This window comes from Peromyscus californicus, unplaced genomic scaffold, assembly GCF_007827085.1.
Source record: "Peromyscus californicus insignis strain IS unplaced genomic scaffold, ASM782708v3 Scaffold_9__1_contigs__length_137607984, whole genome shotgun sequence".
In the NCBI taxonomy this organism is placed as follows: Eukaryota; Metazoa; Chordata; class Mammalia; order Rodentia; family Cricetidae; genus Peromyscus; species Peromyscus californicus.
In genome coordinates this window covers 61,241,281-61,385,459 of record NW_026294617.1, presented here as the reverse complement: position 1 = coordinate 61,385,459, position 144,179 = coordinate 61,241,281, and the positions used below count along the sequence as shown (strand labels likewise).

General features: G+C 38.1%; 1 long non-coding RNA gene across 1 annotated transcript; it reads left to right on the top strand.

Annotated features, from left to right (window-relative positions):
• The first annotated feature begins 25,651 nt into the window (after positions 1-25,651).
• On the top strand, positions 25,652-104,415 carry LOC128106339 (uncharacterized). The gene is made up of 4 exons (XR_008216668.1): positions 25,652-30,978; positions 98,018-98,219; positions 103,023-103,213; positions 103,804-104,415. It is a non-coding gene; the product is annotated as an uncharacterized LOC128106339 (long non-coding RNA).
• The last annotated feature ends 39,764 nt before the right edge of the window (positions 104,416-144,179 follow it).

Here is a 144,179-nt window from a genome sequence, read left to right as displayed (position 1 = left end):
CTGTAACTTTAGCTCCAGGGATTCTGACCCCTTCTGACCCCATACATATAGAATAGAATAAAATAAAATTCAAAAACTTAAAAAAAAAAACAAATGAGATACTCTAAAATTAAGGAAATGTTGAGATTTGTTTTTGCATTTCTTAATTTCGTAAAACTAGTCAAAAAGTATTATGTGTGGTGCCCTTTCCTCCTCCCTTATCTACATTTTTTTGAAGATAGATGAAAAACTAGAGTCTCGAATTTCCAACTTAAAAAAACAAAACAAAACAAAACAAAAAAACGAAATCCAAAACAACATTTATTCAGTGTTGGGTCTTTCCATTGGTTTTCTCTGCCATGGTCAAGAAGCTTACTACAAGGTAAATTCACCCTATTTTTTATTCTGTTTTGAGGTGTGTCTCAGAATTTGAAAGGCTAAGTTGAACATCAGAGTGTCCTTTTCCTTGCTGGGCTCCAGGTATTTTTAAAGTTGTTTGAAATCGTCCCTGGAAACACAAATGTGGCTTGTCATCTGACTGTTTTTTACTTTTTTTCCCTTGCAGACATAGATGGTCTGGGATGCTTGGAGAATGTCTGTCTTCCAAATCAAGGGGTGGATAAAAAAATGTGAAGACAGAATGAATTGAAGAAGCTTACAGCTGAGGCAGCATTGATGTTTAAATGACTTGTTATTTTTGGAAATCTACCAGTATAACCTCATAGAGAAGAACAAGTGTTCATATTCATAGCACCCATTGTCAGGGCCACAACTAGGGGTACAGCGGAAGCTCTCAACTTTCCTTTGTTTCTTTTAAAAATTAAGAAGGAAAATTCAAAGTGTGACTCTCAGAAGGGCGTTGCCTGTTCCTTTCCAGTGAGTTTCTCTGTTTTGGGTCCCTAAGCTTGTCCTCATTCTTCAGTGGGTAATTAACAAACAATCGGAGTACTTAGTAGACACTGTGTGTTAAACCAATCCCAGCACTAAGTGTGACAGTGGCTGTGGTCTCTCAGCTCTCACCCTAAGGTTTTTGGACTGAGAAAATCAAGACACAATTGTTGAAAGTTGGGACATTTATGTATCAGACATTGGTAGTTAAAATGCACTCCTAGTTTATCTGAGACATGCATTTTAGTACTCATTTTGAATTTCTGAATTCTCAAATTACTTGTTTTCAGAAGTAAAAAAAAAATTATATCATGAAGGTATAGTTTATACCTCCCAAGGGTACAATATGGCAACCCATGAATATTATCTCAAAGGTACAAATCATTGTGTACAAAATCATAGACTCAATCACTTAGAGCTATCTTGATTGAGGCTTGAAAAGCCACTTAAAATATTGTGGGGCATTAGAACCCTTTGTGACTCCAGCTGTACTATAATTATGTTTAAGGCATCCCTTATCATGGAGACAGCAACTCATCAGCTGAGACACACTCTAAATGCTCCAGCAACAACAGCTGTTCAGCCCATAAATTCATGTGGCACACATTAACTGTGTGGAATTCAAGTTTTCATTACCATCTCCTAATAAACCGAAAAGGGATTATACCACTAGATTGTTCTATTGAAATAAGCATAAAGACTTGTTTTCAGCTCAAAGTTATATTTAAATGTTTCCTTTCAATCTTTTAATAATTAGAAGGAAGTTTATATGGAGTCATAGTGGCTTTATTGTCAAACTAAAACGTTAGCTTTATTAACAGGCTTAGACACAGCAAAGCAGGCAGGCTGGAAAATGTGTTTAAAGGAAGATTCCTGGCCAAGATTGGTACAGTTTTTTGCCTATGGAAGCTGAGGACAGGCTGACATCCCACACCATTGTGGACTGCCACTCAGCTTCTCTTACTATCACTACAAAATTAAGAGTTAAGCTCATTTGAAGCTCAAAATTAAGAGTTAAGCTCATTTTTTTGGTCAAAAAATCATTTGGTAAGAGACATGTCCATTGTACAAAAAGAGCTAAAAATAAATACATGCTTAAAATACTAAATTATCCACTAAAAATCTTTTTCCAATAAAAATAGAGCTTTGCAATAAACTGTGCCTTTCTTTTTTCAATTAATTCATTTATTTTTGCATCTGACCACAATTTTCCCTCCTTCCTCTCCTCCCAGTCTTTCCACCCCACCTCATCTCTACCTCACCACAACCATCTACTCCTTCTCTGTTTCTATTCAGAAAAGGGCAAGCCCCCCCCCCCCATGGATATTGACAAAACATGGTATTTAACCCTGCTTTTTAATCCTGATAGGGACTTCAGAAGTAATCTAAGTATTAATCTGTATTTGATACACAAATTTAGGAATTCACAACAAATACAATGGGTGATCGCCTTTTAGTATTGTCATGTTGCTTCAAACATCAACTGACAGCATCTCAAGATTTTGTTATGGACACTATTTTGTTACTTGCCATTTTGTTTTTCCTTTTACAGTAATGGAGCCAAGATGGAACTTTCTAAACTCCAGGGAAAATCACTAGCACAGTGTATTCAAAGTGGTACATTAGATTGTTGGCTAAGTGTATTTTCAATTAAGTTGCAGGACTGTTTCTTTAATAAGGATGACTTTATAATGGATCCAAAGAAGCTCATTCAATTAGCAAAGAGTGATAAACACTGCCTGGGAAAAAGAGACCCAAGCTAGAGGAATGAGGAGCCCAAAGCATTTCTGAAGACGAGGTCTCAAAAGGGCAGGCATAACTGAAGTCTGAATTTGATTCAGAAGTTCACAGAGCAAAAGGTTTTGTTAAGATGAACCTAATATTTTCTTTAGGAAGCTGACACATAGTTGTTAAAATGTCTTTGTTACAGGCACAAAGGACACCAAGACAGTCAAAGGTGATTTCCAAGTTACAAACCTTGAAAATTGGTCATGCCACAGAAGAGCGGAGGACTCCAAAGGCACTCTGGTGTTCACTCTTAGTCCTGTCCTGGGAACCTTCACATACGCCTGACCAAGTCTTCTTCCCGGAGACAACTGATGTGAAAGCAATGTGGGTGGATCTGCCTGTGAAAGGCCTTGGGACTGCAGCAGTGTGGCAGAGCAGGGACACTGACAGAGGCAAAGAGTCAAAGAATGAAATAAACAATGAAATGGAAAAAAAAAAATGTGTGTGGCAGGGGCAGGGTCTGAGCATGACTTCAACTTTTCACTGGATCATTTGAGATACTGGAACATTCTCCAAGAACGACTTTTTTTCTTATTAAAGTTTTAAGAGCCTTATTATCCTTGCAGACAATATGGCTTACTAATGTGTATACTAATTTACAAATTTTTGTCACAAATAATTCTATGCTGTTCTGCACTTTGATACAGGCTTAGTTAACATCCAAGAAGCATAGAATGTATTTATAGCACCAAGGGTATGAGTATGCTTCAAGAAAGCAGGCATCATGATAAAATAATCTGAATATATGATCCCAGATATTGTACTTGAAGATACGTATACAGTATTTTGCTTGCTTCTATCTTGTTCTATTCTAAAAACAATTTGAATTTAGTTGGATTACTAAACAATCAATCAGTTACAGACATGTGCAAGCATTTAACTTAATGCTAAAAAAAAATATGTAAGTTACCTCCTCCCTGGTAAAGTATTCTGTCCTGCAGAGGAGTTCTTTAAGGCACAGGATGTTCTAAAGGGAGATAGAACATCCTCTCTTGTAGGCAAGTTCTTTAATCTCAGGAAGTAAACAACTCAAATGCTTTAGAAAGACAACTCACAAGTTTTAGAAAGTCCCTGAAAATTACCAGGATCACTAGGCCCCACTTCTTAAAGCTTACTTAAGCCCAGATGACAGCTGAAAGACACTATCAGACAAGCTGAGGTATCCAGAAGCCTCTCAGGCCAGCCAAGCCACTAAACTGCCTGCAAAAGACAGATATGTCTAAACTGCCTGTGGCAATATGTGCTAAACTGTCAACAGGAGGTGTGCAGTGTGCTCCAGATTTCCAGCTTTCACAAACCATCACTCATGCTGGGGTGTGCTTTTGATGGTGCAACTACATCTGAGTCATGTCTTTTCTGTAGGTAAACCCAATAATCTCATTAATTTGAACTTTGTTGCTATCCTTCCTTTACTTAATTGGTTCCCTACCTGGAGTGAGTAGATACCTGTTCATGACTCCTCCGCAACAGTGTTGCACAATACTAGTTCACAATCTAGTTTGGGAACTGGAGTATGTAAACCAGACATTATCCACTTTGGTGAAAAACTGGCAAATGAATTGATGGTATAATAAATTTAAAACAGGTGTTATTTTAGTAAAGGTGGTAAAGGTTTTATTTATTCAAAAAATCAATTTACTCAGTAAATACTTATTGGACATTATAAATAACCAAGAGATATTTGGACCCTAAAAACACTAGAATTAAATAACAATTTGAGAGTAAAATGTACTAAGAAAGTAAACAATTATAATGTAAGTTGCAAAAGAAAACTATTACAAGTCCCAGAGATTTCAGGGATGGTTTTAATGTATAGTTGAGGAGTTTATGGATCATAAAATGTGGCAAGAACAAAAGTCGATTTTATCACAAGTCCTGCATGAGGGTGCAGCGATAGAAGGGTAGCGACAAGTTGCATAAAAGTATAGGCTTTATTATTCAGGAATAATAAAGTTAACGCATCGGATGGCTGTTACTGAGAAGACGGTCTATTGGTGCCCCTAGGAGGATATGGCTCATCACAGCACACCACCATCCCGGACAACATAAGGCAGCCCCATGGAAGAATGAGAAGTGAGGGAAGGCTCATGTACATTGTGTCAGCTTAGTGGCTTCAGCACTGGCTAGTTAAGATATGTTCTGGCAGCTTTACAGCAGACCTGCCTGTGTCCCTGTAAGATCTCCTTCAGCTCTGGGCGTGGTGATGTTATTTCTCTGAACTCTTCACCCTGTGTCCTCTTCCTCACTGATGCTCTCCCTATTAACCAGGAGAGAGGTGGAAGGGGCAAGCTTTGCCTCTGCTTCCCTGGGACAAAACCTCTCACTCCTCAACTCATTGTAGAGACGGACATTTGACAAAGAACAAAATGTGGTTTAAATCATAAACAAGTTACAGTGTTATTTACAAAATGCAAAACGTGTATTTTTCTTCGTTGTTATGTGAATACCACCCAAATAATTACTGAAATTCAGGCTAGAGTCCTCAAAATCTGTTCATTCTGAAACTAAGAGTGCAAAATCTCTTCAGGAATTTTTGCTTAGAGGCAAATCAACTTCAAGTTCCATGAAACACACTAATTTGGCATGAACCAAACGGATGAAATGTATGATTTCTGCCACACTCCTTGTAAGATTCTCAGGTTGATACATGATGTCCTTACTGGCATCTTTCAACCCCTGACATTAATCACTTCACAGTCCTTGTCACCTGGCAGGTATACTTGGTATCATTCTTTTTATCTGGAAGACTGGAGACATACAGGTTTCTTTCCTGGAGCTGCACTAATTCTGCATCTGTAGAAACAGCTAGCTTGCATGGGCTACTTTACAAATGTGTGTGTGTGTGTGTGTGTGTGTGTGTGTGTGTGTGTGTGTGTCTAAAATTGCTAAGAATTATAGTCCTGTTTATCACCTCGAAAACTCAAAATTTTAGTTCTTGTTCCTTGTCCAAATATTCCAGTCATTATGAAGTGACCTTTAAGTATGTTTATGAAAGAACTTCTAAAATGTTTTCAAGTACATATTTAGATGTAGCATATGCACCGCTATCTTTAAATGCATTTTTATCCTAGAAAATGCTTGGATTTTATGATAAAAGAATGCGAATTTCAAAACCAAGGTGATCTATTATATTAATTATTACAACACATCCATCATGATTTTTTTAAGCATATCTGTTTCTCCTCAATTGAGAATATACGGAAAACGATGTTATGTTTTCTTGCAGGGACTACGCTCCCTCACTCATCTGCTCTCCAGCAGAGCATCTGCAGCTGTCAAGAGAAAATGTTCAAGATAGACAACAAGGATGGGGCATTTTAATGGAATCTAACAGCTGGAGAGCAGGCACATTTGTAAGGGGCTATTTTCCCAGCACACTTCATCTCCTTAGCTTGCAGCTGCTTTGCTTACACTCTAATTGGTGCATACAAAAGCAGACTCTCCTCTTCAAATCTCACTCATCTCCTCTCAATCTCCTTTACCCTCTTCTCTCTCAAAATCGCTCAAGGGCTGTAGGAGCCCCAACAACACCCACAGTGGTAATTACTCCCATAGCCGGGAAGCCAAGTGGCCTTCCAAATCCTGGGCTTCATTTTGACTTTCTTTTGTTTCCCTTTCTGTGAAATGATAGCTATTTCAAGATCAAACCTAGTGAAGGGAGACAAAATAAATTCACCTCAAGGAGGGGTTGTTATAATTTCAGAAGAGGGTCTGAAGCAATTTTACTTTATTTTAGAACTTTGTTAGAACAGAAGGGGATTTCTGATATGTTTAATAAGAATTGACTGAAGATTGTCCCTCTCTTCTGTGTCTCCTCTCTCTAATTCTAAAAGACAGTGATGGATGTTAAATTTCATGTCAATCGTGCTCTACGGGAGTGCATGCTCCCTCCATGAGTTCTGGGCTCCTCCTGGTTTAGACAACGAGGAACACCACTTAATGTGTACAACATCACAGATGCATGTACACAAAGCCATCTCTAGAACGTAGTTGGCCTTTTTCAGACCATCTTAAAAGCCAAGTGTTTTATACATAGTGTATGTGTGTCCTCTATTGGACTAAATAGTGAACCTTTTGGCACTATGTCAAATTTTCATAATAACGTGATCCTGCATATATTGAAAGTTAATGTCATGACATTTATGTATTTATTCAGTCCAGCCAAAGTCAAGCCTAGTGACTATAACAAAGGAGACATGAATACATATCAAGGAGTCTGGAAGAAGACCCAGTGAGTAAAAGCACTTGCCACTAAGCCTTATGATCTGAGTTGATTCCCAGGAACCCTCAAGGAGGAAGGAGAGAACTGGTGCTCTTAGTTTGGCCTGTGACTCACACACATAAAGTAAATAAATGTTAATTTTTAAAATATTCACCAGCATGAAGCCAGAGCATGACAATCTCAATGTATGGTGCATATGTATTTGTTTTAATGGAGTGCTGGTATCTAGCTCAGTGTTACGGCAATTGCCTTGCGTGTGTACATGCAGCTGTAGGTTGGAGCTCCAGTGCCACATAAGGAAGCAAATAAGCAGATACAAACCAACGGAAACATAATTTCCTAATTCTCTGACACCAGAGCTTCCTGACAAGTGCTGGTTGGATTGTAACCTTGGGAACGTGTTTCAAGGTCAGAACAGAAGGGAGACCTGTGGACATGGATTCTCTCACTGCCCTTAGCCAGGCTCTTTCTTACCCAGGAGAGCCAAATAGAGCATGTTTGCTTCCAAATTGAATCTGATTGAAAGTGAAGTTACCACCTCTTATTCCTATCAAAATTGTATTCTAATTGGATTACTAAAAGAATGTTTGTAAAAATTAAACTGGATTTCAATTTCACTCATGAGACTACAAACATTAGCAGACCCCAGTTGCCTTCGCAAGAACAAAGGATCTAAATCAAACTCCAGAAATATGGACGGAAGGCCTTGGACTGCTGCTTTCTCCATGGGTGCTGACTCACTCTTAATGATGGCTGCGATAAATATGTATGGGCAGATTCTATTTCTGGCTCCTAGTCAGCCTAGAAACCTGCAAACATCCTTGGTGAAGCTAAAGATGTTGTGAGTTTCCTGGCAAAAAAAGAGCTGCTGACACTTGCAGAGAATTGAATCCCACAGGGATCTGATGGGGGTTGTTAGGAAGCTGGTATTCCATTGTCTAGGAGACAGAAAGGCTGGCCTTCTGCATCCTCATAAAGCTGAGAGGCCTGTGTTATTCTGAATGCAATTATCCTTAGATGGCAACTTCCTGTTCTTTGCTAGTCCAGCAAACTGTGGACACTAGCACTTTCTTGAAGAATTGCAGTTTTTCTATGCTTTTTTTTTCTCAAAATGAAGCTCCTGTCTGCATCTACCCATTGATCACTAGAATGTGGCTAGCAAGTAAGAAGAATCTTTAAATTGCAATAGATTCTAATTTTTTAAAGGTTTACTTGTTTACTTAAGGTTTCTTGTAGCATGAATCTTAAAAAGTTCTTATTAATAAAATCAAACCTGAGGTCAGTTATTGGGGTGAATGCTGGTACATCAGATGCAGAACAAGCCAAAGCTATCTCACCTTGCCAATTCCTCAGCTGGTCCTGTTTCCTCAGACTGGAAGCCACTGAGTCCTCATCCAGAATGAATCTCAGCCGAACTGTGCTGTTCAAAACCTAAAAGCTTAACCAGCCAAATGCTTAACCAGTCAAATTCTGCTAGTTTCTGGTCCTCACGCCTTATATACCTTTCTGCTTTCTACCATCACTCCCTGGGATTAAAGGCATGAGTCACCATGCTTGGCTGTATCCTTGAACAGAAGGATTTCTGCCTCTGGAATGCTAGGATTAAAGGCATGTGCTACCACTGCCATCCTAAGTATCTAGTGGCTTTTCTGTTCTCTGACCCCAGATAAGTTTATTAGGGTACACAGTATTTGGGGGAACACAATACCACCACAGTTTTTTGTTTATTTAAAGTTTTTTTTTCATTTTACATACCATCCACTGTTTCCCCCTCCCTTCCTTCTCCTGCTCCCCCTACCTCCCCTCATCCCACCCTCATCCACTCCTCATAGAGGGAAAGGCTTCCCTTGGGTATTCAGCACAGGCTGGCATACCAAGTTGGGACAGGTTCAAGCCCCCTCCCCCTGTTTCAAGGCTGAGTAAGGCATCCCACCATAGGCAATGGGCTCTCAAAAAGCCAGTTAATGTACTTGGGATGAGTCCTGGTCCGTTGCCAGGGGATTCACAAACAGATCAAGCCACACATCTGTCACCCTCATTCAAGGGTCCTAGTGTGGTCCCATGCAGGCTCCCCAGCTACTTATGCACATGTGACTGGCTGCTGTCATTTAGACAGTGTGATTCTAGAACCTACAAGAGAGTACCAGAGGGTCCTTCCTCCTCTGTGTCTCCCCCTCCAAAGCTCCAGACTTTAGGGGTGTTTCTCCTGTGAGACAGTCTGCTTTTACATTCTAATTTTTACAATAAATTCAACATCTTCAGGGATACTATTAACACTACTTGAATATGTGATATATCTGGAAATGGCAGTTCAGAGAAAAGATTGTTAACACTCTTTTTCCCTCCTCTGTGGCAAAGCCTTCTTTTATGACATTTTAAAAACAATTTATTTAAGAGGAAATGGATACTACTTTTTTATCCCCTCCCAATGGAAAGACTCACCTAAATTCCAAGTCAATGGGTTTATATTTTAAATGGCTTCTTGTTGAATTACTTGTGCTTTTAAAAATTAATTAAAACTCAATGAAAGAAAAATGCTACCTACTCTATATATTTATAACAGTGATAAGGTGGCTTACTGGAAACCTAGAATATGCTGCAGCATATATTACAACATACCATATCAAGCATTTTACATATGAACTCCTTGTCAGCAAATTGATACCTCGGGAGGTTTGACAACATCATTTCATAGAAGTAGAAATTGAAAGACAGAGAACTGAAACTGCAAGTCCATGGGGCACACAGCCATCCAGTGACAGCTGCTGGAGCCATACTCAGACAACTGTCCTGAGTTCAATGCTTCTGCAACTGACACTCCTTTAAAGCAAGATTTTCAAAGAAAACTATATAAATGGCATTGCAATCATGATTCAGTGAATCTGTTCTTTTGCTTTGTGCCTTTAAAAATTATATATAACTACATACACATAATTATATAAATAATTATTTATAAATTGATATATTGACTTGATATATTTATGCATATATGTATATGCTGTTATGGTTTGAATATAAAATGTATTTTACATGCTTCCTTACTGGGGCTTGGTCATAACATATTTTTAGAAAGTTCTGAATACTTTAGAGGTGTATCAATTTGGATTGTAATATATATGTCTCTTTTAATATGTAAAATTAAAGTATATTGCTATGGATACACACTCTAGGGATGGATTCTTGTTTTGGAGCTTTCTCCCTCTTCCTATTCCTGTATCCTTTTCCCTCCATTCTCCTTCTTCTCTCTGATGACCATAAAGTGCTCTCCATCCAAATCACATGCCTCTACAACATGCTGTTCTGCCTCACGGAGGTCCCCACACTGTGTGTTGAAGTGAAGAGGAGATGATCTTCTGAAACAGTGAACTCAAGGGAATCTTTTCTTCTTTCAAGTTGTTATTTCAGGTTCAGCTATATAAAAACAATAAAGTCGTGAGATTATCAAAAACAAGATAATTGAAACAGCCATTGCTTTACATAGTTAACCTTTGCATGTGTGTTGAGAATTTCTAGACACTTCTCTCTTACAAAATCTTAAGTAAATAATACCACATTTTTACCCTTATTCACTACACGTTATGTCTCCAGATTATAGCACTGGAACTTTGTGTCCCTTCCTTGAATCATCTCAAAACTGCACTAAAGGGCTTGAGAAATGATGACTCAGTGACAGAATGCTTGCTGCTCTTCCGGAGAACCGGAATACAGCCCTAACCTATCAGGTGATTCACAACTGTCTTTAAGGGAAGCTCCAGAGGATCACACAGGCACACACACTCACAAAAAATAAATACATAAATAAATAAATAATAAAAACCTTAAAAAGACCCCAAACAATCTGACATCCAACGGACCACAGTTCTAAAGATTATGTAGGTCAAAGAAGAAATTTGAAGACATATGTAAAAATGTTTTATAACCAAAAAATGACAGAACTTACAGATAATTAGAGGCTTGTAGCAAGATTCATGCTTTGGGGAAACTTATGGCATGAAATACATATATTAAAATAGTTCTAAAATAAAGCACTAATCTTCTAACTTTGTTAATTATGAAAGAAGGGCAAATTAAATCCAAAATAAACAGAAGAAAAGAAATGATAGAAATTAGACACCTGGAAAATTGAAAAATAGACCCATTCTTTGGAAAGATAAATAAAAAACCAATAAACCTCTTGGAATGCACACGACTTAAAGGAGACAATGCAAATTCTCAATGCTAGAAGGAAAAACAGGGGCATCACTCAAGAGCTGAGTAAAAATAAAAGATAATATAGGAATGTTCTGAACAATAATGTGCTCACAATTTGATATTTTAGATGAAATGGGCCAGTCTAGGGGGAAGCAAGTAGTTGGGGAATCGGGAAAGGAGGCTCTGATAAACCCCACCATGTGGTTCATGGGCTTCAGAAACTGGTCTGTGGGAGGCTGGAGTTGTGGAGTAGACAAACCCTGAAGCAGGAGTTCTCAACCTGTGGGCTGCAACCTCCCGGAAGTCAAACAACCCTTTCACAGGGATCACCAAAGACAATCAGAAAACACAGATGTTTACATTACGATTCATAACAGTAGCAAAATTACAGTTTTGAAGTAGCAATGAAAATAATTTTATGGTTGGGGTCACCACCACATGAGGAACTGTATTAAAGGGCTGCAGCGTTAGGATGGTTGTAAACCAAACTGCTGCCTTGGAGTGCTGTGAGTCTGGGTAGAAGGTTTGGAATGCTATTAGAAAGCTGAGAGTAAGGGCCAGGACCATAAGATGGCAGATTGGCTCATGCCTAAACTTGTGTCCTTAGGAGTACAGTCCTGAGCATGTTCAGTTTAAGACCATAATTCAAGACAGGAGGGTAACAGACACATTTGGGACCACAATAGCTCACATTCACGGAACATGTTTAAGACATTACTAGGAGAGACAGAACCGCCGCTGGTCATGCTCGGCCTGCACCAGGAAGTTTTTACGCAAGGACTCTTAGGAATTTGCTGTTGATACCTCTTCTGATCAGTGGCAAACAGATCGGGAGTAACTTTCATTTCCATCAAGAAGGGCATCCAATAGTCATGGACATCTGCCACTCCTGTATTGGGTACTGAGCACTGTGGTCAAGGTTTTACACACATCTCTCTACACAACTACCCACCCCACCAGGTGTGTTTGTCCCACACAATGTTGTTCCTCACAGGTGCTGAAACTCTAGATGCTTTAGTTTCATGCTTGGGGAATGATGTTCAGCTAACTACATTGCGTCCTGCCTAGATCAGGACTTCCATGTATGAGGTAGGTGAGTGGAGTGCCTGCTCACTGAGCATCCTCAGCAGACATGTGGCCTCATTTTTACAGTCTTCGACTTACAGGCCTGATGATGTCTCTACCTTACCTCTTCCTTTTTATTTTTAGCGTTTTGAAATCACCAGACCTACATACAGAGAAGGAAAATAAAGCTAATATTCCCCCATGCTGAGTTTTTATGAGTTTCTCTGCTTAAGACGGCATGCCAGAAACTATTTGGGGATATATGGCTTAAAATAACAAGAACAGCCACAGCAGCGTTTGGGCGAGCCAAGTACAGTGCAAAGAAGGCATGCAGAACGTCCCATCTGTCACACATCCTCTGGTCCTCACTCTCTGCGTTTCTCCGGAGCCCAGACTGAGGTTCTCCACTTCGGAGTACACCCAACATACTAGCTGTTTGCTAGACCCTGGCTGCTCAGTGGTAGCTTTCATGTCATGCCGGTCGACAGCAAGGAAAGGAACTTCCTCCCATGAGCAGCATTCTGTACCAGATTACAATGAAACAATTAATTTTGTGGCCAAAGTATTCACTGTTGCAATGGGGATCTGTGAGACCAGTGTTAAATAAGACACACAAAGGAATGACTGAAGATGTTGGTCATCTCACTTAGTACCATTAATACGTTGTCAAAGGGATAATATAAAAATCTATGGAAATTCTAGCACGTTCACTTATCCTTTGGTGTAATTTGAGTATTTTAGAAAGTGCGGGCTGGTGGAATGGCACTCTGGGTAAAGGCACTTGCTGCCAAGCCTGACAAACTGAGTTCCAAGATACTTGGTGAGAAAAAAGAGAGAATTGACTCGTGTAAATTTTATCTGACCTCCACCTGCATGCTGGGGTACACACAAAAAAAACCCTAAAAAATTAAAGTAATTGAAGTGTGTATTTCATTCATTTGAAACTCATTTCACTCATATTATGAAAACAACAATGAGAGCTAAAATTCATGTTTATTGAAGACACACCACAGAAGCAGTAGCTGAAAAATTATATCATATCTGTCATAAATCAAGAATGGACACACACACACACACACACACCTTGTTTCAATTTTTTTTTGTTTGCTTGTTTGCAACAGGGTTTCTCTGTATAGTTATGGTGCCTGTCTTAGATCTCTTTCTGTAGACTAGGCTGGCCTCAGACTCACAGAGATCTGCCTGGCTCTGCTTCCCAAGTGCTGGGATTAAAGGCGTGAGCCACCACCACCTGGCTTCAATTTTTAGTTTAAAATTTCCTGCATAAAATCCTTATAATGTGAGAAAGAGATCAAAGCCACAAACTGCTAAAACGAGGGGAAAAAAATTAAGAGAAATAAGTCATTCTGCAACAACAAAGCAATATTTTCTTTGGTGACTCTCATGGCAATTTTAACAAAGTTCTATGGCTTCTACCATTGCTAAGAATATGTCAACTCTGGACATGCCTTTTTACCTATAACTTATAAAGAAATGCTTATAAATTTCCTCTGGACACTGAGGCTGGCAGAAGTGAAATTTAGGATGATGGAGTTTCCATCATGATTGAGCTGAACATAATTCTCTAGCAATGGAGAAAAATGGGTCTACAATAGGAAAGAAATTTGATAAAGGTCATTCCTCAAGGTGGCCACAGCACATGGCTGCTAGGATATTTATTGTCAAGTGCATTTCAAATGATACAGTGATGACTTTCATACAAGTATAAGATGAAAACCTGTCAAAACATTTTATTTAACTTTTGGACAAGTAAGAGAATAAGATGGTAAAATTGGCTTAAAAATCATTTTGATAAAAGTAAATGTCAGAGTATATTTAGATGATAAATTTAAAAATATGTTAAATACTTTATAATACTACAGTAGACTTAAACATAGGTTAAATGCTTTGCAATACTATGCAAGGTGCCCAACAACAGTGATGGATATTTTGTCTCCAATGGACAGAAATACACCAATTAACGCATAGTTTCATCTTGTCTAGTCTCTAACCTAAAAACAGAAAGGAATGACAAATCACAGACAATGCATACTAGATACTTAGTCAGTGTGGTCTTATTACCCAATGGCCACTATTGATGAGCACATTTCACATGTCATTTACATATTTGGATATTCTCTTACTAGTTGCTCTGTGTTGATAATGAATAATTCACAAAACCTCTCCTTGATTATTTTAAAAACATTGCCTGTGCTCTGTTCTACATAATGCTTTACTTCAGTATAGAAAAGTTAAGATTTAACTCTGTGAGTACTGAACAAACATTGGAGCTAGAAAATCCACATTTGTGAGGGAGGAAATTTCTCCGAGCAAATTAAGATAAGTGTTTCAAAGACCCCTGCTATTTGCTTTTTAAAGAGTCAAGTTAAAATACATTCTTTCCAACATTTTACTTGGCTGTACATTTTATTTTGATGAGTTTCTTTTCTATTTTCTTGAAGTTCCCATATCTGTTAAGATCCAGGGATTCTAGGGGTTTCTGGAGACAGAATGTAACAGGTACAAGATCAGTTTCCTTGGGTGAGGATTTTGCACACTGGTTATATGTGTACCTTTCCTTAATGATGGATGAGATTTTCATGTCTGATAATCAGCTGTGCTTTGAGAACTGATTATTCAAAGTTCTGCATAAAGTAATTCACAAAATGTAAAGAAAGACCTTCTAAGTTATTTGCTGGATTCCATGAGGACCATGGAGAAGGCTTCTTAACACAGACACAAACAAGAAAACAGAAACATTGGCAATAGTCCATTGAAAAATCCAAACAGCTGTCCCAAGTCACTCTACTCAGTTCCATGCTCTTTCCATGCTTTACTGAACCTTGGGCTGACATTCTGGTTTCTAGAAGTTTTCTGCAGAGGAACTTCCTTTCAAAGCTGCTGCCAAGTGAAGCTGGTGCTATTTTAATCTTCAACTTAATGAGATAGGGGTGTAGTTCAGCAGTAAAATGTGTTCTTTGAATTTGCAAATCTCTGGATTAGACTTTTAAGATTAGCCTTCCTCACGACCCCACCCCACGGAAAAAAACACACAACTAACAAACAAACAAAAGCAATCCTTATACATAGCAGCCTGTAAAGTTGTTTCCATGGCAACCACAAAAGTCAGCTATAGCTAATCTCCAAGCCTTCAGGCAGACAAGAGGAGTAGAAAGAAGCCACTGATTAAGACTGAATAATGGTGATGAATTTATTTCAGTAACCAACAATATTAGCTAGAGGAAAGGATAGTTCTCAGTGTCTTTGTTTCATTTTCTTTTGCTGTGATAAAATACCCTGACTAAAGCAGTCTCTAATTAAATGATCAATAGCAATGCCCAAAAGAATTTCTTCATTTAAAAGACACCAAAAACTCTGGGTTACCTTTTGTAGCAATGTCTCAGTATAATATACCCTTGATTTTCAAATCTTATTTCTCTATGCTACCTTAAAAATTGTATTCTATATTGTGAGCTAATATTTGGAAAGATGTGTCTTAAAATACTTGAAAATAAATGCAGGCTTTATTAACTATATAAATATGAACTAAAAAAAATATTCTTAGAGATGCATCTTCAAGTAAATTCATAGAGGAAAATAATATGTAAATTTCTTGTTCTAAAGTAACTCAGATTAAAGCATAATGTACACAGTGTAAACCAGGCTCCTTGATGGGTCTAGCTTTCACCAGAAAGTTGATAACATTTCTATTTTCATTGCATAATGAGACCAAAGAAGATAAATCTTTTAGGCTTGACTAAAAGTGGAATATAATTTTTTACTAGCCAAAAATAAATTATATTTCTCATTATAATCTGTCTGTGAAACCTTTGCACCTCATATAATCAAATAATTGTTACTGTGTCCAAACCTCAACTTTGTATGTCTTATGCATGATCTATATAGGTAGACTCAATATGTTCATACCTTTTTGCCACTGTTTGAAATTATATTAGCAACATTATGGTTATGAGAATACACCTTCATTAAAACAATTAAAATGGCCGGGCGGTGGTGGTGCACGCCTTTAATCCCAGCACTCCGGAGGCAGAGCCAGGCGGATCTCTGTGAGTTCGAGGCCAGCCTGGTCTCCAAAGAGAGTTCCAGGAAAGGCGCAAAGCTACACAGAGAAACCCTGTCTCGAAAAACCAAAAAAAAAAAAAAAAAAAAAAAAAAAAAAAAAAAAAAAAAAAACAAAAAAAAAAACAATTAAAATGTTTTTGTAATACTGGTTTTTGTTATTGTTCATTCATTGTATGAGCAACAAGGTTTCCAGGTGATTGACAAGCTGATGGAATTTTTGGAAACCCTGCTACAGGAGATCCAGACTATATCTTGCCTTTGCTCTGAGGCAGCTTCATCATCTAGAGACACATTACGTAAGCCTCCAAGGGCTGTTTCCTCATCTAGTCATCTAGAAAGTGTGGTAGTAATGCCTACTACTTAGATTCTGAGGAACACAAAATATTCATGTTTGTAGGTTATCAGGTAAATCAGGCTCTCTGTGAGTGTTAACCATTACAAGTGATATGACATAATAAGGACAAAATAAATTTCAAGTGTCCATGGACAATCTTAGCACTTTACAGAAAGTAACTAATAGCTTACAAAAACTCAAATTCTCCAGTAAATAGAATCCAATTAACTGAGTATGCAGATGTATTTCAGACATAATTGCATCTAGATTAGTGGCTCCAAATATTCCTTCCTCATGGAGCAACCTTAGAATCCCCTGTCACTCTACAGATGTTAAGTATCTTACCTCAGCCCTTCCTGAGTGAGCCCTAGGGAAGTTTCCAGCCATTTACTAGGCGAGTCTTACACATGCTAAATTTTAAACTATTGATCCAGATCAGTCTCCAGGGACAGTGAAACACAGCTCTTTCCTGAGCTGATCCAGTACAGGAGGAGATAGCCTGTCCACAAGGACACAGCAAAGTTCTGCCTGATGTGTGTCACTGACTTAGTGAGGATTGTTTTATGGCAGTACTCACACATCCCAAATGCTTCTCCTAAGTGGCTAATATTTTCTCCATGATGAATTCCAGTAATGATTTGTCTGTGAGAAAGAAAGATTTCTAATTGCCACCAGGCTTCAAACAGCTGTGCCCTGAGTTAATCTTGAAGGGCTTCCGAGCACTGTCGCCTCATAGCAAGCTCTGAGTGCCCAGCATCATTGCCTTGTCAGATTTAAAGGACTTTTGCTGCTACCGAATAATCTCTTTAGTAAATTTCCTGTCTTTGTTCTCTTTATAGCAATTTTCACCGAGAGCCTTACAGCCAAAGTCATTGCCAGGAGAACAGAAAGAAAAAAGAAGGAAGAGATGTGTTTTCTAAAATGGAAATCTATTTTTTTTTTACTTAAAATGAATTAAAAGATGCTGGTTATTAAAATATATCTTTTAATGAGCTTAAATCTGAACAGGGTGGTTTGGCTTAAAAATCATGGATTCTGGGTACCAATCCTAGGCCCTATGCTTAGTACCAAGGTGATAACCATCAGTCTGTCAGAGCTGTTGTAACAAATCATCCTTGGTCAGATGATCTCTAGCTAACAGATACTTATTTTGTATACACAGCTTAGGAATAATGTCATGATCACTGGTTCCGATTAACCAGCCAGCTGTGGGCTCCGTCCTTGTGCAGCTGCACCGACTGGGTGACTGGTGTTCATGAACTGGCATTTGCTGCTGAAAGAGATCTTCCTTTTGCTACATCAAGAAAATCCAGTTGCTGTAAAGTGCAAATGCTTTCAGGCAATGGACTCGGACTGGCTCACCCACCTTCTGTGCTTTTGCTGGATCATTTTGCTGTTTTTATGAACAGACTAAGCACACTCTTTAGTGTCCTTAGACTGGGTTGCTCTTTTCTAACTCAGTATATGACAGATATTTTGTTATCATTCAGATTCGTGATTATATGATCTCATCAACACAATGCTCCATTGATCCTTGCTCCTACTCAATATTTTCCCAGTGCTTCCAATTTCTCTTTCTTATTTACATCTATGTCACTTGTTTTGGAACATATTCTATTTTTACATCCCCTTTCCTCTAAAATTGAAGCTCTTGAGATGGCTAGGAACTTTATAACATCAAGATTTTGAGCATAGTCTGATGCAGATTATGCAGTTCAAAAATATATTACATGAATGAATGAATAAACAAAAATTACTTAGGATTTATGCAGTCTTGCTTGTGGTAAACACATTAAAAACTACCTTGTCAGACCACCAAATCTCACTCTTAAAACTTCTTATTGTCCCAATGTTCTTCAAAAACTTGAGTTAAAAAAAATCTATTGGTAACACACATAAAGAGGCTGAGGTTTAGTTAAGTGCATAGTTAGAAATTTCTCTGGTCCTGTCTTGCCCTGCAGTCCAGTCGAATCTCTCCCACCCTCAGTCCTACAGCTGCTTATAAAAATAATCACTCAGAGGCTTAATATTAATAACAAACTGGATAGCCAATGGCTCAAGCTTCTTGCTACCTAGCTCTTTCATCTTAATTTAACCCATTTCTGTAAATCTATATGTTGCCACGAGGCCATGGTGTTACCGGTCTGCTGGTATCCTGTTGCTCCTTTGGCTGTGGCTGGCGTCTCTTTCAACTCCGCCCTTTGTCTCTCTGTATCTCTACTTGGATTTCCTGCCTGGTTGTACGCTTTTCTTGCCATAGACCTAAACAGCTTTTTATCATCCAATGGGAGCCACACATAGTCACAGCATACAGAAAGACGTCCCCTAGCATAAGCGTCTTAATGAATTCCTATGTCATGTCATCCAAATTTCCAATTGAATCTACTTTTTTCTCAAATCAGAAGTGAGTATCGTTATTTATGATTCATTTTAAAGTTCAAACACTAGACTGGAAGATTATCCTTAGAGTGATTGCTGTGCTAAAGAAATGCATTTTTAAAAAAATCATATTAATTTTTTTTTAGGTATTGAAAGAAACATCTTTGACATACACTTAGAGAATCACTTTTGACATAGCTATATGTATTGGAGAGTATTTTCTCATTTCTACTTTCTCAGGGATTTTTTTCTTTGCAATTTCTCAGATATTGACTGCGGTGATTTTGTGACCTTACTTCAAGAAGTTTCCCCATTCCCGATTATAATTAAGAAGACTGTACTGCACTCATATGAATATATGGAGGGTATCAGAACCTCCACTACTTAATGGAATTTAAATTACCATTAATGCTACAGCCCTGTGAAACTCAATTCTACCCTGAAGGAAAATTGGAACTGAGTAGAGCTGTATTAAAACCATTATTACTTAACATTAGTATGCCTGCTTCAAATGTTGGGATTACCATTCTTAGTAAAAATTTCCATAAACGTTCTGTGGTAGAAAAAGATAGATGCAAAATTTTTTAAATTTACTTACCATATTTGTTTTGCAATTATCAGCTAATTTCATAGTCAGAAGTTACAGGCATTCATTACTGGATTATGCTCTCTTGACATACATAATACATGTATATGTGTGGATAAATTTATCAGTTTTGTTGAGATGCAAAAATGGGATGATTTGATACACAAATGTTTTGTGAAATGGTTGCTACAATTTAGTTTGTGTATGTGACTTCTCACTCTATGTTGTACACAATTTTTACTTATCTATTTCCATATGTAATGTCTGTACATATGTGCATATCCTTTTGAGGTCAGAAATTTACTTCATAATTTTTATGTATTTGCACACAAATAGCTTCATATATGAGCAAACAATAAAAAAGCAAAAGTAAGCGAAGTCCCATAAGTGTTCCCCCTCCCCCTTTTTCTCTCTCTCTGTGTATATTATCAATATGAATAACTCTTTCTGTGCTACAATGTGAATAATGCTTTTCAGAAGATTTGCTGTTACAAGCAACATAGGCTAAGAGACTCTATATAATCCAAGCAGCTTTCATGCAACATATCTGATTATTTAAAATCAACAACTTCTAATATTTGAAAAGTATTACACAGAAATCATACATAAAATCATGTCTCAATACCAAATTTGATTTTGAACTGTAACTTGGGTATTTTTTGTTTTGTAGCATGAGGTTTAGAAATTCTACCCTAAAGCAGGCATGGTGAGTCATATCCATAGTCCAAAAGTTCAGGTGGCTGATTCAGAATTGCTACAAGTTCAAAGCCAGTCTGGGCTGCATAGTCATTTCAAGCCTAGCTTGACCTCCATAGAAATACATTGTCTCAAATAAATTAAAAAAGGCAACAGACAGAAAAATAAATAGTAATCTGTTTCAGGATGGGCTTGTCTATATCATTAAGTAGTTTCAAGCCTGTATCATATTTTGTGAAGTATGACTAACAACATCACTTTCATGTTCTTTCTTAAAGACTAAGCTACGACCTGAGTTTTAAACCTGGCTGTAACATACTGTTATAAGAAAGGACAATTTTGTGCTAATATTGACTTGTGAAATTTTTTAAATTCAAAATTTTTAGATTTATTTTATTTTTATTTATATGTAGGCATGTCTTTGTATACATATGACATGTGTTTTCAGGTTCCAAGGGAATCCAGAGGTGTTGCATTCCCTTGAGCTGTTGTTACAGATGTTGTGAACCAGGTGACATGGATGCTGAGATCCTAACTGAAATCCCCTTTAAAGGAGCATGTGCCCATAACCACTAACCACCTCTCCAGCACCTTCAATTATTTTCTTTCATGCATGTCATGACAGACATGTGGCAACCAGAGACAACTTTGTGTGGTCAGTTCTCTTCTTTATATAAGTGGGTCTTAAAGATTGAACTTTGCCCACTAAGTCATCTCAATGGCCCTAATTTTATCATCCTAATTTTCAAGCATAATTGGCTCAATTTTTGTTGTATTTCTTTTTTACAATATATGAGTGATTAAAAGTTTTATATCAAATTGTGAAATATATTCTTCTAGTCAAGATAGAATGACGGAAAGTTCACTTATGATCACATCTGGGATGGTGAAATAGAGCAAGTTTTTCAGCAATTGGACTTCTGTTTATGTAGGAGAGTCATCCCTGAGGCGTGGACAGTAAGTGAGAGAACTGTGTCATGTGCATATTCTACCTTGTGAGGAGATGTCCATGTCTCCTCAGGGATCACCTGAAGGCCTTTGGAGCTGAGCAGACAGAAGTGGAAATATAAAAAGGCCAAAGCAGATAAGAAAAACAGAGTAGAATACGGAAAAACAAACTGTACAAAGTGCTAGAACTCTGTAAGACCTCTCCCTTGAGTCTCTAGCTGAATGCAAGCCAACACAGAATTGTATTTAAAAAAATTAACCAAAAGCTACAGACGAACCAAAAATAGTATTGGTTCTAACCAGATGAATGGAAAAACTACATAATCCATGAAGAACTGAGTAGAACACTCTGTCATTTCATGTTAGAAGTAGGAAAACTAGGGCAGCAGATGCTCTAGTTCTTTCTAACAGACTTTACAAGTATCCATGCACTACAAATTGATTGCAGAATAAAGCATGGGGATACCTATAGAAGCACCAAACACATAGTAACTGGTAAAGTTACAATTGAAAGTTTCCAGAAAAATATCAAAGTATAAAGAAAAATATAACTCACTATGAAGGGGAGATCATTAGAGGCCAAACCAGGGGGGAAAAGAGATTCCAATAGTAAGAATATGAGATCTTCAAAGCAGTTTTTGAAGTCCATAGCACAGATGAAAGTCTGATGAGGTTAGGCATAGTCACAGAGTCTGTCTTTAAAAAGACTAAGATTTCAAGAACTTGTCTAGCTTCCTTACAAAAGGTGAGGAGGCAGGGCAAATCACTGACTCATCTCCAGCACTGGAAAGACAGGTGAATCCTGGGCACCACAGATTTTCAGGCAATCCCAAAGGAACCAGCAAAACCTGACCTCCTCCGCTTAATTATTGGAAGTTCAGTGTGGACAAGTCTGAACATTAAGACTTACAAGGACCCTGTAGTGGGAAGGGGGCACACTTCTGTAAATTTCAAATCTATGAGCTCAATGGGGCTCATAAGAAAATATCGGAGCAAAGGCCATTTGAATTTTTGATGGACAGAAGGGGAAGTAAGCATTTTCAAATACACACAACCATTCCAATTTTACTACTGGCTTACGATTAGGAAAGATAACCAGATCCAACCTCCTGTTTGGTTGTCCAAGTCTGAGTGACCCAGGAAAGGGGGATTCCCAACTGCACCTCACTCTTGCCTTCTGTGACACTAATATGGAGGGCAGTGACTGAGAAATACATGAGATCATATTTCAATGGAAAAGATTCGTAAGAGCCTGACCTAGCTTCCCTTCCCCAAAACATACCAACACATTGTCAAAGCCTATTTACACCAATTAATATATCTACAGCATAAGCCTTACACCTAAAGCTAAGAGGGACATCTCAGAAGAGGGATGGAAAGGTTATAGTAGCCAGAGGACCAGGACATCTGTTGAGAGATAGTATCTTCTATATATGACAAGGAGTTTCACCCATGAAATCTAAACAATAGGGTCACCTGAACAAGACTGGGATAGTGACAACACCAGCTGAAATCCCAACATGGATAGGGAAAATCTCATAAACTGCCACCCCTAGGTGAAGAGCAATTAATGGCTGCTGAGAGGAGACATAGCATTTTCCAGTGACTAGCCCCCAGATAGATTACCCAATCCTAAGTAATCATGCCTAAACACATATACATATTAGCAACATTGAATGGACTCTGTATGGTGTCTTTACATATGCATGCATGTGTGTGTGTGTGTGTGTGTGTGTGTGTGTGTGTGTGTGTGTGTGTGTGTGTGTACACATTATTGTTGGCATGGTAAAGTAGGGGAAAACTGATATAAACCAGCTACCACCAGTAAAACTAATGTAAATTGGCATCTACTGTTAATGAAACTCTTTCAGATAATCAGCATCAGAAAGGAAATTTCCAGTTTCACAAATAGCATCTCAAAAACAGCAATTCCTATCTTAAGGTTTGTTTTTGTAAGAAGAAAATAGAAATCTTTCTTTAGAAAATCTTATATTCAATCTTTGAGCTTATGTTTTTTTTTAAAGAGATTCTTCTCTCATAGAATGCATCCTGACTACAGTTTCCCCTCCCTCTACTCCTCCCAGCTCCCCTACCCAGCTCCCCTCTCCCCCAGATCCACTCCCCCTCCATTTCCCTTCAGAAAAAGAGAAGCCCTCCAAACACACGTTGCACTTACCGATCGGCACAATGAAGAAACACAGAGAGAAAAGTGTTTCCTTTCACTTTGACTAGAGGATCACATGAGTCAATAGTTTGGCTACAGTAAATTAAATGCCCACTCTTTTCCTCATGACATTGAGAAGTTACTTTGTCTTTGTGGATATGGTTCACCATTTTATTTTATTTTTGTCTGGTGCAGATCTTCATTTGTAAAGTTCTACTCAAACTTAAGGGTTTTTTTGCCACTTAAGTGTTTTTCAAAAGCATTACCCACCTTAAATGATAAGTGGGTCTCATCTTGACTAAATGTGACCTTTTGGAAGTTCAGTTTCATGCAGGCATGTCCAACCTGAAGCTTGCAGCCTGCTTCTGGCTGAAGGCATCTGTTGGGCGTATGAAGATCCTTGCACCCACAGATCTCCAGGGAAACCAGGGATGTTAAGCACCCAGGATTGTTCTTTCAAACTTGTTTTTTTTTTTTTTTTCTAGAAAGCTGGGAATTGGAGGGGATTAATAGCCTGGTGATCTGCATTATCTTTGGGGCCAGGCCATATCAAGTTCTCACAACCAGGACCAGAGATACCTAACAGTCTAAATGACCCTTACGTTATCTATATAGCAAGAGGCTCCCTCAAGCTCACACAACAGTATCAGAGGTGGCTAATATCCTAAATGACCTCTATGCTATCTGCATGACCAAGAGCAGGCCAGATCCTTCCTTAGGACTTTAAGCTAATATAGGTAGCCTATTTCCAGAACCCATCTTCTTTGAAGAAATGACATGCACCTTGAGTTGAGTTTTGATGTAATTATGCTTCCTATGCACCAGAGGTTATATTATACCAGGAAATCTTTTTTTTTCAAATTATATTGTATTTAAATATACTGACAATAAACTGCCTGGCATCAGACTCCCAAAGTTTGATCCATGTTGATGAAGTCAGTCTGATCCGAGTTTTCATTCTGTCCTCTTTGATGTTAGTTTTTGTGCCTGCACTCACAGGGTTTCCCTCAGACAGCTGTCAAATGGCCCAACACAAAACTGTAAACTGAAACTTACTGAAAACACTAGGAGATGTTCTTGTAATGTTTTTCATAACTTGATTGCACAGTTATCAAGCATGAACTGTGTAGATGATAATGCTGTTTTTGGAATTTCAGAAGAGTTACTGTACTTGAAGAACTTATATAACTATGTGACTTTTGGTCTTGGAGTTTAGCATACTTTCAAGACTCTCAATAGCTTTTTACTTTGCTAAGTAACAGGAGATGCTTATTTTGATATTTCTTGTATTCTTGAATAACTACTTTAAGCTGTAATAATGTGCAATGCATTCTGCTGATTTTGGAGATACTGACAACTGTGTAAGAATGATGAAACTGTCTTAAGCTTTGACATGGAGCTTTAAGCAGAGAACAGATTCTTATAATTACTGCATTTCATTTCTAGTCTGAATGAGGTAAAATTCATATTTATTAACATTAATAATCTATTAGTCTCAACTTTTGTGAATTTAAATATTCTGGCATTATTTTCCACAAAATAGATATTTCTTTTACAATAAATTTTGCATAAAGTATGATATCACTGAGACATTCGACTTACCTAATTCCTCCCTCCCACAGCTGGTAATTAAAGAAATTACAAGACTTTTTTTTCCAAGATAGGGTTTCTCTGTGTAACAGTTCTGGCTGTCCTGGAACTCACTTTGAAGACAAGATTGGCCTTGAACTCACAGAGATTCACTTGCCTCTGCCTCCCAAGTGTTGAGATTAAAGATGTGCACCACCACCGCCCAGCACAAGACATTTAAAGAAATCAAAACTATCCATTTTTTTGTTTGTTTGTTTCTGAGGATTTCTGTGCAGCTTGAGAAATCAGCACCTTTGTCAATCTGTTGAGGAAATATCAACTGGTACAATTCTTCTCAATACAGCTTTCTGCAACATGTGTGTTACTGACACATACATCTACTCATTATTACCTATATACAGTGTATTTCCTATGTTGCATTGGAATATTCATCTTTATTATTAAAAATTTCAGAAAAGTAAATATAATGTTTTCCATTAGCAAAGCAACAAAGTATGCAACATTCCTGTCCTAGATGGAGTCTAATCACAGAAATGTAGGGTGATGTAATGATGTTGCATTAGTGGAAAACATTGCTTTAGTTAGTCTTCTACTAGGTACTTTTAAAAAATTGGTATATGTGTGTAGCTGGAGAGTTTTCTCTCCAGGTTCCGCCAAGTCCCGGCAGTCCGACAGCCCACTTATAAATTAAACACACAGATGCTTATATAATTTAAACTGTTTGGCCTAATGGCTCAGGCTTCTAGCTATCTAGTTCTCACATCTTAAATTAATCCATTTCTATTAATCTATACCTTGCCACGTGACTCGTGGCTTACCGGCATCTTCACATGCTGCTTGCCATGGCGGTGGCTGGCAGTGTCTCCCTCTGCCTTCCTGTTCTCTCAATTCTCCTTTCTGTTAGTCCCACCTATACTTCCTGCCTGGCCACTGGCCAATCAGTGTTTTATTTATTGACCAATCAGAGCAACACATTTGACATACAGATCATCCCACAGCATATGTGGAAAATTGGCTGATCATTCCAAATTGTTTGAGTACTTCACAATGATGAACAGTCAAGCAAGCTTGCTCTTTGGATTGACTTCTTAGGAGTGAGTGTGCCAAGCCAAGGAGCAAGTCCTGCTATCATGAATTCATGTGATTGAGCGAAAATGGAACTTAATGTGTAGTTTGTAGGACCTCTTCATCACTTTACATGAGTGAGCAGCTAATGATTTTTGCAGCAAGACAGATTTGGAGGCAATGTGACCTCTCATAACTATAAAATTCTGCCCCTGTGTTTTCGGTTTAGTGGACTCAGGTGATACATTGTTATTTATGGTGCTCTATGTCCCTTGAGGTTTTTATAGAGAAATAGATAATATACACAATGACCTCCAGTAGGTCAGTGGGGGGTATGGTACAGAACGTCTTTATCCGTATGAGATTATAACTTAATTACAACATTCCTCCCTTCCCTTTCCTCCCTTCAAATCCTCCCATATACCCCTCCATGCTCTTTCAAATTTATTGCCTCTTTTTTTAAAAAATTAATCATTGTTATACAAACACACACATATACATATATGTATTGTTACACACATATATTAAATTATATATATTATATATTTGATTTTATTACATATTGCTAAATACATAAATACAAACTGCTCGGTTTGTATGTTACTCTTATGTATATTTTTAGGTCTGACCATTTGGTATTGGACAAACAATTGTGCTATTCCCTCGGGAAGGCCACATCACCTTGCTCCCACCTTGTCTTAGTTGCCTCTTATTCTTTGTGTAGGATTGAGGCTTCCCGGGATTATCTCCATCCAGTTTGGCATGTTCATTGTCTTGTCCAGTTCACGTGTGGGCAATCATATTGGTGAGACTTTATGGGGTGTAGCTTCTGTCATTACTGGGAAACACAATCTCACTGCAAACTCTGTGATACTCTGGTTCTTACAATATTTCTGACCCCCTTCAGTAATATCTCCTGAGCCTTAAGTGCAGGAATGTTTTGTAGATGTATCTACTGGGATTGGGGTCTACAAGGCTACATTTCAATTAGTTGTGATTTTCTGTAGAGGTCTCTGTTTCAAAGGTAAGTTTCCTCGATTAGGGGCGAAGACAGACTTTCTGGGTATCTCATTTTACCTGTTCAAAAGCATGCACTACTGGGTTCAAAAGGCAGATAAAAGAGAACCTTTTCAAAAATTCTGCTGGGCCTTTGTTGGTGATTTTTCAGCTTCCTCCCTCCGTCTCTTCTGTTCAGAAGCCTCTATGTATGCTATCTACATTTCAGTAATAACGATTTTTGAGGTCCTTGCTTCATGACTTCAAAGGAATATGTATGCATTCCTAGGATTGGAATCCTGTAATCAGCTCACACAACATTAGCACTGTGCTACAAGCTCTGCCTCGTGATTTTTTTCTTTTTTTTTAACTAAAATTTTCAGTAGATTCAGGGAGTCATGACAATTTACAGGTGTATGAGCAATCTTTGAGGTGAAATCAAGATCAATAAACTTTTAAAAGTGTTGTAGATGCTTGCTAAAAGAGCTATAGATATACAGTGAAGGAGAATATAAGGAGTCTGGGCATCCTGGGAGGAACAACTCCTGAAAGGTGTCCTGCTTAAGCTGAGATTTCAATATTCATGTGATTAGATCAAAGTGACTATTGTGGGGAAACAATGCTGAACACAGCAGGACCGATGCATCGATCTTATCATAATATCAAATGGAATCTCTTCCCAGATAACGGTAACAAACAAAAATATTAGGGAAAAAATGGATCTTGGTATTTAGGTAACTTCTTTAAATTCATCCCTGTGAAATTTAATTGATGGAGAAGTTCAGACTAACTCAGAGCATGAATGTTTTGATCAGGTATGTGTTCATATTGATAACTAACTATGGGTCTATTTCATATCTAGAATCTGGGAAGGTCTTGGTTGCTTTTGTCCCCTAGTTCAGACTCTCATGAGATTTCAGTCGACAGGTCTAGGGCTTTACTCACATTATGGTTTGTTTGGGATAGTCAGTTCCCATGGATGTTGGTAAATGCCTCCTTTTCTGTAGGCTAATGGCAGGGAGCTTAGATTCCTTATCATCTGATGGCATGGCACTTCAGTTCCCTGCTCTACAGCATTCTTGAGATGTATGGGTTGGATTTAAATTTCTCCCAGCCAAGGCCATTGGCTGCAAGCTTGGATTCCAGGTTGATGACACTGTTGAGCAGTGCTGCTGGAACACTAAGTGGCAGGACCTAGAATGAGACTTTGAAGTCACTACCATATACCTCTCAGTGTGCTGTGGGATCCCAATTTTTCCTTGCTTCCTGTCTTGAGCAGAAAGTACTTGCTCCCACAAATGATGTGTGACATCCATCAGAGGCTGAAGAAAGTCATGCCACCCAATACTAAATTTGAACCTCCAGAATAAGGAGCTAAAATAAAGATCTCTTAGCTTTTTGATAGGCCTATCACAAGGTTTGCATTGTAGTAATTATAAAGCTGACTAAAACAGCAAGTGCCCTCATAATACAACTGACAATTACAAAGCAAGCCAGCTGAATGAGAGAATCAGCAAAAGCTGCACCCCATAAATACAGAGAGTCAGTCACACAAGGTTACAGAGCAGAGAATCTCAGAGTGTCATCTTCCAGGATGGGTACCCCAACAAGGCTGGAACTGGAAGCATGGAAGAGGGTATGGCTTTGTTCCAAGATCATCTCAAAGATGAGTGGTTACTTATGAGACTTGTGATGGGGAAGGAGACCTGGATAACAGAATTGCATTAGAGGCTTGACAGAAAAGACTTACAAAATGAAGGTAAATGAGGATCTACTAGAAAAAAAATATCAAAGATCTTGGGGAAAATACCTACATCTTTAAAAGTCTTCTAATTCTTAACATGGCCTGTGGGTTAGTTCACTCTACAATGTCATCTCCTATTTTCCTAAGACCTTTCTCTACTGTGTCCCTTCTCAGACTCCCTTCCATCTAATCACATCTTTATGATCCTTAAAAGAATTCTCAGAGCCTTAAATGAATTTTGCTTTTGACTTTACAGAATTTGTTCCCTCTGTTTGGAAAGTTCGTCCTCATCTTCCACCAGAGTCTCTATGTATGAAGCTAGCATCAGTCTGTTAGGCCCCTAATCTTACAATTAGGTTATGAAGCAGTTTTTCATGTAAGAATATCTCTGTTCTTTTCATTATCTTCATCATGGTAGTCATATTATTTCAATATTTGTGTTTGGAATTACTAATGTTATTAATCAATAGAGTAGTTATTTTACCTTTGAAGTGCAGTTTAAGCTACAAGCAACAAGCGAATCATCTGCCTACCTCAAGTGCCAAGTGAAATGCCTCATAAACTATAGGCACTTAGTTATTTCTTAACAAGAAATAAATATAGTCATCCATATGACAAATAATGGTAAGTTTGAAGTTGAGAAGGAAAAAAACGAGACAGCTTATTCGGGGCTGATGTTTGCTACAGAGAAAGGCACTACACTAAAGAAGAGTCATCAAACGAACACTAAATTTCCGACTTACAAATTTGATAGGTCAAGGAGACAAAGAAAGATACCATTATAAAACGGAGGAACTAACTTCACGAATTTATCAATCAAGAGCCAGCCGTGAGGATCGAAAGAAGACCGTGCCAATTTCTTTTTTTTTTTTTCAGGGATTGTATCTGTTTTTATTGATACTCCGGTCTCTGCACCTGTAATCGTATCCAGCAGTCTGTCACCAGTGGCCATGTTTCCTCTTCAAAAAGCAGCTCTGGAAACACCGCATGATGCCAACTTTGCCGATAGAGGGCGCGAGAGTCACGCTGAAGAAAAAACGGGATTTTCCTTCTTTCCCTCCTTTGGGCAGCTTTGCTTTGGAATTAGCCTTCTGGCTTCTGCTGCATTATTCCATCCGTGATGTGGGCGTGTGGTGAGAACATGTGGTGGCTTTTTGTCCAGCCACGTATCCAGAGGACACAGTGACCTCATAGGCTCAGCTCAAGCCCTGTGACCGCCTTCAGAAAGTTATAGCCGAGCATACTGACACTGAATGCTCCAGGCTTGGCGTCCTCAGCAGCACCCAGACTTCCTCTGTGGACTCGCCTATGGGCTGGACGCCCGCACCCTGCAGGCTGGCTCATTTCCTTCCTGTCTGCTGAGTGTGGACCAGCTTCAGCCCAGAAACCTCAGCAGCCCAGTCTGCCATCCAGGAGCTGCAACCACGCCTTCCCTAACAAGACTCAGGGCTAATCAAGCAAAGGATTCTCCTGGCCAAGTTTGTCCTTGCTATGGGCAAGCCCCGATGTCCTTTTAACGCCATTACTACATCTTTAGAATTATTGCTCACAGCTTACTATTTCTTTAATATAGAATTTCTCCAGTTAAATTTACTCTGTTGTGTCTGCTTCCTAATGAGATCAAGGATGAGACATTCGTTTACCATTTAAAGTACAAGTCTTTTTCATGGGGACGTTGTTATGTATCTCTGAATTGCGGAGAATGAATAAACCAGGGGCCCCTCTTGCGACGTGTAAATGAGCGTGTGATTTAATAATCAAGGGAACAGAGGGAAGACGTGTCACAAGAGTCACAATGACCCATTAGAAGGAAACTACGACAGGGACTTCACTAGAAGAAGGCATCCCAATCAGAATGTTTGGCTTTTCCATTTCTTCCTAAGCCGATTGCTTATAAGGATCTCCATTAAATGAGTTATCTAGAAATTACTCAGTAAAGGGACCTAAAAAAATACATCTTGCAGTTCTTCTGAAAAACTGTAGATCCAGGGAAGGGTTAGTAATGAGCTCAAAGCAAAAAGACCACCGGCTGGCATTCCAGGGGAAGTTGCCCTCTTCAGAGTGCTTGCCAGTTTTGCTAATATAGCTGCTCTGAAAGTGGCTGACTGTCATTGGAAACAACCATGCACAGCATTGAATACAGAGCTAAGACTGCACCCTGCCTTGTGTAGGACTTTCAATGTGTGAATTCCACAGACAGAAATAAGTCCAAGAAAACGGGTAATAGTCAAATGATACAGTCACTCAAAACTCAACATCTCACGTGAGTAATGCTTCTGATTCAAGTATGTATTCCTGTGAGTTTGTATCACTTGCTTTTTCATAATGTCTGGGTTTCAAGCCCCCACTCACAAGTGAAAAATCAGTTTTCTCTAACAGAGTCTCATAGGGTATACAAATCACTCTTAAGGTCAGGCCCCATGCACAGCAGTCGATGGCCAACTCAAAACAAACTCAATGGTAGTTTTGGAGGGTTTTTGTTTTGTTTTGTTTTTGCCTCATAATGATTTATCTAGGATTTTTTTTCTTTCCCTATAGGTCTTTGGCTTATATAATGTGGTTTCTGGATTTGTGTTTTTATGGGCTTTCTGTATTTGTCAATGTGTGAGCCTCTGCGTCTATATATGCTTCTTATGAGTTTCTTTTGGCTTTTTTGTTTGCTTTGGCCTAGTCAACTTTGTTTGTTTGTTTTATTTTATCATTATTTTTGCATGCTTGTTTCCTTTCTAATGAGACAGAGAGAGAGAGAGAGAGAGAGAGAGAGAGAGAGAGAGAGAGAGAGGATGTGGATTTGGGTCAGGAGGTAGGGAGGATCAGGGAGGGGTTGGGATAAAGGAAACCATAATCAGAATACATTATATGAAAAATCTAATTTCAGTAAAAAATTGTCTGTGTTTAATAATGGACTCTCGGAAGGACTGAGCTGACTCAGCACACAACCTCACTTTTGGGGATTCGGAGGGAAATGAAGAGAGGATAATTCAGTACATAGGTCTACCCCTTAGGCAAGCAGTTCAAATTGGAGGCTGAGATTTAGGGTTATCACCCAGAAAAGAACTCCAAAACCATACAAGAGACTAGTAGTCTGAGCTGTCAGTCTTGGCTATCATCAGTATATTAAGTAGTTATAGCTCAGAAAAGGAATATAACCAGACATATGGCCAAGGAGCCTTTAAGCCAATAGTTACTGCTTACTAAATGTATGAGTTCTAGGAGATTCAAATGATAAGACTCATTTTTATAAAAAACACACAGAGAAACCACAGATGCTGATTTTTGATCATATATAATAAACAAGCAAGCTCACATGTGGTTACAGAAAGTATTCCTATAAAAAGTATTATTATTGTTACATCAACAATTATGCATGTGTCATATTGCAGCATAGTATGCATATATATATATATATATATATATATACATATATATAATACTTTGACAACTATTAGCCTAAGGAAGAAAGATAGAGATTTAATGTGCACATTTAGTCTCCAGACTCTTCCCATGTGTCATGCCCAGCTCTAAATTCAAGGATCCTCTGGGTAGGATGTGAGAAACTAAGCTGGGAGATGCTGACTTCACTTGACTGATGTGAGCAGAAGGCGAGCCTGGGAGGTTGTTTATCCACCTGTCTCTGTGGTTACTTTGTTCACTTACTCAGGCCAAGAAGAGAATGTTTTTATCCTCTATTTGTGGGTAGCAAAGACTCTCTGGAGGAGTTATTTCCATTTTTTGTCACAGGCACCACCAGAGCCCTTTGTCAATGAACGACCGCCTCTGAGGGTGGGAAGAGTGGATGGCATGGCTTACCACACTCTCCTTGGCCTTACCGTCAGTAAAAGGATCCAGTTATTTAATGACTTATTTATCTGTCTTTTTATGATAATGTAATTTTCATTGTGTATTATTGAATACACAAGATTCTTATGTTATAGTTTGAACAACTCAAGAATTACGTAATATTCTAATAAAATACATCTCTCTCTCTTTGTGAGGAATGCTGAGTGAGCAGACTAGAAGCTGAAGGAGAAAAGTAGTGAGTTTGAGGCTACATTTAAGACTGACTCTCTCCCCTCCACTACACACACACACACACACACACACACACACACACACACACGTACAAAGGCTAATAGATGATTTAGTACAACTTCCATGTGACTGTTAGTAACTTCTAAATGATCAATCTTTCCTTATGAAAATGTAAGTATATCATATGATAGATTTTTAGATAAATATTGTGAATCATCAATGAAAAAATACCATCTACTCTGCACTTGTCAATCCATATTATAATAGCAAAAAACAGTTTAGATGGATCACTTTAAGTAAATTACCTTCAGCATGTGAAGTTGGGTAACTGAAGTCCAAGAAGCTCGGGGTTGGTGTGTGGTGAGGTCTGCTTCTTACTTCATAGGCAGCTATGTCCTTGGTAGTGGGGGGCATGCCAGCTCTCTGGAGTTTCTTTTTACATGGCATCAGAATTACTCCATAAGGCTTGTCCTTCATGTTCTAATAACCCCGCAAGGGTCTTCCTTCTAATACCAATATGGTGTGTGGGGGTAGTAAAATTTCAATATAAGAATGTCAGGCTGGCATAAATACTTAGTGTGTAACATTCACCCTCTTGTTTCCTAAAAACCCGTGTGTCTCATATGAAAAATACACTTCTTCCCCTTTGTTGTCTCCAGACTCTTAACTCAGTACAGCCTGATCTCTAAAGCCCACATTCACAAAGCATCTACATTACTTAGCTTTGGACTAGAGGGGAAATTTATCCCGTGAGGAGTTCTTCCCAGATATGAATCTATGAAGCCAGAGGAGCTACTCACTTTCAAATGTAGTTGTGGGTTAGTTATAGAGTAGAACCTTCCTATACTCAAAGGGGAAAACTGAAAGAAAAGGAAAAAGGGAAAGATCATGTCTCAGGCAAGTTTAAAACTTAGTGGTCTGGTGCCATTCAATTTTTGGACTGTAAGGTTTGAGAATGCACCTTTGGTGTGATGCCTAGCCTTCTAGGCTCAAAGAAAGGGGAGTTATGCCAGTGCCCAGCTTGGTAGGCACTGTTCTGCCCCAATTCTCTCTCTCTACTGTCCCTTTGCAAAGCTGTTCTGCTGAGTTGAGATTCCATGGCCACAGGGCTCTCATGATGATGTCCTGCCTCTGTTTCTAGATAGCCTGACCCTGTGAAACCAAGGTGGACACAGCCAGTACATTCTTGACCTGTGATGACTGCAGAAACCCTAAGAGTCCCTGGCTCACTTTCAGGGCTACTTCTCTACAAGTTCCTTTCTTTCTTTCTTTTCTTCCTTCCTTCCTTCCTTCCTTTCTTTCTTTCTTTCTCTCTCTCTCCCTTCCTTCCTTCCTTCCTTCCTTCCTTCCTTCCTTCCTTCCTTCCTTTCTTTCTTTCTTTCTTTCTTTCTTTCTTTCTTCACTCACTTATTTTTAATGATGCTAAGAATTAAACTTAAGGCCTCATGCATACTGGACCAGTGCTCTGCCACTGAGCTGTACACTGTGTTCCATAGTGCCTGACTTCTTTTGAGGTGACTGTTTCCTCATAATTTATTTATCGAATGGCTTCTTAGTCACAGCTCAGTGTTTTCACTTTTTTCCAATATGAATCGACTGAGAGTTTTCAACGTTTTTAAATTTCTCCTCTTTGTTTAACAAATCCATTTTAAGCAGCTGCTCTCCTCCAAGAGCCTCCGTATGAGCCTTCAGTGCAAGCCAAGCTTCTCCTTCTGCTGTGGGATAATGCTCTTGTACACTCGTTTAATAAAACGCTGATTGGCCAGTAGCCAGCAGGAAGTATAGGCAGGCAAGCAGATTAAGAGAATGCTGAGAAGAGGAGGGGTAGAGTCAAGGTCTCTCACTGGACTGAAACTTGACATGGAGTGTAGACTGGTTGGTCAGAGAACACTGAAATCTGCCTATGCCTGCTTCTTCAGTGCTGGGATGACAAGTTTCCATCATTACCCCTGGTCAGGCTGTGTTGTTATTTTTTTATTTTTTTAATGTGGATTCTGGGAATCAAATTAAGGAATTTAAGCACTTTTATTAACTCAGCTATCTTCCCAGCCCAGTTCTGAAGTGTTCTCTAAGACTGAAACTTTCTCTACAACTCTGTTCTTTTCTGATGTCTCACCAGAGCTACTTTCAAAGGTGACCTTATGGAAATCTAGGCTTTTCTGTAACTCACCTGGAGAACTCTGCTGCCACATTGTGCAGTTCCAAAGTCGGGTCTACTTCTCAGTGACAATTTCTCTCTTGGATCAGTGGCTAAAGCAAAATATACCAACCTCAGTTGCTTATAAACAATACAACATCTATATCTCACAGTTCTGAGGTCTGGGAAATTCAGAATTAAGATTGGCAGGTCAGGTGACTGGAGATGGCTCACTTTCTGATTACAGAAAACAAATCTTTTGCTGTGTTCCTACATGGAGGACAGGGCAAAGAAGCATCTAGAGTAGTAGTTCTAAACCTTCCTAATGCTGTGACCCTGTAACACAGTTCCTTGTTTTGTGATGACCCCCAAACCATAAAATTATTTTTGCTGCTACTTCATAACTGTAATTTTACTACTATAACAAATCATAATGGAAATAATTTTGGAGGTAGAAGTCTGCCAAAGGGGCTGTGACCCTCAGGCTGAGAACCTTTGCTCCAGACTCTATTTTATATGTGTATTAACATCAGACATAAGGGTCTGCCTTCATTTCCAAATCGCCCCCCCACGTCCCCAGGTGATCCATTTCCAAACACTATCACACTATGGAGTGGAGATCAGTACATGAGTTACAGGGGACATAGGCATTACACTTAAAGCCTTTCTACATGAAGACTAAAGACACTCTCATGTCTGGTATGTGATCACACTGCTCTCTACTTCTGTACTTTTCTGGGTATTAACCCATACAACTAAACCCCAAACATTCCTACCTACCATTTTGCTGTTTGGTATCTTTTTCTGTCTTCTCAAAGATCTCCCTGAATTTCTTGTGAGATTGTTCCAGTGCTGATCAGTGTCCACATAGGAAGTGTTTATGTCTTTTATTTTTAAAGTATAGAAATGGTATTTAGGGTTTGAAGTTTTTTCCTCCAATTTTTCATGTATAATGCTCTCCTCTGGCCTATAGGCATGTGATTGGAAACTCACAGATAATTTCATGTAGATTCGGAGACTCATGTCTCCTCTTTTTTTTTTTTTTTTTTGTTTGTTTTTTTGAGACAGGGTTTTGCACCACCACTGCCTAGCTATCCTCTTGCTTTTCTAATCCTCCTTGATGTACACATGTGAAAGGTCAAACCTGAGGTGTCTTATTGTGGTATCTCTTGATATTCTGACATCTGATGCAGCATGGCTTTCCTCATTGGTACATTCATACTTCTTACTATCTTTTCTTTTAAGAAAGTGTAGCTGAATGTTTTCCTGTGTCCCGCCTGGCCTGTGGTCAGAACATATCTCTCTCACCTGCCTATCCTGCAGCTGTTTGGACCCAAGTAAACACACAGAGGCTTATATTATTTACAAACTGTATGGCCATTAGCTCAAGTTTATTACTGACTAGGTCTTACACTTAAATTAATGCATAATTCTTATTTATGTTTAACCACATGGCTTGGCACCTTTTCTCAATTCTGCCTTCACATCTTGCTTCCTCTGTGTCTGGCTGGTGACTCCTGACTCAGCCTTCCTTTTCCCAGAATTCTCCTTGTCTGCTTATCCTGTCTATATTTCTTGCCTGGCTACTGGTCAATCAGTATTTTATTTATCAGCCAATTAGAACAAACATTCACAGCATACAGAGCAGCATCACCCATCAAGTAAGAGCTCTCTACCTTTCTCTTTCTTCTGGAATACCCACAACACACGCGCTGCTCCATCATGTCTTTTACCCATATATTGTGTTGTCTTCCTAAAGCCCTGCTGTTTCCCACATTCTCTTTCATTCTCCTGTCTTTGCTCCTCTGAGTAATTTCAAGTGTCTTTCATTGTTGTTCACTGATGCTTGCTTCTGCTTAATCAAATCTGTGTTCTTTATAATGAAGGTTGCAGTTTTGTTATCATTTCTTTCATCACCCATGGGTCATTCATTTTATGTTTGTGATTACTTTTCAGAAATTCTTTCTGTCATTGTTATTCAATGTATCATTTTCCTGAAATCATCAATAGTTTTTTTTTTTTTTTTTTTTTGGCCTGGCTCTTCATAATCTCCATTTCTCAAGAATTAATTTCTGGAGGATCATGTTGCTTCCTTGTACTATTTTTTCTTGTTTCTTTATGTCTTACAATGTTGCATGATACCAATACATTTGAAACACAGACTCTGAATCTAGCAAAGCAAGAGATCCATTGTTCTTTTCATCTATCCAAGGAAAAATTGGGTCTTAGGAATTTCCATAATAGGATTCAAGTAAAAGACAGTCCAGATTTCACAAAAAACTTTGCTTTAGCAAAGTGTCATCCTTTTCTAATGTAGCAGCCTCACTGGCTTCTCAATTCCTAAGAAAAAGGATTGGTCTGTGTATTGATGTTCTGTTAGTGCCTCTGTCCTATGAAAAAGGAAGACCTGGGGCTACCTCTTCTATCTTCTTACTGGTGTTACTTAGGGCTATGAATTTTAACTTGAACTGATTGTCACATCCCAAGCAATTTAGTGTATGAATGCACACCAATTAGTAATTTAAAGCTGATGGACTGAAAATACATGTATGTCTTATAGTTTTCAGAAATGTCAGTAGAGGCATGCAAATATACACACATAAACATACTTGTCTTTGCATCATTGTATGTCCATGTAAGTAGGGAATAGCCCATACAATATCAAAGTTAAAATAGAAATATTAGATCACTTAATTTTTCTTCCTAGTGATATTTGGTTTTCAAGGTTTTTTTGTAATAAATTTCAGTTACTTTTTTCACTTCAAACTGTTATATGAGAAGAAACTGGACTCCCATAGGCACATTTTGAAGGAAGAAACCTTTCATTACTTTATACCATTCATTCCTGCTTAGTCAAGTAATACCATGGGATGATATTTGTTACTTAGTCTTTTCTCATGCTGATGGAAGCACAATGCAGAAGAGCTAGGATGAAGCTTTTAAGATAGATTAGAGCTAATGATTTTTGCTATAAGCCATATGGAGAGTTGATGGCTCCAAATCTGAGTGTCAGGCCATCTATTTCCGACACATCTTCTTTTCCTCAAAGAAGCAGTTTGAGCACATTTTATAGAGCTTGCTGAGAACAGCTATGAGTAAGAACTGCTGGTGACATTTCATGAGGGAAATGTCACGTCTTTACCAGGGAGATAAGGGGCAGCAGCATGCTGATGTCTTGCAATGCTTTGTGCTAACAGGGTACATCATCAAGGCATCCAGAGTGCCACTCACTAATAATGTAAGAAAGAGTGACAGTTCTTATCACATGACAATGCTTGATTACACTATTCACACAGAATTACTAGAATACAAACACAAATGCAGATGAAAACCAACACTGCTAGTGTGGTGGTGATTTTTATTGTTATTTATACATTATACATGGTGGAATTGAGATCGTCAAGTTTTGTATTATTTTTAAAGGGATTTTAATTTCTCTATAAATTTAGAGAGGAAATTAAAATATTTTTTGTTTATCTTCATAAGGCCAATAATCATAAAGGTTATGAATATGCACACATACTTTTTAAATTCAGGAATATGACTCTTTAGCATCTTTTTAATGAGATGGCTTGCTCAGAGGATTACAGTGTTATTCTACAAGATATACCAGGGCAATAACATTGCAGCTGATAGAATATTTCCATTAACGCTCCTATCTTCAATGAAGTGACTTCAGGCACTGCTCACTGAAAATGACTAGAAGGAGATAATGCAGCACATTTCAAATGAAATGCATTTCTGTAAACTTACAACAAAGTCAAGGAAGCTATGCTTTAATTGTATAAATTCCACATGTACCATGACTTTATATTTTTTCCCAAAGCCTTCTAAAATGTTGGTTCTTACATTTATCCTGTTGAATCCATTTTCTTTGTATATTTCTTTTTTAAAAAAAAAATGTATTTATTATACAGTGTTCTGCCTGCATGTATGCCTGCATGCCAGAAGAGGACATCAGATCTCATTATAGATGGTTGTGAGCCACCATGTGGTTGCTGAGAATTGAACTCAGGACCTCTGGAAGAGCTGCCAGTGCTCTTAACCTCTGAGACCTCTCTCTCCAGTCCTTTCTTTGTATATTTCTGAGTATATTATTGCATCAACTGATTCTTCCATCTCCAATATGTTTTCCTCTGTGTGGATTTGGCTATGGATCTTACTCTCCATGCTTCTTTTTATTTGATTAACTATCTCATTCCCAGCATTTCTGTTGTGTTCTTTCATAGCATCTGAATTTCCCCACATATATTTCCCTCTGTGTTTTAGAATCTTTCCTCCACATTGCTGACTGTTTTGACCCCTTTGTTATCTTTCTTACCTAGGTCTTGAGTTTATTTCTTTAGTTCAGTCTACTGATGTGTTGTCAATAATTCTTGTTAAAATTGGGATTCTAAAATCTTTTTTTCTGATATTTCATGTACCTCATTGTTTTTTGTTTCTGTTATTGCTCAGTTGTGAATTTTTAAAGGTCTCCAGTGCCTTGGTTTCTCATAATGTTGTGTTTATGTTTCTTTGCTGTATTTTGTAGACTGAAACATGTCCTTCAGCTTTGATTTTGCCAAGTCTTCATGTTTTATTTTACACAAGTTTTCCTGATGCTAAGTTTTCTGCTCCTATTACTATTTAGAGAGAAAGCAACTATAGAATATGTATATACATATATGAATGCAATAATAATTAATGAAAAAAGAGGTCATGAATTTGAAAGAAAGCCAAAGAAGGGAATATGGAAGTGATTGGAGGAAGGCAAGGGGAGGGGCAAATGGTGTGATTATAGTCTCCAAAAATAAAAGAAATAACTACTCTATCGCCATTCACTGCAGTCCCAGTTGCAGGCCAGCAGGCAAGATTCTTGCAGGCAGGCCTCCCATAGTACATTGTAATCTACAAACCCCACTCCATCCCCCAAACTTACCTACTGTGAGACCTCAGCTGCTCCCTGAGAAACACACTGGGCCAACTCCAATTGGACCAAGAGTGCCAATTGGACCAAGAGTGACTCCCTGAGACACAGACTCTACTTGCACTGATTGGAAGAAGAGATGGGTAGATGCCAGTGCAACAATACATTCAACAACACAAAGAGAAATATGGCACCACCAGAACCTAGCGGTTCTACAACAACAAGACCTGAACATCCTAACATAGAAGCAACAGAATAAAACAACCTTAAAAAAGACTTTATGGAGATGATAGAAGCCTTTGAATAGGAAATAAAAATTCTCTCAAAAAACCCAAGGAATAAACAAGCAAAAATTGGAAGAAATTAATAAATAACTTGAAGAAAGCTAAAAAACCAAGAAAAAAAAACCAATAAAACAGGTGAAGGAAACAGCTCAAGACTTAAAAATTGAAATAGAGGCAATAAAGAAGACACAAACCGAGGGAATGCTGGAAATGGAAAATCTGAGTAAATGAACAGGAGCTACAGATGAAAGCATAGTCAACAGAATAGAAGAGATGGAAGAAAGAATCTCTAACATTGAAGATACAATAGAGGAAATAGATTCATCAGTCAGAGGAAGCATTAAAGGCAACAAAGTCATAATACAAAACATAAAGGAAATCTGGGACACCATGAAAAGACCAAACCTAAGAATAATATGAGAAGAAGAAGGAGAAGAATACCAGCTCAAAGGCACAGAACACATATTCAACTAAACTATATATTCAACTAAACATACTCAATTAAATCATAGAAGAAAACTTCCCCAACATAAAGAAGGAAATGCCTATGAAGATACAAGAAGCTTATAGAACACCAAATAGATTGCCCCCCCCAAGAAAAGTCTCCTCACCACATAATAATCAAACCACTAAACATACAGAATAAAGAAAGAATATTAAGAGCTGCAAAAGAAAAAGGCCAAGTAACATATAAAGCCAGACCCACCAGAATAACACCCAAATTCTCAATGGAGACTCTGAAAGCCAGAGGTCCTGGACAGACATTATGCAGACATTAAGAGACTGTGGATGGCAACCCAGACTACTATACTCAGCAAAACCTTCAATCACCATATATGGAGTAAACAAGATATTCCATGACAAAACCAGATTTAAACAATACCTATCCCCAAATTCAACCCTATAGAAAACACTAGAAGGAAAAAATCCAACCTAAGGAAGTTAGATGTACCCACAAAAACACAGGCAATAGATAATCCCATCCCAACAAATCCCAAAGAAGGGAAACACAGACACACACTACCACCAAAAAACTGGAATTAACAGTCACTGGTCATTAATATCCCTTGATATCAATGAATCAATTCAGCTATAAAAAGACACAAGTTAACAGAATGGACACAAAAACAGGATCCATCCTTCTGCTACACACAAGAAACACATCTCAACTTAAAGACAGACAATACCTCAGAGTAAAGGATTGGGAAAAGACTTTCCAGTCAAATGGACTTAAGAAGCAAGCTGACATAGCTATCCTAATATCTAATAAAATCGACTTCAAACAAAAACTAATCAAAAGAGAATGAGAAGGACATTACATATTCATTACAGTAAAAATCCAAGATGAAGTCTCAATTCTGAACATTTATGCCCCAAATACAAGGACATCCACATATGTAAAAGAAACATTACTAAAGCTTAAATCACACATCAAACCCCACACACTTATATTGGGAGACTTCAGTATCCCACTCTCACCAATGCCAGACAAAAATTTAATAGAGAATAAGAGAATTAACAGATGTTATGACTCAAATGGAATTAACAGACATCTACAGAACATTCCACCCAAACACAAAAGAATATATGAGCAAGGGGTGTCAAGATCATGATGGGGAAATCTATAGAGACAACTGAACCAAGCTCATAGGAACTCATGAACCTTAGACTGACAGCTGTGGAACCTGCACGGGCCTGGACTAGGCCCTTTGCATATAGGAGATAGTTGTGTAGCTTGGTCTATTTGAGGGGCCCCTGACAATGGGTTCAGGATCTATCCCTGTTGCATGAGCTGGCATTTTGGAGCCCATTACCTTTGGTGGGATGCCTTGCTCAGCCTAGATGTAGGGAGGAGGGGCTTGGTTTTGCCTTAACTAAATGTACCAGGCTTTGCTGACTCCCCATGGGAGCCCTTACCCTTTGGGAGGAGGGGATATGGGGATGGGTCAGGGAGGGGAGGATGGAGGGTAGCAGGAGGAGGGATGAGTGTGGGATTTGTGGTTGGTATGTAAAATGAATAAAAAATTTCTTAAATTAAAATAAAAAAGTAATAACTACAATTGTTTATTCATTCTTACACACATTTTCAAATTAGTTGTTTACTAGGAACTAAATAATTTGGTGAATAAAATGTATAACTTTTGGTTTAAAAAAAAGAAATATCCTGGGATCTCTAAAAGGGTACATAGCAATCAGTAGGAACAATACGAACAATAGTAATATTTTTTTAAGTGTGAGACCAAAAAATAGAAATATATATGGTTCATAATGCATAGCCTCAACACATGCATATCACAGAAAATAATATGAATGCATAAAAGAATAAGGTATTGTCAATTTGTCATCAAATTAAAAAGGTATAAAATTTGATTACACTTGACAGAAAGGATACTGAGAAAAAGAACTCCCTTTAGTGTTCCCAGGAAGGCAGGAAATGATGGCCAGCACTTACTACCAGTTCCATTTCTAGAAAATATTTCTGTTGTATGGACAAAGAAATTATGTATTCCAGTATTGTTAGCCACCTGAAGATAAAAATTGCAGAAACAACCTAGATTTTAATTACAATGAGATTTCATAAGTAAATATATTCATACAATGAGACTCTGGGGAGTCCTTATAAAGACTGAGTTTAAATATCTTAAATTGCTCTAGGAAAAAATTCTGTAATATTTTACCCAGTCAAAATGTGCTGATGTCACAGTCTTATACCCATTATGAATCTGTGTGCTCAAAAAAGCACAATCTTTACTATGCTCAAGTGAATATAGATTTAATGAAAAAAAGAATACCGGAAGACATCTACTATTACATTCAGTTTGAGAAACCAGGGGAAAAGAAATGGTGTACTGTGCATTTTCATGTTGTGTGCAAGCCCTGCTTTTTCTTTTTTACATTCCATAGAGACTGTCGGTGTCTGATGCTGTGTTTGGTGCTTGTTTTCTTTCTCCTGGGTATAGTAGCTCAGACCCTGAGCCTCATATTCAGGCTACAGAAGAAACAGAGTTGCTATGGGTGTGATCCAGCCTGAGCTAGTGAGTACTAGGTTAACTTTTGCTACAAAATAAGATCCTATCACTTTAAACTATAACCAAATCTCTATTTCCCAATAGCAAACCCCATGTGTATACAGTCATTTTATAATGAAAATAACTTCAAGACATCCTAGTTTGATTTCAATAATAACTATTATTGCTTTTTAAATGATCGTTTTGGGCTGGAGAGACAGATCGGCGTTTAAGAATGCTTGCTGCTCTTTCAGAAGACTCAAGTTCAGTTTCCAGCCCCCATATTGGGCAGTTCTCAATTGCCTGCGACTCCAGCTCCAGGGGATCTGACACTATCTGCTAGCCTCCGTGAGCCTGCATACACATGGCACACCCACATAGGCACAAATAAAAATAAATATTTAAATAAACTGCCACAGTACCCAAATAATGAAATTTTAGTATTGTTTTTACACTAAATTTTTCGTGTTTAATTTTTATGTTTCCCTTTGTCTTTTTTTTTAATTTACCTACATTTGTATCTTATAACAATATTAATGCTGTAGTTTTGAAAGTATTATTAATAGAGAAAAAGCATCCCACATTGCCATGCAGGTAACCTAGAAAGTTATGATCATACTGTTAGAATATTTTAATGAATATTGTATATGGATGCAATGTATTCGATAGGGTTATTAATATTCAGAAGTTATTTCATTGTGATCCATTCATACTAGAAGTACTTGGTTACAACATGGCTCGTTTAGGTTCTGAGCCCATGGGTCTGTTTATTGTCATATAACTTCTACAGTTGTTTGGAAGTCACTAAACGGTGTCCTAATACTTCATAGATTGTGATAGTTAATTGACTCTCCTGGGTAAGCACTGCACTCAGGACATAGTTTATGTAGCTCATTTTCTAGGAAGGCAGCAACATGCTTACACAGAGCTTTGAACTCCCATAGTGAAGTAGTGACGTCATGGAAGCAAGCCAGGTGTCTTTGATTAGTGTTCTTTTTCAGCTTTGCAGGCAGTCTGTGGAGGCACCATATCTCATAGCCAGCATGCAAATCAGCTTTCACTTTCTCAGATAATACAGCCATTGAAACTGCAGCAAGCTTTACCCTACCTCTAGGGACCACAGATAATTCTTGGAAAGTTCAGCATGCACGAATGTTCCTAGAGAGCCTCCACAAAACCCAGATCTAGTTCTCTCACTTGAGAATGCAAATATCTTTCTCATTAAGTGACAACATTCTAGACTAACCAGCTTGTAATTTTGTTATAAATCTATACCTTTCCAAAACTCTCATTTCTATAAGGCACATGTGAGAATCTACTAGGTAGAGCTGATTCCGTTATTAGCATCCAAAGGAGTGTCAGACGACAGGGCTTTCAAGTAATTTTCTATGATTATTAACAGATATACCAGCAACATCAAGTTCTTACTTTAAATATTAGTCTTTTCCAGTGAGATGTTTTAATTTTTAATGAATCAAATTTAATTTTAAAGTATTTCTGACCTAGAATGGTTGTTTGTATGCACAAAATATTTTCAGGTGGGAAGACATAGAGTGTTATGGAGGCACACCTGTTCCATTCATATGCTGGAAGTCACTGATGTATAATGAATATATGGTTATTTAATATGTATCAAGAAATAATGGAGATTGAAATAACATTAAGCTCACTAGCATAGTTTCAATGCATAGATTTTTTTTTAATTAGGAAGCCTAGCCACAGACACATGACAAAAATAAAAGAACCACTATGGACCCAGGAATGTAGCTCACTGGCAGAGCCCTTGTGTAGCATGGGTGAGGCCCACAAAATAAAAAAATTAAAAGTCATGATATAGATGACTGAGTCAGTCTTTAACACCCTGATTATTATGGCAGAACTGTCTCAAAAATAATAAGTGGTCATTATTGAGCTAATTTTGTATATTTACAAGAGAAGGTCTTTGGAAGCCCTGTTCTTTAGTTCCTGGAAGGAAATTTTACACACAGTGTAATTCATAATTCAGTTCTGGGTGAAGGAAGTGAAGAATGTATACAATGTGTGATGTGTGTAAGCACTTAGCAGCACAGAGAGATTAGCATTGTCTGGCTAACGGGACAAATACCTCCTTTGCTTTATTTATTTAACTGTTAGTGTTAGTAGGTGACTTCTGGCTTATCGTACTCAATAATGACAGAAAACGTGTTTATTTAGCAGGATACTCCTTTGGATTATGACTCATAACTTGAAGTATGATATGGGAACTAAGAAGGTGTGTGAAATACACTTGTACTGTTTTTAGGCTCTCTTTTGAAAATGGACCATAATTAGGAGATGGCTGGTGTGACAGGTATGTTACCTAAGAGTCACTTCGTCTTTTAAAAAATTATATCTTCATTTTTGTCAGCTTTATTGTGATGTAGTTGGAAAATCACTGCCTGTATTTATAGCATACATTAAACAATGACTATCAACATGAAGCTATGTAACGTATCTATCACCTTAAATGGTTGTCACTTGTGTGTGGTGTCTGGGAGAACACGCACAACCTAATTTCAGCACATTTCAACTATGTAACGTGGTTTTACTAACTGTACTCACCATGCTGTAGATTAATTATCCAGTAATCATCCATTTTGTCTCACTAAAACTTTGTACACTTGGATCAATACTGTCTATCTGCTGCTCACTTCCCAGGCCCTGGCTACAGTCTTTTGGTTCTCTAATTTTATGGTCTTGATGCTGGTTCGTCTTTCTGTGTCTGACTTATTTCACTTAGCATAGTGTCCTCCATATTCAATTGAACTGCCACAAATGGCAGGATTCCTTGTTTAAGCTATAACTGTCTTTTATTTGAAGAAAGTAAACATGGCACTTTAAGTGAATAGCATGCAAGGTTAGTTGCCAGTTTGAAGATTTCTTTTTACATCTTTATGTGGCACGATAATTTATTGAGAAAGGAATTCTGATATTTCTAAGAATTATCACCCTCATCTACTCATAGAAGATGTATTTCACACTCCTCTCTCTTGATAAAAATTAAAGGCAGGGATCTTTCAGACTTGCGTTATTAAATTTCTCTGCTCCTGGGATAGATAAATGTAATCTGCACAGACTAGTGTTAGAGGGGTCAGTAGGACCTTCAAAGTCAGAAGTACTGCCTCACCTTGAAGTTTCTGGAACTTACTCTCTGTGGCCTCGAGTGTAGGAAAGTTTTACTGAACAATGATATGTTTTTGCCTCAACTGTTATTGCTCCATCACGTTTAGGTAACAAAAGATACAGATGCTGTGCATAATTACTACCAACGCCTGTGTCATAGTAGCTACCATGCTACACATAACTTATAGAAAGATATTTTGTTTTGTCTCTATGAGATCTCCTAAAACTAGACAAGAGCTAGGCCCTGTAACATCTGAATCACTCCAGGTTCAAGGTATTAAAGGTGCAAAATGATTAAGACTAAAAGTATAGGCAAGGTCGTCTGGTGGGAATTCTCCAAGGTGTTCCAAGGATGAGGCAGACATACCACCATTCAGCAAATGGTGACAAGCAGAATTCACTTGGACAGACCAGTCTTGTCTTTTCTAATATCAATCTGGTACTTTTATATTTTATGTGCTATTTTCAAATACATTATAAGCCCAGAGATCATCAGTGGAGAAAATTATCTAAAGGAATCTCTGACAGTATATTTCAGCAAGGTATCAGCATATTGGTTAAATCAGGTTGGAGAGATTGCTCAGGTCTTAAAGACCGAGGCTTACAACCAAAATGCCATGAACATTGGAGAAATGTAGAGAACTGGAATTGAGTTTCTGTTCATAGTACAGGTAAGTTTACTGCTAGTTCAAGGAAAAAGGAGAAAGGATCATCAAGTTAAGTCTGGATTGATAACAGAAATAAAGACAGAGAAGGTGTTTTTTGTTTTGTTTTATTTTGTTTTTGTTTTTTTGTGTGTATGTTTATTTAGCAATTTAGATTTGTGAGGGTAAGTTTGTAGTTTTTTAATTGTTGGGTTAGGAAAACATGACATCCCCACAGCCAACTGGGATCTCACAAACTAACACCAAAAGTCTGAGTCCCTCACCCCTGTGGTGCTGGCTGCCTGGGTTTTAGGGGGATGTAGCTTAAAAAGATGTAGCTTTTAAAGGCTCATCACTGTTGTCAGGCCAGCAGAGAAAGGAAAGTGGGCCAAGGATAGGCAAGCTAACACTGCCCAATGAAACTCATGTACAAGGCTTCCCTCAAATTCAGAATGAAGAAGTGTGACCCTACCACAAGCTATCGTGAACAGCACAACAACCATCACAGTATCCATTTCTAGTTACACAACCTGGAGCTTTTCAAGTTCTCTCAAGGAATGGCTCAAATTGGAGCTAATGTAGAAAGAGTGCTCACCTTTCTGTTCTATTTAGGGCCTTCTAATGAGCACACTGGTTTCTATGCACTCCATTTCACAGAGCTTCTATTTCTCTTGCCTGCTAGCAGTTAGGGTAATGATTGTTTTCAGTTTCCCAAAGATACTCTACCACTGGAGACATTTCATCAAGTTTAAATTTGTGTGACAGAGGGGCTAGAGAGATGGCTTAGTGGTTAAGAGTACTGGCTGCTGTTCTAGAGGTCTTGAGTTCAATTCCAACGAACCACATGGTGGCTCACAACCATCTACAGTGCAATCTGATGCCCTCTTCTAGAATAAGGTCGATAGAGCACTCATATACATAAAATAAATAACGAATCTTTTAAAAAAATGTGTGACAGGGCCATCTGACAATACATTTTACTTCATTCATGATTTCTTCAAAATTCATGATTGATATTCTTGTAGATGTTGATTTTAAGAAAGTTCTTTATAGTAATTTTGGTGATTTATGCTCTATTTTGTATTCTGCTTTTATTAGAAACATACCAGTGGCTTCCAGTGTTTGAACTGGAATTTGGATCACTGACAGTAGAATAATAAGCATCGATCACAAAACCAGAATCTATTCTTGTTATTTTCATTATCTGAATGTGGATAAAGTCTGTAAATTGAAAAGTAGCTCTCATAGTACACTACAGAATAGACATCTTGTTTAAAACTGGAGCATCAACAGAGTGTAGTCTTTAAGTATGTCCATTCAGAAGCTGGCCTGGCTAGTTTTGCATTCCACAATTTCCACCAAGTGATTCTAGGGACTTACATAAATTCTCTATGATTGATTCAGTTTGGTCATCTTGGGAAAAGAGTAATAATGGCTTTTATGGATGAATTTGAGGTTTATATTCATAGAAACATTAAAAGAATATTTGATACATAGTAAGCTCTATGAAAACTTTTGCCATTGTGTCTGTTGTTGCTGTTACTTCAGCTAGGGAAGAACTCATTGATTTTGTATCCATTAAATGGTTTCAATAAATCAATAAGGTAATTGTATTGATACATGTGATCCCAGAATATAATATAATGCAAAATGTCATATATACTGGTCCTCCTGAATGTATGTATTTATGTATGTAAACTATTGAAAGAATAATTTATAGTCAATTATATAGTTCTCAACTGATACAGTGCATGTACTAATGTAGTTTAGTACAAACCAGAGATATTAATGCAATGTCCATGGCATTTCAGCATTGTTAATGACAGATAGGAACTGCAACATCCCTCTGATGAAAGCAAGCTCTACAGGAGCCAAAGTTAGGTGAGTTGGGACTGCAGGTGAGAACATATATGTTTTAGTCTCAGCAGCATGACAAATGAACTATATGCATGTTAAGGTCACCTGTCTATGACAGTGGTGTCTATAAGACATTGTGTTAGGAACTGAAGTAGAATCACTGCTCCCTTAAATACAAATAATATCCTTATAAAGTAGTATCTGTGAAAGTGAGTTCTTAAAATATTTTATTCAAACGTTCTCTCAGTCTTGCTTCTGGTTTCCTACTTCACATTTCTAATATCAACTAATCAAATATCTTTTGGCTTGTTATAGTTTCAGTTGCCAAAAGTTTTAAAATTTAATCTTCATGGTATAAAGCTGATTTTTTTCTTCCATTTAAGGCTCTTAAGACATGGAATGAAACTTTGTCTGCTGATCTGTCTAGAATGTTCACACAGTATGTCAGGCAAGGATGAAAGCCATTTTTGTTTGAGTTCCTGTGTTGTTGGTGCATCTAAGAGAGTTGAAATTTATTGACAGGATCTTTAGCCTCTAAAAAGCTTCCCTTGCTAAGCAATTTCTTCACATCACTTGTGTTCATCTTCATCTATCATGGATAGATGGATTTTAAAATACATGGTGGTGTAATCAATTCATCCACAAGGGAGGATTTGTGGTAGCTACCATGTAGAAAGGAAAATGCAGTGTTTGTAGATTTTATAAAACAATGATATTAAAGCTATATCCCCTTCCTGTATCAGACACAGTTAAAAATAAATTAAATTAATGATTAGAATTATGTGAAAAATTAAATGGAAACACATGAGAGCTTATGTGAGAGAAGTTAAAGGATACTTGTTAAAAATGTCATAAATAAACAAAATGTTTTATGACAAAGAGCCATTGTGTTCTTACAAGAAGTCTAGGAGAAGGAGACAGATCATGAGCACGCAAGGCAAGAAAAACCACAAAAAGTCAAGGAGCAATGTGGTTGGTGTTGCCTGGAGTTTAATATGAGATGGAGAGGGCAACTGGAAGTAAGCTGAAAAATTTAGTGATGTTGTCTAGGTCAGAGGACGGCCACCATGGTATGAAACCTGTAATACAGCAATACCTGTTCATTTACATATGATCTATGACATCTTTGGTTGAACCAGAGTTGTGTAACTGTATTGGAGAGTTTGAGGTCACCATATCTGAAGTATTTATTCTATAGAGCCTCACAGAAAATATTTGCTAAGCATCAGACTAAATTAGTCTGAAGTTTTGATTTTGTAATTTTTAAAAAGCCACTGAGTAGCTTTGGTTTCATGTGTACAATACACTATGAAACATCAAATGTAGATAAGTGGAATCAAGGTAAGAAGAAGAGATTGTCCACAACATACACTATATAAGTTCATATACTATGTAAGTTTATTCTGGGACTCACTGAAAGAAAAAGCATGACAGATGAAAAGGAAGTGATAAACTCAAGAGACTCACTGAAAGTTGATGACTAATTGAAATATGACATAAAAATCATATCTGGTAATGAGTGGATGTTGGAATTGGGGAATAAATATGTCTGAATTTATTAAGATGGGGGATTCATAAATAATGGATTAGAAAGAACAGTGTATTGTTTTGTAATCCAATGAATTTAAGGGGATTATGGCAAAGTATGTGACAAAGATACCCTCAGACATATGTGTAGGGCTGTGGCCAAAGAAAAAACAGCACCAGGTTGAAATAATGTGGTGGGAAGAATTTTCCACATAGAAGAAAGTGCAAGGGGGTGTAATGTTTGGCATTTCTAGAATGGAGACCTTTATGAACAAAAGTTCTCAACTGTGCTAACTGCAGAAGAAAAGGTGTAAAGGGGGACAGAAGTGCATTTCAAATAAAACAGCAAGAGAGTACTTGGGTAGCAAGCAAATCAGGATTGACTAAGGAGTGAGATGCAGCCGCAGAAGCGGCAGGGCCCAAATCCACTGCATTTAAAATGTTTTCCCAGAGATAGAAAAGACATCAAAATGGGTCTGGGAAAGAATATATATTTGGCCAAAGTTTTAGCTGGGCACCCAGTACTGGTAACTGAAACTTCAGAGTCTGTGGGTCTTGCCTGGATGGTGCTGTGTCCACTGTTGTCTATGGAACCTTTAACCTTTCTGCTACAATACTCACTGGACAGTTCTGAGCTTCAGTTTTCTCTGTTGCAAAGTATGGACAATAATTTCCATTTTGCAGACTTACGGTTTTTTTTTTTTAAGTTTGGTGAAGTAATGTCTGCAAAACACCTAGCAGAATGGTTGTCTTACATAGAAGGTCAAAAAAATGATGTGTTTTATAGATGAGCACAGTGGCACATGCCTGAAATCTCAGCTCTGGAGAAGCAGGAGCAGGAAGATCAAAGGTTTGAGTCTACATAAGATGATGTCATAAAAAATATATAAACATATATGCATATGTGCTATTTTCTTAAACGATTTTAGTGTTCCCATGGGAGTATGTATAAACTGTATCATGTTGAAATGATCAGTCTCAGGCAATTTAACAGTACCCAGAGGCTAGTATCTCAAAAACACATAGTTCAGAAAGCAACATAAAGAAAGAAAGGAGAATTATAGTCACCTTGGGTGATGGAATACAATTTGATATTCTGGAGATGGAAACATGGGATGAGATTTGAAAGTTTTGGAAAAAGATCCAGCATCAGTTCAGAATTCTCAGTTTTGATACCTTTGGAATCATCTTTCTCTCTGGCCTAGCCCGTGCTTGCTAATTGATCCTGAATTTCTCTATGCACTAAGAAAGATATTCTTCCTGCTTTCACAAATCTGTGAACAGGCTCTCCATAAGAGCTTCTAACTTCTTGGACTGACAAAGAAGCAGAAGAAACATGATATTCATCCCTGGGTCTGTTTATAAATTATTCTTGGGCCATGAAAATAGCATAGTCATGAATTCATCATTTTAAGGAAATTCCTTTTGCTTGAAAATAGAGCATGTTTGGTTCCCAGTCCTGAGCGTATAAATCCCTATGATTCCTTATTTGGAATTATCCTTCTGAGTTAAACTAGACCATAAAATCTGTAACGGGTCAGACCAAACATTAACAACACAATACTACTATCCACCCCAAGAAACGAAAAAAGGGGGATTTGAACTGCAACATCTCAGGGGCAGTAAATATCCTACTACAAAGTGAGGCAGGAATCTTAAACCTTTCTTCCTTTTGATTCTTAATTTTGGATTGAGTTCAATTTCATGTTAACAATTAAATCTATTTTATGTTTTATTGATGTAATTCTCCCTATTGTAAATGATTTCCGTTTATAAGGTCCTGTTATGGTGAAGAGAACTTTTTATTCTCTTACCATCTGCTTTATAAAGAAGATTAATATGCAAAGCAGTGATGCCATAAAAGTTGTCTGTGTGTGGTCTGGGGCCTGTTTAATGTAGAATTAGAGGGCTTGCATTCAAGGTGCTTCCTCCCATCACCTCCAACAAGAGATCCCCTACCTCTTATTGTGTAGGGTAATTTTAAGGAATACTGACTATTACAGTTCATCATTGATTTTAAATCTCTATTAAATATGTCCCTTAACAAAGAAACCTCCATTCTCGTTCTCAGGTTTAGCTATAAATGAAGAACTTTTGGATATTCAAAGCATTACCTTGAGTAAATTCTTATACTCTTCTATGACCTGTCAATAAAAGCAATCTTGGTTAACATTCACAAAGCTAGCAGAATCTTTAAGAATGGAAATTTAAATAAGTTGAGAGACATAGCTCCCAGATTTCCTGAATGTGTGTGCATGCACATGTTTTCAGGAACCGATATACAAAGGCCTAGCTTTCCTGGGTGTGTTTATATGCACGTGCTCTCGGGAGCAAGGAGCTAAGTCTATGAGCAAAAATGGGACAGTGCAGGGTGGTAGCATAAAGTCAAATGGGGAAGGATTCTTAAAAATAACCACAAGTCATGACATCTAAGGAAGAGAAGATAAATTCATCGTTCAAAGCAGCGTGGCTGGTGTCTGTCTGCTATCTGGAAGGACCCAGGTAAAGGCAAGTATACTCTGTGTTTTCAAATGACTTTCAGAGAGCACACAGTTTGTGAGGTTTTATTGTTAGAACCTGGCTATGTTCTCATTAACAGAACCCATATCTCTGGAGTCTTCTGTCTTGCAAGGCTATATGGAGGACCAGCCAGACAGCACAAGGTGATCAAGGGGCCGAGCTTCTTCTTTTGGAGTCTTTTTGATTGTGGTGCAGTAACAGCTAAATAGCAAATGTTATAAGGAGAATAATTTAGATGCTTCCAATTAAGGTTTGCAGATGAAATTTAATGCCCAAACCCTCAGATGCCTGTAAAGTGAGCTGGCAAAGTTGGGAGAAGTCTGTGGTTGTTTTCTTTGAAGTTTGTTTTGTTTCCCAACGTATCTCGGAATTGAATTGAGTAGGCAACTGGCTGGTGATTACACTTTTAAAGGCAACGTAATCTGAATCCAAACAATTTTCTACTGGATAACATTCTTTTCAAATAGCAGGATGGAATTATATTAGCTTGAAACTCCCTAAACACATCCTCCCACCACCCTCTTTACAAATATACGCCCTCAAATATAATTGAACTGTAGAAGTGAATTGAACTAAATTTACCTGGAATACCCTGCATGTCAACCTTTGAAATTCCTTGTCTTCCAAACCACCCATGGCAGGGGTTTATCTCCCCATCCTAAAAATCTTTGGAGAAGAAAGGTTAAAAGCTTCATTTTAATGAGTCCAAGCACGGTCAAGAATTATAAAATCAGATTCCAGGAAATCAATAAAGTAGTATAGTAAATGAAAACTAATGGGCTCCATTTGATCAAAAATTGCACTGAACAGAGAGTTTTCCCTTTGTATTCAAATTATATTTTTAAATATGAACATGATCTCCATGTGGGAGCTTGTGACACTTTTTCAACAAGAATAATTAAATAAGCACTGGAACTGACCAATTAAACATGGGTCTATAAATGAGTGCTGATGTTTTATTTTTGTAGAAGAAGAAGGCAAAAAGCCCACCAACAGTCTGGCATTGCTTTTACCATAAATGCTTTGTAGTTTATTATGCAAATGAAATACAAGGCAAATGTTAGGCTAGAGACATGAGCTCAACACACACATACATCATATGACCAGGAATGTGTGCCTTTCCACCCCGGCATCTCCTGTTTTTCTCCTGCTGTGTCTCCTAGCATGCTTTCCAAGTTAAAAATCTCTCACTTTCTGTAGGTTTGCACTTCATACATTATGTTTTCTCTTTCTAGCACAAACCTGGGCACATCATAGCTCTTACAAATTGTGACATTCTCATCAGCTGGAGAGAAAAGAAGACGACAAATCAGTTGTTTAGAGCCCAAGGCAGAGCCAGGCACAAGCAATGGTTCCCTGACTTCTCCCTAGTCAGATGCTTGGTCCATAGTTGCTCCAATACAATAAGTAGCAAAAGCAAACAGGGAAGGAACTGGGCTATGGAAATGCTTTCATTTCCCCCTGGGCAAAAAGAACAACAACAATCTTTCCTATTTTAAGCCATATATTTACATTTATTTACAATATATTTAATTACAATATATTTACATTGCAATGAATTATGAGGAAAAGAAAACAAAAATGTATTTTATAGAACGTCAGTTAAAAGCTAACTTTCATTCCACAAGGTAGGTCCCAGGTAGTTTCCGGTGTTGCTTGCCTGACATCGTCTGGTCTGAGGTTCTTCTGGGAGTGAGACACTTCTGTGAGCCCTCGGCTTACTTTTATATTCCCTGTGAGACCAGGCTTTGTCAGTGTGATCCATCAACCAAAGGAGGAGCAGTTGTTGGACTCCTACACTGAGAATCTCACCTCAAGTACATAACATCCTATTGACAGGAGGGAAACACTGGTTGAAGGAACCCAGGAGTCCCCATGTCTTCAAACATGTTGACAAAAGTAATAGTCTGCAGCTAACTCTGACATGACACAGAGCAGCCAGAGACAGCCAAACCTGACCTCCTTTGTGACTCCAAAGGGCTCTTATATGGGGAGATCCTCCCCCTAGGCTTCTAGCTCCAAGGAAGCCAGCTTATCATTGTTACCACGAATGTCCTCAGTAGGCAAACATTATGGCTCCTCTTGGAAGTGCAAGTCCAATTAGATATGGGGCAACTTGCTATAGGGTAAAAAGTCTGAGTTCACTTCCCGGTTTTGAAAACCCATCAATCTCTGAGCTCAGAAGCCCAGCAATTCCTGAGTTGGAGAACCCATAAAATCCCACCAATCCCAGAGTTTGAAATTACATCAATCCCTTGGCTAATCCCAAGTTTAGGACTTGAAATTTCACCAGTCCCCACCCTAGAAATCTCCACCATAGAAAACTCTATCTCCAAGAAACCCTATATAAAGCCTGCCTAAGACTCAGGTCTTTGCTGCTTCTTGGCCAAGCAGAAGCAGCCACCCTGCAGGAACTTCAGCAGGCCGGAGCATGACAAACATGTCTCTGGCAGGCCTTGGCCTTCTGCTATTCCCTCTTCCTTACTAAAAACCATTAGATTACATTTCTAAAGCTAGCAACCAAGGTGAATTCCCTTATGTGTCCACTTCTTCCCTCTGAGACTGACCACCAAGGCCCAGCTGTCAAGGTATTGAAGTCCAGCGATCAAAAGCTGCCCTTTGGCTACCTTAATTAGCCAGTCCAATCAAAATTAAACACCTCATCCTAACACAGAGTTTCCCCTTTTACAAAATTTATAAATGCCATTTGTCTATGGGCCATATCTGTCTCCTCTCTAGTAAGAGGCAGTCCTTGGTCCCTCAGGGGCAAATATTCCTTCCCCCTCTCCCTTGTCCTCTATCTCCTGTCTTTGTCCCTTACCCTTGTTATTTGTCCATCTATGGGCAAATAAATCTCCTTTGAGCTGAGAACTTGATCTTGGAGTGTTTTGTGCTAAAATGGGTCCTCTCACACCCTCATAAGTCTTTCCCAATAAATCTCTTATGTCAAATTGGTTGTGTTTTGTGACTTTATGGAATTCCTTGGCTCCCTACTGCCAGGATACCTTTCCCTTCAGAGTTGGAACACTTTCATTGGGGAAACTCTTCCTCTCAAAACTGTAATACTTATACTTGCTAATTTACATAATTGTATAATCTTTATTATAAAAAAAACTTGCAAAAAAATCACACATCAATATTAACCACAAAAACTGATTTTAGTTTCTTCTATTTCTGAGTAGCAGTGAGGGTCAGAGGGGGTGGAACTAATCTCAGAAGTGAAAGGTCATTTTCTAGAAGTGTGAGATAGATACTTCTAATTTTCTTCCTTAGGGTCTCCTGTGATTTATTGTTTTTCTATGATTTGGATAATTACTGGATCTCCAGGGTAGATCTTTAAAGTAAAATAAAGCCAAGGAGGTATCTGAAAACAAAAATTTCAGATGTTTTATTAAAACATGGAAATAACTAGTCACAGTATGTAAAAAATAGTTTTCTTAGAAGGCAAGTCATTCCCTTGTGCTGAGATTAGAGTACAAATTCACTAAGCTTTCTTCCTCCCCTTTCTTGTCTCTCTTTTTAAATAAAAACTCTATCTAACTTTATAAAGACAATATTAGGACTCCAGCAGCCTCCCAGCTGGTGAGAGACCTGCAGGCAGACCATACCAACCACCACTGCCACTCACTGGACTCTGTTCCCACAAGACTCCCTCCATTACCCACCCCTACCTACTCCAACATCCTCCCTATGGACAGCCCTCCCCTGTGACACCAGCAGACCCTATAGGCACAAGTGCCACCCACACCAGTTGGAAGAGCAGGTGAGTGACTGGTCTCCAAGCTGAACTGCCCCAACCTCCGGGCCCTAAGCCCCAGGGCACATTTCATGCTCCTCCTCGCTCCAATCTCAGCCCCTGCAAGGCCACTGAGTCCTACTCCAATTCTGGTGGAACTCCACTGCTCTTGTGCAGACACCAGCAGCTGGCCAGAAAGTGAGAGATCTATAGGCGGGTTGAACCTCTGCCACTCACTGGACTCGGTTCCTACAAGACTTACTCTGCCTCTCAATCACATACACCCTACCATCCTCCCCGCTGACAGCCCTCTCTGGCAACATCATCAGACCCTATAGTCAAAAAGGGCCACCCATACCAATTGGAAGTACATCCATTGGCCTCTATAGGCACAAGTACCTCCTACACCAGTTGGAAGAACAGATGGATAGATGCCAGTGTAAGACAACATATTCATACAACATAAAGGGCAATATGGCAGCACCAGAAACCAATGGTCCTACAACAACAAGACCTGAATATCCCAATGCAGATGAAACAGAAGAAAATGATTTTAAGAAGATGATAGCCGGGCGGTGGTGGCGCACACCTTTAATCCCAGCACTTGGGAGGCAGAGGTAGGCGGATCTCTGTGAGTTCGAGGCCAGCCTGGTCTACAAAGCAAGTTCCAGGACAGGATCCAAACCTACACAGAGAAACCCTGTCTCAAAAAAAAAAAAGATGATAGAGGCCCTTGAAGGTGAAATGAAAAATTCCCTTACAGAAATCAAGGAAAAAGACAAACAATAAAATGGAAGAAATCAATAAATCCCTTAAAGAAAGCCAAGAAAAAAAAAGCAGGTGAAGGAAACAGTTCAAGACTTGAAAACTGAAATTGAGACAATAAAGAAAGTACAAACAGAGGAAATTGAAAATCTGGGTAAGCGAACAGGAACTACAGATGCAAGCATCTCCAGCAGAATACAAGAGAGGGAAGAGAGACTCTCAGGCATTGAAAATATAATAGAGGAAGTAGATTCATCAGTCAAAGAAAATGTTAAATCCAATAAATTCTTAACACAAAACATCCCAGGAGATCTGGGACACCATGAAAAGATCAAACATAAGAATAATAGGGATAGAAGAAGAAGAAGAGTTCCAGCTCAAAGGCAGAGAAAATATACTCAACAAAATCATAGAAGAAGACTTTCACAATCTAAAGAAGGACATGCCTTAAAGAAGCTTACAAAACACCAAATACACTGGACCAGAAAAAAAGTCCCCTTGTCACATAATAGTCTAAACATACAGAATAAAGAAAGACTATTAAAGCAGCAAAGGAAAACAGCCAAGTAACATATAAAAGCAGACTCATCAGAATTACACCTGACTTCACAATGAAGACTCTAAAACCTAGAAGGTCTTGGACAGATGTTTTGCAGAAACTAAGAGGCCACAGATGCCATCAAATCTTTCAAACACCATAGATGGAGAAAACAAGATATACCATGACAAAATCAAATTTAAACAATACCTATCCACAAATCTAGCCCTACAGAAAGTACGAGAAGGAAAACTCCAATCCAAGGAAGTTAGTTGCACCCATGAAAACACAGGCAATAGATAATCTCACACCAGCAAAACCCAAAGAAGAGAAACACTCACACACACTACCACCACCACCAACAAAACCAAAAATAAAAATAAAATAAAAAATAACGAAAATTAACAATCACTGGTCATTAATAACCCTTAATATCAAAGGAATCAATTTGCCTATAAAAAGACAAAGGCTAACAGAATGGATACAAAAGCAGGATCCATCCTTCTGCTGCATACAAGAAATGCATCTCAGCCAGGTGGCACACCTTTAATTCCAGCACTCAGGAGGTAGAGCCAGGAGGATCTCTGTGAGTTTGAGGCCAGCTTGGTCTAAAGAGCAAGATCCAGGACAGGTACCAAAACTACACAGAGAAACCCTGTCTAGAAAATTTAAAAAAAAAAGAAGAAGAAAAAAGAAAAGAAAGAAACACCTCAACTTCAAAGACAGGTATTACTTCAGAGTTGGGAAAAGATTTTCCAATTTAATGGACTTAAGAAGCAAGAAGCAAGCTGGTATAGATATCCTTATATCTAACAAAATAGAATTCAAACTAAAATTAATCAAAAGAGATGGAGAAGGACATTTCATACACATCAAGGGAAAAATCAATTATGATGAAGTTTCAATTCTGAACATTTATGCCCCAAATGCAAGGGCACCCACATTTGTAAAAGAAACATTACTAAAGCTTAAATCACACACCAAACACCACATATTAATAGTGGGAGACTTCAACACCAGACTCTCACCAATGGACAGGTCGGCCAGACAAAAACTTAACAGAGAAATAAGGGAACTAACAGATGTTATGACGCAAATGATCTTAATAGACATCCACAGAACACTTGACCCAAACGTGAAAGAATGTTCCTTCTTCTCAGCATCTCATAGAACCTTCTCTAAAATTGACCACATACTCAGTCACAAAGTAAATCTCAACAGATACAAAAATGTTGGATCCCCCCCCTCCTGTATCTTATCAGATCACCATGGGTTAAAGTTAGAATTCAACAACACAAACTACAGAAAGGCTACAAACTCATGGAAACTGAAGAACTCTCATTCTGAATCACCACTGAGTCAAGGAAGAAATAAGAAAGAAATTAAGATTTCCTAAATTTCAATGAAAATGAATGCACAACATACCCAAACTTATGAGACCCTATGAAAGCAGTGTGAAGAGGAAAGATCATAGTACCAAGGACCTACATAAAGAATTTCGAGAAATCCTGGCCGGGTGGTCATGGTGGACACCTTTAATCCCAGCACTCAGGAGGCAGAGCCAGGTGGATCTCTGTAAGTTCAAGGCCAGCCTGGTCTACAGAGCGAGATCTAGGACAGCCACCAAAACTACACAGAGAAACCCTGTCTTGGAAAAACCAAAAAAAAAAAAAAAAAAAAAAAAAAGAATTTGGAGAAATCTCACACTAGCAACTTAACAGCACATCTGAAATTTCTAGAACAAGAAGAAGCAAACTCACCCAGGAGTAGACAGCAGGCAATTGCTGTGGGATGTTCTGTATGACAAATGTGTTGCTAATTAGTCAATAAATAAAACACTGATTGGCCATTGGCTAGGCAGGAAGTGTAGGCGGGACAAGGAGGAGAATAAAGCTGGGAAGTGGAAGGCTGAGTCAGAGAGACATTGCCAGCCGCCACAATGACAAACAGCATGTGAAGATGCCGGTAAGCCATGAGCCATGTGGCAAGGTATAGATTTATAGAAATGGATTAATTTAAGCTGTAAGAACAGTTAGCAAGAAGCCTGCCACGGCCATTCAGTTTGTAAGCAATATAAGTCTCTGTGTTTACTTGGTTGGGTCTGAGCGGCTGTGGGACTGGTAGGTGACAGAGATTTGTCCTGACTGTGGGCCAGGCAGGAAAACTCTAGCTACAGGCAATAATCAAACTCAGGGCTGAAACAAACAAAATAGAGACAAAGTGAACAATACGAAAAAAAACATCAGTGACATAAAGAGTTGTTTCTTTAAGAAAATCAACAAGATAAGCAAACCTTTTTCCAAACTAACCAAAAGGCAGAGAGAGACTATCTATATTTAAAAAATCAGAAATGAAAAGAGGAACATAACAACAGACATTGAGGAAATCCAGAGAATCATTAGGTCATACTTCAAAAATCTATACTCCACAAAATTAGAAAATCTGAAAGAAATGGTCAATTTTCTTCACAGATACCACATACCAAAATTAAATCAAGAACAGATAAACAATTTAAATAGACCTATAACCCCTAAGGAAATAGAAGCAGTCATTAAAAGTCTCCCAACCCCAAAAAAGCCTAGGACCAAATGGTTTCAGCACAGAATTCTACCAGAATTTCAAAGAAGAGTTAGTACCAATACTCCTCAAATTGTTCCACACAATAGAAACAGAAAGAACATTGCCAAACTCTTTTTATGAGGCTACAGTTACCCTGATATCCAAACCACACAAAGATGCAACAAAGGAAGAGAATTACAGACCAATCTCCACCATGAACATTGATGCAAAAATACTTAATAAAATACTGGTAAACTGCATCCAAGATCAAATTAAAAAATCATCTGCCATGATCAAGTAGGCTTCATCCCAGAGATGCATGGATGGCTCAACATATGAAACCTGTCAATGTAATATACCATATAAACAAACTGTGAGAAAAAAAAAAACCACAAGATCATCTCATTGGATACTGAAAAAGCCTTTGACAAAATCCAACACTCCTTCATGATAAAGGTCTTGGATAGGTCAGGAATACAAGGAACATACATAAACATAATAAAGGCAATTTACAGTAAGCTAATTGCTAACATTAAATTAATTTGAGAGAATCTCAAAGCGATTTCTTCTAAATCAGGAACAAGACAAGGCTGTCCACTCTCTCCATATCTATTCAGTATAGTACTCGAAGTTCTAGCAGGAGCAATAAGACAACAAATGGAGATCAAGTGATACAAATTGGAAAGAAAGAAGTCAAGCTTTTGCTATTTGCAGATGATTTGATTCTATACATAAGTGACTCCAAAAATTCCACCAGGGAACTCCTACCACTGATAAACACCTTCAGTAAAGTGATAGGATACAAGATTAACTCAAAAAAAAAAAAAAAAAACCAAAGTAGCCTTCCTATATAGAAATGACAAACAGGCTGAAAAAGAAATCATAGAAACATCACCCTTTACAATAGCCACAAATAATATAGAATATCTTGGGGTTACTCTAACCATACAAGTGAAAGATCTGTATGACAAGAACTTTAAGTCTTTGAAGAAAGACACTGAAAAAGATATCAGAAAATGGAAAGAATCTCCCATGTTCATGGATAGCTTGGATTAACATAGTAAACGTGTCAATGTTACCAAAAGCAATCTACAGATTAGTAGGTGCTTTCTCTCTCTTGCTCTCTCTCTCTCTCTCTCTCTCTCTCTCTCTCTCTCTCTCTCTCTCTAGATTCCCATTTCAGACTGTCACCACACTTGGCTGTTCCCTAATGTGCCCTTGAACACACAGAGACTCTGCCTGCCATGTGATTGGATTAAGGGCCTGTGCTACCACTGCCTGGGTTTTGTGTTTACTTTAAAATGGCTTGCTATTCCCTTTGATCTCCAGACAAACTTTATTTATTAACATACAAATAAAGTATCACCACATTTCAGCATAAATAAAATATCACAACACAGATTCAACACAATCCCTATCAAAATCCCAACACAATTCTTCAAAGACCTCAAAAGAGCAATATTGAACTTCATGTGGAAAAACAAAAAACCCAGGATAACTAAAACAATTCTGTTCAGTAAAGGAACTTTGGGAGGTATCACCATCCCTGACTTCAAGCTCTACTCTACAGCTATAATCATAAAAACAGCTTGGTATTGGTATAAAAACAGACAGGGAGATCAATGGAGTTGAATCAAAGACCCCAATATAAATCGACATACCTATGAACACCTTATTTTTGACAAAGAAGCCACAAATATACAATGGCAAAAAGAAAGCAACTTCAATAAATGGTGCTGGCATAACTGGGTGTCAGCATGCTCAATCATACCACAAGGACACTTGCTCAACTATACTCATAGCAGCATTATTCATAATATCCAGAACCTGAAAACAGCCTAGTTGCCCCTCAACAGAAGAATGGGTAAGGAAAATGTGGTACATTTGTACAATGTAGTATATTACTCAGCTGTTAAAAACAATGACCTCATGAAATTTGCAAGCAAATGGATGGAACAGAAAAAAGTCATTCTGAGTGAGGTAAACTAGACCAATAAAGACAAACATGGCATGTATTCACTCATAATTGGATATTAGGAGTAAAGTGTAGGATAACCAACCTATAACTCACAGCCACAGAAATGCTAGATAACAAACAGGGTCCAAAGAGGGATGCATGGATTTCCCTGGGAAGGGGAAATAGAGGAAATCTCCAGGGTAAACTGGGGACAGGGATAGGAGGATGAGGGAATGGGAATTTGAGGGAGTGGGTTGGTGGGCTGGGTGCAGGAGTCAGACTGGAAGCAGGACTGGGATGGAGAGTAAGAAAGAAATGTCTTGATGGAGGAACGTTTTGGCGTTTGGTACCTGAGAAATTCCCAGGAATCCACAAGGATGACCCCAACTAAAACTCCTAGCAATAGTGGTGCCTGAACTGACCATCTACTGTAATCAGATTGGTGACTACCCTAATTGTCATTAGAGAGCTTTTATCTAGTTACTGAATGAAGCAGATGCAGAGATCCATAGCCAAGCACTGGGCTGAGCTCCAGAAGTCTTCCTGAAGAAAGTGAGGATTGTATGAGCCAAGGGCATCAAGGTCATCACTGAAGAACCCACAGAATCAACTGTCTTGAGCTTGTTGGAGCATATGGACTCTTGTTCAACAGTGAGGGAGCCTGTATGGGACAGATCTAGGTCCTCTGCGTGCATGTGACAGATATGTAGCTTGGTCTGTTTGTAAGGCTCCTAGAAGTGAGTTCAGGACCTGTCCTTGGTGCTTAGCTGGCTTTTGGGAACCTGTTCCCCATGCTAGATTACCTTGCCCAGTGTTTATGTAGGGGGAGGAGCTAGGTACTACTTCAATTTGATGTCCCATGCTTTGTTCAAGCCCATGGGAGGCCTGCCCCTTCCTGAATGGAGAGGAAGGAGGAATGGATGTGGAGGGGAGTAGATTGGAGTCAGGGCAGGGGGTTAGGAAACAGGAGAAGAGGGAGGGGAAACTGTGGTCAGTATGTAAAATAAATGAAAAAATGTCAATTACATAAAATACAATTTTTTAAAAAGGAAAAAAATAAAGACAATATTAAGTTCCTACCATCTTGAATAACAAATTCTTAAAAGATTGAAACATTTCATCCTGCAGGAAGCTCCTTAAATGGGAAGGCAAACAGCTCAAAATAGCTCCAGGAAGTTCCTGAAACTGACCAGATTCACTAGGCCCCTCCCTGCCAGAGTAAACAATAAAAGCTGAGAACCTGTCTCAGAGCAATGGAGTTGAGCTGCGAAGAAGACTGAGACCAAACTAGCTACCTTCAAGAAGCAGAAATTTGTCAAGCTGCCTGGGAGAGGTTTATACCAACTGAGTCACTTGGAAATGCCACGCTCTAACCTGTTGAACTGACTGCAGGCTGTTCACTGTGCTCCAGGTTCCCAACTTTTGTAAGATGTCTCCCATGTTGGGGTGAGCTTTGAGTCATTTCTGCACCAGTAAGTAACCCCTCATCCATACTCCTGTAAATAACTCTGTGAAAGCTTGTTAATTCACCAAGTGAGACTTCCATAGTATCCGTACTATGGTCTGCTGTGGAATTCCTATCTGGATCGAACAGACCTATGTCTTATATCTCCCTAGGAAATACTGTGTCTGAAAACACACCTCTGTGTTAGTCAACTTTCTGTCACTGTGAGAAAACACCAGAGATGAAGAATTTAGAGAGAGGGAAAGCTTCTTTTGGTCAACTGTCAGGGTGGTTGTTTTGTTGCTTTGAGACCTGTGTTGAGGAAGGTCATCCTTGTGCTGATCACTTAAGGTGTCTGTGAAATAAAAAGAGAGATAAGAGGGGGCCAAGGTTCCCAGGTCACACCTCTAATAACTTGAAGACCACCCCTGCCCCCCACTGGGTTCTGCTTCTTAGACGAGCCACTATATCCCTGTATGGCCCCAGGCTGGCAATCAAGCTTTTAACTCCTGAGTCTTTAGGGTTCATTTAAGATCCAACCATAACATCTCAGCTGTTTAAACTTTGAAAAATTCTGCTAACATCACAGGAATACATTTCATAAGTGCTAAAAATATAGGTTGCTTTGCCAGTCATCAATTGTGATATTTCAAAAGACATGGAAGTCACAGCTCCACTGCCCCCTAAAACATCTAGCTATGTTTGGCTATATACTAACATCAGCAAACTCAAATAGAACCTATCTCTTGATTTTGTTTCTCTTGACTATTGACTGCTAATTCTATTTTTCTTGACTAACATTGCCTCCTACTTTGAATGACCACAGATTAATAATCACTTTCGCTTACAGTTGAATACTGTAACTTCCTAAGAAAGACCTTGCCTCCATACTGAGTGATATTGATACTTAAAGAGGATGTGTTAGTTTTCTGTTACTGTGACACATATTTGAGACAAATCAACTTAAGCTGAGCAGATTCCCTTTGTCTCATAGCTTTAGAGGTTGAAGTCCATGATTAGCCATATTACTTTGGGTCTGTGGTAGCACTATACATCATGGTAGGAGCATATCCTTCCATATCATGTCCAGCTGTGAAAAAAAAAGAGATGAGCATCTCACAGTCTCATTCAAGGGCATATCCCCAGTGACTGAATTTCATTCCTCTTGGCCTTACTTCCCAGCTGTTCCTCCACTTCCAAAAGCCAGGAAGAAAACTTTAGCATGCAATACTTTGAGGACATTCAGATTTAATCTTGAGCAGAAGAGATGCTCTGACATGGACCATGGAATGTGAGACAGGAATAATTTTATACTGATGGTCTATGCTGAGGATGAAAAGGAAAAATGGTTTGAAAGTAGGTACATGTTAAATGATGAAATTTTCCTCATACTCTACATTGTGTAACTAAAAACAGCCAGATATAAAAACAGCCAGATGTTATCTCCTTTTGAATAGTAGCAAAACACCAAAAAGTTGTTATCTTCCATCTAAAATATTCTAAGGGGTTGGGGATATGATTCAGGGGAAAAAAAGCTATTGCCATGGAAGCATGAAGACTGGAGTTCAGATCCCAGCACCTATGTAAAAAGCCAAATGTGGCCATCTGTACCTGTGATCTCAGCATTGTGTGTGTGAAAGGCAGGATGATGGCTGGGGAATGTTGGTCTTAAGTCTGCCTTCAACTTCAGTGAAAGACCTTGTCTCAATGAGGTGTTTGGTGGTAGAGCAGAAACATGATTTTCTCCTCTGGCCTCTGTGTATTGTACACCCTCTCTCACACATATGTGTATTCATCACAAATGTACACTATACTTACATACACACATACATACATATTCACACAAAAAATTAGACACTAGTGTCAAAAATCATGTGTCCATAGGTGTGTAGATTTATGTTTGGATCTTTGATTTGATTCCATTGATTCATGTCTACTTTTATGCCAATACCATGCAGTTCTCATACCGTATCTCTGTAGTAGAGCTTGAAATTATGGATGATGATACCTCTGGAACTTCTTTTATTTTGCAGGATTATTTTAGCTAACCTGAGTTTTCTGTTTTTCCATTTGAAGTTGAGTAATGTTCTTTCAGAGAAGCCAAGATGGAAAAAAAAGCATCTTCAATAAATGGTGCTGCCATAGCTGGATGTCAGCATGCAAAAGAGTGCAAATAGACCCCTATCTATTGCCCTACACAAAACTTAAATTCAAGTGAATCGAAGACCTTAACCTAAATGCTATTCAACTGAACCTGATACGAGAAAGTGGAAAAGAGCCTTGAATGTCTTGAGATAGGAGACTACTTCCTGAATAGAACACCAGTATCACAGACACTGAGACACAATTAGTAAATGGAACCTTATAAAACTGAAAAGCTTCTGTAAGGCAAAGGACACTGTCAATAGGACAAAATGGTAGCCTACAGAATGAGAAAGGATCTTCACCAACCCCACAACTGACAGAGGACTGATCTCCAAATATATAAAGAACTCAAGAAACTAGACATCAAAATACCTAATAATCCAATTTAAAAAATGGAGTATAGATATAAACAAATAATTGTCAACAGAAGTATCTTAAATGGTTGAAACATACTCAAAGAATTGTTCAACATCCTTAGCCATCAGGGGAATGCAAATCTAATGACTCTGATATTCCATCTTATACTAGTCAGAATGGCTAAGATAAAAAACACTGATGACAGTTTATGCTGCATAGGATGTGGAGCAAGGGGAATACTCCTCCACTGCTGGTGGGAGTGCAAACTTGTACAAACGCTTTTGGATGTCAACATGGATGTTTCTCAGAAAATTGGCAACCAATTTATCTCAAGATCCATCTATACCATCTTGGGCATATACCCAAGGGATGCTCAATCATACCATAAAGACAGTTGCTCAACTATGCTCATAGCAGCATTATTCATAATAGCCAGAACCTGCAAACAACATAGATGCCCCCCCAACAGAAGAATGAATAAAGAAAATTAGGTACATTTCCACAGTGGAGTATTACTCAGCTATTAAAAACAATGACACCAGGAAATTTGAAGGCAAATGGGTAGAACAGGAAAAAAATCATCCTGAGTGAGGTAACCGAGACCAATAAAGACAAACATGTTATGAACTCACTCATAAGTGGATAGTAGCTGTAAAGTAAAGTATAACAGTGCTATAGTCCATAGCCCCAGAGAGATTAGGTAACAAGGAGGGCCCAAACTGGGGCAGAGATTCATGGATTTGCCTAGGAAGGGGAAATAGAAGATATCTCCTGGGTAGACTGGTGGCTGGCAGGGATGGGAACATGAGAGATTGGGTTGTGGGGGGATTGGAGGGCAAGAGTAACCACAAAGACATCTTAATGGAGGGCATTTTGTGGTCAGGTAGAAACCCGGTACAAGAGAAACTCCCATGAATCTACAAGGAGGACCCCAGGTAAGATTCCTAGCAATTGTGGATAGGTAGCTTGAACTGACCATCTCCTATAATCTGATTGGGTAACTACCCTGACTGTCAGCAGAGAGCATTCATACAGTGTCTAATGGAAACAGATGCAGAGATCCATAGCCAAGCATTGGGCTAAGCTCTAGGAATCATGCTGAAGAAAGGGAGGAAGGATTGTAAGAGACAGGTGGGTCAAGGTCATCAAAGGGGAACCCACAGAAACAACTAGTGTGAACTCATAGGCGATTATAGACTCCGGATAGACAGCCTGCATGGGAGCAACCTAGGCCCTCTACATATGTATGACAGTTGTATAGCTTGATCAACTTGTGGGACACCTAGTGGCAGAAGCAGGGGCTGTCCCTAATGCTACTTTTGCTGACTTCCAGGAATCTATTCCTTATACTAGGTTGCCTTGCGGAACCTTAATACAAGGGAAGGAGCTTAGTCCTACCTCAACTTGATATGTCATGCTTTGTTGACACCCATGGGAGGTCTGCCCCTTTCTGAACAGAAACAGAGGAGGAGTGGATTGAGTTGGGGTAGGGGAAGGTAGGGGAAGAGAATGGGAGGAGAGGAGGGAAAGGAAACTGTGGTCGGGATGTAAAATAAATGAATAAATTTAGTTAATAATAATAATAAAAGGAAACATATTCTTAATCCATTTTAACTTCACACTTGGACAATAAAGAGATTGGGGCTCAGAAAGCATGGGACTCAATTTAATATTTTTAATAATTCATATTTAATTATTTATATTGTATATATTTAAAATGTTTATGATCTGTTATCTACATTTATTTCAAGATCTGTTCTCCCTTTTAATTCATTCTAACCTCCAAAGTGATGATATTAGGTGCTCAGCCCTTTAAGAGAAGATGGGATCGATACCTCTGTACAAAGCCCTCTAGATATCTAGAAAGATACCAGTTCTGGAAGTCAGGAGAGACTGGACAACTCTTTATGAGGAAGTGGATCCTAAACACACATAGAGATATAAAAAATAAACAAACAAAAACACATTTATCTTCCCATTCTTCAACTATGAGACACACATTTCTATTCTTTGTAATCCCCATAATTTTGGTATTTTTTAAAAACAGCTTGAATGACGTCTCAGTTAGGGTGTAGATTGCTGTGAAGAGACATCACGACCACACAGTTATAAAGGAAAAAAATGTAATTTGGGTGGCTTACATTTCTAGAGGTTCAGTCCATTATCATCATGGTGGGACATGGTGGCATGCAAGCAGACATGGTGCTGGAGAAGGAGCTGAGAGTCCTATATCTTGACCTGTGGGTAGCAGGAAGTAGTCTGAGTGTCACACTGAGTGAAGCTTGAGTAAGGGAGACTTTAAATCCCACCCCCACAGTGACACACTTCCTCCAACAAGGACATACCTACTCCAACAAATCCATACCTCCTAATATTGCCACTCCCTATGAACTTATGGGGGCCAATTACATTCAAACTATCATGAATGACACACATGAGTGTTTCATTTTATTAATTATTAACTATTCTATTAAATACTAATTTTTCTATTAACTACCAATTATTATATAATTCTACTCATTATTATCCATTCTTCTATTTGGATATACACTCTCCACATTCTGGAAGATTTAGAAAGTAGTTGCTTAGTTAGAATCTAGAGAAGAGGAAGAGAGGGAGAAGGAGGAGGTGGAGAAACTAAACATAATAGTAGCCAAAGAAAACAACAAAAAAATTCACCCTGACTATTGAAGAGGTGGCCATAAATCTATTATTTGCCTTACCTTGATGAAACATAAAAGAATCACTAAATAGCCTAGAAATACTAAAGGGTGTGTGTGTGTGTGTGTGTGTGTGTGTGTGTGTGTGTGTGTGTGTGTGTTGTGTGTGTTTGCACTTAGAGACAGTTTGTTGTGTATCCCAGAACACCCTGAAATTCAGAACGTATGTTGTGCTGGCTGTGAACTGACCATCTTCCCTCAACCTCCCCAATGCTGGGATCACAAATATTTTTATAACCACACCCAGTTTTTGCTAGTTACCTTTCACTGATGAAAACCTGGTTGTGTAAGGTAGGTGGTTGCCTGGATACTGTGTGCAGATATACTTGTCCTTGCATAGTTGAGACACCATTTTTCCTAGCATGTGCGAATGGCTAATACTGTTGTTTCATTCTCCAGCATCTTCAAAAGGAAAAAGATGAAAGAATAGGGTGAGCCTGATCTCTTATGACTTAAAATGGATCTCAGGCTTAGCACGTCTTCATCTTGCTTTTAGGACACCTAGGACATCTGAGTGGAAAAAGTAATTAAATAATTTCATTAGTTAGTCTGCAATTATAGTTGTTTGGTAAAACTTTATTCATCCTCCTGATTTGTCGGTCAAAATTTCATAGAACTGAACCCTGTTGAGTTTATGTAATTATCATATGACTACTTTATTATGTACTTATTGATAAGTATTTTATATCTAGTTCATTTTATGGGAGACTTTTTCATGTAACGCATGATAGTTTATAGTTGGAAAATAAAAATCTCAGTTACTTCTAACTGAAAGCTAACTTTTCTCTGAAGACACTCAACTTGATGTAGGCTGCAATTTGAATTTGAATGTTGTGTTCACAAAGTCACATGTATCAGAGACTTGGTCTTTTGAGTGGTGCTGTGGGAGGTGATGGGACATTTAAGAGGCTAACTTCACGGGAGGTCTTTAGGCTATTGAGATGTGTTCTTGAAGAGGTTTGGGGCATCCTGTTCCCTTCGCCCCTCCATTTTGCTTTCTCTACTTTCATGAGGTACTGCCTGTGTCTTGCCACAGGTCTGATAGACATGGGGCCAATCAGTCATTCATGGACTTGGCTATCCAAATAATGAGACAAAATCAGGCTTTTCTCTAGTTGATTTTTTCTCAGGTATTTGCTACACTATTTGCACAGCAGCACAGCATAAGTCAGTAGTCTCCTGACTAATCTGTAACAGGCTGCAGGAACCAGCATCAGGGCTGACTGCATTGTTCTGATTGTTTGCTGAGTCTCTGAGTAAGTATTTATCTTTGTTCAGAGTCCTCTCCTTAACACAGGAAGAATTACACTGCACAGGTGGTTTGAATCTGTCATTTTGACTTTCCTAACTTCCTGCTCTTCAGAAGTCGTCTGTGGCTTACTGTGCTTTGATAGAAGTTCAAGCAAAGGGTTTCCTGCTTCCCTAGAATCTGTCTGCTGAGGTGAGAATTGTGTTAAGGTAGGACTCGACAGCCAAGCATTCCTTTAAGACTTCCCCCGAAGTTTGAAAAATTAGTCTGGTGGGATATTTTTCTTGACCTCAGCTCTATCACATTACCTTCAGGAATGAGGTTACAATAGAGGAAAATGTAACTTCACTCAGCAAGAGAACCAGGGAATTATGAGCGGTAAACCAACACATTTTTATCTTTCAGACTTTCGTGACTAAAACATATAATTTCATTATTATTGTATAAAAGGCTAGAAGTGTTTTTGAGTAGGAAGAAATACGCTGGGAGAGGACAGACCTTTGTTTACACCAGCAGGACAATGGTGAGCACGCATCCCCCACACTGTGGCTCCTTGCCTTTGCAAAGTTCTAACTGCAGCTATATTGTGCTGCAAGGGTTTATCAGGATTCTGAGACATGACACACATAATACTACCAATAACAGATGGGGGAACTTAAAATTGAGAACGGAGTTTTCCTGAGTATAATTGTGTGTGTTCCATAGCTTTTATAACCCACTTGAATGTTACACTTAGAAGTACAGATGTGTAGCTCAGTAATTAGAAGGGCCGCTTTCTTGTCCTCTTTTCGTTACTGAATAGTATATCATCACATTGGTGGCCTGAGTAAGCCCAGGACATCTATGGTTGTTGCTGTTGTTTTAAGATAAAATCTTACTCTGAAGCCTGGACTGCCTTCAAACTATTCTCCTGCCTCAAACTCGACCACTACACCTGCTTTTATTTCAAGTGAATGATATAATTGGCTGCTCATATCTTATTTTCTCGGTATTTGCTTATGAGAAGCCCATGGAGTGTTGGGATCTATGAAACCCATATTGTTCTTTTCAAATATTGTGAAATTAGAAATGTGTTTCTACAAAGAAGAATAAGCTAACAAATGTCTCCTCCAATGACTGTGTCAAGAGTAGTTTCACAATCTTTATTTTAATTTTGAGATAGGATTGCATGTACCCTAGGCTGATCCTGGCCTCTCCATGAATCCAATGATAACCTTGAAGTCCTGATCTTCCTGCCTCTGCCCCGAAAGTGCTGAGATTACCAAACCTGGAAATATTTTGTTTTTAATAGATACTAACTCTGCATTAAGTTTTCTTCTCTCTCTCTCTCTCTCTCTCTCTCTCTCTCTCTCTCTCTCTCTCTCTCTCTCTCTCTCTCTCTCTCTAAGGGACAGGAATTTTCAATGTAGCCCCAATTGACCAGGCAGTGTTCCTTAGGTTGTGTGGATTGGCCTCTAACTCATGACAATCTTACTTCCTCAGCCTTTCAAGTGGAGTGATGAAATTGCAGGCATGAGCTGCCTTGCCTGGCTTGCCATCAATTTTGGTGATATTGATGGTGAACTTTCAATTCCTATGTATGGATCTATAGCAAGTTAAGTATTTCTTTGGTGATTGTTTTAGTGGGCATTTCCATAGAAATTCCAATTTTCAAAAACACAGAGAACTTTTTCTTTATACCTTTCTTTTTCCTTTCTGGAGGCAATATGAGGGATGCAGGTGGGAATGTGGAAGAGGGAGAGGCAGGCTGAGATGCAGAGTAGAAGGCTGAGGTGAAGAAAAGACCAATGGATGTACAATAGGAGAGACTGAAGTTCAGGAAGACGATGTTTTGATGCACCTTTAAAAAACAAAGCTAGCCGGGCGTGGTGGCACATGCCTTTAATCCCAGCACTTGGGAGGCAGAACCAGGCAGATCTCTGTGAGTTTGAGGTCAGCCTGGGCTACAGAGTGAGTTCCAGGACAGGCTCCAAAGCTACAAAGAGAAACCGTCTCGAAAACAAAACAATATAAAACAAAAAACAAACAAAAAAAGAGCTAACGCCAACACTCCATTTTACTTATTGCCCCATTGGTGTTGGGTTTCCATACAGTTTCACTGATTTTTGAGTTAAAGCTTATTACAATGATTTACTTATTTGTATGTGGGAAGGAATGGTAACGCCTGTTCACCACAGTGCCCATATGGAGGTCACTTGCAAGGGCTGGTTCTCCTGTCCCTCCATGTGGATCCCGGGGCATGAACTCAAGTTGCCAGGCTCAGTGGAAAGTACCTTTCCCTTAGGAGCCATCTTGCCCAGTATAGTTATGTAAGTTCTACCTGTAAGTTCTACCGAGAACAACTTCTTCTCCTCCTCCTCCTCCTCCTCCTCCTCCTCCTCCTCCTCCTCCTCCTCCTCCTCCTTCTTCTTTCTTTCCAAGACAGGGTTTCTCTGTGTAGCCTTGAGTGTCCTGGAATTTGCCCTATAGACCAAGCTGGCCTGGAACTCACAGAGATTCATCTGCCTCTGCCTCCCAAGTGCTGGGATTAAAGGCATGCAACACCATTGCCTGTCTGAGAACTTCTTTGAAAAATGGATTTTCTAGGATTTATTATTTTTGAAAATGAAAAAAATTGAGTTATACCTACACCGATCTTAGCATATGTTGTATCATTGTTATCTCCATAATTATTTATACATACACGGTAAATATTTGGCAATATGTGACATGTTTTAGAAGATTAATTTTTTTAAATCATAAAAATAATTGATTAACAAATTCTCAAAATTAGGAACACTAGAGAAATAAAATTAAATTGATAATTATATAATCAAATTATGTAAGTTACAAATATCTTGATGTATTTGTTGGTTTCTGAATTTTCTGTTTACAAACAAATTACATTTTAAAACAATATGTTGTCATTTTTTATTTTATAAAGTATTTTCCTTGAAAAGTGGAAATTAAGGACCTGGGGCCTATGCAGGGACACTTTGCTCAGCCTGGGCAAAGGGAGGAGGGGACTGGACCTGCCTTGATTGAATCTACCAGACTCAGCTGAATCCCCAGGGGAGTTCTTGCACTGGAAGAGATGGGAATGGGAGGTGGGCTGGGGGGAGGGGGGAGGTGCTGGAGGAGGGTGGACAGGGGAATCCTTGGCTGATATGTAAAATTAAATTAAATTATAAAATAAATTTTTAAAAACGTGGAAATTAATGAGCATCTGTACAGCTTTAAGTCTACAGAAACATACTAAGACCACTTAGCATTTAACATGTTGTTCCTAAGCAGCAGCCTCAACTACAGGTGATTGGAACATGGGTCTGCTATTCTGAAATCTCAAGAACTACGCTTGCTTTCATAGAGAGAATGAAGAATTCAATTACAGTGCAAAACACAAAGCTGCAATGTGAGCTTCCTGTTGTCTTCTTCATCCCTCCATTCCAGCTGGGTATTTATTTTTAATACATATTTGCTGGGGGTTGCCTTTCTATATGCTGTGAACACGTGTTGCTCTGATTGGTTAGTAAAGAAGCTGCTTTAGAGATCCATGGCCAGGCACCAGGCTGAGTTCTGGGAATCCAATCGATGAGAGAGAGGAGGGATTCTGCAGGTGGGGGGGGGGGGGGGACGGAGATCATGATGGGAAGACATGCAGAGATGACCAGCTACACTAGAGGAAGCCCATAAAGTGTAGACTAGTGGCTGTGGAGCCCCCATGGGACTGGACTAGGCCCTCTGGATATGGAAGATAGTTGTTTGGCTCCAACTGTTTGGGGGGCATCCAGGAAGGGGGATTGGGATTTATCCTTGGTGCACACCCCCCCCCCACACACACACACACAGTGTGCTGTGGAAAGGTTAGTACTCCCACACACAGAATACACTTTTGGGAATCCGGTACCTGTGGTATGATGCCTTGCACAGCCTTGGTGCAGTGGGAAGGGGCTTGGACCTGCCTAGGCTCAGTGTGCTGGGCTCTGCTGACTCCCCATGGGAGACCTTGATTTGGGGGGTGTGGGGATGTGGGGTGGCTTCGGAGAGAGGGCTGGGGGGTGGAAGGAGAGAGGAGGTGGGATCTATGGGTGGTATGTAGAATGAGTAGAAAATTTCTTAATAAAGAAAAATGAACAAAAAAAAAGCTGCTTTGGCTTATGGCAAGTCAGGTTATAGGCAGGCGGGAAATCCAAGGAGAGAGACAGGAAAGAAGAAAGGCAGAGATGTAAGAGGCACTAGCTTCCACTGAAGGAGAAGCAAGATGCCAGCAGACAGGTAAAGCCATGGAACATGTGGCAAAACATATAGATTAATAGAAATGGTTTGAGTTAAATTATAAGAAGAAGTCTGACCCATAGGCCATACAGTTTGTAAATAATATAAACCTCTGTGTGTTTACTTGGGGCCAAGTGGCTGTGAGATGTAGGTGGGAGAGATTTGTCTGGACTACAGGGCCGGGCAGGACCAGAGAAACTTTCAGCTACATGTTAGAATAATAGAAGATACTGATATCAGCTTGTGGCTTCACATGCTCACACACAGGCATTTACACACATGTGCATACATATATACTTAGGAACACACATCATAACACATACACAATTTTACATTATCTATTCCGTTCTATGGTTCACGGAGATTATAGACCCTGCTATCATATCTAGTATAGCCCCACTTTAAAAAGCTATACATTATACTACATAACAGATTCCAAGATGTTCTGCGGTAGAGGAAACTAGTATCATTTAAGGCTAACTTAGAAATTACATAATCTATAAAAAAATTCCTGTAATACTTTCCACAATTGATCTAAATTTGAAGGTAATTTTTATACTTGAATCTAAAATAATATTTTGTAGCACTACATATACAACTTTAGATTTTTAACTTTCAAATGCTAATTCACTTGACATAATAGACTCATGAAGTACCACAGAGAATGTTCACTAAACATGCTACCTTCTGATTAGCAATACTGCATTGTTTTTTTAACTGTAGAGATGACAAGAGTGAGAAAGAATTAATTACAGGAAAACTTCAGTTAAGTTAGGCTGTAGGGAATGTGTTTCTGAAGGAAGTTATAGGAATGTCTAGCCCAATGGGGAGGAAAGAGGCTGTAGTAAAAGGTCATAGAAGAGTCCTGAGGAGGCAAGAGAACTCCTATATGAATGACAGCAATCAAATTACGTTGACAGATGTGGAGAGGTGGACTGGGGATAGTCAGCAGAAGCCCATAGACTGACAGGAAACAGGACCATCGCAGTTGATTGGCTTGAGAGACTGATGTTCTTCATGGAACATCCATATCCAAGAATCTACACACATTTATTCAAGTAGCCACCGGTATTCACAATTCATCTCGTGGTATCCTGCATGTTAATACTAATTGTTCCTGTCTGAATATTCAGCCAGTTGTGTGCATGGCTTTTAGAAAGCTGATAAACATTTTGAGTCTAATTTGTGCATAGGACAGAAAATTCTTGTGTGTCTCTCCACAGCCAAGTAAGGGCAAAAAACAGAAGATTTAACATGAGAGATTCCTTAAGCTTAACTTCCTGTAAAGATCTGGCTCCATTTTATGCATCTACCTATACCCCCTGGATCGCACTTTTAGGAATACTGCCAAGGTTTCTATTTGTGAACTTGACAGTAGAACCTCATGGAGTAAACTCCATGTAACCTTATCCTCCATTATGCATGTTGTAGCCATGCAGCACTCAGATGACAGATTGGCAGCTTGTTTTCAGACTACTTCAAAAAAAGAAGGCTTTTGTGTTTGTGATGTAGTATAATATAGTATCATCATTTTTTCTCTTTTACAATATTTCTCACTTGAAAAATAATGTATAATGTGTATATCAATGCCCTCAGAGGCCAGATTCACTGGAGCTGGAGTTACAAGTCCTTGTGAACTACTGGATATCCTCTGGAAAAGCAGCAAGTGCTCAAAACCACTGAACTATCTCTCCAGTATTTGCTTGTTTTTAAAGATTATTTCTTTACCTGAAAGTCTGGTGTGTGTGTGTGTGTGTGTGTGTGTGTGTGTGTGTGTGTGTGTGTGTGACCAGAGGAGAGTATCAGGTTTCCTTATCTATCACTTTCCATCTATTCTTTTGAGGCAGGGTCTCCAGTAAAACCTAGGGTTTGCTTTTCCTTGGCTATGCTAGAAGTGAGCAAGCTCAGATTCTTCTATTCCCATCTCCCTCCAAACTGGGTTTACAGGGATGTATCACAGGATGTAAGCCTTGTTATGCAGATGTTGAGATCTGAACTCTGGTCGTCATGATTAAACAGGAAGTGCTCCAATCTGGTGAGCCATTTCTCCAGCCCTATTCATTTTTCTTCTCTGAATTTGGAGTTTTGAGGCAATTCAGCTGATATTATGGTGAGGATTAAACTTGAGCAATCTTGGAAAGAAGCATTTGTAATTAATGTAATGAGCAAGATAAAAGCAAAGAGATTAATATCAATTGCCTCAAAAAAAATTGTAATATGTCAAAAATCTATCCACTTATGCAATCATAATCCAAAAATAATTTTACAGTTAGTTTTCTGGTAAGGTCACATAAGGAAACCAATGTTTAGTGTTGTACTGCTGCTGCCCATGATAATATATAATAAAATATATTATAATAATTATATACTTTATGAATAATAATAATAAAATATACTTTCATGATACATTCTGTCATTTTTAATCTTATTTTAATGCATCTTCTGTAAATTATTTTAATTAATTCGGTAGAACCATTTGATGAGTGTTTTCAAAGCTTGTTGCATGAGAAAATCCACATGCATTTAAAGAATTATTGTAACATGCAAAAATAGATGTAAAAGGCCAAGTTGGCTTTGGCCAGTTGTGTTCTATAAAGTGCGAAGCAGAAGGCCCTGAGAGCAGCATTTAGGTACCGAGTCACACAGTTTTTCTTGGCGACTTGCACAGACAGGAGAGGCCCAAATATGCAAAATCAACTTCTTAAAAGGCATTTCCACAATCATAACCAAGTGACAACAATTTTAAACAGCTTTGACAATAAAGCTGCTATTGAAGTAGTGTTTATATAGCTCAGGGCCTGGTTCCACCAACCACACTAACCAATCTGTCCCCAGGCCGTGGTCCTCAGTACGAGGTAGAACAAGCCAGTGACTGTGCTCTTGACACTCTGCAGAGTACCAGCGCATGTGTTTATTTACAGCTTTGTTCCATAAAGGAGTTGAATAGGCCTACAAATCTCAAAATAAATAGTGAGTGAGCCAAGATGATGGAAGTATGGGCAATGACTTCAAAGCCAGTGTGTGTGGGGGAGTGCATACAGGCTTACACATTTGGGGAACTTCTGTTTGAGTCTACGTTATCTAAGGGAAGAGGAGAGGAAGAGTGAGAAAGGGAAGGGGAGGGAGAGGAGTGAGAAGGAATTAAGGGATCAGGGGCAGGAGGGAAAGAAGATGAGGAAGAGGAGTGAGAAAGGGGCAGTAGGGAGAGGAAAGGGAGATAAAAAGAGAGAAGTCAGAGAGAGAGAGACAGAGATAGACAGAGACAGAGAGAGAAGAGAGAGAGAAGGGAGAGAGGGAGAGAGAGAGAGAGAGAGAAAGGGAGAGAATATGTTATATTGTTTAATCAATGTTATCTTGAGAATTAAAAAAAATTAGCTAGTCAGTCAGACTTATGGACACTATAGTAAGATCTGCATGGGGAAACATGCATGCGGTACTCTGAATTTCTGGAAACATCAAATTAGCTAGCTATATTGTGCAGTAACTCAAACATGCATGGACCATAAAATTAACAAATTATATTGATTGTTTTAATTTTCTTTTTTATATAGTGTTTTTAAATCTATATGTTTATTGTTATATGCATTTCAAAACTTTGTAAAAATCTGAGAATTAGTAAAGGAACCTTCTGAGTTATGGTTTTCTAGGGCTACAGGGCACACTCCTGTTGTTTAAATTATAATATTAAGTGTATTCTATACATTAAAGTGAAAATCATAAGTTTCCACATGAATGGAAGAACATTTAGTTTCAGAGAAATCTATCTTTAATCATCTCAACACTTTTAAAGGACCATTAATTATGTAGAACCAAATATGTAGTTATCAACAGATAAAAATGTAGGAACTCATTTCCCTGCTGCTGTTTATTTCACAGGGATTAGTTAAAAATAAATCTTGGCTTTGATTTATGTTGTTGTTTCTGTATACACACAGCTAAGAATAATTCTTTCTGGATATCTCTCAATAACATTCTTTATAGCTGATACCAAACTATTACTAAAAGAATAAGACTGTAAGTTACAGTGAGCACAAATGATGTTGAAGAGATTGAAAATGGGCTTTCTGGATATTTGTGGGGGGGCTAGAGTCTAAGACTCCACCTTTAACTCTCATGAGTACAGTATAAGATATAGTCAGTGATTGGTCTGAGTATTTTTCTGAAGGGCAGCTGCCTACCATATTACACCTTGTAACTGGTTGATCCTGTGAGTAACATTTGATACAGAATAGGCAATTTAATAGACTGGACAATTGCCCTTTACCTGTGTATTCTATGGTTTGACATGAAAAGTAAATTTTATGATATGGATCTTGAATATCCTGCCAGGAAGCTTGTACTAAAAGTCTTCCCCAGCTTTGCTGTTGGGACTTGATGGAAAATTTATAAAGATGGGACTTGGTTGTAAGTCCCCAAGTTTGTATCTTTCAAGGAGATTGTGTAGCATTCCCCTTCCTCTCTGTGTTTTGCTTTCAGGCTCTCCTAAGGTGAGCATGCCAAGGTCAAAGTTGTGGTGAATGTGGTATGGAATGTACCTGAAACTAGTGATCCTAAGTGGATCCTTGTGGTGATATTTTATTTGTGCTTTAATAAAGCTTGCTGGAGATCAGGAGGAAAGGTCAGCCATTTTAAGTGAACAAGAAGTCAGGCAGCACATGCCCTTAATCTGTCTGGATCTCTGTATGTTCAAGGCCATACTAGGGAACACAGCCAAACATGGTGACACACGCCTTTAATCCCAGTACCAACCACAGAGATCTGGAGGTCTGTACAGACAGTGACAAGGAGGTGAGGTAGCTGGACTAAGATAACCAATGAGAGGGCAGAACATCAAGGCAATAAAGGTGTGGTTAAGACAGTAAGTAGCTAGCATTTAGAAGCTGCAGAATTGGTGAGGTAAGGTTGGCTGGTGGTTTTCCCTATTTCCCTGATCTCTCTAAGGCTTTCACCCTTATATTTGGCTCCTCATTTTTTTATTTAATAAGACCATTTAGAAATTTGTCTATAGAACCTGTTTTAGCCTTTGTGATATTCCAAAGATTGCAATGTCCTGGGTGAAAAATGGCAAAAATCAAGCTGGGTCCTCACCTAGACTATAGGAGTAGTAATCACAACTACAGACAGACAAAGAAAACATGTATGGAGAAGATCTGTATACACACACACACAAACAAAACAAAACAAAACAAAACAAAACAAAACAACCACCAAAACCAAAACCAAAATAATTTGATTTGGAAATTCAGATACAGGAAAAAATAGGCATTATCATTATAGAAGCTGGTTTCAAAGCAGAGAAATAGAGAAATATAATTGGCTTTAAAGTCCTGGTACTAGAATCATCAGGCTGGGGAATTTTTTAATATGTGAGAAATAAATGATGAGCACTGAGACCTCTCACTTGGGAATCACTAAGTGGATTAGAACATGATCGGAAGATACAGCTCCAGAAGGATGGTTCTTATGATAGAGGGACCTGTTTATCAGTGCGTTAAGAGACTTCATATGGAAGACCTTGTCCTGCAGATCACTGCCCTGGAGATCTTTCCAGACATACGTTCTTTACTCATTTGCCTCATGCCCTTTTTTCTCCCTATTCTCATTCATATCCCGCCCCCTCATGGTTTTGTGCATTGTTTCCCTGATTTAATACTCGAGTCCTTAATGGACTTTGTTTCCTTCTTCCCATACAAGCCTTCTTATGCAAGTGTGCCCACCTATGAGTATGCCATACAACTTCCAGAAACTTGGTGCTGCTGGAAGCCCTCCTCTTCTGATTCATACTGAAGAGCTAAGTGGGTTCCCACCAATAGAACTAAACCTCAACTAGAAATCCAGCTGTTGGAACCACTCATGGGAGCTTTGAAAGTGGCTCTCTGTTCTTTCAGTCAAATTAATAAAATGACCTGAGCAAGATGGGAAATAAGTAGAAAACCACTAACTCATTCAATGGAAAGTTGCAGACCAAATGCCAGAATAGTGTGGTAATGTTTATTTAGTTTATATACTTTAATCAAATTTTAATTATATATAATTTCAAGTAAAAAATAACAAATGAATGATAAAAATCAATAGTTTGTCAATGTGCCATCCTTTCTTTTTACCAATAAAACTACTACAAGCAGTAATTATCATTTACTTTATGATTATAATGTTCAATTACAATACATTTAATCATTTAATAAAATAATATTTTTCACTATTACCATTTTCATAAATGCTGAATATCAGCAACAACTATCCAACACAAAGGTCATCTTTCAAAGTCTGTGTAATTAGGTGTGCATACTTGCATTATATAATATAACATGCAAGCACACAAGTATAACATACATACCACAATCATACACACAAGCATAAATACATGCAGACAAACATAGCATGTATGAAACCATAGAATACTCACAACAATTACACACATATAGCCATAATACATATACTTAGCTATAAAATACACAACCATAACACAGTCATTACATAGTTACCAGCATATGTACTTATAAATAATATCGAATATAAGTACAATTTCTTTATCAGATATGAGAACAGTCACCAAAACCAGTATTGCATTTTAATAAAGGTATGTAAAATACTTCAACTATAGTATATTAGCAGTAAAGAAATAGAAAACCATTTCACTAACTTTAGGTGGAGTCACTTTAAAAATTTGTCTCACATTCAAATATTGCCAATAATGTTGGAGACTAAAGGCTTTTAAAAGTTAGAAGGGCTTTAGCTACTACGTAATTAATCAGATCAGTTAATAACAAACTTTGAATAGCTATTAACATCATTCATAAAATTAAGTCTTAAAAGATGAAAAATAATTATATTTGGGGGCTGAAACATGATTATAAAATTTATATTGCTTAACAATTCCCTGGTGATGCTGTGATTTTAGGTTGAGGTGACTAGAAGCCAATAGTCTTCATTAGCCATGGTGCAGAGGCCTATGTTGTGAGGGCTTTCTACTACAAAAGTGTCACGAAGTGTGTGCTATTTTCAAGGAAGACCGAATAATGCCCCTAAAGCTAATAATGTCTACTTTTGAAATTGGGCAGTTTTAGAATGTATTTTTCAGTAAAGGAATGCATTTTAAATAAGTCTGTTGTTGCTTATACTACATGCATATTAAGATCCCAATTATCTTTTTAAAAAGTATATTTTGGTAAATTTTACTGGTATGATCTCTATTTAATGAAATGTTCTACTAGATCTAATATATTTGAGCCCATATGATACAATATAGTGCGCAACTGCAGAGTCAGTCACCAAACTGGAAAAAGGAAATTGTTGCCAGCTTGGGAATTTACAATAAAGCAAAGTCTAAACTAAATATGTTTGGAATGTCATTATAATTGGATTCATTTAATTATGAGGTTTGGATTAATAAACTGTGAATAATCCACTTGGATTTTAGAAAGAATTTATTATCTAATTCATTACTATTTTAGAAGATTTTATCACACCTAATTTACAATGATTAAAAGCTTCAAAAATAAAAACAAAACCATACATATTAATGAGCTACTACGTGATGCTTTGGTATATAAAAATATATTTTACAATGCCTGAATCTGACAAACATCTATCACCTCAAACGTCATCAATTTGTTAAGTGGAAAACATTCAAATTCTTTTTTTCTAGCTATGTGAAATGGATAGAAATCACTGTTTATCACACTGGCACTCCCATGCAATTACACTGCAAAGCTCTCTCCAATGATTCAGCATAATTTTAAAATATTAAATCCAAATTATAATTCTCAAAATCTGAATATGAGAACAAATAATCATGGAAATACTGAGGAATGTTGGCAAATTCAATTGATGTCTGTCAGTTGAGAATTCAGCATGTGCCATATTGACGGGTAGTTGGGAAATGGAATCCACTCTCTTTCACCCAGTGAGAAAAATTGTGCTGTATTCTAAATGGGACAAAATTGGGCAGAGAATGAAATAAAACAAATGATAAAGTACACTTAGAGAGCAGGCGTCCTTTGTGAAGACCACAAACAGAGGAGCATTAGAGTTTGGCCGGTTCTCTCCCCAGCTTTATCATTTTACACAGGGAGTGTTCGCCAGTGAGCCTGCTGCCTGGCCTCTGCAATGATGGAGAAAGCACATTCCTTCTAGGGTCTCTCCATGAGGTCTGGAGCAGCTTGAACCTCTTAGTTAGACCTTGACAGTCTGGAGAACTGTCAGTTTTCAGGTAGCTTCCAGAAATAATTCTGTTAAATAAGTTATTTCAACAATGCTCTAAGGGGAATTCAGATAGATGAACTCTTTTATCATTAGATGACTTGACTTAATTTCTATTCTGTGTAGACCACAATGAAATCTAAAATTAAACTCTAAGCCTCTGTTTTAGTTTGAATGAAAATGGCTCCATAGGCTAGTAGGGAGTGGCATTATTAGGAGGTGTGGCCTTGTTGAAGGAAGTATGTCACTGGGGGTTGTTTGAGGTCTCAGAAGCTCAAGCCAGGTCTAGTGTGTCTCAGTCGCTTCCTGCTGCCTGCTAATCCAGATGTAGGACTCTCACTTTCCTCTGTAGCAACATTTCTGCCAGCATACTGCCACGCTTTCTGCCATGATGATAAGGAATTAAGCCTCTGAACTGTAAGCCAGCCCCAGTTACATGTTTTCCTTTATAAGAGTTGCAGTGGTCATGGTGTCTCTTCACAGCAATAGAAACCCTAAGAGCTCTTCTTTGTCTAAGATTTTATGTATTCAGTGTGAGTGTAATGACATGTAAACTTACTTCTAATGGTAGGCATATAAACTAATGTATTCTCTCCCAACAGCAGTTAATATTCAGCCTAGATAATGTAAGTTCCTGTATTGATCCTTATTTTTCTTTTATATTCTCCAGAAATTTGGTGCATATTTTGTTCTGTTTAGTGATGGGAGTTGAACCTAGGGCCTTGTACATGCTATATCTTAGCCCAAAGGTGCTCATTTTTTGATGTCTTAGATAGCCAGTTTCATATTTACGTATAGTACAGAGTGGAAAACTATTTTTAAATCTCATGATTAACATAATTAGACTTTTAAGAGGTAATGCCAACATAATATTACAAAGAAAAAAATCATTTGTTCAATGCTTGACTTGCCTGTTAATTGTGCCAACAAACAACAAAGAAACCAAGAAGAAAAGATGTGTTGTGTTAACTAAGATGAAGAGTGTCAAAGCTGAAATGAATGGGATGGGGTGGGATTGTTTTATTAGCAATTGCAGGAAGTTTGTTTAAGCTTTCATCCTTGGTGCTTAGGGTCTTACCAATTCAGGCTGCAAACATATATTCTCAGTGGAAGAGCTATTAGCCACTGCGTTCTGTGCTCAAAACTGGCTGTTCCATTAACTTACAATGATCCCGAGTACTGAATGCCTCCATACTGTTCACATTGACATTATGCAGGTGCAGGAACAGAAGACCTCCAAGAATCTTAAGGTCAGTTTTATCTTAGCTTTGCCTTCTTTACTAAACCCACTGGGAGCCATTTATAATAACTGCTGAAAAGACAAGGGCACTCTTACTCCTGCACTGTGAGAAGCACTTACCCTGAGAAAGACATTCTAACTTCCAGCTCTGTGAAGCACACTTTGCTAATAAGCCTGCAGAACACAGGGCTTAGGAAAACATAGATCAATGCCAACTGCTTTATTGCATGACATTGCCAGTAGCAGACACCTGCAGTGAAGTTTTCTGTTTTTAGAACACTTTTCTTTTTTTGCATATTTGTATCTTTGGATGAGAAATTTTATATCAAGTCACCTCCCACAGTTTGTGCTTCATAGCTGAGCCCATAAATCATATTCCTATTGCATGCTGTTAATTGGCAACGCTGAAGGGCTCTTTAACTCGCCAAAGGAAAATATAAACTAACCATTATTTTGAGAAGTAAAAGAAAGATAATATTTATTATTAATGTTTCCTCATTTTCTTAGAATAAACCAGGACATTTCTCTGCATTTTCCATCATTGATGCCCACCTTAACCCCCATAGCTAGACAGGGACATTCCAGGTACATATGTTTCTCCCTACTGTGATAATTTTATATTCAATAAAGTACTGGCAAGTTCATTTTAGAAGAAATACTAAGTAAGTCATATTTTAATGGTGTGACTACATGACATTAAATACTTAGCTGCCTCTCATAGCCCTGTAGGTTCTACTTTAGACTCTCAGATCTCACAGTTAGGGGAAGGGGCAAATGAAGGATTTCTACATGTAGCTGTTTGGAAGGAAATTGTGACTGGATGCTTGCATTTATACATTTGCATAAACATTCCAGAAAGTCAGTCCAACATTCTGTTTCCAGGATCATTAAAATGTTCCAAAGTTTGAGAATATCCTCATACGCATAATGTCTTAATTCATAAGAGATGACTTTAGGGGTATCTGGTTGAATGTTTGTGTCTGTGTGGGTGACTTCATTGACTGTACATGAAGAATAGTACTTTAAAAACAAGAATTGAATGCTGGCAGGCATTCAGGTACAGGCTGCTAGCTTCTCAAGGGGGCAGATAGTGGTTTCAAAGCTCAATAAATAATGCAGGCTGTTAACCTTGTTTTCAATTGGAAACATTTCTCTCCTAATAAAAGTCTACACATTGTGTGCAGCCCTTAGCTTCCCACAGCTCCACATGATCCCGAGGACACAGTGGAATCACTTGGATACCACACACTTTGACATATAAACACCACCCAGGGGATCGGAAGCCTTCTCCCTGACCCTGCACTTAAGAGGCTCCCTAGCCTGTATATTGAGGTCTAGAAGAATCTCCACTGAGCCTCCACCAATTTTGAAGCAATCTGCCTAAATTCTAAGTCTTCAGTGACCTGAATGTGTAATTCATAGGAGATGGTCCCATGTGCTACTGCTTATTACATATTTTGGACAGCAGTTTCTGTTTTCTCAGGAAAATATGTGAGGGAAGCACTTTTATCTTTATATTTATTTATTTCAAAATTTGAGTGTGTGTGTGTGTGTGTGTGTGTGTGTGTGTGTGTGTGTGTGTGTGTGTGTTTTGTGGGTTTGTCTCATGTAGTGTCCATGTACTACATGAGAGTAGTTTTCATGGAGGGCCGAATGCATCAAATCTGGAGCTAGAACTACAAGCAGCTTTACCCCTCCTAAGAAGCTGCCAGGGCCACCAGTTAATAAGAGTGTGTGTGTCCTTCTAATCTCTCCAACAATAACTGCCATCATTAAGAGCAGTGACAATCTGAAATAAAAAGCTAATAGCCTATGATTGTTTACATTACACTTCCTTGTATAAGAATTTTTTCACATATGTCAGCTATTTTTATTTCTTTCATCATTATGCTCATGTTCTAGAGTCTTCTTGTCAACATTTTAAAAATCATGAATTATTTTTTACTCACTGAAATCCATTGTAAACTAATTATTGCTTTGAAATATGTATACACCATGAAATAGTTCAATATAAATAATTGGCACATGCCTTACCTCACATAATATCTGTGGTAATAAACTATACTTGAAATCTACTTCTGAACAATTTTTAAGAATATCATACAGTGTTACTAACTTCAGTGATATTGTTGTACAATACTTTCTTGAATTCATTCTTCCATCTAATTTAATTTTGTACTGTTTAAACCTAATGTGAATTCTAATTGGTCTTAATCACAAAAACCTGGAGTCAGATATAGGAGTAAATGTTGAAAGATCAGAGAGACAAAGGAACAACCCACAGCTGCTTCTTACCTCTATGGAATCCTCAGACCAAAAGGAGGCAAGCTCCTGTCTCCACCCTGACTTATCATTTCCTCTCTGCCCAGCCATATCACTTCCTGTTTCCTCCTCCCAAGTGCTGGGATTAAAGGCATATGCCCCCCAAGTACTAGGATAAAAGACATGAGATCCCAAGTGCTGGGATTAAAGGTGTGTGCCACCACAGCCTGGCCTCTAGTGACTAGCTCCAACTCTGATATCTGGGCAAACTTTATTTGTTAGAGCACAAAGAAAATAGTACCACAAAAACTCCCACTTCCATAGTCCCCAAAGTCCTGGTACCACCATCCTATTGTATGTTTCTATGAGAAAGATCTTATGGTGTCTGTGACCAGCTTATTTCCGTAAACAGAATGTCTTTCCAGTTCACTATGTTACTCAAGAGGACAGAGTCTCCTTTTTGAAGGTGATACAGCATTCTACTTGGGATTAAAGTCACATTTTCTTTTTAATGAGAACTTGGGCTGATTCGAAGTCTTGGCCACCATGTGTAGAGCTGCAATGAACATGGGTAGGCTGATGTCTGCTCAGTATGCTGATGTAGTTACCTTTGGAGCTATGCTCAGGAAGGGGCTGTCATTGTGTGGTGTGGTAGTATTCTCTCTTACACCCTACTTTGCATTGCCTTTAATATCATGTAAGGCTTCCCTTTCTTGCTACCTTCCTCAATATTTGTTATCTTTTATCTTTTTGGTAGCAACCTTGCTCACAAAAATGAACTTATGCTGCACAGTTTATGTTCACTAGGCATTTTTCATGGACTTTTTGGGCATGTGCATGCCTTTAGTTGTGAAATATCTTTCACTCATCTAAAGTCAGAGTGTATCTTTATCATTCATTTTAGTTATTAACTCCTTATCAGATAGATGACTGTACACATTACCCCAAACTGACTGTTTTACCTTTGCTAAATTGATTCTTCCCTTTGCTCTACAAGAGCAATTTAGTTTAATGTAATCTGCTCTCTCTATCTACTTGTTGGACATTATCCCCTGACATTTATTCATTCTTTTCCCTATTTTTCTCTCTGACTCTTTATTTTCCAATAACCTGTCTTTAAGGTTAGAGGCTCTTTCGATTTGTTGTGTTTCTCTTTGGTCAATTCTGCCACTGTTCCCTACAGGATTTTCTGTTCCATTAATCATATTCATCAGCTCCAGAATTTCTGCTTGATGCTTAAAGAACAATCTCAATCTCCCTGTTAAAATTTTAGATTTTTGTCATCAAAACAATTCCAATCTCCCTGTTCAAATTTTAGATTTTTGTCATCTATACAATCCCAATCTCCTGCAAAATATTTAGATTTTTGTCCGCTCTCGATTTTATTGGATAGTTTGTGTATGTTTCCGTGATTCTATGAACTTCTCTAGTTATTGTTTTGAATTATCAGGCAGACTTCTGTGTATCTTTATGTCTTTGTTTCAGCTAGTAGGTAATTATGTTCCTCCGGTGATTTTTTTTCCCCTCTTCATTTGTTGTCTTATGTTGAAGTTTAAATTAAATAAAGGGGATCATATTCTGTCCTTTCAGACTATGTGTTTCCGAGAGAACATTTAACCAGACAACCTGCCAAAAAACTTTTATCTACTCATTAGGTGATCCACATGAGGGCTTGCTATTGGAATTTCCCAGGCAGGCTACCTTAATGCATTAAGGACTTTCCAATTCGGGGAAACTGCAAGACTATCCCACCCTAGAACAGGCCTGGAGATTGTATATACAGAGATAACCATGAATTTGGGCTACAAAACCTAGAACATCCAGGATGGACTTGGAGGGTATCTTCCAGGTATTACATGAAATCTGAAGATGTGGGGAATTACTTGTGGCTAGCCCTTCCTGGGACAGACCTTGTGTTGATCTCAAAGTAAAGCCTAGTGTTCACTTTTTTCTCTTTCCCCATGAAGATATCCCTTCGGATGTTCCTTCTGCCATCTTCTCTCCATTTTTCACTTTCAATATAATTTTTTTAATCTTAAGTTTGAGAATAAAAAATATTAACTGCTTATCTTAACTATTGACTTGTAAAATATGTAGTTTGCTCATATTTTATTTTTAGCATTTTAAAGTATTTTCATTTCTTAATTACGTGTATATATGTGTGTCTGTGTGTGAATTTTATACATATAAGTTCAGTACCCACAGAACCCAAAAGGTATCAAATCCCCTGGAGCTAGAGTCACATGTGGTTGTGAGCTGCCTAGTATGGGTGCTGGGAACTAAATTCTGATATTTTATAAGAGCAATGGGCTCTTAATTGCTGAACATTCTCTTCTTCCCTGTACTCTGTTAAATATGGATTTTATTAAACACTGAGAGAAAAAATATCTTCAATTTAAAATATTTTAGGAAAAATGTGGTCTGAGAGAAATAATTTCCAACTGTATTATAAATCAGTGTGATTATGATTACAAAAGCTACAAAGTTCACACACACACACACACACACACACACACACACACACACACACACACAAATACCAACCAACCTATATCCTTCATGAATATAACAGCAAAAAGATCCAATAGAACATTAGAAAATTGAATACAGAGAAAGAGAAAAAAACTTTAATTCTTCACTCACAAGAATGGTTCACAAATGAAATTGGCAGCTTTGCAGGACAGTAGGCCAACAAGAGATAATTAATTGGATTTTTTATTTTTTTGTTTATGTTACTGCCAAGATTTTGGAAAGAAATGCTTTTAAATGCTATCAATAAGAACATTCTAAGCTAAGGGAGGCTTAGGGATAAATTTAATAAAACTATGTAGGATATTTATAGTTAAAAAACAAATATTAAAGAGGTAAACGTGGGTATTTTTATATTTGTATATCAGTACTGGAAAGTTAAAGGATCAAAGTCTTTAAGTTGTCAGCTCTCGTAATGTTGATTGATGAACCCAGCACTTTTAGTGCAGTCGATACAGACCTTTTTGATGACCTTTAAAAGTTAGCATCACATGCAAGCTTCGTCATTTGCAAAGCACTCCTGAGGGTAAAAAGACGAGGGATTCCCTTGACCAATCCCAAATTATACTGTCAAGCTGCAATAATTGGGACAATTAATTACTAAAACAGGGCGGGCAACTCTATCATGAGGTAGGAAAGAACCAGAAAATGAAACTTTTTTTTCTCTACATAAATAAATCTACATAAACTTTCTTGCTTCTCCTAGTACCCCTATTTTAAAATTGTCTCTGAAATTTGCTAAGAGGGTCACGCTGCTTTTTTGCTGCTTATTAGTAGTGAGAATAATTTTCTTATCTTTTTGCATGTTAGTGTCTTTGTATTTTAAAACAACTATCTCAATGGTCAGTGCAGAATAGTCTAACTGCCTGAAAATTATTAAATCTGACAGTTTCTTCCCTCTGTTAGAATGTCTTTACTTTTTTGTGCACTTGGATTTTTGGTATATCAAATTTCTCTATTGTAGTTATCTATTTGGTTTTTCTTTTTCTGTTTTGCTGAAATCTTTTGGATCATCCTTTGGTTTGCTTTTGGTATTTCCACATTTAAAAATTTTATTCATATTTGTTTATATTGACTATACAGTTTTTGGTGGCTGCTTTACAGCCGAGGTAGACCCGAATACAGCCTGGCATCTATTCTTGAAAATTAAAATGGCCTGGTGGAAAGCCAAGGGCATTTGTTCACCCAGCTAAGTTTTATAGAAGCCACCTGGCCCATGAAACTTGATACACTATCTTTCCTATATCAACTCATTTTCTGCCCACTGTTGTGAAAATTGTGCTATGTGTCTTGAACCTTGTCTAATTGCAACGGCTTTTCTACTTCTGTGTATAAAATGTAAGATCCTCATCACACTACAGACTACTTCACTCTGTCTTTTGTACTACGGTCATCATTAGTTTTTTCCTCATAATTGGTCCCCACTCTATATTGACTATTTTCCTTTGACTTCAAATAGTCTCGGGTGTTATTCAAATAAGTTTAAATAGTAATATTAAACTTACTTAATATTATCTTAATATTAACAGTAATAGTGCTTACTTAATGATAGTAATGTTAAAATCTTACTATACTTTTCTGCCCTCTCCTTTTCATGTAGCATCATTGCCCTTCAGCCCCCAGGGCCTTATTTATCAGATCTTGTGGTGGGAGAGTTTTATTTTTCAGAAGAGCATGGCTTTGTTTGGTACTCAGTTTTGAAGAATAGTCTCACAGTGCATAAAGTTCTGCCTCATTTTATTTTCTTTTACCCTCTTAAAAATGTTATTTACTCCATTTACTTTAAGTCTTGAGTTCAGTAGCACGTTCAAGACATAGATCACACATGATGTTTTCTTTATTTAAAATTTCTCCTTGAGATTTTTTCCTGTGTAGCATGAATAGTTATTCATATTGATATGCCTGATTCCAATTTTTCTTCTTTATTTTTAAATGTCTTCTTAGAGTACCCTCCCAACATATGACAGCCTGTAGGCAAGGAGAATGGGAAGTGGGCACAGAGTCCCACCTCTAACCAGAAAGTTATTCCTAATGGATAGATTCTGGGGAAGAAAAGGTCAGGTTCTTCAATGGAGTGATACTGGATATGTCAACCATAGTCCATTGTAGACCTCATGCTGAAAAGCAGTTGGCCAATGCAAATCAGACTCCATGTTTTGTGTGAGTGCATAGTTATTATCTTGTTTGGTTCAAAAGAGAGGGATGTACATAAATTTGAATGATTAGAGAGGTAGAAGGCATCTGGGAGGAATTAGGATTGAAGAAAGAATATGATCAAATTAATGTTGTATGAAAATCTCAAAAAATAAATAAAAATATTAAAAAAGCCACCCAGCATCCTTTCCCTCCTGCTTACTACCATGATGCATGAAAACCCAATGCCCAATTCTCCAACCTCCTTTGCCATTTTATGTGACTTTCCATATAAATTCTTACCTATAAGAGAAAATCTGACAAAATACTTAGATTCCTTGTTAAAAGGAGGATCCTTTGGAGGGTTTTTTTTTTCTTTCCCCAAATTTATAAAAAAAGTATGTGATATTTTTTATCTTTGTATCTATGTTTACTTTTTATTTTTCCAAAAGAGACAGAATTAGCCACAAAATAGACTCCTCTGGAAACAGAGCATGGAGGAAATGATGGAGTAGGAAGAGCTTCCAAACATGGAGAAGACTTAACAGCTATTAGAGTTGGACAGAAACAAAGAGAACTGTCACCATAGTGCAGTTAGATGAGTAACCCTTCCAGGCCAATAGGGAGTTGGAACGACAAATTATTTCCCTTTTGAAGAAGCAGGTGCTGGTATAAGAATGTCCCCATGCTAGCAAACTGCGTTTGTTCAGTAATTGGCTTGCTCTGTATGCTAAAGTGAGTTGTAAACCACTTTAAACCACACCGCAGATCCCCTTAAAGAGAACATTAAACAGCATCTCTCCAAAACCACCACAGTTTGCTTTTTTGTTTTCTTTGTTTCTGTCTTGGCTGATTCACATCAGAAAACCATGTCCTCACAAACCATCAAAACCCAAGACATAACTTGATGAAATTGAAGAGAATGCCTGTGAGTCCACTGCTTAAACCACACAAATCTATTTTCTACTCTTGTTTGCTGAGCAACTTCTCCATGGTTCTAGTCCCCCTCTTTTTATGAGGGGAAATTTGAAACAGATTAGCCAAATATAATGGAAGTACAGCCAGTTTCTACCTCCACAGTGTATCCGAGGACTGCTGCCATTACCCATATTTTCCCTTTCACACCAACAAATCCCAGTTCTCCTTATGTTTAATCATCACCCTGCCAAATCTGATTGCTTGCTCACATGAGGTGGGCCTGAAGTCAGGTATGAGGTAGTTTCTTTCCTGAGATCTGAGGCTTACTAATTGTAATTTCCTCAGTCAGGGTGGTGCTGCACATAAAAATTTTCAGGTCAAATGGGACTTGGGAGTACCAAACCACTTCCCAGTGTACCACACAAGAGATTAGAGTTTTATGCTGTGTAACCAATTGCCATGCATGGACTTTCTAACAGTTTCTGTGGATCAGGATTCTGCCATGGCTCAACAGCATTTTCTGCTCAGCAACCCTGGGTAATGGTCTTAGGCTAAAGGGGTGTGTCAGCAAGAGGTTCCCTTGAGCTGAATCTACCCCTGGACAGACTGGCTGCTTTTACTAACCCTAACAGCTCAATGGTTATCTGATAACATGCTAGAGGAACTGTGGTTTAACTTTTCAAATAGTGAGTCATGCAAAAAGGGAGCAGTTGGAATTGTCAACCTACCTTTCAATCTATAGCAGACTTTTAAGTTGAATTTCTAAGTAGAGTGCCATCATGATGGTGAAAATATTCCCATTGAGTCTTAGATGACAGTTAAGCATGCCATGAGTCAACAGAGGAGATAATTAAGAGCAACTGTAGAGAAGTATGAGACCTTTCAGCATCTTTACTCAGCTAGGTCAACCACAGGGCCACCAGTTTTTGGGTTTCTAGAGATATGAACATTAACTATTTAAATGGTTATATACATTTTAAAAGTATTTTACCTGAACTAAGTGAATAAAATGACACAGCTTTCACAAGAATGTAGATATTTATAGTAAAAGCTAGTGATGGAGTGAGAGTTCAGCTCAGTGGTGAAATGCTCACAGAGCACACATGCATGAGGCCCATGCTTTCATGTCCATTGCAGGAAGGAAAGTTATGAATTTGATCAAGATTTTTGAAAAATGACATTTGTTTCTTACCTATTCCTCTCCCCTTTGTGTGGAGTTATTTCTACAATTTACCCTAATGTCAAGAGAGAGCTATGTACAATATATTTAAGTTTCTATTCAATTTCACACAGGCAGAGGATGTATTATGCCAAATAGAAGACTAGTCCAGTCTACACTTAATTATGCCTGTGTCTCTAAGCCCTGCTCATATATATAATTTCCAGGGTTGTATTATATATATTTTCAAGCCATTGGAAGATGGTAAAGAAAATTCTACAGTGTGGGAGATTTACAGCTGCCAATCACTATTGCTTGCCATTGACTTTAAGGTTTTCTTTGTGTGTGTGTGTGTGTGTGTGTGTGTGTGTGTGTGTGTGTGTGTGTGTGTGAGAGAGAGAGAGAGAGAGAGAGAGAGAGAGAGAGAGAGAGAGAGAGAGAGAAAGAGAGAGAGAGAGAGAGAGAGAGAGAGAGAGAGAGAGAGAGAGAGAGAGAGAGAGAGAGAGAAATGTATTCAACTGACAAAGTGATAATTATATCAGCAAAGAAAAATGGAATTTGAATTACTGCTGTGGAAAATGGAAGTGCTCTCATTTATTCATTTCTGTGACGTGTTTGGGATATTGTCATGATAGATAAAAATATAAGACCAAAAAATTTAATTTTATGAGGACAAATCATAGAAGGGAAAAAAGAATCTTCAATTCTTCCATGGAAGGAAATAGGAAATTTCTCAATTTAAGGAGTGGTGGGGTGTGAGTAAGTACTTGTTATGGTTCACAGAGATGGAAAGTCCAGTATCATCTAAAGTGAACAACTGAAAAACAAGGTCATGAGTACATATGGAGAGAACAGCAGAACAACAGTAGTCTCAAATACTGGCTTCAAAGAATGAGAGTTGGGGCAGGATGCCAATGTGGGAAAGCACAGCTTTTGCCTAATAACTTTCCACTTATTTTACTTTTCAAAACCTGTGAATCCAGCCTACAGGTCCATCTACAGATGAATGGATAAGAAAACAAGATTCCTAAATATTGTGGAATTTTATTAAGTCATTAAAATTGGTAAAATCATATTTGCATGCTAAAGGAAAAAAGTCAGACTCATAAATGCATACAACAAACTCAGAAAAATACTACATGTTTCTGTCATATGTGTGTTTAATGTGTGTGTGTGTGTGTGTGTGTGTGTGTGAGAGAGAGAGAGAGAGAGAGAGAGAGAGAGAGAGAGAGAGAGAGAGAGATTACTGAACTGTAAAGAGACCCTGAGAAGGAAAGAAAGGATCCTAGAGGAGAAAGGTGAGAACAAATCCTAATGTAACATACGTGACATGAAAGCTGAAGGGGGCTCTTGCATATGAGGGCAGAGACAAGCAGAAGGGGTATGGGGTAAAGATGTGAAGAAAGAAGAACAATTACAAACAAGCACTGTGAGCATGCTGTAATCAAACAATACAAAACATCAGAGATCCTAAAATTACTGTAATAATTTTGATCTCCACACAAGCACCAAAAGACGTCAGAGACAAATATTTCATTGTATGGCTCAGTAACCCTGTAATTCTTTCACCCTCCTTTCCCCATGTCATTTGATAGACAACATATCTGATAGTTAATCCTGGTCAATAATTTAGCATTATGTTGTTCTGCACTTTGTTATTAAGTATTTTCCTCAGTTATGCATGTAAATCCTGTAATTTTTTATATTAGCACATAGTTACTATTTCTGTATCCTTTTCAGTAATAATCAAGCGTCAATCACTGTTTCCTTAGCTAAGTTTTATATAATCAGGTGATTGGCCACACGCTGATTACCTTCATGTTCCCCGAATTGAAAAAGATGGGAAAAAAAGAACCTCCAATTAGTAAAATTGTGAAGTCCTGTTTCAATGCCAAATAAAATCATTTCCTTCCAATTTTACTTCTTTTTAACAGGGTTATAGAAATTCATAATGTACAGACATTTTTATTTCCTCTTAAAATCCTTGGATAATTGTAAAAAATATATTGTCAGTTTTGTAACCGGCAATTGAATGTTCTCAGCGTTTCTGTTCTTGAACAAAACAGTCCTCTTCCAAAATGTTAAATCCCCAGGCCAATCTCAGCCTCACTTATTTTAATTAGTTTTATTGAATTTTTTGTTGTATGATAAACTTCTATTTTCTTTTTTTAATTTTATTTTTTTTTTCATTTTACATAGCAACCACAGGTCCCCCCCATCCCTTCTCCTGCTCCCTGCCTCCACCCTTGATGCAAGGTGGAGGGGCTTGGTGCTGCCTCAATTGCATTTTATGGAATTTTAACATGAAATTAAAATTCTCCATTTCAATTACTAATTGTGGGGTTTAGGGTTTAAAAATGGAAGAAGTTTAGAATTCTATGAAAAGCATTGACATATGATAATAAATAATGGATAACACCCAACAGAATGAATTATTGATTTATTCACAAGGATTGAACGATCGTGTTATCATGATGGGTGGAACATAATAACTTCCTATTTGGTATGTGTTCTTCAGGTTTTGAAAGAGACTTAACAGGGAGTTGTGGCAAATTCACATTATGGATACAGCTTATTAAGCTCTATCATAATCACTGGCTTGGTGACTTTTGTTTTTAAGGAAGGATTACCAAGGATTCAGAGTTTCTTCTGAGGACTGTGGTTGCTTACCTTCTTTCAGGATCTTAATAGCCCTTCCTCTTGGTCTCCCTATATGTCCCAATTTTCATTTTATTATGAAGAAATGAATCATATCGGACCCTGAACTAGCCTTATTTAACCTTAATCAACTTAATAAAGTTTCTGTCACCAAATGCTATCACAGTAAGGCTTAGGAATTTGTTTTGCCAGTTTATATAGGGTCATGATTTGAACAGGATGCTCTCCCATTTGTATGATCTTTGACCACGAACATCCTAGAAAGGATGTATTTGCAGGTTACTTTGTTTTTATCTTTCATGATGTTCTGAGAAATATTTCCTATGAATTTGATAGAGATCATATTCCCCAGTAGCTAGGTGCAAGTTTAGAGCTGAAATTTGATGGCACTTGCAGTTCCTGTTGCTTCTCATCTTTGTCTGTTTTCTATGCTCTCCGGGAGACATGTGTTTTATCTGTCTCACTATGATTCAAACTTTTCTCTCTTCCTTTAGCTTTGTTAATTATTGATCTGAACTTTTGAAGCAACATTGTTAAGTATATATACATTCGGAACTATAGATTGGTCTTTGGGTTTTGAAATACCACATTTAATTTGCTTTCGATTTGGCATTTTTTCAAGAAAAAAGAGAGAACAAAGGAGCATGTGGCCACACATACACACATGCCGCCCCTCTGTCCTGACATGTGATGCCATGCACTTCCTTGGGGAAAGTAAAAAGGCCAGCAGATGTAAGACCTTCATTTTGGGCTAGCACCGTGGGTCCAAAGAACCTTCATTTATTTGTAACTCAACTAGTCTGTCAGTGACACGTAAATATACCAATTCAATGACCATGCTCCATCTCATGCCCTGAAAAGAGGATTTCATACATTTAGTCCCCTTCTCTGGTTAGTTCCATTTCTTTCTTTTTTTTTTTTTTTTTTTTTTTTAAAGATTTATTATTTATTATGTATACATTGTTCTGCCTACATGCATGCTTGCAGGCCAGAAGAGGGTGCCAAATCTCATTTCAGATGGTTGTGAGCCACCATGTGGTTGCTGGGAATTGAACTCAGCACCTCTGGAAGAACAGCACAGTGCTCTTAACCGCTGAGCCATCTCTCCAGCCCGGTTAGTTCCATTTCTATGAATAAGACCAATGCTCAGGCACTGAGTAAAGCAGATGGTAGACACTAAAACTGTGGTCTTCCCTCTAATCAAAGTGTTAGTATTTCTGCGCTGGGTCACTACTAACCCACTTAAGCATCCACTAAGCTTGTTATCTATCTTTAGTTCTTCCTTCTCTTCCTTTTCTGATATTGTCTTCTCAAGTTGGGAGGCAGGTGTGGTTAGATGAAAATAAATGTAAGACTGAACTAGTGATACATTCTTCCACGTCTATGTTTCTAAGACAGAATGGCTGTTAATGGCCTCTTCTAATACAGAGTTTTCACAGAGGGAAATTTATAAAGAATAAAAACAATTAGAAGTTCTAGTTTACCTCTGGAGGCACTATACTTACATGGGGCAGCGCTGTGTGTTTGGATTCTGATGAGGGCTGTACATGTTGATAAGAGTGACTGGCTTAGCTCATGAGGCAGGAAGTAAGAGAATCACTGGACAGACCAGAAGCCCATCATCAATCTCTTTGAAGACACATTCACAATGTTTTGAAGACCTCATAGCAGGTCTTCCATCCTAAAGGTTCAATCACTTCCCAGTTGATAAATGGAAAACTCATGGACTCTTGACGCAACAGATTGGGCTACAAGTGGTCCTTTTGATGTCTTATCTCACTCATCCTGTCACGTTTGGCTACTGCAGTTATTCTGGACTTCAGAATTTGCAAAGTAGGATATATGCATTACATGTGTGAGACTGGAGTCTTAGGGGAAGCTCCTAAAATAAACCTTTCCTCCAATACACTCTTGCTTTCCTCAACCCTACTGAGAATTCATATTGAATTTACCTTGTTTCTCTGCTTAGGGGGCAGAGTAGAAATGGACATTTATGTTTTTTATATTGTGGTCATCTTTCAGGTCTTTGTTGAGCTTTGTTAGGAGGACATTTCCGTGATATGAGTTATGCAAGAAACATGTTGAAAGACATATGAAGCCAGATTTCATCTAGGACTCCTCACTCAGATCTGTTCCTATTTCCTTTTTCTTTCTAAATGATGTCTTTCCACTTTTATGAACCATTAGGGATTGTGTGAGTGGGATTAGGTAGGCAGCCTCTAGGAAGGCTACTGATGCTTTTAAGCTTCCCGGTGTTCATTCAATCCCTTGCCAAATCTACTCTCTCTAAGTGTAGATGGGTTCAGGAACTCATTTTTAGAGACTACAATGCTATGGACATGAGGGAACATTGCAACCACAAATAGGTGACTAAAATACAGTGACTTCACTCTTGCTAATTTTTTTCTTCATTGACTTTAGAGAAGTCAACTGCCATGGTTTGAACATCTTCATGTCCAGGTCCACAGGAAAATAAACTGATGTCTCCAGCTGATATTTAGTTTTCCTGCATTATACTGCGGAATTCAGAAGCAGCTTAACCCTGTATGGAGCTGACATTAATTGTGACCTTCATAGACAACTTGATTGGAAGGATTGTGAAACTGGGCACCCAGGTTACCAGGTATGTTTAATCTATAAATACTGGACTGAAAATGTTTGTTTTTTTAGTGACTGTTATGGTTTTATTATATATCGACAATATGTTTTTATCACCAGTAATTCCCCAACCAAACCAAAAATTCTAATGACATAAAAATATTTCCATTTCCCATTGACTGTGGTCTAACAGCACTACTTAATCTTGAATCCTGGCTATGGACTTGCAAATTCTATGGCATAAGAGAGAGTGCCCTGTAGTCTGTAGTATAAGATCCTGATGAGGAGTTGGAGGAATTTTAAATCATTCATGGGACAATATCACTTATCTTATTTCTGTTATCAGTTATCTTTGTTTTATTATCATGAAATACCAGACACAGTTTACTTACAAGAGATAAGATATGTTTTAACCTATGGCTTTGTAAATTCCATTCCAAAATCAGATGGGCCCATTGCTTTGGGAGTCTGATGAGGGCACCAAGAGGTAGTGGCCAGGAACATGAACCAGATTAAATGACTCACTTCACAATCTAGCAGGCAGAGAGGTAGAAAAGTGACCCTGGTTGCATAATCTTATTTGATGGCATGCTTCCAACATACTAAGAATCTTTTAACAGGACCTGCATCTTTTAGAATTACCTGGTCATTCTATACACAGACTTTTGGGGGATATACAACTTCAAAATTATAGTAACATCTCTATGGGCAGGCATCCAGACTCTCCCCTGACACTGTATGTGAGACCAAGAAAAATTTAAAAAAAATACAAGGATATTGATGAACATCTTGGAATTGATATTTTTTTCTAAGCTTTGGGAGGGCAGGAAGTGGGATATGTTCCTTATTGTAGTCCTATTTCATAAATACTTTATACTTTCTCTCCCATTTGGGGATTTTCTTAAAACTTCGATGCAATAGAAAAATCCCCTTATCCCACAGGCAATAAATGTAGAAATTGTGCAGAAGATGTAGTTTCTTTTCTCCAGAGGAAATTTAATGAGAAATTAGTAATCTTTGGATCTTGTCCTAGTCTTTGACAAATGCTGATCAAAATACTGCATGTGTCTATCATAACTCAGTTCTGCATTCCGCCTTGACCATTTATCTCTAGAGGCCCTTGACCAGTCAGGAGACTTCCTTCTCTTTCACACATTCTCAGTGCTCCATTTCACATCCCAGATCTCAGCAAACTCACCTGATTCCTTTTCTGTTGTCATCATAGCATCTCAGTAATGTATTTATTTCCATAGCGCCTTTTCCCTGGTAAGCACACTGGATAGCAGGGTTTCTTTTCAATCAGACCAAAGAAACAATTTTCACTCTTTATTTTCTACTGGTATTTGAGCTCATGTGCATTTGTGCAAAGCTTAGGTTAATGTTTGTTTATTTTTTCCTTAGGTTGTTGGAGCCATGAAATTTGAGACCATGTTAGTTTTACTCATAGTAAAATCTACGGTGCTTAACAAGTGAGCCTCAAATCTTTGGTAATATTTTTGAATTATTGAGTAGTGAGTGGATAATATCAGAAAACTCATATTTCTTCCTGTTGGTTACTTGAGAAAATATCTAAGACCTTTGGAAGATCAGTCTGCCTGTTGTCATGCAGCTAGAGAATAGTGAGCTAGTGTGGCATGCAAGGGTTTTCTCTAAAGATGTGTGTATCCTTCTAGGCTGAATGATTCCTAGTCTGACTGCTCAGCATGGAAAAATATTTCGTTGACCCCAAGACTAAAACACAGATGGATTCCTTGGCCAAGTGCTCTGTGGGTAGCCAGTCAGATCATGGACATACTGGAGAAATGTGAGGAGGCCTGGATAACCTAGTTTATTTCCTTACATGATGAAATTTTGTCCCATCATAAACTGCAATGAAGAAATGCAATATTAATTGGATGCTGCCCTTAAATGAACATATTTCTTCTTTTCTCCCTAGAGCTCTACTCTTGTATAGCTCTCTCTCTGTGTCTCTTTGTCTATAACTCTCACTCTGTCTCTGTCTCTCTCTGTCTCTGTCTGTCTCTCTCTCTCTCTCTCTCTCTCTCTCTCTCTGTGTGTGTGTGTGTGTGTGTGTGTGTGTGTGTGTGTGTGTGTGTGTGTGTGTGCCTAGTCCCTAAAGTTACAAAGAGAAAGGAGGAAGCCTCAGAAAGGGATGAAAACATTAATCTGACAGTCCCCACTGTACTATTTCACTTCAGACAATTTAGATTCATCATTTCATTGAATTCTCAAAAAAACCATTCCATAGGTGAACTTCATTGTCTCCCATTTTTTTAAATGAAAATCTGAGGTTTGTGTTAACCATTTTGTCTCCTTAAAAAATGATTCTTGGGCTACAGAGGAATATAGTATGGGAAGATGGGCAAGGACAATATGGGAGAGGTGTAAATAAGTGAAACATATAATGACATATAGGTAAGAAAATGTTAACTTAAAAGTGAATTAAAAATAAGGAAAAATGGGTCTGTGTCAGAATTCTTACTTCTGTTTATCCTACTCCAAACTATTATTCTTACCTCACCCACTTGGAAAGAAACAAGTGTGAGGTAGAGATAGAGAACAGAGAAGTGTCACTTCCCTAGCATGTGCAAATCCTGGTGAGAATAAAAACTGAGGTCCAAAACGTTCATACAAAGGCCACAGAAATAGCATATGCAGAAAACTGCTTGGCAAAGGGGAAGATTGGGAACTCTTAACTGACTCGCATAGGTACAGAGACACTCTAGAGGGTCAGATGGTGACCTGGAACTAATTATAATACTAGACACACACCCTCGGGTAGAGATTTAATATGCTAATGTGAAATTCAATACATGATATTGTATGAAGAACTACAAGGTACAGAATATAAGCAAAAAAGCCATATGATGCAAGTGACCCATAGCTTAGTCACATGACTTATAGCACAGAGCTCTTGTCCAGGTGGGCTTTTGAACTAAATTACTTTCCGTTGCTCTAACTACTTCCTCTCTCTGTCTGTAGGGCTGTACTAAGTGGGTATAGTACTAAGTGTAGTAGGGAGTATAATTAAGTGGGTAAAGTACTTGCTATGTAAGTGTGGAGACCTGAGTTCACAACCCAGGAGGGTCTTGGGGATTGAATGGTTTGCAAATCTAGCTAAATGGTGAGCTCCAGGGAGAGTGAAACATCTTGATTCAAAAAATAAGGTTAAGAGAGAGAAGACAGTCAATGTTGACTTCTTATGGCTTCACACGCACACACACACACACACACACACACACACACACACACACGCACATTTGCTGATATAAAGTCACACACATGCACTGCCATCCAATGTTTCTGCTTCTGCTGATATCTCTGTATTTAATCTCAGCAACTACCAGGAAGAAAACAACAGGAAAGCAGGAAATAAATATAAGCACGCAGAATAAAACAAAATGAAAAATAAGAAAATCTCTTCTGAGCTGATTATATTATCATAGTTATTAAGGTCAAAATCCTGACAAGCTTGGCTCAGTCGCCAGCTCTCAATATGTTAATTAAATAGACAGTAAGAGTGAAAAGAATTCAGTGCGTTCATATTGGGAACAAGAAGAAAGAAATACAGTGAGTGCTGGGCTACCTTCTCACCCTCAGCCCCTTTACCAAGCTCATCTTCAAGGTTAAGGTTTCAAAGAAGGCAAAACTATATTCATAAATAAGCAATCCTAGTCACAGGAATTCCTACCCATCCATGACCCTCCCCACTATCTCATTTCTAGTCTTTTCTAGAAGTGTTTATAAGATGTTAAAAGTGTGTGGAATCTCTTTCCTGGAGACAAGTTCCTCCTCTGCCTGGCCCCACATTTCAGCCTTTTCCTTCTTCTAACAGAAGGCTCTTAAGAAATTCCAGCTTGTTGGGTTCCATTGTGTGGTAGTTTGAATGAAAATGGTTCCAGAGTCTCACAAGGACTGGCACTATAGGAAAGTGTGGCCTTGTTGGCATAGGTGCGGCCTTGTTGGAGGAAGTGTGTCACTGAGGGTGGGATTTGAAGTCTTAGAAGCTAAAGCAAGTCTTAGTGTATCTCAGTCTCCTTTTGCGGTCTGTGGATCCAGATGTAGGACTCTCAACTCCCTTTCCAGCCCCATGTCCTGCCATGAGGACAAAGGACTAAACCTCAGAAACCTTAGAAGCCAGCCCCAGTTAAATGTTTTCCTTTATAAGAGTTGCAGTGGTCATGGTGTCTTTTCACAGCTATAGAAACCCTAACTAAAACACATTGTTTCAATCATCTGATAACCAAAGTGGGGAACATAAATATCTGTAGTATGTCTCCACCCCTCCGAGGACAGTTACAGGTATTTCACTGAAGAATAGAATTAAAAGGAAAAATGAACGTTATACGAGCTGCATTCAATTTTGTAAATTGTTAAAGATTTAATGTTAAGAAGTTAATGAGGTGCAGAAATCTGCTAAATGCTTCAGAAAGAGAGAGAGAGAGAGAGAGAGAGAGAGAGAGAGAGAGAGAGAGAGAGAGAGAGAGAGAGAGAGAGAGAGAGAGAGAGAGAGAGAGAGAGAGAGAGAGAGAGAGAGAGAGAGAGAGTCGCAAGAGCCACAATTATTGTCAATTGTACTCATACAGAGAGCAAAGAGTCATCAGAAATTGTGTCTGGCCAGCATGCCAGTGGCCATCTGAGCTTCAAATTTTCCAAACAAATTTTGTATTTACTTGCTTTCACAGCAAAACCTCTCACAACAGTCCTTGGTCATTTGAAAATCCATGTTGACACAAGGTTTTCTGGAGTTCTCTGTAATTCCATGGTAACCAAGAGTCCCTCCTAACTGTTTTCTTGGCTGCCATCATCTGTTTGCTCTTCGTTTTAGGAATCTGCAGCAGAGCTGGGTTTGCACAATTTCAGTCCTTTCTTTCTGCCTAGAGGGCAAATGAGGAAAAAAAAAAAACAACAGAAAACAAAAGTGTGGAGAACCAGGCGATTCCCAGCCAAACTGAATGAGAAAATTGAAGCAATTACTGGAAAATAGATTTGAAAACCTGTTATCACTCAAATTGAAAGGTAAATGTCTTTGAATTTGTGTTTCATTTAGACTAAGACTCACTGAGGAGATGGCAATCTTTTCCTTCTCATGCATAAATCATGAGTTACACATTTGTAAGGATGAAGGTGTCACTGGCGTACTTGTTTAAAATTAAATATTGCTTTTCACAGAGCCCCTAAATATATTCTGCAGGGGGTTGTTGTCATGCCAATGACACTTCAGAACTAAAATCAACTTTATTTTCTTTGACAAAATGAGTTTCTGTGTGGTTTCCGTCAACATACACATTTTACCTGTTTGAGATTGAAACCATTTAATGATCTTGAGCCTCATGTCTACAGTGCTTATATTTCTTGGAGAATGTGTGTGATTTCACCTGAGCATAAAGGCTAAAATTACATTATCAACAGATGAGTAACAAAATACAAGCCATATCATTTCATAGGATAGACACATTCCTAACAGATTATAACTTTGTAAAATAAAATGAATGGGTCTTGGATTTGTGATTTATTTCTTTTACATTTATAAATAGGCTGTAGCAGTTTGCTCAAGACATTTGCAGAGTGGGAAAACCTTACCGTGGGTTATTTGTTGTGTCTTTCAGGCATGAAATGTTCATTATTATCAATGTTACCAAATGCTCCTGGTCATTTACACAGACTTACAGAGAATTTGAAGAGCATTGTAAAATTCCTTCTGATTGAAAGCATAGCAGAAACTACAGATAATGTATAACCTATTCATATGTACTGCACACACTATAAAGTGTTCCCACAAATAATTCCTGGTTTTCCTATTGACTATGACGTGAGTATTTCTATTGCAATTGGTATTCTTTAAAATCCTCAGTAATAGTATTTGAATGGGATTTCATGTCCTGGAGGTTATTTTATACTTCACTTATCCATTTTGAGTTACATAATAATACTTCTGACTCTCTCATTATTTTTATCTCTATGTTTATTCAAAAACATGTAAAGGTTATGCTTATTCAAAAAAAGATAAGAATAATTTGCTATTTTGAAAATCTTGTGTCATAACTTTCTAGAGAATATAGCATATGTACCAGTACTGTGTTTTTACTTCCTTTTGTAAATTTTATTTATCTGTCTTAAACAACATAAAAATTACTTTAGGTTTCACTGAATGAAAACAACTATTACTGGCTGGGCCATTCCTGCATGGATTTTACCAAAAAATAAATGCAATAAGCTAATGATGCTTGTATGTTTTCTGTATAGTAGGTTAACCACACTCTCCTAGCATAGTCATAACACTGACACCATTTCATTTATTTGTTCAACTCTCCCTGCCATGCCAGATTTTATTAAAAAACATTATTCTTGGGAATTGAGTAGAAGTAACTTGAATTACTTTTAACTAGTTGTTCTGTTTTGGTTTGAATTCAAAGGAAGGAGACTGCATTTTCAGAGTTTGACTGGGTGGCCTTTCTTATAACACAAAGGTCAATAGTGAACAGTAGTGGGCTTCAGCTGACTCCTCCCCATCCTGCTATCCTTTCTTCCACTTTCCTCCTTAGAACAGTGCACTCAGAAGCAGAGGATAGCTGTTCTTTTGAGGACAGAAGGAGATTGTCTCCACATGGGTAGTCTGAATATAAAAGTCTTTCTGTTTTATTTTTACTTGTGCAGAAGAACATGAAGCATACACATATTAGTGGAGTACTGTGTGATGCTCCCCAAAATGAGTGCGTTGTGTAATATTGGAATCAGGTTAAATGTTCTCTTTCCTCAAATGTTTACCGTATCTTTGTGATGAATACACTCTGAATCCTTTTTTAAAGTCTCTGAAGAACATAATACATAACATTTATCTCAAGTCACCCTAGTGTCACAGACACTAGAACAGTAATTATTTCCATTCATCAGTCTCTCTCTCCCGGTCCTCTCAGAGCTGTTTTTCACATGTATAATTTTGATCTTCAGTAACAGAGATGCAGAATTTCTGATGTAAGTAATCATTACTACTCAATATGCTTAAGACTCTAAAACCATTATCTACTGTCCGTTAAAATGAACTAATGACTCAACCACCTGGATTGGAATGATGGTTACCTTTTATTATTTTGAAGCTCTGACACTATCTCTAAATACTATGACAACAAAATAAAAAAAACACAAAATAACAAGGAAAACAAGAAAAAGGAGGAAATTCCTATTTTCTCCCCTTTCCACCTACATTTGAGGCAGAGTCTAATACCTGCACTGTGGCCGCCATTGCTCAAGTACATGCTGTGCTGACCACTCTCTTGATGGGCCTGCTAAGAATAGATTGTATCGGATTGCCAAGGGCCAATGTTGATATACAAATGAGTTTTTGGAGCAGTGAAACAACCTGGAGTGAGTATAAGGTCCACAGGTGACCTGATGAGCAGAAGGCAATGCAGGAGGGTGGGTCAGGGTCAGGAATGCCGAGGTTGGCAAATACTACAGTATTATGAATGTTTGTCAGTGTTGCAGAAATCATGACTTCAACTGTTCTCCCCCCTATCTGCCCTCTCTGCCACAAGGGTTCCCTTTTGCTCTTTGGCTGATAACCTCCTTCTCAGGAGTGTCCTCTTCCAAGGGGTTAGGTGAAAACACAGACTAATGAGTTTAGCCTAGCATTTGTTAACTACTCAGCCATTTATCATGTTTCTCTCTTAATTGTCAAGTCTTTTGACTGTGTTTTGTTGAAGATTAACCAGGCGTTACTGATTTTTTTTTTTTAAGAATGACTTCATCTAAGCTTTTAAGTGTTAACTTGGATTGTCTTAGATAAGAATATTGTTATCAATCATTTTTCTTTCCATTACTCTTTTCCTTAATGGTAATTTACATGAAAATATGATGAGAAAGGGCCAGTAAGACGGCAGAGCCAATAAAGGTATTTGCATCCAAACCTGAAGACCATTGCTGGAACCCACATGGGAGAAGGAGAGAAGTGATGCAGTCAAGCTGTCCTTTATCCTCCACACATGCACGATCGCACACCTGACCCTCACGATGTACATACACCAGCACACACACACACACACACACACACACACACACACACACACACACACACAAATAAAATTTTAAAATAAAAATTAAAAAGCATGCAAGTGAATGTGGTTTTAGTTTACTGTGCATCTTTGAAATATATCTTGAGGTTCTTGGCTTTATTAAAGAGTTTAAAGGCATCCTTTTTCCGTGTGTATTTTATGTTCTGTTGAAAAATCTGAGAAACATGTGCTATAGGGAAATAACACAGATAATTTATATATTCAGAACGTTTCCCGGCATGTATGAAACGTTTTATATTGTCACTTGGCAGTAAGGTGAGTTGAAGTGAAAGGCTGCACACAATTCAAATGTACTATTATTTTCTACGATTCCTTTGTAAAATCACCTTTGGCTTCTTTTTTCATTTCAGCTCCATCCTTAGTGTTGGCTAATATAACATGTGCTATGTGAACATGTAGACATCATTTTACTTTTCTGCGTCCCAAAAAGCATGCCAATGTGAGAAGGTAATTGTGATTTTGAAGAAGTGATATAGAGTTTTTATCTAATATGAGCTTATATAATAAATTCAAAGTACATTTATTAGGTTTACCAGATGCCCATTTATTCAGACTCCCAATTGCTGCTATGTGTGAGAAGATGTGGAGGCCGAAGAGTGAAGCAGATGAGTGGCAAAGGGCTGAGGTTTTTCTTTTCTCCTGCTCCACAGTTCAGAGAGACCATTTCTTTTCAATAACTCCCAGAGGTTTTGAGCTTTTGTGAATGTCCTAGTAGACAAAGCATGCAAGTGTGTATAGCACTGACTAGAGAATTTGAAAACCTAAACAGTAATGGAACTCCCATTGTCCTTATGAGTGATTTTCAGTATAAAAACCTTTAAAGTGTTGAACTGGTAATAAACCTTTGGAAGCTCACTGCCAGTGGACTGAAATGAAATTTAAATTTAGAATAATCTATAAAGTTATTCAGTCTAACCCTTTTCTTTTTAAAGACAAAGTAAATGCACTAGAGAAACTCAGCTTGCCTTCTAGGGTCTCATGGCTTGTGAACATTAGTGTTTGATATTTTGTGACAGCTACCCAGGCCTCTGCAGAAAATAATCCCATACATTGGTATATTTAAAATTGTATTTTACTTTGTAGCATTAGACCCATAATGTACCTAGTAATTTTTAGGGGGATTTTGTTGTTTTCTTGGAACTCTATTATTATTATTATTATTATTATTATTATTATTATTATTATTATTTCTATTTTATTTGCAACCATCCAATCTTTTTCCCTCAATATAACATTTTAATTGACTATTTGGAAATTTCACATTATGAACCATGATCACACTCTTTTCCCAGTCTTCCCAGATCTGCCCCAACCCTTGTGATCTCTCCACCAAAAGAAGAAGAGAATGAAAAAGAGAAAGGAGGAGAAGAAGAAGGAGGAGGAGGAGGAGGAGGAGGAGGAGGAGAGAAGCAGCACACACACACACACACACACACACACACACACACACACACACACACATCCAATTTGTGTTGCCTGTACACCCAATGGAGCATGGTTAAACTTCCAGTAACCAGTTCCTTTAAGAAAACTGAGTCCTTCCCCAACACAGACTCCTGCTAGAGTTGTGGAGAGCTACACTTCAGCATCCTCCTCACAATTTTAGAGTTCTCTTCCATGGTTTCCTGTCAAGGCTGTTACTTTTGGGGGGGGTTGGGTGGGGGCAAGGGTTGTCACAGAAGCCTTTTGTATCATTCTTTCTCAACTGTCAGTCTACAGTCATCAATACCATGGCAAAAGTAGCTTTATTGTCTTTTACATTCAGCGGGAGCACAAACCATGGACTTCCACATGGTTTCTGGCAACAGCACGAACTACAGATATTTACATGGTCTTTGGTGTCAGCATGTGCCATATACCTTAGCATAGTCTCTGGTGGCAGTACAGACCACAGACATCAACATGGCCCTCTGCTGCAGGATAGGCCAGGGACACCATCATAATCCTTAGCACCAGGACAGGCTTAGGATGTCAACACAGCCTCTAGGGCAACATGGGCCAGTGACATCAACATAGTCCCCAACAGAAGTCAGGCCCATGGACATCAGCATAACCTCAGGTAACTTTGCAGACCCTTCACATCATCATGGCCCACGGTGGCCCATGGACATCCCCATGGCCCTTCATTGCCACATGGGGGTCATTGACAGTCCCCGGCTGCAGGAGGACCACAGACCCTGAGAGTCTATGAACTAGGTAACAAAAGTTGATGACAGAGTAAAATGGGTTTTGTATACTTTATTTTCCTGCCAGAGCAACCCCTAATCACACATGATGGTTACACATAATATACATAGTTCCTGGTATTATTTCCTGAAATTTTATGTAAATATGCATTTCATAAGCTACCTGTTTTCTTCTATGTGATGTTCTTTCTTTACCTCTTCTTATGTAATTGCTTATGATGAATGCATTGGGAGAATGGCAAGAGAGAGTCTTTCAAAAGTAATCTATAGGTTACTACTCATACTTCTATAAATCTAGATATGGCATCTTAATGGGATTATCTGTGATTTTTTTCTTGCCACATGTTGTAGTTTTCATCACTAGAACTTTGATGTGAATCATTTCCATACACTTTCTATATTCTAATTTAACATTCTGAATGCATGAAATGTAGTTATGTTCATTATTTACATATTCTTATTTTCCCCAACATTTATGTCTGGTTTTAAGTGATCATTATTCCTTCACAAATGTTTCTTTCCTGTCATTTTGCCTGTCAATTAATTTTTGAGTAGATGGGAAACATGGCAGATACTATCTTTGAGGGCATTGGACATTATTATAATTTTATAAATAGTTTTGAGCATTTTTTCTAGAATGCAGGCAAGTTGTATAGAAGAAATTTGACCCTTTTAGGTCTTTTAAGAGTTGATAAGTTCCTCCATATTAGGACTAATTACTCCTCCCAACTGAGAAAAGGACTTCTGGATTATTGCTCCCATTGACCTATAGGTTTTCCCTATTTCAGTTTTCCCCTCTTGCTATTTGTGGTTAGATATGTCTTGCTCTGTCCTTTCTGTGACACCCCAGTCTTTGGGATTTTTGTCAAAGCATTCAGACAAGACATAAAGAATGTATTATAGATGATAGATGGAAGTGATTATTAAGTAAGATATTCTCAAGGGTGAAAGTGGGTAATAGCCAAATATATCACTGTGAAAGAAAACACTCTTGAAGGGGTGAGAGTGGACAATGGCCAGAGACTGTTGTGCCAACTACATTTTAAGATATGCATTATTCAACCAATAGATACCACCCTCAAGGATAATTTCCTATCCAGATGATTGACAGGCCCATTCAGCTGATTCTGAAGGGAAGGGGGAGTGGTACATCTTTGTATTTTACAGAAAGTCTCCTGTGGTGTAGAAATCTCAAGGTCTTAGGAATGTCACATCTCTACTAAGGGCCAAATGTGTGACTAAGATCCCATTCTTTTCACCGCAGTAAAAGACCTGTGGCTTCACTTTCTGGTTTTATTAACCAGTGATAGTGTGGGAGGGGTCCATCCTCAATGATCTTTCATGTGTACTGTTACCTACTTAGATACCTAACAGTTCCAATAGGCACTGGTCACACTTCTGGATGGTCTTTTAGCATCTAAGACTTTTTTTTCTTCAGGTGTGTGTCCTTGTCAGTATTCTGTGAGCTATTCAGTATACACAGGGACATGGGACACTCTAGGGTCTTGTCTCTTCACTAGAACTTCAGTTCATGAACCCCAGCGGTGTCACTTTGTCATTGGTACAAGCTATTCTTCCAATAGTTTTGATGTTTGTTGTTGTTATTATTGTTGTTTGTTTGTTTATCTTGTATCATGGTCTGAAATTCTCTTAAGAAAAACAAGCCATTAAGTCATACCACTCACGTGAATATAACACGTGCTTGTGAGTGGTAACTGTGAGAACATTGGTTTGATTCACAACAGAAAGAAATAAAATATTGAAAAAAAGAAGGAAGGTGCAAAGGAAATAAAATAAACTAAGAACTCCAGATAATCAATTCAACTTACTTCAAATCAAAATCATTCAAATGATTGATAAAAAAGCAAATATTTTTAAAAGGTTGACATTGTACTGTGCCATTTGTTAGACAAGCTAGTAAATTATTAGTCAATTATCATTTTGCTAATGAATGCTCAAATCAAGTAATGAAACATTTTTATAAATTATATTTGATTAGTGTTAAAAGACTCCTCAAAGGCTTTATCTTTTTTTTTCTAGTATTTCATTAGTTAAAGGGATCTCAAATGTAAGGATGCAATTGAATAATTTTTTAAAAGCCTGTAATTTTAAGATTGAATCAATAAACAACTTAGTAAAAGGAGCACCGTTATTATGAAATCTCATTTGATAAAAATATAAGAAGTTGTAATGCAAAAAATTTTAAAATAACATTTACACAAAATACATAATTACAAACTAGGTGTAAAAAAAGTTTTAAATATACTAAGTACAATTTTTGTCAACTTTTTGCATAAGTGACAATTGTTATAAATTGAAATAATTCTATTTCTAGAGAATATCACTTAATGGGCTTATACAACTAGCCCACACTCATAATAAAGAAGCTATGAGTCTAAAAAATTTTTAAAATTTTAAAATCAATTAAATGGCACAAATTACAAAGCAGTATTGGAAAATTTGCCTTGTACTATAAAACAAATAACCCAGTTGACTTAGGCAAGTTGTCCAGGTTTTGAAAACCTGTGATGGAATACTATTGAGGAATTTATCTTTAACATTTAATAGTTTGGGAATAAATTTTTTACACAACAAAATTTTCATAGAAAGATTTTGAAGTCACCAAAGATTCCCCCCCCCCAAAAAATTTGAGCACTGTGAATATGAGAAACTTAGTTCATAATTCCTCTCTACAGTATTTTGTGGAAGTGAAAAGCTGGGGTTGAGTACACATCTGCACATACACTTGTAAGTAATATAGAAGTGGAGTGAAATATTAGTTACCATACACTAAAATATTGCCTTCTGGGACTGGAGAAATGACTCAATAATTAAGTACAATTGTCATTCTTGGAAAGGACCAGGGTTCCTAGCACCCTCGTGTTGGCTCATAACCTTCCATCACTGACTTTCATTTTTTAAATATACTTTTGTCTACAATTAAACAATTTAAACCCTTTTTTTTAAAAGAAGAAAAGTCCTGTTCATTTGTTATAACACTAACATTTGAGGGATAGATGCTGGTTTGAAAATAAGAACCATTCAAAACAAAAACACCACAACAAAAACTTCAGTGGAAAAAGGTCTACTTGGGGGCAAAGTAGGACACAGGAGATATTTGAATTGGTTCTAATGGTTTTCTAAAAACATGTGACCATTAACTTCGTAAGTCATTCATATTTCTTCTGCACAGCTCGACTTTTTTTTATTTTTGAAGGTAGTTGCAGCAGCAGCAGCAGCAGCAGCAGCAGCTCACCCTGTGTTCTCTCTCTTCATTCATGCAGCAGCAGCAGCAACAGCAGCAGCAGGTCACCCTGTGTTGTTCTGAGTCTTCATTCATGTAGCTGCAGCACACCCTGTATTCTATCTCTTCATTTACACGGCAGCAACAGCCCACCCTGTGTTCTGTCTTCATTCACACAGCAATGTCTTACCCTGTGTTCTGGCTTCATTTATACAGCAGCAGCTCACATCATGTATTCTCTTCATTCATACAGCAGCGAGCAACAACAGCAGTAGCTCGCCCTGTGTTTTCACTGTGCTGTCTTAAATTCACACAGCAACGACTTACTCTGTGTTCTGTGTCTTCATTCATACAGCAGCAGCTCACCCTTTGTTCCATATCTTCATTCTTGCAGCAGCAGCAGCAGCAGCAGCAGCAGCAGGCAGCAGCAGCAGCAGCAGCAGCAGGTCACTCTGTGTTCTGTATCTTCATTCATACAGCAGCAGCAGCAGCAGCTTACCCAGGTTCTCTGTCTTCATTCACACAACAGCAGCTCACCCTGTGTTCTATATCTTCATTCATACAGCAGCAGCAGCTTACCCAGGTTCTTTGTCTTCATTCACACAGCAGAGGCTCACCCTGTGTTCTGTCTCTTCATTCACACAGCAGCAGCACCTCACCCCATATTCTCTCTCTTCATTTCTTTGTTTTTTCTCATCTGACTTTTTACCAGGTTGGACACAAGAGTTTTCATAAATCATCTCCTCAGCTAAAAATCCAAACTCTTCAAATTATTTTCTACAAAACATTTTTTTATGTAACTATGTGACACAGATGCCCTTTTCTCTCATTTCTGAGGGCACATTCCTTTTCCCCCCATGAGTCCCTACCAGTTTCACCCTGAATACCTATTTGCAAGCCAATAGTGGTTCTAAGGAATTTTCATATTCTACAGGGTGTAGCTGAAATTTTCCTGTTCCCACCTGGCTCCTGTGGTCCCTCACTCCTGCAGCTGCTCAGACCCAAATGAACACACAGAGGCTTAATATTAATTACAACTGTTCAGCCATTAGTTCAGACTAACTATTGACTAACTCTTACACTTAAATTAACCCATAATTCTTATTTATGTTTAGCCACGTGGCTTGGTACCTTTTACCAGTTCTGCCTTCACATCTTGCTTCTCATAGTGGCAGCTGGCAGCGTCTCCTGACTCAGCCCTCCTGTTTCCAGAATTCTCCTCTCTCCTTGTCCTGCCTATACTTCCTGCCTGGCTACTGGCCAATCAGCACTTTATTTATTAACCAATTAGAGAAACACATTCACAGCATACAGAATGATATCCACAGCACTTCTCCTTTTCTTTTTTTCAAAAAGGAAGGTTTTAACTTTAACATAGTAAAATTACATATAACAAAACAATTATCAAGCAAGAATTACAGTTACAATATCTAGTCTATTTATAATATCTAGTCTATTTGTATTTGGCAAAATTAAAAAAGATATCCTATCTATCCTATATTTGTGAGTCTAAGGTTTCATATCTAACTAATCTTTTATCATAACTAAGGAAAGTATAATTATATAGTCTTCAACTACATCAAAGACCTCAGAAGGATACAATATTACCTAAGTAAACAGGAAATGCAGTGTAAGCAACTTCTAAAAATCTGAATGACAGAGATAGCTGGCTGCCTGGACAGTCACTCAAAGTTCCTCTGTAATGTTGGGGCATCCATCCTCAGCCCACAGACCTAGAGTCTCTCAGTCACTTTTCTCTATGTCCTGTAGAATGTCTGGCATTTTCCTCTGTGAAGCAAAAACCTGAAAGACCATTTTGCTTTGCAAAGTTCAATAATCACCTTCCTATGGGTCCTGCATGTCCAGTCGATACAACATTTTGTCAAGCAGTCCAGGCAAGAACAGTTTCTTGCCCAAATAACTATTTTTGCCAAGAAGAAGATAAACTCCATAGGAAGTGTCTTCGATGCCCATCCTCCTCTCTGAAGTAAATCAATGCTGCCAGGAGCAGACATGTCTCACTGTCTAGAAATTCTAAATTTTAAAACATTTTAAATGCCATGTTCTGTAGATCTTTGAAGTGTTTGAAGTTTACCCTATCTATCTGAAATATATCTATGTATACCTAGAAAACTATACTAATGTGACTGTAAGTTTGGTTATCATAGATGATTAAATCCCCTTTCTTCTTTTAGAAAGAGATTGACTATGACCAATAACAATTTGCAACCAACAACCTAAACAAAGACAAACATCCATAATCCATTTTTTTGGGAATGCAGGTGTAGTTTTCTAGGCCACTTCCTGCTGACAAAGGGCACTAGTAATCTTATGGGGACACGAAGAAAATTTTAGGATTATGGTCAAGTCCTGACTGGAGTGGTCTACAAGGCTGTTCTATGAGCCAGTTGCCTTGAAACTGTTCTGGATGTTGGATCATCTGGGCCATGTTGTCATCGGGCACCTTTCAGGTAGTCTTGGCTGGTCAAACCTGATGTATCTTAATCTGGAAAAACCCATAGCCTCTTGTTTCCAGTGGAATCAAAAGCAGAGCCTCCTTTCCAAAGCAACATATCCTTAGATCCAAATTTTGAGGTCAGGGTACCTTTAAAATATACATATTGGTTTAACTGAGCAGCCTTTGCAATCAAATATCTTTTTGCAGTTAAAAGCCCCAAAGCAACACAATCCAGATTCTCTGTGTGATATCCATTTTATGTGGTTTATTTTTTATATTACTTTTACTTTCTCTTAAAGGCTTTATTTTTTAAAACTTTCTATTTCTTTATATATTATATATATATATATATATATATATACATATATATATTACTCTCTTCCAAGCCTATGTATATTTTTACACACATTGTAAACCATTTAGATGTTTATTTCATCTGAATCTGTCTTATCATGATCCTCTTGCTTTAAACTGCAGCATTACAAGCACTGAAATGGCAGCTGTGGCTGCTGGTTCAGCCCACCTCAGCTTTCCAACATGGTGGAACTACGTTTACCACCAGCTTTGGGGGAACCATGCACACTGCCGGACTCTGGGAGGCAGAGAGTCTATGCCTCTATCAAAGCAGCGTGTAGCCCAGAAACCTTTTTTTTTTTTTTTTGTACTAGTAAAAGTTATATCGACAATGCAGCATACTGTGCAACTTGGAATCTGCCATGCTGCAGGCCAAGCCTGCATGCCATGAACCCGCCATAGAGCAGTTCAAGCCCGCATGTTGTGGTGTCTCGACACCAGCATGAGACATGAAACAGGAACATTTTAGAATTTTTGGCTCCATTTAGAATTGCTTATTAAGTATTCTCGGGTTTCAGATGGAAACTCGAGCCATTGGGTGCCATTTGTAGCTGAAGTTTTCCTGGTCCCACGCTCCTACGGTCCCGTTTTTGGTTTTGTTTTTTGTTTTTATTGTCCAAAAGATTGATACAAACTTTATTAGAAAATTATGAAGTATTTACTGTCAACTGAAAGATTACAGTTGGATGGTATGCAGATTTATTAACTGTGTGAATCAAGTCAGCACTTGAGTCCACTAGCTAGAAAACAGGGAGATTCTGATTTCAGGGTAAACAGCTGACTTCCATTTGTCTTCAACTTTCTTTAGAATTTAAATGCTTATATATTAGTATCAGAGAATTTGTGAAGTGCTAGGTCCCTAGGAGGAGCAGAAATTTGTTTTACATGGGCCAGATATAGCAGCAATTAACAAGGCAATTCCACGTAGTTTATCTGTTAATTAAAAGAGGTTTATATCAGGGTAACTTACAACCAATAAAGGGTCAGTTACAGGATCCGGGAGAGGTGTGAAGTGCAGTCCAGTGTACTTCTCTGGAGAACTATGACTTGGTCTGCAATCCAGCATCCAGGATCATGAGGAGCCAAGAGAGCCGGCACATACTTATCTTGGGTCTTAAAGGGTCTTGCCTCGGCCATGCCCCAGGGGCAGGTCAAAGGCAGGTGTGGCAGTTACCTGCTGCCTCACTAGGGGCAGTGCTTCAAGGTCAAAGCTGGAACAGCTACCCACTACAATTTTGTCTTATACCTGCCTCACTATTTTATGTTTAAACATATGACCTATTTTCTAGTTTGTAAATTTTACAGGGAGATGGTCAACTGGAATGATTATACTAAGCACCACTCTTATACTTCATTTAAATGAGTTTGATGGCAAGATGAGGATTGTTGAGTTGGCTAGAATTAATGAGTATTCTTTGTGTCATTAGATGCTGTGATAAGACAACTCCTTAAGTGATGTAGAGGTAGGTAGTGTGAAATGGACTTGACATATGTGATGGATATGTTTCTTATATACGGATCATAATGTTGACTGGAAGTTGCCAAAGTCTTTGAAACCTGCAAATATGCTATTATTTAACAAAACAGAAAAGCATTTTCAGAGAGAATTAAGTTTATTGAGAGGTTTGCCACTAGATGAATATATTGGCATTGATGGTCCTGTGGCCCCCAAACAATCATTAGAGACTGATACTCTTCCCAGTTTGTGAGTGTGCTATTACAGAAGAGGGAGAAACTCAGTGGAAGACAGAATCACCCACTGTCATTAGTCATGAACATGGAAGAAGTATGCTATTGTCTTTGAAGAGTTCCCCAAGTCAAGCAAGAAGGGTGTCTTCTAAAAGCTTAGAACAGTGTGCCACTGAGATCCAGCAAGCAAACAGGTCAAGAAAGGTGTCTTCTAAAAGCTTAGAACAGTGTGCCACTGAGATCCAGCAAGCAAACAGGTATCTCTAGAACATAGCTGCAATAACTATGAAAATAACAAATAAGTAAGGATTGCCAGAGCCACAATCAACACTATCTTTCCCAGTGAATGCCTTGCCCTGTTACTACATTACAGCACTGAATACATGACACTGTGTGGTAGATGCAGGACAACAGCAAAGAACACTGGAATGTTCATTCACTGACTATCGTTGAGATAACCCCACCACCCTCCTAGGAAAAATCCTCCAAAAGTCAACTTTGTTTCTTCTAGATAATGTGGAAGAATCCTTGCTAATTCACTGCAGCTCCATTTTTCACCTTCTCTGGGTTTCAGCCCCACAATAACTTTATAAATAGAGTCATATTGCTTAGTGTTACAGCATGATATTTACTCCTGTTGCAAAACTTTCCTGAATACTTATCTCCCACGTAATAAACCACTTCTGTGCCCATTCTTAGATTCCTCTTAGATGCCTTTGCAGTTTTAGATTTTGTAGAAACACTAAAAAAATTCTATGAGAATCATTCTTTGCAGAACAATCCATGATAATATAAATTACAATGTGGATACCTAAGTGGCAATAAAAATCTATTAGAGAGACATGAAGAAAATTATTCACATAATAGAATGAGGTAACATTTCCTCAGTGATCAAGTCATTGTTAAAATCATTACCATTTTTATTTATTACCTCTTTTCTTAACCCCTGTTTTGTGTTGATGCTATATTTCAGGCAGACTGTTGATTCCAAGAGCTTTGTGTGTCTAAAATTTTCAAATTATTTCTTTTTATTCATTTTTGGAATATTATTCACAAATATCCATGCATATTTGTAAATAATCAATGTAGTGAAAAGAGCAACCAACAATGTAAATATAAAATAAATTCAAATAAATTATTCCATTCATCATCACTTGGTCATTTGCAATATTTAATTTTTAAAAATCACTCTCAGGTGTTTCAGAGAGATCTCAGTTGGTGGGTTGCTTGTCTGACAGTCATGAAGGCCTGCCCCACGTTAGATTCCCAGCTCTGCATAATCTCTGCATGGTAGCACAACTCTATTCCTATTCAGAGGAGGTCAGGGGGTCAGAAGTTCACAGCCATCTTTGGGTTCATAGAGAGTTCACGTCTAGGACACATAAAACCCCATCTCAAGAAAACAAGAAGAAAAGAGAAAATATTCCTTGAGTAATCAGACAGAGTAAAGTCACGGCACACACTTTTACTCATTTCAGTAAGAATAAACTACCTATACTAACTCCCTGCCATCTAAAACCAAGCTTTTGCTTCAAGTATGAAGCTGGATGCCTTGAGCTTGCATGTCTGCCAATGCAATTCATGTAATTAAATTAATAAATTTAAGGCAAAATTAAAGAAGGTGATAATGAGTTTGCTCAAAGAAACATAAATGAACCGTGCTGCTGAAGGCATGTGCAGAAAGTGAAATGATCTACCAGTTCTAATTAAGGCAGGGCTACGAAATGCAAGCGTAGGCAGAGTGCCGAGTGACCTACTTTCCCACTTTTGAAGTCTCTTCCCCAGATGAGTTGCCCTCTTCTGTGTCCATGTTTATTTTATAAACTCAGATGATTAATACTTAAAATGCAAGTGAAGAAGCATAACAAACAGGGCATTTAAAACACCAATGTCTGATTACCCAAGAGTAGGCTTCACATTGGATTAAATAATATATTGTTGTCACTGAGTAGATTATTAATTATACATATGAAATTCCTAATATGCAATATCCTGACACTTGGATTCTAAATTAAATTCAAAGTGATTGTTTCAGATAGCTCTTTCTAGCCAGGAGCTAATTAAACCCAATGAGAAAACCTTTATAACTGTGCCCTACTTAAAACCACAAATTGTGTTTTACCAGAGTGGAAATATTCATTAACAAAAGGGCTTCTGTGGTTATTTGAATGATAAATGCCCCTACCAGGTAGGTTCATGTATTTGAACGGTTGGTCTCTAGTTGTTCTGAGGACTTTATGGCACTTTGGGGAGGTACAGCCTTGACAGAGAAAGTACATTACTTGGGCAGTCTCTGATGGTTTATCACCTCACCCCACATCCTGTTCCCTCCCTTTGCTCCCTGTGTGTGGATAAGGATGTGATGAGCCAGCTTCCTATTCTGCCACCATACCATGGCTTTCTTTTAAAATTTGAGCTAAAACAAAATATTCCAAATTCAACTTTGGTTATGGAATTTTATAACAGCAACAGAAAATAACTAACACAGATGCTATGTAGTTGTTGGTTTTTAATACATGGTTTCATTGTATTTTGAAGGTATGTTAGTCAAAGATGAATAGCTTAGGCCGTGGTTCTACTAGTATTTCCAGATTACAACCCAAAAGAAGGCTCCAGAAAGAGAATCAAGTCATAGACCCTTGGAAGCATGGAAGTGAAAGGTTCTTTTCTAGGTCATTGAGTGCAGTATCCAAGCAAGAGAGAATTTTGCCACACAGTTTTGAAAGGGTTCATTTGTCTTTCTGCAATCAATTAGCCCACTGAAGTTCCCTCAGGTAGAACCAAGTCTCTCTTCCGTGTATGATAAGATCCTTCCTGGCAGTATAATTGGTTGTTCCTTAGCAAAAGCTGGGACAGACATAATATGGATAAAGCATCTTCTTCATTGTACGAGTCCTTATAAAAATTTGTTTAAGGCAGTACAATTCAATGTCTGAAGTGAATAAAATATTGTTAAGAATGATTTTGTAATTTCCTCTTGTTTGTTTTTCTTAACTCTCTTTGTTGGGTTATATGTTTATTTTCTTGCAATGATTTATAAGTAAATGCTCTGAGTGTGTGGGTCTCAAAGCCAAAGCAATGTGGCTCATTTGTCCTGCAAGTTGCTTGAGAGAGATAAACAGAGACAAGAAGAGGTAGGTGATTAACTTCTCTTTCTTGCTAACAGGGTCATTTGCTCAACCTTGTATCACATTGCCAAGCACAGTTTTTAGTTTGATGTGGTAGAAGACTAAATGCACTCACATAATACCATCTCTTCATGGCCAAGTAATCATTGGTAGAGGGTCTAAAAATAACTGTTGATTTTAAACTTCAAATATAAGAAATCTGTTGCTTTCACTTCTAGAACACTTCTAGAAATGTTGTTCAACTTGAACGTGATGGTAAGACGATAATAGTGTCAGTTTTTGTATTTCCTTGGCCATCATAGCACCTGTAGACAGTCTCAAGTTTCATTTTTCATATCTTACCAGTAGGTCCTGGGTGTCTTAGCATGAAAAGAGAGCGGTCTTGTTTATTTTAATTTTCCAACATTCCTTCTATGATTACTTAGTAACAAAAATAGTTACTATTTTGTGAGAGTCCATGTTGCAAAGCCTGAAGGAAACTGATGAGACAAAATCTAACAAAGCAAAATTCCCAAACAGTACCTGAGATTAAGGAATAGCTAGTGAGCTTTAGTGATTATGAGTAAACTACAGCTATTACTGTAAGTTGAATGTGAAGTAGTTCAGTTACTAGATATCATGGATTTGTCACTATTGGGGAATTCTATTTTTAACAGTTATGTTATTATTGAATGAGTTGTTAAAATTTTATTTTGCATAAGTCATTGTGCATCTCTGCATATTATCCTCGATCCAAAAAATATATCTTGGTAAGGCATAGGAAAATTTATGAAACTTTCTAACATACAATTATATTTTATTTCAGATTCCAGATAATATGTTTCTCTATGAAAACTAGATGTTAACCTTTGTAATAAAAAAGCTTTCAAATTTTAAAATTTAATAGAGAAAAAATATAGAAACTTGTTACTTAAGTTTGTGATTTGGCCATTTTTTCTCATTTATTTATTTATTTTATTTTAAGTTCTTGACCACATTTCCCCTGTATCACCAGTTAGGAAATTGTCCTTTAAAAATTTGATAGCTACTAAAGACTGCTCATGTATGCAAAGCACTTTCTCTTCTAATTAAAAAAATTTTTTTTCGGTTAACATATGTTTTATCATTGAATCTTAATATACTTTGTCCTCATTTGTCTCCTCTTACATTAATCATGTCCTTTAATTTTCTTTTAAATTCAAGTCAGTAATCTCTAAGATTTCAATATCTAAGTACTACTTACATAGTTTAGGAAAAGACATGCGATGAGAATCAGCAAAGGAAAGAATGGGCAGTTATTATTAAAATCTTTGTTCCTGGGAATTTCTAATATTACTTGGGAATTTTACTTTACTCCTTCGTTACAAATCTTTTATTTGTCTTTTGGTAAATTCTGAGGTAAGTTAAAGAGCAGAGTTTCTAGTAACTACTTTAAAAATCAAAACTCTGCCTAGCCTTATTACTGCAAGCTTAGAAGCCCAAAGACTTGGGAGGCCATGGCCTCAGGATTGCTTAGACAATATGGTAACACTGAGTCTAAACAAAATACCTTATTGAATATTGTTACTCACTATTTCAAAACAGATACTCATTCCCTGGCCGTTCTACATATTCCAACATTAAATAACATGTACAATTCAAAGTAACATGTTTATTTATGAGGCTGTTATCTAAGTATATTTGGATTGCTCTAAAGAATAAAGTACACTAAGGAACAGATTTTTAAAAAGACATTATTCTTACTTTTCTGGAGGCTGGGATGTCTGAGAGGAAGATAGCCGCAGATTCAGTGTCTCATGAAAACCCATGTCCTCAGATAGCTGTCTTTTCACCCTCCCATTACATGGTGGTTAGTGGGGTTGACATCCCTCAAGCACCTTTTGTTAGGATATTAATCTCATGAGCTTGTTATCATTCCCCCAATGGCCCCAGTCTTCTGATACCAGTACCTGGGAGGAGAGGATTTCAATTTATGAAATAATGATGACAAGTCTTTGAGTTATAGCACAGGTGTTTTAAATGGACAATATTTCTGTCGTGTTTACTCTCATAAAACTTACATGGCATTTCCTAGATGTGATGCTCAATAAATCCCCTGATCCAAGGTTTGTTTACCCTGTGAAAACTTATCACTTCCTTCTTAGTGCTGGGATTAAAGGCGTATGTGCTTCCCAAGCAAAGGCATGAGATCTCAAGTGCTGGGATTAAAGGCATGTGATTCCCAAGTACTGGGATTAAATGTGTGTGCCACCACTGCCTGGCTCTGTTTCTCTCCTAGACTGAGGCAATCTCATGTACTCCAGGGTGGCTTTGAACTCACAGAGATCTGTCTGGAATACTAGGATAAATGGTGTGTGCCACCACTGCATGTGTTTAATCTAGTGGCTTATTCTGTCCTCTGATCTTCAGGCAAATTTTATTAGGGTACGCAATATATTACCATGCCACCAATATGGCTGGGTGGAGAAAGGTACATAAGGCTTGAGGAGACAGGAACTAAAGCCCTTTCAGCTAGAGGCTTTTCAGTCTGAGGAGTCCTAGAGGTAAGTCGTGGCATTGGCTTGTTCCTTTGTCTCTCTCATCTTCAGACAAATTTTATTTTATACCACATACACATATAGAAAAAGAAGGAAGAAGAGAAGTGATAGGGAAGGAGGAAGAGGGCAGAGAAGAAAAAAAGAGAACACAATGCTATTCTAAACGGAAGGAAAGATGAATCTGATATATAATGTCAAAAAGTTTATCACTATTATCCTATAATCTACTGATGATGAAAAGACAGAAGCTTTGTTTAATAAACTCTATGCTATAGTCAAGGATGTTTCCAATCAAGGTTTTGTGGTGCTGGTTGGTTTAATTCTGACTGTTGTAAAATAAGAAAAGAAAGCAAAGCATTGAGGAAAAGATTGTACAGTAAAAGGAACTGAAGTTTGGTTTGGAGAATGCCTGCCTCTCCAGCTGCTATATGACTACAAATTAAGAAGTGTTTTCTGAACCAAGATAAGGACACTACTAAAAAGGAATGTCAAGAGGTGAACCTTGAGAGCATGAGTGCAACAACTTTTCTGACGTTACTGGAAAGATGAGTGACAAGTTTTCAGTGTCATAACCAGGCACATAACAAGCATCTTACAGAGAATCTAAAGGCATGCCACCTAAGACAGTTGTAAATGGATTTTTTTTTCAATCTTGTATTGTGAATCCTGGTGAGATTACCAGAAAATCACAAAGCAATAATACAAAGGGAACCAAGCTTATTAGACTGTTGTTGCCCACAGTTTTATTATCAATAAGCAGTATTGGAAAACCAGTCAAAATTTGTTTCGCCTCTCAATAAATGAAGGCAGAACTAAGAAAGTGGAAGGAAATTCATAGAGCCAATGAAGTCTATTCCTAACTCTAACATCTTCAAACTGCTCCAGCTGCTATGGACCAGTGATGCAAGTTTGGTTCCTATCCCCATCTCCAATGCATTCTACAACATCCCTATCTCTGTGGTAATGTCAACAACTGTCTACACTGTGAACTCTACAGGAAGTTCCTCAATCAAGAGAGTTTAATGAATCAGAATCTCCCTCTCTTCTTTTGTTTGTTTTCTTCTGATTTTTCCACTGCCCACCTATCCTATTGATTGTGCACATTCTTTTCTAAAGGTGTTACACCCTGAATGTCTATGTCCCTTTTAAATTCAGGTGTTGGCCTTCTTGTCCTCAAAGTGAACATTACAAGAGAGCCTCCGGGTAGTGCTGGATTATGGATGTGTTTTTTCCTCCCAGAGATTTAGGAGCTGAACACTTGTCCTCATTCTGAGGTCATGGTATGCTGGTACAGTGAGAAAACCTGGAAGGAGGGGGAGCCTAGTGAAAAATCATTCTCATTTGTTCCATTTCATGAATGGATTGATGGTGGTCTCACAGATAGGTTAGGTCTCACAAAATTAGTTTTTTTTGTTGTTGTTGTTTTTTAGAGACAGGGTTTCTTTGGGTAGCTTTGGTGCTTATCCTAGATCTCATTCTGTAGACCAGGCTGGTCTCGTACTCACAGAGATCTGCCTGGCTCTGCCTCCCGAGTGCTGGGATTAAAGACTAAAATTGGGTTGTTAAAAGGAAAGCCATCCATGTGCTTGATCTCTGCTACATTTACCAGCTATGATGTCACCAGAGGATCCTTATCAGGATGCCAGTGCCATATCTTTGGAACTTGTAGGCACTAGAATTGTGAACCAAATATACTTCTTTATTTAACAGATGTCTAGTCTCATGTATTTTCTTCTATAGTTATCCTAAATGGATTAAAATGAGGGAGAAATTAGGTTAGGAAGGTGGACCCCCCAGGAACAGAGTTAGTGCCTAACAAGGATACCCTAGAAAGCTAGCACATCCTTCTATCACACGAAGACTCAGGAAGAAGTTATGCTCTTGAGGCTGGAGAGATGTCTCAGTAGTGAAGAGAATTTACTGTTCTTACAGAGGATCCAGATTCTATTCCCACAACCTATGTGGCTCACAACAGGCTGTAACTCAAGTTCCAAGGAATCTGAGCACCTCTACTGCTGAGTGCAGTAATTTTCCATGTTCTTCAATTCTACTGCATTCTCAGTCTCTAGAATTGTGCTGTTTCATGTGTGTGTGTGTATGTGTGGGTAGGTGAGTGTAGGAATATATATATATATATGCAGAAAGATGATAAAAACTGGATTGCAAAGGATTGTAAAAAAACTATATATATATATATATATATATATATATATATATATATATATATATATATACAGAGAGAGAGAGAGAGAGAGAGAGAGAGAGAGAGAGAGAGAGAGAGAGAGAGAGAGAGTCCAGTTTGCATTAGCGTTAGCTAACTACTACTGGGCTGGAGCTTGTCCTGGAGTGTACTCAATATGTCAAGTGTCACACCATGGAACAAAACAGATTTACTGTCCCCCAACAGATATCAAATGCTAATAGCTCCTCAGCTGAGGATGGGACTTCATGCCTACCTTCCATGCTCCATGCTGGGATTTTGTCTGATTTGAGCTTAAGCAGGTCTTGTCAATGCTGTCACCATCACTGTGAGTTCACATGTTCATCATTCCTGCTGTGTTTGGAAAACACTGCATCCTTGAAGTCATCCTCCATATCTGGATTTGACAGTCTTCTGCCTCCTCTTTAAAAATGATCTCTGAGCTCTGATGGTGGTGTTAGACATTATAGAAGTGATATTTATGTTCAGTTTTAAAACAGGAAAGCATTTCTAATGAGCATATCATTAGTAGTGTTTCACAGAAAATTCTCTTGTGTTCTTATTAAAAGTCAATTCTGAAGACTGTTTGATACTCTAAATTTGTGAGTTCTATAAATATAAGATCATCATGTGAAGATGCAAGTTAGAAGAAGAAGTCCCCGAGACAAGCGTTTTTGTTAACATTGTTTCCTATTTATATCAGTCCTTCCATACTCATGAATCCTCACAGCTCTAAATGTATATTCTAAACCCAAACATTTCAAACGGAAAGGGCTGGAGAGATGGTTCAGTGATGAAGAAGGAATACTACTCCTGCAGAGGACCCTAGTTTGGTTTCCGGCCCCATGTTAGACAGTTCATAACCTCTCTGACTAAAGCTCCAGGAGAGCTGAAACCTTCTGACCTCTATAGGCGCTTTCACTCATATACGTATACCTGCACACAGACACACACACACACACACACACACACACACACACACACACACACACACACATGCACACATACACACTCACCAACATACACACAGAGATACAACACACCTTAAAATGAAAATAAATAAATGAATCTGAAAAAAAAAAAGCTGAGAGAATTGGCAAAAATGTATTATTCTCAAGGTGTGCACATAGACACCTTGAGGCCCACAGTTCACTCAAGAAAGTCCACAGCTCTGGCTCAGACAGAAGCTTTGGTATCTTCAGGGCCAGGGCACTGCCTGACTAACTCGTGATCCAGTTACACGAGGTTATAGTACATCCTACCCAATGACTGTAGAGTTCTGTGAACCTGACTTTTCATTTCTTTCCACAGCAGATGTCAAAAGATGTCATAAAATCAGGGTGAAATAAGGTTGGTGCTATTGAGCCAGATTTTAAAGATTAAGTTGTGGCCTAACCAGTTGGTACACATGATCCATTTGCAAGTGACTGTTGTTACTTAAGGATTAAATGGAAATAGTTTTCCTTTTAATTTATGGATAGCAGTTGGTTTAAAATGACTACTATGGTTTTTGAATATTAGCAATTATTGAATTGCATAGACTTATGTACTTAATGAACAAAACTGTATGAGGCCAAAGTTTTCTGGGGACACTATACAAACATTCCTGTGGACTGAAAAAGTTCAGAAACCTAAGTTATGTGCATCTATTATTATTATTATTATTATTTATTGAAATTGTGTTTTAAATTGGTGTAGTTCTAGGACGAATTGCTCATAGGAAAATGTTATGATGAGGTTCAGAAGGAAACAAAATTTATTTGTGAGAGTAAGTTCGTGATCACAGTCCAAACCACTTCTGATTTGTTTATTACCCATAGAACTTGAGAACAACATCCAGTTTGGAGTCATTGCAAAAGATGACCAAATATAAAAAGCAGCGAGTTTTCTTGGTTTCAGAAACACTTGAAAACATAGTTCTGGAACACTTCGGATTTTACAAAACCAAATGAATATTGCCAAATCCCTCATTTCTCTACATGTTAAGCTCTGGTGTGCTGGTGGAGAAATGTAATCCTTATGTTACACTTCACTCATCAGAATTTTTGATGAGTCCTACAGCATTTGATCTCAAAACTCCGTAGAAGAATTTACGTCTAGAAATTCTAGTTTTATAAGCCACCATTGAATTTCTCTTCTTCAACCCAGAAATTCACTTTTTTTCCAAATCAAGTGGGAAGATAATTTAAATTTTTACTTGAGTTTGCTGCAGTTCAGAAACCAAGTAGGGGACCACTAGTGCAACAGTTTCACTGCTTCAAAACGCGGCTGATTCAAGTTGCATTTCATATTAGAAATACAGTTTCAGGAATTAATAAGCTAAGCAGAAGTAAACTATTTTATGTGTATTACACCTTGATGAAAATATTCTCTTTCTGGCATACAACACTGATGAATACATTTAAATTCAAAGCAGTAGTAAGTGCAAATAATCTCATTTACAGTCAACAACTCTCCCAGTAAAGATAATGTGACACACTCTGTGATATACAAAGACAATTAAATAGCATATGTGCTGGATTAAAGCATATCAAGATTGCCCCATTTAGGAGATAAGAGGTGGTGCTATATCGACATTTCTCATGCTTCTGTGAATTGGCCATGACGTTTCCAATACAGAAAGTATTTGAGAAGATCTTGGATAAAGAAGGGTCCAGCAGTTTTTCTTTTTTTTGCTTGTTTGTGTGTGTGTGTGTTTGTTTGTTTGTTTTTGTTTTATTCAAGACAGGGTTTCTCTATGTAGTTTTGTTGCCTGTTCTGGATCTCTCTCTGTAGACCAGGATGGCCTCGAACCCACAGAGATCCGCCTGGTTCTGCCTCCCGAGTGCTGGGATTAAAGGTGTGTGCCACCACTGCCTAGTCCAGCAGTTATTTTTTAAAAGTGCTTACATTATCTTATGTTCCAGCAAGATGTCAATCAGTTTCTCAATTAACAAAGAAGTAGACTTCATATCTTAGTATCAGTTGACATTATTCAGGATAGCCAGGTTCTACATTTATTATTGTTAAACACCAGGGATTTGAAAACAATAAACGTAATGTTCCTACTTTACCTTGTTTATTCCAAATGCCCTGTACCAGGAACCAAGGTGATGTCACTGATATTCATAGAGCCAGAGGGAGGTGAGAAGACCATGGAGGACACACTGGGATCTTCAGCCTTATGGTGAAAACTAAGTTTTCACTTAGTTAGTTATTCACTCTTGCTTAAATTTCATTGGCCAGAGCAAATTCCATGGTTGACAGAATCAATGCAAATGAGAAACTACAATCCTGCCAGGGGGGTTGAAACAAAGGGAGGCTGTGGGCAAATAGCTCTTAGGACTGTAATGTTGGGACTTTAAATTAGGAATGCTGGATGATATGAAGTCCAACACAGAATTTACACTTTAAATGACTTGTGGTAGAATCTTCAATGAAGTTCTAGAAGGGATCTGTCAGTATTCATAAGGGTTGGACTCTAGAAAAGGCAGTGGGATGCTGTGTGGGATGAAGAGGGGCTTGTTCCACTAATGTTTCGGTGGACTGAATTTTCCATGGTAAATAGCTTTTGTAGTGTGATGGGATCTTATTAACCAAGAAATGGGAATCAGAACCAGAATAAGATAATGATGTACCATGGAGCCAAGTCGATGGGTGACTATGGCTTTCTAATGTTTATCCTAAATTGTCAGCTGGATGTTGATTCGATTGAGACCAAGTGGAGAAAACTAATCCAAGCTGTTTGGCTTCTGTATTTGGAAGGCTTATTGGATGTCTAGATGGGAATACTCTTGCAATCATTTTCTTTTCCCTCCCCTGCCCTTTTCCTCTTATTCTAGCTCTATGGTCTCAGGATGCTTTATGGTCTGAGTCAGGACTAAGAGACATTTTATTTTGTAAGGAAGCCTATTGTACACAAATGTCTAAATAGCTCCCATTACAGGAACTTTTTTTTTCTTTTTAACACATTAGAATTTTCAAGAAATCATTTGAGTAAAAAAATGTAAACAGAGTTCCTCCTGAGACATGCATACATAAAATACGTTTTAGAATTTGAACACTACATTCATCTTTTAAAAAATTATTTATTTTTATTTATTTGTGCTTTTATGCCAGTGCAACTATGTGTTCTTCATAATTGTAAGAGACTACCAAGGCCAGGAGAAAATATACACTCCCCTGTAACTGGAGTTATAAGTGGTTTGGAGTTACCATGTGGGTTCTGAGACTGAAGTTAAATCCTCTGCAAGAGCACCAAGTGTTCTTAACCACTGAGTCATCTCCCTAGAACCATTAATGCACCTTTAAAAGGATCAATATTGTGGTATTCTAGCATTCTAATTTATTTTAAGTTCTTTTTAACTTTTCAGGCTAGTGTGTTGCTCAGTTCAGTGGCAGTATCTCATATGGCTCTCTGTAGAGTTATAAAAAGATAAGAAGATGAAATCTATGTTAAACACAGAGTGCCACAAGTAATTTTCTCTAGCAGATAATTTACCCTTGCTTGATTTAAAAGACAATTGATATTGCTACAGGCCAGAAAACCAACTTATTGGAAATTATGAGGGACTCCTGGTAAGAGATCACCTTGTCCCATGTGCAGACCACAAAAATCAGTTCAGGGAAAACTCAGTTTTAGTGACCTTGCATGAGAATTATTCTAGTTGGCTTTCCTCATTCTCATCTGGTCTGACTGTATTCAGTCTTCATCGGTGTTACTTGTGGTGGTATTGTGTTCCCCAAAATATTGTGTGACCCTAATAAACTTATCTGGGGTCAGACAACAGAACAGCCACTAGATATAGAGGCCAGAAAATGGTGGCACACATGCCTTTAAACCTATCGCTTGGGAGGCAGAGATCCATCCAGATCTCGGTGAGTTTAAAGCCACACTGGAAACAGCCAGGCATGGTGACTCATGCATTTAATCCCAGGAAGTGATGGCAGAAAGCAGAAAGGTATTTAAGGCATGAGGACCAGGAATTAGAGCTGGTTAAGCAATCAGGCCAATCAGCTGGTTAAGCACAGTTCAGCTGAGATCCATTTGGATGAGGACACAGAGGCTTCTAGTCTGAGGAAACAGGATGCAGTTCAGCTGAGATTCATTCGGATAAGGACTCAGAGGCTTCCAGTCTGAGGAAACAGGATCAGCTGAGGAACTGGTGTGGCGAGGAAGCTGTGGCTTGCTCTGCTCCTCTGATCTTCCAGAATTCACCCAAATACCTGGCTTCCGGTTTGATTTTATTAATAAGAACTTTTAAGATTCCTGCTACAGTTACTTTTATTTTTAAATATAATTATTCTCACCTCAAGGAAGAGAAAATTCTCTGATATTATCAACAGCATTAGGCGCACTCTTAGTTTGTGGCTTGTTGATAGTTTGCTCCCGTAAATGATATTCTAGGTTCAATTTTCAGTGTCACAAAGAAAAAGGAACCTATTGAATTACTCCTTAATCTTCCTCACCTGGGTTGTGGGGACGTAGCCCACTGTATAGTAGGCAAGTATTCGACCACTGAGATGCAGCTCTAGCCTAAATTTAAAACATAATAATAAACACACTATTAAAGTTGACATAATGTTACATATTTAATACAAAATAATCAAGCTGTCTTTCATAGAAGGCATCTCTTTAACTAGCCATAATTTATTAATGGCTGGTATATTGATATCTTTACACTTTAACTTTTGGAATGTCAGTTTGATAGGTTTAGAAACAACACGCTGAGCCTCCGCCTTTTGATAATTCCCAGAAACAATTTGTCTTCCTTCTAATTTATTTCACCCTTTCTCCTGGCATCTCTTTTGAATCACTCTGTCCTCTCACTGATACATTCCTTCCTGTGAGCCTCTGTGCCAATGTTTCAGTATTAAATTTATAGATCCATTGCCCAGCACAGACCCTAGTCAGTAGGATCACTGAGCTTGCTCTGGGCTGTTTATCTCCCTAGGCTCCACCAGCCACAGCAAGTTTCACTTTGAAAGCCTGACATCTCATCTTATTTGCTACATCCAGAATTCCACTTTCGCAGTCCCACTGAGCAAAAGGCAAACCCATGTCCTAGCTCCTTCATCGCTCCCTGACTCCTCAGTGTTTGCTTAATGTACCCAAAGTCCCAACAAACAGGAGTTTCTCCAAATTCACCTTTGTAATCCCCTCTACTATTCAGAATATAAAGTCCTCCTTAAGTTTACTTTTGTTCTTAGTTTATAATCTGTGTGTTTAATAAATTTCCTAATTAAACTGTAAGTTGGCAAGATATTTAAGAAGAAATGATTGCTCTAATTTTGAAATTATCTTAATATTTTATCAAGTGTGTAAATACTTAACATTTATAAGGCTAATTCACGTATTTCTTACCATAGTATGTTTAAGAAAACATTTTAACTTTGTAATTTGGAAGGGCCACAAAGTTATAGTTTTTGCATTCTATTTGTCTTCTGCCTTTTGATATAAAACATTTACCCTCACAATAGAGCTTTCTGTATTAAGGATGGCTTTGTGGAATAATTTAATATTAGCTACTGCTTCCCCATGTTCTGTTGCTCAAAGGGGCAGTCAGCGTTTTTCATAGAGTATCATGACTCCAAGTCTCTTGTCCTTGTATCTACAAATATCCAGAAATTTTCTACACTTTTGTAAATGAGCTATTGTCCCCAGATCTCTGACTGAAAGCATGGACAGTGGCACTTGTCAGCAGAGAGAAGCCACTGCTTTAGTAGCACTTGCAAGAAAGGCATGCCTTATGATAATAGGAAAGGTCTACTTACTGTAGGAATAGATTTTATTGGGTCCAAGATAAACATTGCATTCCTCAAGGAATTTACATTGTAAATGTAAAATCAAGTCAAAGGATAACATAATCATCAGATATTACAAATCAAACATACTAGTGCACACACACACACACACACACACACACACACACACACACACACACACACTGTTCTTTTGCCTTTCTTTTTCTTCCTAACCATACAGGTTGGTTTCTCCTTGGTTTAATTCCATATCTCAAATACTTATGTACTTATGTTAAAATATAAGTGGCAAAGGCCATTGCCGGTGGTATCATTCTCAGATTGCATCTGAAATCACTCCATCTTTCAGTTAGACCTCATTCCAGTGTGCAGGCAGGACAAGTGCAATGTAATTATTTAAACTGAGACAAAGAAGATTCTGTTCATAGCTGCAAGTAGTGTTGGCACAGAGCCACTGCCCTGGGCTGAGTGATGAATGCCGGGCAGATAAGAGGTAGAGAGCACCATAGAATGTCATTTAGGGAGCAGTTCCTGGGGCCACAGCAGCAACTTCAGACACACAGCATTCCTTAGTGGGCAATAATTGATCCAAACTCACACACAAGTAATTTATGATGAAGACAAATAAAACACTTTGTGGATCTTTGGAATTTTCTCTCTCCTTCTGAAAGATTAATGATACAAGATGAATGAAAATAAGAATGGAAAATAGGAGAGGCCCAGAGGACTCATTAACCATCCACTAATTAGAGTTTAATCACTTACTGATAAGTTAGTGACCCTTACTGTGATAGATATTTACTTAGCTTACTTTCCTATTGCTTACAGTTTTAAAGTTATTAATAAAACCCAACAAGTAAAGATGATTCTGCTTACAGTTAAATGCCAGGCCTTGAATGGTTACTCTAACGATCAGACAGGCTTTTGTATATAGATAGCACTTCCACAAATCTAGTTGGGTTAGACTAGTTTCTTCAATTGAGTAGGAAATACTATTACACTTGAACTTTTACCTCATTTTGAGACATATACTATAGAGTAAAATTAGATCATATAGGAAAAGTATTTGTGTTAATTTAAAAAGTAACAAACTGCCTTCTGATGTTGTATGTGTTCGCTTAATTTAAAATTTCTTGTATTAACTTTGTATATATTTTGAGTATTATAGTTTTCCTATGGTATTTAAAACAAGCTATTAATAATAATGTGAGTGTATCAGTGCTTATTATTCTGTCATTAATATAATTGTTATTACATTGTATTTTACATATTATTATACATTATATATTAATATATTGCTATGTAACTATCCATAGAACAGGTCCCAAACAAATATACAACAAAAATAATTTCATTAAAAATATGAGGAGGATACTATAGACTGAGCCGTGTACACTAAATATTACTGTGGTGGATTACCCAGGATTCTGTTTCTTGGCACTTAGCCTCCATGAGGTAATTAAAGTCCAGTGAAGCCACATGGGTTTAACACTAAGGAAATGCAACCAGTGTCTTCACAAGTGAAACTCTAGAGAGTTGGCTTTCTCATTCTGTCTGCCATGCAAAATTATAGAAAACAGCTGTCTGCAGCAGGGCCTAAACCCTCAACTGCAGAACAAATCAACTCACACTTGTTTTTGAACTTCCAGCAACCAGAACTGTGAAAAATGCCCAATACTTGTAGTTCAAATCATTAGGGGAAGACTTGCTCCTTCAATGTTTCTATTGATCAGTTTCCTCAATGCGATTGCACAGTGGCCCAATTGTCTCTACATGAAATTGGTCACTGTTCAAAGCTGGCACAGATCTGTCACAGGACACAGATGGAGAAGGCATATTAGAAACACTTAAAAACACAATTATTTCCCTCCTAATTATAGACACATTCTGTAAGTGCTATCAACCTGTTTTAGCATCCAAGTTGCCAAAGAACTGGAAAGAGCAAAACTGCTGACGTGTATTACCATTTCAAATCCATCAATGAGCACTTTACAAACTGGCTTGTTTTTAGTTGCTCACCTCTTTCTTCTGATAATTTAAACACGGTTCTCTAAAACTTTGAGTCTGCAAAACAATGAAATGCAAGTTTCTTAAATTAAGTATTAGTGGCTTAAAAACTGACATGATTATTTTCATGCCTTGTGAAACCTGAGATTTCTATCCCTTTGGATCTTAGATTCTATTTCGTCCATTGGCTTTTGTGCTGTTAGGTAATGGCATAAAAATTAATCTAAGCAGGAAAGAGACATAAGAGTCATGATGTCATGGTCTAGACCTATGTCTTAGAAAAAGATGAAGGGGGTGTTTTCACTTTACTTTGCTGTAATTTGACCTAAATATTCTCTCTGATATGCATAAAATGGGGCAGGAGAGCCAAGTGACTTCTGCATACTGATGAATCCTATATAGCTGAGGCTAACACAAGGACTTTGTATGCACTTCTTATTATTCTTCAGTGTTATTAGATTGCTAGAAATAGTAACAAATTTTGAAAACAAACTGAGTCCAAGTTCCTTCACTAACTTTCTTAAGAACACTGCCTTTGGTACTGGAGTTAAATATTAAGTCTGTCCAGCTCCAAAGCCCATGTTAAATCCCATCCTTTGTAAGGATTCTATCCAGAAAATAGCCTATGCATAAGTGTCAGCTAAAAGCTGATAATCTTAGGCACTAGATAAGCAGGTCCCTGGGAATAAGGAAGAATGCAGAGATAGAAAAACAGAATCAACATAAAATAAAGGCAAAACAAGAACCATTTTACCATTGTATTTATACTATCAGTTCCATCTCAAACACTCTATTCCTTGATTTCCAATTATCTATAACTGGATAATGTAGGTTTGGGAGCAAACTCACCAACTTGGTAGGTCAGATTTTAAAGAGACTGACCCTGCAGTCAATCAGATGACTGAAACTGCTTCAAGAAAGTTGCTGGCAAGAGCATGAATTAAAGAAACTGCTTGCCAGAAGCAAAAGAAAAACACACGAAGGCAGGATGCCAGAGCCAGGACAATGGATCCAAAATCAGAGATAGAAAAGATACAAGATCAAAAGGACATGAACTCACCTATCTCCAGGCAACTTGATCATTAGCTGAGATGCAAACAGTATCTGGTAGGAAAATGGGAGCAGTACATATTCATCATTAAAAAGTCCATGGTAATGGAAGTTGGGCAGCAAATAGAGATCAGATCTGAGGATACACTCAGTTAGGAAAACAAGATCAGAGTACCAGTCGGAGAGAGAGGACTCAAGTAACACCTCCACCCCTCACCATGCAACTGGGGTTGGTGGGACTCAACCAAATGCAGCTCAGGCTTTCTAGCCTTGGCCTGCGAAGGGACTCCAGCAATACCTCCGCACCAACCAGGAACATGTGCTTCTGGCACTGGATGGCTATGCACTATTATGATCTTTTTGTGCTGAAGAAGCATGGTCCTGCCAAGAGCCAGGACAGACTAAGTAGAACAAGGAGACCCACATGCAGGCCTAGGGCAGTCCACCCTGGGCTTGGAGGAGGAGAAAATGTCAGGCACCATGTTTTCCACACCAGACAGATGGGTGTTAGTATGGTAAGCAAATATGTGGTATGGTATGGGAGAAACAGACAGAATGGTTCATATCCTGTAAATAGAGGCATATTTGAAGAGGCAAAAGAAGTGAGGAGCGGACAGAGGTGGGTGGCTTAGTTGCCACCCAGGGCCATGGTGATGTCTGGGCCTGGGCTACTGCTAGGGACCATGTCTGGGTTCATGGCTCTGATGCAGCCAAAGTCTCTGTTTATGTCCATGGCTCCTGATACCACCAAAGGCCAAGACGCAAAAAATATATGAAGTAGGTTTTCAGCTGATTAAGGCAAGCTATACCTGGGAGAAGTCAAGGGCCTTCCAGAGGTCAAGCTGAGGCTCAAGGAATCTTAGTGGTATCGGCTTTCCTACTATGAATTTCTCATGTGCTATTGTGGCTTTTCCATCATTCATTGGGCACCATTTCCCCTCTACTAGTGGGATATTTAGATAACCTTCTGTGGTGACAACTATACACAGCTAGAACTCCATTTCAAGCCTCCCTGTAATTATTGCCATTGACAGCATCTAGCCAGGTCCATCCCCCGATGGAAAAAAGTATCTTATCAGAGATACCTCTGTATTCTCTAAGAACAGACTTAAGAATCCAGACTATCTGCTTGAGAAGGTCTGGAGGATGTGCTAATTAAGCTTAACTTTCTCCCTTTTCAAAGTCTTATCTCTAGTTTTAGATCTACCTTTAACTATTAACTCAAAAGTAAAGGGTTCCAACTTACAGGTACATCTAGCTGTGACAGAAGTTGCCTAGCCAAGTTGCCTAGTGACTGAACATACTTGCCAGAAACGGAGCGAGCAGAGATAGCTTGGAGAGATAAGGGTCAAAGGGATAATAAAAAGGCAGTTTTATGTTCAGAGAAGAGACAGAGAAGAGAAAAGAGAATGGAAGAATTAAATGGGTAAGAACTGGAGAGAGATGAACTGAGATGGTGTAGAACTAGATTGAAGGGTTAGAAGAGAGAACTTGAGGATGAGAAGGAAGATGAGGAAGGGTCAGATGAGGAATTACTAGATGGGTAAAAAACGAGATGAGAAAGACCAAGATGGGGCAGAATTAGGATGAGAGAATTAAGATAGAACTTAGATGGGACAGTAGATAAATATAGAGAGAAAACAGGCAAGAAAGGAGTTAGGCACAAGAACAGAACTGAAGTTGTGTATATAGGATTTTATCCCAGAGGAATAAAGGAGATGGACAAAGAGTTTGGTGTACTTAAATTCTTTTCCAAAAAACAATTCTCACCATTCATAGTTTCTCTTCTGGGCCCCTGGGAAGAATATTATTAAGGATGGTTCTTAATAATATTCAAGAGATAGGGCTGTACAGAGTTGGCACCATCCCTCACCGGCTGTAACATTACGGAAAGCTGGTTCTGCCCCTCAACGGCTGAAGCACTTGGGAGAGAGTATCCTATACCTCACCTAAGCAGCACAATAGAGCTGACCTTGTTTGTGGGGCCATGGGTGAGCTGGCCCTGAGAGGGCAAAAATGGGAGAATGGGTAGTGCTTCTCTTGTATGCTATGTGGTGGCATGGGTGAGGGAAAGATGCTTTCCCCCCACTCGCCCCTCACCACCTGTAACAGGTGGGGGACCTGCCCCAACCCCTCACCAGCTGCAGCATTTGGAAGAAGAGGCCCTATACCTCACCTGGGCAGCATAGTAGAGTTGACCCTGTAGACAAGGGTGCGGGTGAGCCAGCCCTTAGGCATGAGAGGGGCATAGCTAGTATCTCCTCGCTCAGCTGCAATGTGGTAGAGTGAGAGAGGCAAAAATGTCCTTCTCCCTTGGCCCTCCTGCCTCTGGCTGGCAAGGGAGCCGAACCCTCCCCTTCACCAGCTGCAACACTGGGAAAGCAGGCCATGAATCTCCTCTGGGCAGCACAGCAGAGCTGACCCTATTGAGAGGGGTACGGGTGAACCCGCAGAACATGAGTGTGGGAGATCTAGCCGTACCCCTCATCTGCCATATGGTAGTGTGAGTGGGGGGAGAGATGATCCCCCTCATGCCCTTTGTCACCTGTGGCAGGTGGGAGAGCTGGCACTGAGGTCATAAGAGCAGGAGAGCTGTCCCTGCCCCTCACCAGCTGCAGCACTTGGAGAGTGGCCCCTGCACCTCTCCTGGGCAGCACAGTAGAGCTGGCCCTGACGGTCTAGGTGTGGGTGAGCTGACTCTGAGGGCGTGAAAACAGGATAACTGTCCCTTGCTCATTGATGCAAGGGGTGAACGAGCTGGGGCAATGCCGGAGAGCTCACCCTGGTGGTGAGGACAGGGGAGAGCTGGCAGCCTGACCAACCCTGCAACTACCCAGGCCCAGAACCAGGGTTATAAGAAGTTGGCCCACCCCAACATCCACCCCATCTATGATCTGTGGGAGCACAGGGTGACAATAGAATATCCCAGAGGAGTCCCAGTGAGGTCCCAGCATCCATAGTGTAGCAAAAAACCAGTCCTCGAACCAGACCAACGACTCTTTGCAATGAACACTTACAAGTAAAGCTGTATGGACCAAAGTGTTTACTGCGTGACTCGCAGTGTCACATTCCAGCTTCCATGACAAGATTTTTCCCTTTTTTTTTCTTTCTCTTAAAATTTATTTTTGGGGAGGGGGTTGCATGGGCAGAAGGGTAGAGGGGAAATAGGAAGGTATGGAGAAATGAATGGGATTGAAATACATGATATGAAAGACATAAAGAATAAAAGGAAAAGTTAAAAAAAAGCAAATAAAAGCACCTTTTAGAAGTAGATAAAAAGAACATAGAACCAGAAGCTAGGACAAGAGAGAGCAGGCTGGAGATGCTGGACGAACCCTTGTAGCAGAAGCACGACGTCACAGTAAACCACGCCATTATGTGGAATGCCTTCCCTTCTGTAGTGTTCTTCCTGTTGAATCTTCCCACTCCCTTACCGCACTTAGCAAATAAGTATTTCCATGAAGACCACAGTAGACATATTGTATATAGTAAATGCCTAAGCTTTACGTAAGGTACTTCTGTGGGTAATGCTTCTCCACCCTCTCTTTTCTTCTGCCTCCTTTACTTCTTACCCTCCTCTGCCACTTCTCTTTCCATTCCATTTTCTTGCTGTTTTCTTGATGACATCTTGTACAGTCACATCTTGGGATAACAAAATAATTTGTAAAGTTGTTGGATGTCCTAGGAGGTCCTAAGGAGCAGATACCACCATCCTATGTTCTTCAAGTGTCTTCAAATTCTACAGTAATGACACTGTGATGATTTCAATGATAACCTTCTTAGAGCACCATGGAATTAGGTGCTAACAAGAAGTATAATCTTAATTAATTTCTAAGAAACTGCTGTGGAGATAAGACACTATCTACCTATTCTGATTTTCAGGATAAATGGAGAGAATTAACAAGAAGAAACAGAAAAGATAAACATGCCTTTTTTCCCCTTACGTAAACATTTTCTGAATTTCTGTTTGAAAAGTTCTGCTAGTAGCCACTTCAGAATGAGCAACAGATGATTGAGAAATTAAACTGTGATCTAATTGTACTTAATGTATTCACAACAAAGTGATCAGCTTTATGCCAGACTAATGTACATCTCCATAATGCAGTGACTTTCAGTACATCATTAAGGAAATCCAAGCTTCCGGATTCTACATTTCTTTGGCAATAGTGTCTTGGTTGGTTTATTTTTTGGAGACCCTCTTAATTTTCACACAGTATCCACCGAATAGATACTAAGTTAATAATTTAGTAATTTTATGTATAGTGAATTGATGTTTCCAGAAGTAGCTTTTGAATATTTAGTTATAATTTTATGAGAAACTATAAAGCTAATGGTTAACTCATTTTTATAATCCTTGTGTGTATGTGTAAGTGCAGGTACATGTTGGTATGTATGAGTGCACACAACCTCGAGTGCCATGGAGGAGGTCAAAGGACAATCCTGAGTGTAAGTTTCTACCTTCTTCCTTGTTCGAGAGCCTTGTGTTGCTCACTGCTGAGTACATTCTGCTAGTTAGGACCCTCTTCTCTCCACCTCTCATGTCGTTGAGTTCTGTGGGTAGAGTCACATCTTCTCTACCCAGTTAACCCATTTTTAAATGATTTTCAATCTTCTTCACCAAATTCACTTTGACTGTTTGCTGTGTTGAACGTCCAAAGCCCTGGATGTAATTTTCTCTTTCTTGTGAAGTACACACTCTGGTTGTGGTAATAGATACAAAGTCTAAGTAACACAGCAGTATTTCTCATAACTTACAATGACATCAATGCATTTTTTTTAAAAGAAAGAGCCAAGTAGTAAATATTTCAGCCATGTAAGGTTTATGCATAGTTCCAACCATTTCACTGTCTGTCATGGAAGTAGAAAGTAGTCACAGATAGTATGAAAATGCATAGATTCTCTGTACTCCATCAACTCTTTATGGGATGAGCCACCAGGCTGCATTTGGTTCACAAACTATGTGTCTTGACCACTAGAACTTTAACTTCCATCACTTCTCCTTCACTTCTAGTAATTCGAAATCATTGTTTTAATTAAGACTGCAATAGCTGTTCTCTGTATCGCATGTCAGGGATCTTCCTGGTTTCTCTAGCTGTTTGTGATCATTTGGCTACTCTATCCTTCTAACTTTACACACTGTAGCACTAGTCCAACATGTTCGTCAGAGCTGGGAAATAACTTTACATTCATAATTGTTTCTTCCTTCACAATTCCATTATTTTTTTTTTCGAGACAGGGTTTCTCTGTGTAGTTTTGGAGCCTGTCCTAGATCTCCCTCTGTAGACCAGGCTGGCCTCAGACTCACAGAGGTCCACCTGGCTCTGCCTCCCGAGTACTAAGATTAAAGGCATGCGCCGTCACTGCCTGGCTTCCTTCTCAATTCTTAATGCAGAGCAGTTTCACACAGAGTTTGGACATTTATGGAATGCTAGCTGGAAAGGAACCTTACTATTCTTTTACTGCTTCTATTTTGCAAATAAGGATATGAGGACAAGACATAAAGATATCTTATAGTACAGAAGCAAATGAACATATGGAGTTCCAGTGTTAGAGTCAAGCCCTGGAACCCATTGGAATGGCATTCTCACAAAGTCTAATAATGTCCCAAACATTTTTTTAATCAACATCAGATAAAGAGAAAAATATACAATAAAAGTAGTCCAACTCTCTGGCTGGCTCTTACCAACACTGAAAGAATGTTCATTTCATTCCTCTCTGCTGTGTTCTAAAGTTGGTTCAAGATAAACCTGCATTTTCCAAAAATGAAATAGACAATGGCCATGAGGTATCACATACTAGGCCCAGAGGACTTCTGACTTCTAATTTAGTCAAATAAATAAATAAATAAACAAACATACCCTATTTTAGGCTGCATATTAATGTCTTGACAAAAGCAAGTCTTAAACAGGAAACTAAAGAGGAGAAAGTAATTGATTTGCATAAATTTCCATGGGATTAGTTCAGCTTTAATAATCACCCATGCTGCATATGTCAAATAGTCTTATAGATTGTGCACACTGGGGCAAGATGTTAAGAAACCCAGTTGGGAATTTTGGATATGCTGTCTTGGTGTGCATGTGTGTGTATGATTTCCCCTGTGAGTTTATGGAGATAAGCAGGGTGTGTGGAATGTGGTCTCCAAGAGGGTACCAGAAACTTGATGTGAGGTTGCTAGGCAATTTCCACCATTGTTTTAAACAAACTTCATGGAACTGGCAGCAGCTGTCAGAGTCCCTGGCTCCTAAGAATAACAGAACTGAAAAGCACAAAGAACAAAGGTCTGCCACAATAAATGGCAATAAATAACCGGAACTTTCTATGCAGGCACTTGAATGTTAAAGCAATTAATAAGGTTAACACATACAAGAGGTCATTTGAGTCCTATTTGTTGTCAAATACATCTTCTCCTCAGACACTTTAATTTAAATGGCAATACCATCTGAAAAGAGAATAGTGTGCTGTGGTTTTTGACACATTATTTTTCTAAAAATCACCATTTTCTTTTTTTGCTTGCATTCTGATTATTCATTGTGAATTTCACCTCAGGAACGACAGTATAACCTTCCCTCTGCATATGTAAAAGGGGCCTTAAAGGGAAACACATTCTACATTTGATATTAGATAATAACCCGTTGAACCATATCATCACCACAGGCACTTTCTTTTAGCCCTTCACAGCCTTTCCTATTCCCTTATTCTTTCCCTATTCATCACAGAAGGAGGTGATTATTCAAGTCTATCTGCAATGAGAGTGAATAGAGCCACACACACAAGTGAGACTCATACTATTGAGACCTGACTAGCCTCTGTTTGCATTATTGATGTCACATTCTTGGTTTTATAAGCATGCTGCAATGTGTGCAAGTTTGCCATAAGAAGACATGCTACAGTGTGTGCGAGTTTGCTATAGAAAGAGGAGTAACCATGAGACATAGTTATTTTACATTGTCTTGCAACATCTTGTGAAAACAGAATTATATCAAACAAATGTGTTAAAATGAGGTATTACTTTCTAATATTTCAAAATTGAGTTTTTAGCCCTTTAAACAATGAATCAGTCCTGGTGTTCTACTTTCTATAACCGAATCATTCTCTGTCCTTAAGTTAGTTTATGCTTGGGCATCTCTTTCAAAATAATTTGAGATAAACAACCTAGAAATTTCTTGCTAATTTTAATATAGTGTCATATTAATTTATTAAACATATTTAATATATTTTTGCATAAATATTCAATATAGTTAATATACTGCTTGACTCAAATGTTCAATGAATAATGAATTCTACAAAAATCTCTGTGAATTCTACAATTTGAAAATAAAGATTTTTTTTTTAAAGAGAATTGAGTTTTTGTGTCTCTGTATTAGAATTAAGTCTTTATAAAAACATTTCTTTCCGGTGGTGTTTTTCTAAGGGTCTCTGATTTAAGTTTGTTTAAAAATATATACAGAGTCAGCAGAAATTGAAAATAAAATACATAGAGTTTTAATATTCATTGACTGAGTTTACCCAGTGATTATCTCTTATATACTCTTATATATACTTTCTTTCTCTCTATATATATATTTGTGTGTATATAAATAAGTATATATATATATATATATTTATACACATATAGAGAGAAACATGCATATGTGTATATATATTTGTACATATATATGAGAATTTTCTATGGATACAGCTTCTACATGTAAATTCAGTGTAATGCCATTTTCCCATGTGCATAGGTGTCTCTACATGTTCATGAGGAACTGATGCCAGAACCACCCTCAAAGACAAAACTCCTGAGATACTCCAGTCTCTTAGGAATTGGTGTTCATCTACATGTAATCTTGTATGTTTTTATATGTACTTTAAATCCTATCTTGGTTGTTTTTAATATCTACTGTGATGAAAGTACTAGAGAAGAAGCTGTCTACCATGTCAGTTACGTGTTCAGTGCAGAGACAATTTTTAGCTTGAATATTTTTCATTCACAAACTGGTTGAAGCAGATTCAGAATTGGATATATGCAGGGCAACTTGCACTATCTTATATTTGTGAATGATTTACCTATCTGTATGATGATATCCCAAACTGCTAACCCATGTTTTAAAGTTTATTTTTAAAGAAGAAAAGTGGTCAATCCAAAGAGTCATTATTATTCAATCAATTTCCCAGTTGCTGCTGTGCTGTGAGAACTTGCTTCCCCTGATGGTGACCGAGCATGGTGGTCCTGACCCATGGCGACTGGAGAAAATTCCAGTATTGCTGAATGCCTTTCTGTATCTGTGGTTTCACTCTTGCACTAAAATACACTAAAGCCTAAATACACTACAACATCTCCCTGGAATAACAGAGTGATTCTGAGCCATATATGAAAATATTCATCTGAGAATTAACATATAATTTAGAAGAGCTTTCTAGAAATATTATGGTATTCAGCACTTGAATCTTGATGTATTGTTTTCTAGATTTGTGGAACTCATGCTGTCTTTTGAGGATGACGAGAGTATACACATCTGCTCCAGGTGAATGGCTGTAATTGCTCTACTTCCCTGTATTTTCATTTACATTTGGTATGAGTTGAGAAGCAAGAGGATGGCAAGAAAAGCAAGAGTGCTTCATATTAGGTGCTGTGAACCATTTTCAATGTGTCATAAATAATAAATAGCTTACTCCTCAGCATTGAGGTATGTTACCACATTTATTTGCTAAGAAAGGAAATTGAGATACTAAGAGGTACTAGTGTCTAATGAGACAATTTTAAAACTCCAATGTATGAAATCCATAGTTCATAACTTCAACAGTCACAGGGTTCAGACTAAAATAAATATAAGCATAGGAAATCCTGATCTTAAGATTTTACCTAATGTAAATCTGGAATATTTTAACTGCTATGCCCTTGCCTCTAACATGGAAAGGACTCAGTAGAAAAATTGTACAGATATGAAAAACATCTATAAAACTCTGGGACCAACTGAAAGTGAGGGAATAGCTGTTATTATGCTGTCAGGTTTTTTAAAATATGTATACAAAGTGGATTTTGTTTGCATTTTTCATTGTGTGATCAGATTTTATTTAAAATACTGATACATTTGTCTTTTTCTTTTCCACAATAGACTTTGCATTCCTCTCTGTCCATCACCCTTTTCTATCTGAAACTTTATCTGTCTCCCCAAGAGCTTCATTGACATGTGAACCATACTTTATCAGTAGGCTCCCCATACACATCCAACTCTTGCCATTTTAAATGACCTGAAACACACAGAGCTAATTCATCACATCTCCCCTCCATTCTAGTTGTTGTCTCTGTCTGCAACGTGTCTGTCCAGCTTCCTTTCTACCTATTCAAATATTCAGCACTAAAGAAAGGCTTAATTGAAATCCATCTATTGCTTAAAGACCCCTGTCTCTTTCTTTTGACAACATAACTCCGTAAAATCTTGTAAAACCCAACAGAAGGATTGTTAAGCTCCAATTACCAGGGACAATTGTGTTTCCTCTGAGTATCTGGTTTGCTTCCAGTTTATTCATACTGCCAATCATGTAATAGCTTTGTGTGTGCATGTCTTGTTTATCCAGTTTTCTGGAATTTGAGCCTAAACCTCTAGTTCATTAAAAAGCCTTCAAAGTGTGCTAATTATTACTTTATCTTGATGTGTGGAATTTAATTGTATTAGCTCTCTTCCTCCCTTCTCTCTTTATATATTTCTTAATTTTGCATGCATCATGTTATAAAGGTAAGATAACATTTGTTATGTCACACACAAAAACACAACCTTTTTAAAATTATTGTAAAACAATTATAATAGAGAAATTCAAAGAAATTAAATTTTAAATTACTTATAGATAACTATCCAAAAGTAATTGTTTCAACTTTTGTATCTATTTATGTTTTTCTATTGATTTTGTGTGGTGATATTTTATTTGTGCTTTAATAAATAAAGCTTGCCTGGAGATCAGAGGAAAAAGGTCAGCCATTATAAGTAAACAAAGAAGTCAGGAAGTCGTAGTACATGCCCTTAATCCTATCACTTAGCAGGCAGGATCTCTGTGTGTTCAAGGCCACATTGGAAACAGAGCCAGGTGTGGTGGCACACATCTTAATTCCAATACTAGTTAATCATGGAGGTCTGGAAGTCTGTACAGACAGACAGAAAGTGACAGAGCTGTGTAGGAAGAGGAAGTGATGTAGCTGGACAGAGAGCAAATCAGATGGCAGAACAGCAAGGCATATGTGCATGGGTAGACAGTAAGTAACTCACATTTTGGAAGCTGCAGAGTTGATGAGGTGAGGTTGCCTGGTGGCTCTCCCTATTTCCCTGATCTCTATAAGGCTTTAACCCCTATATTTGGCTTCG